At 39.5% G+C, this 144,179-nt stretch overlaps 2 protein-coding genes across 2 annotated transcripts; both read right to left on the bottom strand.

Moving 5' to 3' along the window:
- Positions 1-4,583: 4,583 nt before the first annotated feature.
- LOC142657444 (uncharacterized) lies at positions 4,584-40,439 on the bottom strand. The gene is made up of 4 exons (XM_075832473.1): positions 39,357-40,439; positions 36,771-36,994; positions 5,334-5,624; positions 4,584-5,093 (listed from the first exon to the last, which is right to left on the bottom strand). Exons 1-4 carry the CDS (start codon positions 40,033-40,035, stop codon positions 4,584-4,586), a joined length of 1,704 nt encoding a protein of 567 aa, XP_075688588.1. The 5' UTR covers positions 40,036-40,439.
- A 37,812-nt stretch (positions 40,440-78,251) lies between these two features.
- Positions 78,252-135,201, bottom strand: PLPPR4 (phospholipid phosphatase related 4). Its single transcript, XM_075833180.1, has 7 exons — positions 134,690-135,201; positions 110,300-110,485; positions 98,875-99,004; positions 91,926-92,121; positions 90,618-90,675; positions 83,335-83,508; positions 78,252-81,884 (listed from the first exon to the last, which is right to left on the bottom strand). The coding sequence occupies exons 1-7, from the start codon at positions 134,765-134,767 to the stop codon at positions 80,541-80,543; spliced, it is 2,166 nt and encodes a 721-aa protein (XP_075689295.1). The 5' UTR covers positions 134,768-135,201; the 3' UTR covers positions 78,252-80,540.
- Between the last annotated feature and the right edge of the window lie 8,978 nt (positions 135,202-144,179).

Here is a 144,179-nt window from a genome sequence, read left to right as displayed (position 1 = left end):
TATGAGGAGGGCAGCTGGGGAGAATATGAAGTCTGTATTGTATTAACATAATAGTGAGATTTATTTTGAATAATAGAAACAAAGAAAAAAATAAGACAAAACAATTTGTATTATTGGGCTCCACAAACATGTGCCCAATGGGTATTACTGTTACTTCATGCTTCCTGTCATATTATAATAATGGGAATTCCAAAAAGTGAACTTACTGAACTTACCCAAAGATTTTTTAGATCTTGACAAAACAGCCTGTGGTACGTCAGTAGATATAGACAGGAAGTCTATTCTGTGTTTAATTATACAACTTAAATTGCTCATATTACATATCAATATATGTAGAACTGAAAAGGGGAAATTAAATACATAGAAACATCATTATGGAGCAATAGAACCAACCTTACTTTCCTGCATCATAAAACAAAGATACATTTCATTGGAATAGAGTAGTAGAGTATGCTATTTCCTAAAACAGACTCCTTGAAAAAAACGTATATGATGCTGTATCTGCTTTTTTTAACGTAGGAGCATGTGGGTGACAGATTTAACTGTATGGCATTTGTCACAGGCTTATGTTTATCGTATACTTCATCAGCTTTTCATGACATATACATGAAACGGATGCCATAATATCCTATAAGTTATGGATGCCACTCTTAGACATCCATCACAGCCTCCGTTTAATATATACGTTGGGACCTTTTTCCGGCATTTATGTTAACTGGAGGTCATAAACTTGATGTGAACAGGGCCAAATAGAGACCATCCAATTTTTCTGTCCTGTTGAACATCAGGATCCTGATCTATTTTTTGTACAAAGCAAGTCCAGGGCAACCGGATGACCCTAGTGCATCCTGTTTCACCATCCTGTTTGACGTCCTTTTTTTAAAACAATGTTTTTACATGATAAGGCCCAATTCACAGTTAATTCTTTGTTGGGCGATCCTACGTTTAACATATATGACGGATGCGGCATCCCATATACTGTGATGGTATACTTTAAACATATCAGTTATGAACTTTCAGACACTTTTCATGAATTATACATTAAATGGAATGGATAGCATTATAGCCTTTGGGTGATGGATGCCACTGTTCGGCATCCATCACCCATAGACTATTATGTCATCCGTTTTACGCATACATCATGAAAAACTATTGCAAAGCCCATGACGTATATGTTTAAATGGATGCCTGTGATGTATGCCATACAATAGCATCCATCACCAATAGGCTCCCATGTTAACAAAAACTATACCGTGCAGCATATATTTTTTTGTAGGATCCTGCGGGACAGAATGGCATGGTCTACATATTTTTTAAAAAAGGTATACTTATGTATACCAGCCCCATGGAGGCCAAAAGGACACGCTTTTGGCCTCCATTGGGCTAATGGGTCTAATCTATTTTATTTTTACGGACCCTGGCCAAATCGCCTATTTTTATTCTCTGTGAATTTAATGACTGTTGGCAGCTATGATGTATATATTACTTCTACTTGTGTATACTGTTTTGTATTACATTACAACTGCTAGAGGTATTAGCCGTGAACTGTTCTGCAGCCGTTTGCTTTTTGTGACTAAATAAAACCTTTGCAATGCAGGAAACTTACACAATTATGAGCTCATAAACACAATTCTTCGGATGGAGAATGCGCGCAATCATCTCCAATGTAAAATTCCAGTCTGACCATTTGCAGAGGAATAGTCTATTGTCTGTTTATTACATATCTGTCTAGAAACCACATCCTTCCCAAAAAAAGCAGGACAAAATGACTGGACAAAAAGAGCACATGATATAACCATAGCCATTTCCCCCACAAAGTAAGCATAGCATCATTTCCATTTTGCAATACTTACTTCGTCACATTGTTTACAATCCTGAACAATTTTTTATTGGTGGATTACTAACATCACATGTTTTTCATTTAAAAAAAGATGAACCCATGTTCCTAATAAAACCCTATTCGTTATGTCACTGCATTAAAGAGAAAAACACTGATGGCATATGTTTAGGATAGTACATCAATGTTGGCCCCATGCCGCTCCGCTGGAGAGTCATGGCCCCTTCCTTGCTTACACAGGTAAATTCAGTTATTAGACCCTGAGAAAAAGTCAAACACTATATGTATTGAAAAATATACATTTTATTATACACATATAAAAACTACAGAGGATCTAAAGATAAAATCTGTATAAGGACCACATTCATGGTAACAGTAGCACCACACTAGTTACAAAACAATAGATGCTCACATTCATGATGCAAAATATGTACTGTTAAGGGATAGGCATTGCCGCAGCTAAAGATACACACATATTAGCTACAGAGAACATGTTACTAAGTAAATAACCACCCTAAAGATTCATAGGTGTAGATGATCGGTATGTGGCAAGGGTATGATCATGGACAGAGAGAGTATAGCCCAGAAAAATTTATAAGAAGGTCGGTAACTTAATGGACTAGTATGTACAAAATGTCCATTGAAAAGATTGAAAAATAAAGATGAGTTGTCAAAGAAAATGCCTTACCCATAAATCTGAGGAGTAGTCAAGTGGCCCAAATAGTAAGAAAGCACCCCGACGCGCGTTTTGCTAGTACAGCTTTCTCAAAGGGTGCAACTGATGTGTTGGTGCTCAGTTTAAGTAGTGGAAAGGAGTGGTCAGAGGGTGTACTTACGACGAATAAGGAAACTGGTCAGACGGCGCATGCGCGTGATTTTGCTGAGAGCGCGAGAGCACCGCCACCGGTCGTCATGACAGGCACAGAGCGCACTTACTGACGACCGGTGGAAGGAGCCAGCGCCTCACATCACTGCTCATGCGCAACCCCAGTACAAATCCATAACGTAAGTATATCATAGGGATGATACGTGGAATAGAGGTCATATCTAGAACCATTCCCGTAAGTCTATAATAAAAGTGGTCAGTGAAAACCAAAGTAAAATAGAAGCGAAGTGTTTCTACTGTGAAAAACACATATAAAGTGAAAAATATATATGGGCATACATATAAGCAACGTGACTGAGTGTGTTTCTCACAGTGGTGAAAGTAAAAGCAAAAACTGTACAATATGATAACAAACATATGTTCGTGTGTGACAGTACCATATAAAACATTAAACCATCATTATAAAAGGTGAATAAGGTGAAAAGTTATTAGGAAAAAGAAAGAGAAAATCCAGCGCTGTGTTTGATTAAAAAGGAAAATTGTTCCCAATTTTATTGAAAAAATGGTTAAAAGTTACACGGAGACGCAGTCTCAGGGTGTATATATAGCGGGCTGGATGACCTTGGCCTACGCGTTTCGAGCAAGCGTGTTGCTCTTAATCATGGCCATGATTAAGAGCAACACGCTTGCTCGAAACGCGTAGGCCAAGGTCATCCAGCCCGCTATATATACACCCTGAGACTGCGTCTCCGTGTAACTTTTAACCATTTTTTCAATAAAATTGGGAACAATTTTCCTTTTTAATCAAACACAGCGCTGGATTTTCTCTTTCTTTTTCCTGATATACCTACCGCTGGCCGTAGCGGGGATCCGTGCGAGGTGTCTGGAGACGCAACTACTGGTGAGCTGGAGGTCTCCTCCTTTCATTACTGTGAAAAGTTATTCTCAAGAAAAATTAAAAAAACAGTGTTAAGGTGCATAAAAGCACGGGAAAGAAAAAACTATGAAAAGAAAAATGTTAAAGCCGTGATAACACATCCATAGACTAAATCGGAAATGGGAAATATGTAGTGGCAATCAATTACATCACATAAATAAATAACGATCCACTGTATCATTCAATAAATTTCGCTTTATCATGTCTGGGGGAACTACAGATTTTTTTCCGGGTTCGTTGGATGTTTTGTTCACACGATGTCCAGAAGTCGACAATAGTGGCATAACGTCATATACACAAAAAAAGATCATTGTGTCATGATATCTAAAATCCAGATCTGGGCATAAAAAACAGGGTATTAATAAACAATTAAAGTAATAAGACAATTAAAAAAGACAAATTACAAAAAGCAGCGAAACTCCGTTTTTTATTAAGAACCAACGGGGTCACAGTACCAAGGATCGTGATCCACCTACATTCCTTTTGGGCCAATAGAGTCTTCGCATCTCCTCCTCTGACACCACAGTGTACTCTATCTATCCCCCAAGCCTTGAAAGTCTTTGGGTAACACCCATGATATAATTTAAAATGTTTAGGGATAGTTTTCAATAAAGTTAAATCCTTGATCTCTTTCGCAGCAGCGATGTCCCACACATGTTCCAGAATTCGGATTCTCAATTGTCTCGAGGTTAGACCCACATATACTTTAGGGCAACCACATGTTACATAGTAAATCACATGGGTAGTACTGAACGATATGTACTGCAAGAACTTAAAATTTCATCCATCACTCACAGATTCAAAGGAGGTAGCCCATATTATATTTGCACATGCCGCACAGCCACATGGGTAACAGCCCTGGATTGGGCCCCTTGTTGAAAGGGGGCTAATTTGTTTGGGTACATAGTGGCTCCTAACTAGTATATCTTTGAGGTTTTTACTCCTCCTAGCTGTCATTTTGGGGTTTTCTGGTAGAGTAGTCACTAAGGTCGGTTCCAATGTTTTTTCAATATGGACCGCATAGATTGCCATTGATTGTTAAATGTTGAAATAAAGCTATTGGTGTTCTTTTCCTTCTCTTTGTTCTTAACTCCTAAGGGATATAGAAGATGTTTACGTTCAGTGGTTTTTGCACGTCTATATCCCTGTTTGATGCACCTACGACTGTGCCGTCTCTCCCGAAATCTTTCCTCTAAGTCCCTGGATTGGTTCTCAAATTTGGTTTCTGATGAGCAGATCCGCCTCATCCTGAGGAATTGACCAACTGGGACAGCATTAATCGTGGAGTATACATGTGCCGAAGTGGCATGTAGGAGAGAGTTTACTGACGTCTCTTTCCTAAACACGTCCGTTTGTAATACTCTTTCTGTGTCAACCTCAATGGATACATCTAGGAAATCAATCTTTTGTTTGTCAAAAATGTAGGTAAGTCTAATATTGAGATCATTGACGTTCAGCTCCTGCATAAACTGTAATAGCTGCGCCTCAGTCCCCTGCCAAATTATCAGTAGGTTGTCAATATAACGTAACCAACACTGCACATGATCAGCGGCACGAGTACCGTCGCCATGAAGAACCTGCTTCTCCCAGGAACCGAGAAACAGGTTTGCATACAACGGCGCGCACGCCGCCCCCAAGGCAGTGCCTTGCTTTTGTACATAGAATACATCCTTGATAACAAAAAGGTTATGAGTTAGAATATACTCTAAAAGTTCCAATATAAGGTCGCATACTTGGCTGTCCCAGTTGCTCATCCCCAGGAAAAGGCGGACTGCATCAACGCCATCATTGTGTTGGATACTCGTATACAGGGACTCCACATCAGCTGTTACCAGGAACATATCTGGCTCAAGAGATATCCCATCAATTCTAGCTAGTACATCTGTGGTATACTTCACATAGGAGGGTAAACATTCAACCAGTGGATTCAGGTAATAATCAATACATTTGCACACTGGATCACATAGCCCTCCCAAACCCGACACAATAGGTCGTCCTGGGGGGTCCACCAGACTTTTGTGGACCTTAAGGAGTAGGTACAATGTAGAGATTTTGGGGTATTAACAATCAGGCCATCAAAAACTTTCTTGGGGATTATCCCTTTATCAAGGGCCGCGTTCAAAATCTTCACTAATTCGATGGAGAAGGCACCCACCGGATTATATGCTACCTCTGGTAGCTGAGAACAGGGAAATTAACGGCTACCTGCTCTGTTTATTTATTCCGATGCAGCGCTATAAAAAGGCTATTGCATCGGAATAAAGCCCGTTAGTGGCCGCCGTAAAAACACTAATGGGCGGTCACTAACGGGTTAGAGTATAGGCTTCTATATGCTTTTTTCCTTAGTAAATATAAGCATTATTATCAGTAGCCGTATAAAGGTGTATTTATGAATTTTTCTACTTTTCATACATATAGACAGTACCATTAGAGTGTGCAGAGCTATTTTTTTGACAATATCATTGTCTTTCACTTTATTTGTTTTTTGTATTAGAATTTTTTTTTTAATTAGTTACTAGATTTGTAGTCTGATTTCATACGTCACCTTATGGAAATTTACTATTTAAGAATTGAACGACTTCTGTTTAATTTTCATTTCCACCAAAAGGCAACACAGTTTTTATTTTACTTTTTTTGTCAAAAGGATAGTATTTTAATTATAATAATTTATTTTAGAAATAGAGTAAAGGTAAAGCCCTCGTTGAGGAGTTTTGGATTCATTGTATCCAATCTGTGGATCCATCTTGCTTCTTCTTTTATTAACAAATTGTCCATATTGCCGTTTCTAGGGCCTATTTGACTGCTTGTAAACCCCCAAATTTTAGGGTATTGGGGTTATTTTGATGTTAATATTTCTTGCTAGAGGGGTCTCTTTTTTGGTACTGATAGTGCTCATATGTTGTAACACACAACAATGTAATTCTGTGTAGTTTTTCTTACATACAATTTTTCACAAGGGCCATACATATAACACCCTTTGTGCCGCAATTGATGAGCTGTCTGATGTCATATTTTCTCCCATTTAATGGGTTTAGAAAATGTTGTTTTGCTCTAGGCATGAATGTACAAGTTTTGCACCTACCACATTTACAAAAACCAACTGGTTTCTCTAACCAAGCTCCAGTGGTGGTTTCAGGTCTAGCGTCTCTTAAAATACTATGTACTAACACATCCTTGAAATGTTTTCCGCTTCTGTATGTAAATGTTAGGTTTGGTGTTAATACTTTCTTTAGTTCGTTGTCAGCCTACAATATGTTCCAGTGTACTTTTAGGATTCCTTATAACATTCTTGCCTTCTACTACTGCTCATTTATTAGTGGCTATTACAATTTTTTGATCAGTATGCAATGCCCTATAATAGGCTTTTTTTAGGGTCTCTAAGTACATTAATAGCCGCCTGGAATTCTTCTTCTTTTGAACAGTTCCCTTTTTATACGGCTGCCCTTTTAGACCAAAATTGTTGTTGAAATAGTTATAAATGAGGTATTATATTTTAAACAGATATAATAAAAGTTAAGTTTCAACTCACCGGCATTAAGTGGGGATTCTTTAGGACTACTGGATCTAGTCTATTGGTGTTTAAAAGTGTTCCAACAACAGATCCTCCCTGCATGGGCGTTTAGTATGTGACACGCTGTCTCATTGTGTTTAATAGCATTTTCTACATGGGTGCAGGGGTTCATTCACCAGTCAATGCTGGGTCACCAAGGTCTTGGTATAGTGGGTTATCATTAGCATCCATGTATAAATATAGCGTTAGCAATAATTGTGAAGAAATCTATACGTAAGTAAAATGTTCTCCAATGCCCCATGCACACGACCGTAAAATGGCCCGTAATTATGGACTCATGCAGGTATATTGGCCGCGGACACCTTTCCGTATCGCTACGGATGGGTGTCTGTACTGGAAATTATGGAGTCAGCTTTTTCGTGTATCACAGGCTGTACTTTGTATGGGAGCACGGCCCGAAATTCGGGCCGTGATTACGGGCCTAAGGCTCCATGCACACGACCGTGTTCTCATCTATCCATAAGTACTATCTGTAAATATGGATCGTAGTCATCCGTAACTCATCTGTATATACGTAACTGTATCCACAAATACGGTCCGTAATGCATCTGTATTTGATCCGTATGTACGGATCCGTAAAAAAAAAGAGGCTACAGATGGTATATATATATATATATATATATATATATATATATATATATTGCCTTGCTATATAGATTGGGATAACATGAGCAGAGTCGTCTCATTATGATTAGAGGGTGGGTAATACAGTACATTTCAGCCCTATTGTACTGCTGAAGGTCTAGATAGCAGAATAGCAACACTATATATAGATAAGAGTTTGTATGCATCTCCCCTGTCACTCCCTGGTATCTGGGAAAGGAGACTGTACTCCACCACATCCTGGGACTTTCTGAGACTGAGTAAAAATCTATTACATTTCTCTGTCAATGGACTCTCATCTATTTCAGCTGCCATAAAACACACATACCCTGTTGTATTGCCTGTAGAAGCAGCACAGGAAGTTAGGGGATGTTCACACAGGGTATTTTGCCGAGTTTTTTGACGCGGAAACCGCGTCGCAAAACTCGGCAAAAACGGCCCGAAAATGCCTCCCATTGATTTCAATGGGAGGCGTCTTTTTCCCGCGAGCAGTAAAACTGCCTCGCGGGAAAAAGAAGCGACATGCCCTATCTTCGGGCGCTTCCGCCTCTGACCTCCCATTGACTTCAATGGGAGGCAGAGAAAGAGTATTTCGCGCTGTTTTATGCCCGCGGCACTCAATGGCCGCGGGCGAAAAACGGCGCGAAAATCGCCGCGAAAATCGGCGTGCAGGGAGAGGAATATCTGCCTCAAAGTTCCAAACGGAATTTTGAGGCAGATATTACTCCCCCAAAATACTCAGTGTGAACATAGCCTTAGTGCCTCTAATATGGCCGCCCCAAGGAAGAAAAAATAAATAAAATAGATAAAAAAATAAATAGCTACAACATTAAAATGGAACAAACACAATATTTCTCTTCAAAATTATTAAATCGTATTCATGAAACTAAAATGAAATACGTGAGACATTACCTTTAAGACAATTTAAACCTAATTTTAGGAAATTTAATTATTGGCAATTCCCTAATATATATCTTTTGCCAGAATTGTACTTTATAACAGCAGAAAAAAATACAATAATAAAAGGATAAAATATAAATGGGAAACTCTAGTGCTTTTCTACAGGTCCTGAAAGTAGAATCCAGGCATCATTTATGATAGTGTCGGGGAGATTGAATTCCATTAACTGCCCTAGTCTTTTTTTACATGAGATAATACAATTCCTTCCTTTAAAGTTTAAATTGGCATATTAGAGATGAATAGACCTGAAGAATCGGTCAGTTCACCAAAAACATGTTGTAATTGCTTAGGCTTCTTTCAATCTGCAAAAGGTTATTATTTGCTTTAGAATTTCATTTCAAGTGTTTTTTTAAATTTTTACATTTTTCTAACATGTCTGTTTTCATAAATAATTGTATTTCACATGAAATAACAATTCTGCATCATCTTTTATTAAAACTTTACATTCCTCTGTTATTCCTCCTAAAAATGTATCGATTAAGTGACTGCTGGGTGTGTCCCTACATAGTCTGACAATGTCCAATCAGTGCTGACAGAGTGAGACCATTTTGACAAGGGTAATGGTAAAACCCAAATTTTCATTTTTAAATTTCACTGAAGAATAACAGAGGAATGGCTCAACACAGAGTTCTAAGAAAATATGTTCCAGCATTATTATTTAATGGGAAATACAAAGCAGATAAAGCAGGAGAGGAGACAGGTCCTCTTTGAAGGGGTTGTCTTATCTCAACAACCCCTTCCTGTGTATCAGAGTATATGGATCTCATAGAATTAGGGGGTGACTCTGGCAGCTAATTGGCTGCATCTAATGCTACATTTCCCCTATAGCGGTACCTGCATGAGAAATAAGCAAGGGATGGCAAATTCCATTTGGGTTTCGGGAAATAGGGAGGGTGACTCTCTCAGGCTGCGGCGGCCCTCTTACTAAATGGGTTGTCTGTGATGAGATTAACCGTTTTAAGGAGTTTCCTGAGATTTTAAACATTATACCAGACACAGCCCATGGACAAGAGTGGTGCTGTTTCTGAAAAAAACAGACCTTTTTTTTTCTAATTCCAAACAACCTATTGCCTGAGATTACCTGCAGCACTTTACAATTCAGAGGGTGCACGTGCCAACAAAATCAGACATTACAGAGTGAGTGAGGGCCCTGCGCGCAAGAGCTTACAATCTAAAAGGCAAGCAGTTACTCAATTGTTTACCCGATTGTTATATGTTTTCATCCCATATTAGGTATTTGTCATAGGGTGATTATCCTTGCAGGGACATGTTAACACTTTGATTCCTGGATTGCTGAACTTTCCCACGTAGTCTTTCATACGCTTTGCGTGCAGACGACTGGAATTTCCTAAATTTCTTTTGATCTTTTGAAACTGTAAAGTTGAAATTACAGGAAGTGTTTTGTCGGCTTTCACAACACGTTTAACCCTTCTATTCTATAACGAAGTCTAAAACGTAAATATAATAAGTATCATTTATGTAATTGATTTAATGTATTCCTTCTGTAGGTTAAAGAATGCCACGCAGTCTGTATGTATCGGTTACACTGTGCAGAGTGCTGCAAACGTCAGTATTATGCATTCTTAATTGGTTTATCTGAAAAAATAATGTCCAATAATGAAATTTTTATTTTCTCTACACTCATCTCCAGGGACATCTTATCTTAGTCTGCCCAGTATTTCACTTGTTAAAGCAGCTACTGTAAGGCTTCGTTCACATCTGCGCTAGGGCTCTGTTCCGATCTTCCGTCTGAGCTTTCCGTCGGAACGGAGCCCTGACAGACACAAATGGAAACCATAGGTTTCTGTTTTCATCACCATTGATTTCAATGCTGATGGATCCGGTGCCAATGATTTCCGTTTGTCTCCGTTGTGAAAGGGTTTCGTCGTTTTGAGTAGTCGGCTACGCTATTGATTCCGTCAAAATGACGGAACCCTTTGTGTCTGTCAGGGCTCCGTACTGATGGAAAGCTCAGACGGAACGAAGCCTTAACTAAGATATGAAGCTGGGGAGGGGGCGGCAGGTTTGCACATGTGCCCCAGTGTACGGTGCCAGGGTGTGTATGTGCCAGCAAGCCACTCCGCCTTTCCCAGCGTATTTTGATGTTGGAATCTACTCCCCAGGTGAAGGGTACCTAGCTATCACTATGAAATAGCAGTGATTGTTAGCCATTTAGAACTATAGAACATGTTCACATTTTCGTATTATCCTCTCTCCTCCCTTTCCACTTTTTCCATGCCTGTTGATCTTGCATGGCGTTCCTTTAGCGAGGTAGTAATGTAGACACATCAGCCCACACTCTTCCTGGAGTTTCCCTTCAAGACAGCTTGCTGTAGTGTTTTAATAATGTACCTTCAATTTTGAAGAAAAGAGTTTTCTGAGATTTAATATCTTTTTGCTAAGAGCAGGAAAGTTGATAAAAAAACAAAAAACAAGTCTCACCTGTTCAATCCCCTGCCGCTCCACTGCTGCCGTTTCGGTGGTCCCCACTGTTCTTTGTTTACTTCCCTACAGTGATGCGTGACCGCTGCCGCCAATCATTGGCCTCAGCGGTGATGCTAACATGTACGTCACTCACATATATGGCACGTCACCGCTGCAGGTCAAGTCAACAAAGAGCAGCAAGAATTAAACAGGTAAATATTATTTTTTATTTTACTAACTTTCCTCCTCTAAGCGAATTTTTTTTAAAGCCCAGACAACCCCTTTACGGAAATGAAAGAAAAATTACGTTTTCTAAAGTATTAGGTAAATTTTTCCTGAACCGTACAGTTACTTTGTTTTAAGAAAATTTATTTGCAGACGCATCTTTTGCAATTTGATTGGATGATAAAACATGTCTAGTAAATCTACTCCACTGGGCATTACACCGATTCTGGAACAATTAAAATTTTTATGTATTTTCAAAATTATGTCCTCAATTTTGCTGTGTTTTTCTTTGAACATTGTTGCTATTGGTAAATGACTAAGGCTGGGTTCACACGTGGCGGAATTTCACTTGAATTCCGCTGCGGACACTCCGCAGCGTTAATCCGCAGCGGAGCCGTTTCTCCATTCACTTCCACTTTAATTTAGAAGTGTTCGTTTAGACGTTGAGTAAAATTCCGCTGCGGAGCATAGGCTGCGGAGCGGAATTTGGTGTCCGCAGCATGCTCTGTCTGTTGTGGAGCAGTGGCGGACTGGTTGCGGACTCATGGCGGAATTTCTCCATTGACTTCAATGGAGATTCTAAATTCCGCAATGAAGTCCGCAGCTGTCATGCACATGTTATGTGTGCTGCGGAGCGTATTGGTTTTACTAATATGACATTTCTTCATTCTGGCTGGACCTATGTATTTCTAGGTCTACAGCCAGACTGAGGAAGTCAATGGGGCTCCCGGAATTACGGGAGCGTTGCTAGGAGACGTCAGTAAAGGGCATGACCACACGTGGCGGATTTCCTCCGCAACTGTCCGCATCAATGCCGCACCTAATCCGGGTTGCGGATTACGGCTGCGGATCTGCCCAAAATGTGCAGTAAATTGATGCGGACTAGCTGCTGCGGACTGCGGGAAAAGTGCTTCCCTTCTCTCTATCAGTGCAGGATAGAGAGAAGGGACAGCACTTTCCCTAGTGAAAATAAACAAATTTCATACTTACCGGCCGTTGTCTTGGTGACGCGTCCCTCTTTCGGCATCCAGCCCGACCTCCCTGGATGACGCGGCAGTCCATGTGACCGCTGCAGCCTGTGATTGGCTGTAGCCGTCACTTAGACTAAAACGTCATCCTGGGAAGCCGGACTGGAGACAGAAGCAGGGAGTTCTCGGTAAGTATGAACTTCTATTTTTTTACAGGTTGCTGTATATTGGGATCGGTAGTCACTGTCCAGGGGGCAGAAACAGTTACTGCCGATCGCTTAACTCTTTCAGCACCCTGGACAGTGACTATTTACTGACGTCACCTAGCAACGCTCCCGTAATTCCGGGAGCCCCATTGACTTCCTCAGTCTGGCTGTAGACCTAGAAATACATAGGTCCAGCCAGAATGAAGAAATGTCATGGCAAAAAAGCAAGACACATCCGCAGCACACATAACATGTGCATGACAGCTGCGGACTTCATTGCGGAACTTAGAATCTCCATTGAAGTCAATGGAGAAATTCCGCCATGAGTCCGCAACCAGTCCGCCACTGCTCCGCAACAGACAGAGCATGCTGCGGACACCAAATTCCGCTCCGCAGCCTATGCTCCGCAGCGGAATTTTACGCATCGTCTAAACGAACACTTCTAAATAGAAGTAGAAGTCAATGCAGAAACGGCTCCGCTGCGGATTAACGCTGCGGAGTGTCCGCAGCGGAATTCAAGTGAAATTCCGCCACGTGTGAACCCAGCCAAATAGTCACTGTCCAGGGTGCTGAAAGAGTTAAGCAATCGGCAGTAACTGTTTCTGCACCCTGGACAGTGACTACCGATCCCAATATACAGCAACCTGTAAAAAAATAGAAGTTCATACTTACCGAGAACTCCCTGCTTCTGTCTCCAGTCCGGCTTCCCAGGATGACGTTTCAGTCTAAGTGACGGCTGCAGCCAATCACAGGCTGCAGCGGTCACATGGACTGCCGCATCATCCAGGGAGGTAGGGCTGGATGCCGAAAGAGGGACGCGTCACCAAGACAACGGCCGGTAAGTATGAAATGCGTTTACTTTCACTAGGGAAAGTGCTGTCCCTTCTCTCTATCCTGCACTGATAGAGAGAAGGGAAGCACTTTTTCCGCAGTCCGCAGCAGCTAGTCCGCATTAATTTACTGCACATTTTGGGCAGATCCGCAGCCGTAATCCGCAAACCGGATTAGGTGCGGCATTGATGCGGACAGCTGCGGAGGAAATCCGCCACGTCTGGCCGTGCCCTAATAGTATTTTTTTTCATAGCATCGTAGGTTGATATTTGCTAAATGGTATTAGGTTGCAGATTCGTTTGTAGCATCTACAGATTTATGCAAATGTTGAACCAATATTTCCTAACTTCATAATAACAAGGGAAATTAGGATATGTATTTTTTTTTATTGTGATTTCGTTGTGTCATTTCATAGAGACTATTGTTATGACCTCATGTTTTCTACTTGCAGGAAATGATTTACTTTGTTTTTTTAATTGAGTGAGCTGCCAAAATGTTTCCATTACTATTTTAAACTGTGTTAGGAAATTTGTCAAGCAATATTTATGATGATACAGGAATTGAAGAATTTTTTATCAACTCATAGGTCCGACCATCACTGCTCTATTATGAAAAGCAAGAACCCATTATTAGTTTGGGAATTAGTCGTTTTCCCAGCAGGTTTAACATCCATTGTCCCCAATTTGTAACAGCAGGTAGAAAAAAGAAATAATGGCAATTTCTGATCATACAGTTCTCTCATGTAGTGCTTTAAAATGAATGTTCACTATTAAATACCATTTTTAAAAAATCAAAATAGTTTTCTGATTAATTTCCTAATATATCTTCATAGCGCTCCAAGCTCTGTTTTTCTGATACAGAGCTCCAAAGCCTCTGGATTAAGAGTTTACAACTTAATAATAAGACTGTATGTAGTCAGCTCCTTAGCTCCCTCTAGTGGCAGCTGCAGGCAGCCAGAATCTTATCTCTTAAATCTACCTCTATGCAGGGGATTAGCATACAGAATTGTGGACCTAAAAAGGGCATGATGATAATAGTTGGGGTTTCACTTAAAAATTTTTAGGTTAATTATTTAGCTCCAACATATTCCGCAGCACTGTAAAGAAATTGTCCTCATTCACAGTCCCCAGTGGGGCTGACAATTCAAATACCCTATCTGTATATTGTTGAAGTGGAGGAACTCGGAGTACCCAGAGGATAGCCACGCAAACACAGAGAGAACATACAAACCACATGCAGATGTTGTCCTTGGTGGGATATCAAACGTCCTGCTGACCAGAAGCACTCAATATTGTACAGAGGTTTTGTCTACTCACATATCTTTATCCTTTGGAAGTATACTAGCTTCTTTTGTTGCATAACTTACATTATTGGACTGCTCTTCTTAAAGTGGTTCTTTAAACATTACAACCCATCCTTATATCTCCTGTAAGGACATATGGATGTCTCTACTAGCCAGAGCGGAGAAAGTTGCTGAGAAAGAACAGCTCCCAGTCTGGCAAACCTGGATCAGCCATGTATACATGGTGACGTATTCACTAGAATGGATTCCATGTAACCGCCTCTGCAGGGGGAATGTGTTCCTAGCCAAAACTTCCCATAGCAAAATCAGTTGATCTTCGGGAATTTCTTTTAAAAAGATGTTATCCTGTTGGTGTTGACCCTTGACAAAGGGAGAGATACGATAAAATATTTTTTGGGGGGGAAATTGCTGTATATACAATTGCAGGACCATTAAAGGTGATTTCATTTTAGTAGATAAGTGAAATGTAATCTTATTGATTTTATTATGTTCCATATTTTGTTAATATTTATGTTACAAGCCAAAGGTAGAATGATATTCTGCAAATAACAAGGTTAAATAGATAAATATGTATTTATTTATTTATTTTTACTTTTGTAATTTCATTGCGTGCCGCATAGATAATGAATTGAACACAGAAAAAAATGTTCTGAAGAAAATGACTAAGGCCCCATGCACACGACCGTAAAAAACCTCAGTTTTTGCGGACCACAATTGCGGTCCGCAAAAATGGACTCATTCACTTCCATTGAACGCGGACACCTTTCCGTAGCGCTACTGATTGGTGTCCGTGCCATAGAAATGTTTTCCGAAAATTATGGAACATGTCCGTTCTTTTGCATTTTGCGGCCCGTGCTCCCATACTTTGAATGGGAGCACGGCACGAAAATGCGGATGGCAGTCGGCGGACGGCCGTGCCCGCGCCCCATGCACACGACCGTATCCAAAAATACTGACCGTAAATACGGTTCTGTATTGCTTTATAGTCATCAGCAAATCATCAGCAACGTACCCATTTCTTTTTCAATATAAGGACTTACCAGGTTGAGTAAAGAGTTAGGCGCCACAAGCAAATATCCAAAGCGCCCCAAAATGTAAGTAATACAGCAAAACTTCATATAATCATAATAAACTGGGAGAAAAAGAAGTCATATCGCCACAAAAGTTGAATATAAAAATAGCAAAATTTTATTAGGACATACAATACAAAATTATAATTACAGATAAAATTCAAAGATGGATCCGAATAAAAGAAGGAAAAAGCAGTGCGGTAATTTCAAAAGTATTAAAGAATTGGGATATAAAGCCCACTATAAATACATAAATTCTAGTACAAAAACACTTCCTAGTGTGAATCACACGTGACAGCGTCTAGATGATATATTATCTGCACATATAATGGACTAGAAGTAACAAGCAGCAGAATTTAGGAATTAAATTATAGCACCAAGTCAATCCAAATAGCTCTGATGCCTGTTACATTACTCGAGAGTAGTGTTTAGATGTCTATATTTGTTTTTGCCCTTGGCAAAAATAGGTACAAACGATCTGAATCAAAGTGCCAAAGTAAACCTAAAGCTGTCGCAGACGTAGTCCAGTATGTTTGGTCCGTGTGGAATCACATTGTATCAAGTGTGAAAAGTATAGTCGTGGGCTTACCCATTAGAATGAATCTAGTGAAGTCCCGCACTGCAGCCTGAAAGGTGTTGCGCCCCAACGCGCGTTTCGCCGATATGGCTTCCTCAGGGTATCCGCAAATACGGTATCCGCAAATACGGTATCCGCAAATACGGTCTGTAGTGCATCCGTATTACATCCGTATATACGGATACGCAAAAAAATAGGCCTGGTTGATGGGAAATTCCATTTGTGTTGCTTAGCAACACTTCTGTATTTGCGGATGGCTATCCGTATTTGCGGACGCACCTCCGTAGCCATCCGCAATTTTGGCTTCCACCATAGACTTCTATGGAAGAGTCTGTGCCACAATTTCGGACCAAGAACGGACATGCTCCATAATTCCCGGCACAGTTCTGCAGAACGGACACTCATCCATAGCGATACGGAAAGGTGTCCGTGTTCAATGGAAGTGAATGGGTCAGTTTTTGCGCAATTGCGGTTCGCAAAAACGGAGTTTTTTTTACGGTCGTGTGCATGGGGCCTAACATAATAGTCAATGCTAAGTCTCCGTTTCTATGTAAAGAAAATGGCAAATATATATTTACATTGGCTTGCTGTTACTTTTTCTATTTATTAAAAACTTTAACAAATAATAAAATAAAATTATGTTGTAATAATGTGGAATGGGGCGTGTTTTTCTTTCCTATGTAATTGTTTGAAGTCTATATTTCGTAATAACGAAACACTTTGCAGCTTCCTCATAATTACACAATAGCTCGCATCCTTTTTCAAAAATGACTATTATAAATCGAAAGTGAAGCACTATTCAAAAATCAAATTTTACTGCAGCAACAGTGACATCTGCTGGTGAGCAATTGGAATTAAAATTTAAAAGCGAAACATAAATAGAGTAAGGCTTATCTGTTGAAATAAAATACAAAAACAATATTTGGAGTCTTTTGGCTGTATGACCTCTAAAGCAAAAATACACTGGAAATGTTAGAATATCAATGCTGCAAGTGCAAAGGTAACGTTAATGACTTTCCCATAGCAACCAGTCTCAAATCCAGCTCGAAGAATCTTGAAAAAATGAAGGTAGTGATCTGTTTGGGTGCTATGGCCAACTGCTTTTAATTAGTAAAAAAAAATATACAGGTGATACATTTCCTTTAACGGGTAGACTGTGGCTCAAAGGTGTAACTTGAAGCTTCTGGGACCCATTGCAAAATTTGTAACAAACCCCTCACAGACACATACACTCAAACCACATATAGCTCATTTACAGTCCTGGCCAAAAGTTTTAGGACACAAATTTTGGTTTCACAAAGTTTGCTGCTTCAGTTTTTATAGTGGCAATTTGCATTAACTCTAGATTGTTATGAAGAGTGATCAGATCAATTGTAAACTCATTTATTGTCATTAAAATTAACTTAATCACAAAAACCCAATTTCCACAGCATTTCAGCCCTGCCACAAAATGATCTGCTAACAATTTCAGTGATCTTCTCATTAGCTCAGGAGAAAGTGTTCACAAGGACAAGATAGCTGATATCACTCTGTCATGCTGATTGAATTATAAGAGCAGACTGGTTGCTTTAAAAGGGGGATGGTGCTTGATATCATAGTCTTCTTCTGTTAACCATGGTTACCTCCAAGGAAACACATGCAGTCATCATTGCTTTGCATCAAAAGGGCTTTACAGGCAAAGACATTGCTGCTTGTAAATCAACCATTTATTGGATCATCAGGAATTTCAAGGAGAGAGCTTCAATTGCAAAAGCTTCAGGGCACCCAAGAAAGTCCAGCAATTACCAGGACCGTCTCATAAAGAAGATTCAGATTTGGGATCGGTTCAACATCAGTGCAGAGCTTGCGCAGGAATGGTAGCAGGCAGGTGTTAGAGCACCTGCACGCACAATGAGGCGAAGGCTTTTGGAGGCTGGCCTGGTGTCGGGAATAGCTTCAAAGAGGCAACTTCTCTCCAAGAAAAACCTCAAGGACAGACTGATATTCTGCAGGAAATACAGAGATTAAACTGCAGAGGACTGGGGTACAGTTATTTTCTCTGATGAATCCGCCTTCAGACTGTTTTGGACATTTGGAAGAATGATTGTGATTGAGAAGTTGAGCATTACCATGAGTCCTGTGTCATGCCAGCAGTAAAGCATCATAAGACCATTCGTGTTTGTGGTTGCTGTTCATCCAAAGGAGTGGGCTCACTTACAATTTTAGAATAGAATATAAAATAAAGAATGGTATCTAAACATCCTCCGAGAGCAACTTCTCCCAACGATCCAGGAGCATTTTGGTGAAGAACAATGCTTGTTCCAGCATGATGGAGCACCATGTCACAAGGCAAAAGTGATAACTAAGTGTCTCGGTGAACAAAACATTGAACTTTCGGGTCCATAGCCAAGGAATTCCCCAAATCTTAATCCCATTGGGAACCTGTAGTCAATCCTCAAAAGTGGGTGGACAAACAAGAACACAGAAATTGTGAATAAACTCCAAGCACTGATTAGACAAGAACGTGCTGACATCAGTCAGGATTTGGCCCAGAAGCTGATATCCAGCATGCAAGGGCGAAATGCAGAAGTCTTGAAGAAGAAGGGTCAACACTGTAAATATTGAGTCTTTGCATAAACTTGATGTATTTGTCAATAAAAGTTTAAAAACTTATGAAATGCTTATGATTGTACTTCAGTATACCATAGAAACATCTGACTAAAAGATCTAAAAACACTGAAGAAGCTAACTTTGTGAAAACCAAAATTTGTGTCAGTCTCAAATCTTTTGGCCAGGACTGTGGATGGATGTAATTGTGGTGTTTTTTTTAATTTTTTACCTAGACTATAATAGGTCCATATTCAACAAGCACATAGACATGTGATGTTCAGGTGTCCACATACATTTGGCCATGTAGGTATGTTTGTCTGTAGCAGTTATATAAGATTGAATAATTTTGAGTGGAGCTCAACCGCTGTGACCAATTTAACAAATAAATTGAACACCTTAAAGGCAATTCTTTAATATAACGTTATGCAGAACAGACACTGAATACATCTGCAGACTAAAGGCTGACCTAAAAGGACTATAGGAAATGTGAAATTCTCCATATCCTTATGAGTTATTATAAGAACACACTCATGGCTAAATAGAGCATTTCCTAAAATACCATTATATTAGAGATTTGCTTTTTATTAAATGACTGATCTGGCAATTATAGTAGCCCGAGAAATTGAATAAAATATAAAATGGGTTGTAAAAGATTTCAATATAGGGTCTGCTTTTCGTCCATAAAACAGCACCACTCTTATATATAGGCTATGTCTGGTATTGCAGCTCAGCCTCATTCAAGTGCTCCTTTAATGCTATTGTAGTACATTTTAAAAACAGATTTAAAATTTAGCATTAATATTATAATTATTATTATTATTAATAATTAGAAATAATTCTCAAATTACATTAGAAGTAATCTTTACATGCATACCATGAATATGGCTTCTTTTTTGAATCCTTTACAAACTTTTATAAATTAAATGTATTTGTGTTTTTTTCTTTACTTATTGAAAAAGTGATTTTTTTATTTTTTATATTGAGGTTATACCTTGGTGAAGCAATATTTTAGATATCTTTTTCTATTGATGCATCTCATCCACTAGAGGTCATCTGCAGCCAGGCCATATAACTACCACAGTCCATTTCGAGGTAATGAATAGCTGAATGCCATGTTTATACAGTGCATATAATGAATCACATATGTATATTGCAGATAGTCAGTGATTCATTCTCCCTATGTATTGTATGAAAACAATGCCCCCATTGAGAGGCGCTATATGCTGTATACCTAATGCACTAAGGCTCTTCTATAGAAAGACATAGCACATTCTTGCATAACAACCCTGTGACTATTGTAAATATTGACTATTATCATTTACTTTATACTACAATATGGGCAATATATTTGCCAATATACTTTTCAATATAGAGATTGTTAGAACAATAAGCAATACACCTAAAGAACCCAGTGTCTGCTACTATTACGACAGTCAACCTCTTCCGCTCCAGTTTTTCCTGATTTCGATGAAGCCTGTGTGCAAGCACTGAAGCCAGTGACCAAAATCTTAGAGGTACTATAAGACACATACTGGTAACGGACATACTGCAATGAAAAAGGTCCAAAAACCCAGACCAGATTTGGTATTCATGGCAGAAGTTCAAGCTCCCGAGATATGCCAGGACATACTTGATTAAGGAATTACATTTTCCTGCAGTGACGGTTTCTTGCCGGCTGCTCCAGACAGATTAATTTGAAGCATGTGGCAAAGCTTTAACCACTCATCTGCGTCTATACATCAGCTTAGCAATTTGATGTTGTTTTTAGTGATTGGAAATAAACGAAAAAAGGAGGACACTGGGTCAAGCAAAATGAGGTTAATACTACTAGAAATAAACCTAAATGAGTCTTTGTAGGGTGTACTTTCCATAAACATAGCGCTACGCCTCTTTCTATTGATTAGTGGGTCACTGGGTCAAGCAAATTAGGAAACCACATGCCATAGAAGACCGAAATAAGAGATTCCTTTGGAGGCTTTGTAGGATGTATACAGTATGAGCATAGTATTACTTCTCTACCCATTAATTAGTGCCAGGTCAGACAATATTAGGTTAATGCTACCATATACTACCACAACCAGGGTCAGACTGGCCCACCAGAGAACCAGAGGATCCTTCGATGCTCCAGGCTCCAACACTATAATGGGCCTTAAAGGTCCAGAGGAAGACAACCGCATATGGAGCTGTTTGGAGCCCATCACTTGCCACTAGATAATATTTCTTATGGGATGATTCACAAATTACCTATTAGACTTTATTGATGATATGTCTTGTGTACAATGATAACAACAAGGACTATGATGAAATGAAAAGTGGACATGTACATGTTCTATACAGATGGAGTGTGGACCTTCAGAATCATCTTCTCTGGTGGGCCCAAGGAACCCCAGTCTGACGCTGACCATAACTAAACCTAAATAAGGGTCCTCTTACATGACCCGACGTGGGCCGTGGAAAAGCGAGCGGCGATCATCGAGATCACTGATCGCTGCTTGTTTGCTCCTTTCACAAGAGCTATGTTTGGGAACGAGCGATCGCTACTACAATCGCTCATCCTCATAAATGTCTATCATGTTGGCTGGTTATATCCCTGTTTATACAGGGAGATGTGCTGCCAACAGCGATAATATTTCTCTCATCACAAACTATATAGTCGATGAATGTGAGTTTGCTCGTTCATCGGCTGATCGTTACCCTTTTTACACAGGACAGTGATCGGGAACGAGCGTTTACATGAACACTCATTTGCCCGATACTTGGCCCATGTAAAAGGGCCTTAAAGAGGCTCTGTCACCACATTATAAGTGCTCTATCTCCTACATACGGAGATCGGCGCTATAATGTAGGTGACAGCAGTGCTTTTTATTTAAAAAAACGATCTGTTTTCACCACTTTATTAGCGATTTTAGATTTATGCTAATGAGTTGCTTCATGCACAAGTGGGCGTGTTTTTACTTTAGACCAAGTGGGCATTGTACAGAGGAGTGTATGACGCTGACCAATCAGCGTCATGCACTCCTCTCCATTCATTTCCTCAGCACATAGGGATCCTTTTAGATCACTATGTGCTGTCTTATACTAACATTAACAATACTGAAGTGTTTAGACAGTGAATAGACATTCCATGGGATGTCTATTCACAATCTGTGCACTTCGTTACTGTTTCTGTGGTATTTACAGCAGAGCAAGCGTAATCCCGTGAGATTACGCTGTAGATGACAGGTTACAACGAGATTACACTTTGCTCTGCTGTAACTACCACAGAAACAGTAACGAAGTGCAGAGATTGTGAATAGACATCCCGTGGAATGTCTATTCACTGTCTAAACACTTCAGTATTGTTAATGTGTTAGTGTAAGACAGCACATAGCGATCTAAAAGGATCCCTATGCGCTGACTAAATGAATGGAGAGGAGTGCATGACGCTGATTGGTCACTGATTGGTCAGTGTCATACACTCCTCTGTACAACGCCCACCTGGTCTAAAGTAAAAACACGCCCACTTGGGCATGAAGCAACTCATTAGCATAAATCTAAAATCGCTAATAAAGTGGTGAAAACAGATCGTTTTTTTAAATAAAAAGCACTGCTGTCACCTACATTATAGCGCCGATCTCCTTATGTAGGAGATAGGGCACTTATAATGTGGTGGCAGAGCCTCTTTAAGACTACTTAGAGTCTTTTGTAGACTTTGGAGCGTGTATCTAGTGTCCGCATAACACTTCTTATCTTCTTATTAATCACTGCTCTATAAGAGATAAGCTGCAAATTGAAGTAGGTTTTGCTAACTAGTGGAATAATTCATTGACCTCATTTAGATCTGTGTGTTAGTCACTGCTTTGTGCATGAAGATTTCTCCTTTTGTTTGTTATATATTGTATTGTTTCTGTGGCATTACAAGTTATATTCATTATTGTTACATCTTTTTGTATTACATGATGTCTTTTTTCCATTACAGTAATTGCAGAAATATCTCCAATAAAACGTCACACTTTTATAGAATTGCAGCAGAATTTCTAAATTCTCTTAATAACCCATCTTAAAAAATCTCTGTGTGAATGAAAAATCTTATTTTCTAATTTACTCATAACCAACATGTGGATGCTGCTGGATTTACAAATTTAATGAAGAGCAACAAGAGAAATGGTGGGTTCTTCTCAGAACAATGCATGTGACCATTCCAGAGATTTGTAGTTGGTGAGATAATGAAGTATAAAATGTCAATGTGATATGTGAATATTCTTATATTATCTGAATTACTCCCTTTATGAGAAAGAACATTCCTATAAAAGAGAAGAGAGGCAGTAACAATATAAAATCCCTAAGGTTTTCCAGTAAACCCATAGAAGGCTGTTAATGGCAGTCTGCATTCTGCTAATTTATTCACAGGTCAGCAGATGGATATTAGTGAATTGCTGTATATTACTTCTCATCCTCACTTCCAGCTCTTCATCCTCCCAATTACAGAATTAATTTTTTATAGGAACTGCATAATGTTATTTTACAGAAGTCAGACTAAAAGGGAATAAAAACCAATAGACATAAGCAGATTTAAAGATGCTCTGTCACCAGATTCTCAAATCCCTATCTCCTATTGCATGTGATCGGTGCTGCAATGTAGATAACAGTAAAGTTTTTTTGTTTTTTTAAAACGTTCATTTTTGGCCAATTTTCTGAGCTATTTTATATATATGCAAATGAGGTTTGAAATGGACAACTAGGCGTTTTTTTCTCGTTATGTCCAACTGGGCGTGTATTGTGTTTTTAACTGGGCGTGTTTACGTGTATGACGCTGACCAATCAGTGACCAGTCAGCGTCATACACTCATCTCCATTCATTTACACAGCAGCGATGTGCAGCCACATAAACAGAGATTAACGTTAATCAAGTGTCCTGATAATGAATACACATGACCATCCAGCCTGGACGTCATGTGTATTCAGAATCCTGACACTTCTGAATCTTTTCTGTGAGATTTCCAGCAAGTGAAACGAAATCTCGTTTACCTCCGTAATCTCGCGAGATTTCATTTCCCTTGCTAGAAATCTCAAAGAAAAGAGTCAGAAGTGTCAGGATTCTGAATACACATGATGTCCAGGCTGGATGATCATGTGTATTCATTATCAGGACACTTGATTAACGTTAATCTCTGTTTATGTGGCTGCACATTGCTGCTGTGTAAATGAATGGAGATGAGTGTATGATGCTGACTGGTCACTGATTGGTCAGTGTCATACACGTAAACACGCCCAGTTAAAAACACAATACACGCCCAGTTGGACATAACGAAAAAAAAAACGCCCAGTTGTCCATTTCAAACCTCATTTGCATATATATAAAATAGCTCATAACTTGGCCAAAAATGAACGTTTTAAAAAAAAACAAAAAACTTGACTATTATCTACATTGCAGCGCCGATCACATGCAATAGGAGATAGGGATTTGAGAATCTGGTGACAGAGCCTCTTTAAGAAGTTCAAAAACTTATGTATTAAACAGTTGCATACAACTTGACCAAAGTGGGTAATATAGGCTAATGTAGGTTAATGCACCATATAAGTTGAGTACCCCCTGACTGTGCAGTCTTGGGGCACCACTATAGCTTGGCCGAGCCAACTTTTACACTCACTAGTTGTTAATTCCAATATACTTACCAACCCTGATACCCACCTCTTTCTGCGGGTACCTCAGCAAAGTTTCATGCTAAGGAGTATTTTCTGTTTTCTTTTGTTTCCGATTTTGAGTTTGTGTTTATGTCCAGCTGGCGGCCAAAAAGTAGTGTGAGAACTCGAGAGGACTTGAAGGCGGACTTGCCTGTTAGGAGTCCAGTTGCAGGCATACCGCTTCAAGCATAGTGGCGTGGTAATTTCAAAAGCTTGATCTGTTAATGGTTAAGGGGAACCTGTCACTAGATTTTAGGGCAGTAAACCACCAGCATGTCATTATATTGCTGGGGAATAGCGTCCTAAACATGCCCTTCTCAGAATTGTCTGTTTTATCATTTTGTCTACAAAGAAGTTATAATGCAGCGTGCACTATATGTAAATTACCAGAGAAGAGTCCGGAGATGAGTCCAGTGGCATCCTGCACATGCTCAGTTCTAAGGTGAAGCCGAGGCCGGTACAACTGGACTGAACTCAGGACTCTTGTCTGGTAATTTACATTTAGCGCACGATACGTTATAACTTCTTTTTAGACAAAATGATAAAATAGACCATTTTAAGAGGGGCATATTTAGGACGCTATTTCCCAGCTGTATAAAGACATGATGGTAGTTTACTACCCTGAGATCTAGGGATAAGTTCATTTTAATAAAAGCTGTGGGCGACATTCAACCGCAAAAAATCTGGTTGTCTGTGTTTATTCACGGGTTCATTTCATGGGAAATTTAAAGGGCTTGTTCAGGATTGGAAAAACATGGCTGCTTTCTTCTAGAAACAGCACCACACCTGTTCATGGGTGTTGTATTTTATTGCTACTCAGCTATTTGGAAGTGAATTGGACTGAGCTGCAATACCACACACAACCTGTGGTCATGCGTGGCGCTGTCTTTGGAAGAAAGCAGCCATGATTTTATAATCCTGGACAACTCCTTTAGGATGGTTATAATGTTTATAGTTCTGCTCTTGGCAGTCAGGGGTTAACATAGAGCACAGCTATACTCTTTTCCCCTAAATGGGTGTTATGAACAACTCTAAGTAAGGGGTTAAAGAGGTCATCTAACGAAAACTGACCCCTTTTATACAGAAGCCGTCAAAAGCAATGAATTTCCCCTGATCTGTATCATTATATGGCGGCAGGTCCGATTCTAGCTTTTCTGCTGCCTGAGGCGAAAATTGAAATGTTGCCCCCCGGATTTTCATTGACATCCCCGTTGCGGATGCGCCATTGACTTGTACTGGCATGCGCGGTGCAGCCGGTCAGAATACACGTCGCTGCACGGTGCGTGCCCAAGGAGTACAAGGCAATGGCGCATTCGAGAAAGTTGGAGGAGACTGGTAGTGATGTATAACAGCCAGGGAGATGTCAATCAAAAATGGAAAGGTGGGTTTTGAGGCAGGACTATGGAGCTCTTTAGGATAGCGGCACCGCCTCATGACCCTTTAATGAGTAATTAGCATATAGCGTGCGTCATTTTAAAAGTTGATTTTATAGATTTTTCTGCATCTGAAAAAACATACAGGGGAATTTTTGGAAATATTGTCAGGTCATGTATTACCACATAGTAGCGAGTCAAGGGGTTAAAATTACCTGACAGGTTCCCATTAAAACAATTCTATCTGCCCTGCAATTTTGTTATTATAAATATATTTTATATAATTACAGCTCCAGAACCAAGCTCTGACATATATGGCTCCAGAACTAAGCTCAATACATATATATATATATATATATATATAAATATATATATATATATATATATATATATATATATATATATATATATATATAACAATTCTTTTTCTCCTTTGTTCTTTATCTGGTCCAGACCTCTATGACGACTTCTCCCAGCCACGGCCCATTTCTGCAGTTTGCCGCTCAGATATCTTCAGCTTCTCACTTTTAAAACATTTCTGCACCTATAAACGAGGATAAAATTGTCATGATGCCACACACAATGCCCTAAATATAAATATAATAGTGCCATACACTGCACATCTAATAATCGCACCATACACTGTCCCTGATTAAAATAGCACCATACACTGTGTCCTACACACACAGTGCTCCCTGTAGATAGTGCCCCCATAGAGCCCCCTATAGATAGTGCCCCCATAGATCCCTCTGTAGACAGTGCCCCCATAGATAGTGCCCTACATAGATCCCCCTGTAGATAGTGCCCTTACATAGATACCCCTGTAGATAGTGCCCCACATATAGCTCTCCCTGTAGATAGTGCCCTACATATAGCCCCTCTGTAGTGGCCCACATATAGCACCCCCTGTAGATAGTGCCCTACATATAGCCCCCCTGTAGATAGTGCCCCACATATAACCCCCAGAAAATAGTGCCCCACATATAGCCCCCCATATAAAGTGCCTCTCATATAGCCCCCTGTATATAGTGCCTCACATATAGCCCCCCTGTATATAATGCCCCATATATACCCCCTTGTATACAGTGCCTCACATAGCCCCCACTGTAGATAGTTCCCGACATATAGCCCCCTCAATAGATTGTGCCCAACATGTAGCCCTCACCTCCTGTAGATAATGCGACGCACACTTTTTAAAGAAAAAAACAAACTTTACATACTCACCTTGATCCCGTTCCCGCGCCGTCCTGTGTCAATGCAGGGTCTGAACAATTCAAGCGACACGACGATGTCATCGCGCCGCTTGCATCGTTGAAAGGTGCTGATTGGCAGGACACAATGACTTGCTCCGCCAATCAGCGCTTTTCAATAATGTACTTCATAGATTGTAAGCTCTTGCGAGCAGGGTCTTCACTCCTCAGGTTTGACTTGTAAATTAACTTTGTCACTATGTAATGTCTGATATTGTTTGTTTCATGTTCCCTCTATATTGTAAAGTGCTGCGTAATATGTTGGCGCTATATATATAAATAAAGATTATTATTATTATTATTATATTAATAATGGTAGAGGCGTGAAGACGTCATCGTGCCACTAGCGTAGTTGAAAGGCGCTGATTTGCAGGGCAGAATGACTTGCCCCAACAATCAGCACCTTTCAACAACGTATGCTGCGCGCGTCGTAGAAAGGCAAGTGATTCTGCCCTGCCAATCAGCGTCATTGTAAAGCGCTGAATGGTCGGTCATGGAACATGCCCGGCTATTCAGCGCTTATGAATGTAATTGTACCAGCATTCTATAGACGCAGGTACAATTAGTGCAGGAGGGGGTGGCAGCGGCTGGTTTCAGTGGCACCACCGCCCCCTCAGAGAGGCAGCAGGCAGCCGCCTGAGGCGAGATGCTCATCTCGCCTCATGGACGGTGCGGCCCTGTATGGCAGCCATTCAAATGAAATGTGTGTATAATGTAATGAATGGATGGTCCGAGTCTGCCAGAGCGAGATCCACTCTTACATAGCGGCTCTCAATTCTGGCTCAAAGCGGGAGGTCCTAAGCAGTCCTAAATCCCCTCTATAACATCCATATGTTGTCATGAGACAACTCCTTTAATGTAGCATCTATTGAATCCTAGGGAAAGTGACAGGAATTCAGAACGTTTCATATTTAATCTCTACTGATTTGTGTTTTATAGCTGGTTGATGTTTGAGAAGCCCTTTAAACAAGAGTACCTTGGAATATAAGTCCCCCATTTCTTATCCTATAAGAACGATTCTATTCTGCAATTAGCTTAGTCTCCCTCATGGATTATGAATATCAGTTTTACAATACCAGTAGGTTTTCAAGAATCCTGAAAGGCACTCCGATCTCCCCCTATTCTAAGTGTAAGCGTCAGTCTTCACTGTCTTCATTCTATTCTGAATGAACGAACGGTGCAAAGATGGATACACATTTTAATCAAAATGGTAAGATAAATAAAGTTTTTAATTAAAATGTAAGTGACTATCATCTATTAGCAATGTTGCACCCATGGTTTTAATCTATGCAGGTCTCTTGAATATCTCCTCAAGAAGGAATCATTTCACAACATTTACATTAATGACATAATATAAATGTTTAAATCCTGTCAAATAACAGAAAACGACCGGAAATTTCAAATTTGGCAAAATTTGTTAAATCTATTTGTTCTATTCCCATTGAAAGACAAGGGAATGGCTTATCTCACACCAATAAACCGTACCATAGGTGCCCCCTGTTGAAAAGAAACATGTGCATCTTTATTCGCTTGTCGATTCCTAACCATCTAGCTATGCGGTGATTGGGAACACAGCCAAGTGGAGGTTAATGAAGCGCACTTTACAATGACACCAGAGCCTCATTCATCTTTGACTTTTACTTATCAGCCAGATGGTATCCAGATTTGCCAACAAATGAAGAAATGGTTAATTCCTATAGTAACAGAAGGAAAGCAGTTGTCATGTGCAGAATTAGAAGTCTATATAATACCTCTCTGCGGGGATCGGAGAGAACTGTTCTTAAAGAAAAATGTAGGATCTGTAAAGTGCTGGATCTCCATAGAAACAAAGGAGAAATAATTTATAACCACAATACACCATGAGCAATTGTCAATGGTTAGTGAGATGATAAATGGGTTTGCTGGGATAAGCAACAGACTGAAGGGTCAAATGAAGGACAATCTATGAACAGATCACTGAGTCTATAGTCATCATTAAATGGGAGTTTAGATACCTTGTGTCATCAGTGACATCCATACAAATATATATAGTAGCAAACTGCTTATACAGCACTATATTACCTATAGATAGCATAGAGTCATATACCACTCATGTAAAAATCAAATATACATATTTAACTATCTTAAAAACAACAAACATGAGGCATTTATGAGAGATCTCAATACATACGACATGGTATGGTAAATGATGCAACTACTGGGTTGGTTGGTGCATACGGTAAACAGTACAATAGTGTATAGAGTGCATACAGTCAATGGTAGCTTACACAGAGGCACGGTCACATAGGTATTCCTATATCTAATGCAATCATAATATGGACTTCAGTCCCCTATCCCAACCGGCAATGTACTAGGTAATGTAAGCAAAGTACATTACCCATAGTATTCAAGTGCTCTGGTCACACACCATGTAGCGTGTTTTGCGTTCCCGCTTCCTCAGGGGGTATTATTCTAGCCATTAGAGCCATTTAGGCCACATGGTGCGGCCACGTTGCGTTTATGTTGTGTTTTACATTTTTCAATAGAAGTCTATGGTGAATTTTTAGTTATGGGCAGACTGCTGCTATTATATTACAATGTGTTTTTTTTTGTGCGGTTGACCGTATCTTCATAATGTCCGACCGCATGCGGTTAATGACCGCGCTGCCAATGTTGTTGCTGAACTGGTTGCGTTTTTGCTAACTGTTCTGCAATGCATTGTAATGAACTATATATAGGAAGCACCTAACAAGCTTCAACACCAGTGAAAACTATGTCCATAAACTATGTGCATAAAAAAATGCAACAGAACTGCAGCATTACAGAGACAAAAAACGCATGCAGTTCACCGCATGCGGTTTTCAAACGCAAGACAACCGCCACAACACTGCATCAATGGCGCACCGTGTGGGCTTACCCTTACTCCATGCAAATCTTGCTCCTGGTTGTGTTTGAAACCCAAACCCCAGTGCTGTCTCTTTGCGGTTTATATCCGACAGCATATATTGTTTGACTAATTGCAGTTCTGTGGACCTCGAGGTACCAGAGAAGGCCAATAGTCATCATCTAGTCCCAGTCTTGTGGTATATGGTCTCCCACATTGCTCAGAATTTGCACCAGGACATTGATACATATCAGAGACACTGTGTTACATTTGCAACAAGCATAGCACTTCAGGATTTCAGTTTGTGTCTATCTCTTACTCAATATGATTTTATTGAAAAGGATTGTAAAGTTCAGGAATTAGTTTGTTTAGAAGAGTTATTTTGCCAGTTTCCAAAACCCATTAAAGGCCTTCCTCTCCATCTGCTCCTCACACCTTCTCACTGCCTACTCACACACGGTGCATGGTTCTGCCATTTTTCCAATACAACAACATGAAACTAATTTAGTTTCTGTAACATAAACATATCATTATTAATTCCAGACATGTAGCTATACTATAAGTATACACTATGCTGTTACTAAATATAATAGACTGCATACTAACTTTTTAAACAACTTATTCTAGTAGTATACCTGATAAAACAAATTTGTAATTTACTTACTGTTAAAATGTAGTTGTTTTATCCATGCAAATTCGGTGTGAAGTTACTGCCACTAGGTGTCTCCCTTCCAGTAATCTACTGTTGTCAAGCAAAATCCGTCCCTACTTACAGAGCAGAATTGACAGGGCTGCAGAAGATGGGGATGTGTCGCTTCACTACCTGCCTATACAAGTCTATGGGGAGGGGAGGGGGAGCAGGAGGAGGAGGCAGAGAGAGTGTGTGACTCAGCAACGCACTATGCATGTATGTCTATGGAGGGGGAAGGGTTGAGAAGGGGGAGGAAGCAGGAGCAGAGAAAAACACAACAAAAATATTACCATCACATCTGTGTCCACCATATAAGCAGCCCGACTCGAGTACAATTTATATTTTAAAATGTATCATAAACAGACAAACATACGAAGTTCACATAAATGTACCTCCTAACATGTAAAACAAAGTACTCACGTGTTACATTATGCATATATACAATGCAAAAACAATTAAGACCAGGATAAATAAATATGTGCAATATTCCCCAATTCATTTAAATGAATGGAATCTCCTTAAAGGTGTATCTCAGAGCAACTAAAGAAATGATCATGAACCGCCCATCACATCCTTATCATGAATGAACAGGTGTGAAGTGAGATCAGATGATTTAATATGATCTGTTCCTTCATGATTTTAGCCATAGTAGAGAGTCGAGCTGTAGAAGGATGATTTTTTATGATAGTAGAATCTGATTGGTCCAACTCTGCCATGTGATCAGGCCGATCTTACATTTTATAAATGAACGAGTAAAACCTGTGATATATATGAAAGCAGTTTATAGTAATGACATATATTGTATCACGTTGGTATTATAAGGGTATGATGGGCGGTTCATGATAATTTCTTTAGTTGCTCTGAGATACACTTATTACTAGATTCCGTTTATTTAAATTAATTTGGGAATAGCGCACATATTATTATTTATTTCTATCCTGGTGTTAATTGTTTTCACAATTGTATTTAAACATAAAGTATTGGAAACACATGTGAGTACTTTGTTTTACATGTTGGGATGTACATTTATGCAAACATGGTAAGTTTGTCCATAAACTATAAATTTTACGATATAAATTGTCCTCCGTGGCATCAAAGCTCATACCCCGGAAGAAGCCATTCCTAGCGAATCTGTAGTCCGGCTGCTTTCATGGTGGATGTCACGTGGAATATATGTTTTTTATGCCTGTTTTAAACACTGGTTTGTATAAACTCCCCCTTTGAGTATAAATTACCTGCTGAAAGTTATTATTGCCATACAGTGTTTTATGTTTCACATTCAGTGGATACATCACACCGAAAATCTTGGATTGAAAGTACTACAATCAGCCGGTGAGGATTGATTTAATTCCTGGAATAGGAGGAAAGTGTATAATACTATATCCCTCTTCACGCCGTTTGAGCCGGTAAAGCGCAATGAATGTTTTTATGATATAATTATTTAGGAGAATTTGGAACACTGTTTTTTTACATAGTTGCGGCTCCCGGCTCCCAAATAAGTGTGTTGGTTGGACAAATAGTTCTTTATATTAGTGAAAAGTAAAATATGACCCCACCATGCTGTCATGGACCCTAATATCAGCGCCTGGGGCTGTATTGTAAAATACACTGGAAAAAAATTGGAGCTCCACATGTGAAGTAATATGCATTAAAAGATGGGAACCTCTTTGGTCATATTTTCCCATGTTCACACACACACACACACACACACACACACACACACACACACACACACGTATATCTATACATTCAGTTCCATAACAAGCTCCGATTTTTTAGTACAACTTCAAAAGTTTCACCCAAATATCTGTATGGTATTTAATATTTGATTAACCACACAATTAGGCCTCATGCACATGACTATAGTGTTTTTTTGCTGTCCGCAAATACGGATCCATAGTCATCCGCAAGTCATCCACATATCTGCCACGCTGTCCGCAAATACGGTCTACAGTGCATCCATATTTACAGATTTGCAAAATAAAAAGGGGGGCTACAAATGATGTCACCAACATGTCCCAACCCCTTGATAAGGCCACGATTGTTCAGGCGCTATTTTTTGGGGAATCCCCTGCTGTTGCATAGCAACGATTCCGTAATGGCGGACTACTACGGATCTGTTTCCCTCCGCAATTTTGCACGCGCCTATAGATTTCTATGGATGAGTCAGTGCCGCAATTGCGGAGAGGAATAGGACATGTTCTATATTTTGCGGATCATCTCTACGGCCCGGACACACATCCATAAATATACGGAAAGGTGTCCGTGGCCTATAGAAATGAACGGGTCCACAGATTATCGGTAATCATGGATTCGTAATTACGGGTAAATACTACGGTCGTGCGCATGGGGCCTAATTATGTGTTTAATCAATAGGTCTAGCTATGGTGTATGGAACCCTTAACCCACCATATTTAAATTATTTTTTTATGAAAATATTCGAGTGGTTAGGTACTTTGTACCCTTTACATTTTCAAATATTGTCTTATTTTTCGTTGTCTGCTCCTGTTGGGGAAGGTCTGTGCCTAGCACTGGAGAGACCCATATGGCCGAAGCAAGGGAATCTGCAGGATTTAGTGCATCCACATTGTGATCCATGCTGGCTTTCTATGTATATACGGACCACCCAACTTGGAAATAATGTTGATGTAGCGATCTGGTGACCTGTTTGTTTCAACATGAATGTAGCTTATGTGGCAGGTTTAGGAGGTCAAAACCCTGGTTTTGAGAGATCCCCCAAACCTTGTTCATCTTAGAATATTTCTTTAGGGTTGAAAGATTGGGATCCAAAGCCACATTCATGGTGTTTGCAGTGAATTTGAGCCAGAACATGTTTACCATGTTCCCTCTTAATGAAATTTCTCAGGTAGGTAATGAGTTAAAAAAAAGGGATTTGGAACTTTATGTTTTAAATATTAACCATTTGACTGCTTATCCAGATTGTAATTCTGCATTCCAAAAAGTGCTGCGATGGCCGACTCCTATGTTGGGATGTTTAAGGATTATGAGATCTACAAATTGACATTAGGTGGTAGATAAATTAGTACAGATAACAAAGATATATTTTAATAGGTAGGAAAAGTACAGACAAAAAGCGCAAGCAGTTATCCCAAGGTAGATGTCTATAAAGCAGTGTTTTGTTTAACATAATGTAAAGCATGATTTGTGCACACAACCATATGGTGAGTACCATGGATCAAGAGAAAGAAAAATCACTCTGGGAATATAAATAACATGAAGCATGAAGACGACATAATGTAACACCAGCCAACATTAAATGCAAGAGCAGAGCCAGTAAATCACCAATGGCATATTGTGCAGACACCGGTATATACCAGTGCATACAGAACAATTCTGACAAATAAATACTTTACATTAGCATGGTTTCTAATTAATGCTTCAAGTCTCACATGTCCTAAAATTGTTAAGATGGTTCTGTTTTATTCTTAAAGGGTTATTCTGAACTCAGACATTTATGGCAAATCCACAGTTTCTGAGGACCAGTTGAAAGCGGGACCTGCCGCCAGCTACCTGGGGCAGGGGCCACCGCTCAAAATCCAGGACTGTCCCACTGGATCTGGGACAGTTGGGAGGCATGGCTCATGTTTTCCTGTAGCAGACAAAAAGCCCCCCTAAATTTGACAATTAAAGTGCATACATTATCTCTGATTGGTGATTACATGAAGAAAAGTTTCTGTATCCCCCTCCCTGTGGTCACTGGAGACTGTACATGGTAGCACAAACCCCACAATACTCAATCAAAATGAAATAAAACATGACAACAGTTTCTTTGGATAAAAATGGCCACGGTGTTTATTAAGGGTAACCTAAGATAAAATAATTCGAAGAGAATAACCATAAATAATCGAATAAATAATAAAATATAAATATTTTGACCAATAAAAACCAAGTCCGCCCAGCATTAGCTGGGTGACAAACCCCTCTAACAAACAACGTGACGTGAAGGAATTTAAGAACAATAGGGCGGGAGGGTGGGCGACGGTCCAATCTTCAAAAACTGGCTGCTTGACCACGATGAACTGCTCCTTTTATGTCCAATTTTCCCGCCTTTAGGATTTTATCAATGACCAATCAGCTGGCCTTCCACAAAACTGCCTGGAGATAGAATCTGCCAGAACCTGCTCATGCAATTGCACAGCTGACCTAGGTCCAATCAGCTGGGACCAACTCCAAACTGCCCAGAGACAGAAACATCTGGAAACCGGCTCGTGCCACCAGCACAGCTTACCCGGGGGACACCACGATGGTAAGTACCATTCTAATATAAAATAACAAATGGAGAAAAGAGGGAAAGGGGGAGAGAAAAACATACCAAGCAAAAAAACATATTTTATTAACAACTTATGGGGGGGCCGTGCGACCATGTGTCCCCCAGGCAATAGCCTGGGGGGCCCCTGACATGGTAGCACAAACCCCACAATACTCAATCAAAATGAAATAAAACATGACAACAGTTTCTTTGGATAAAAATGGCCACGGTGTTTATTAAGGGTAACCTAAGATAAAATAATTCGAAGAGAATAACCATAAATAATCGAATAAATAATAAAATATAAATATTTTGACCAATAAAAACCAAGTCCGCCCAGCATTAGCTGGGTGACAAACCCCACAAGCCATGACATTACCAAGACATGGCCCCCCCAAAACACCGCAGCCATTCTTCAATTAAATTCTGCAGGCCCAAATTGAAAATGTCGATACCCACATCAGAAAGATGTATACAATAATTTCTGAACAGCCCGTCTGTGAGGTCTTCAAGGTCACTGTGTCTATAAGAAAGACCACCGAGGACCGACATGTATTTAGACATGGCTCTATTAATCCTTTTACGGATTCGATTCAAAAACTTATAATTTCCAGAGGACCATAGCAGTCTTGGAATAATCTCTGAAAAGGAAATAGTAGCGTCAGGGAAAAGACATTTTATCAAGGCTATATCCCTTCTCATTTCCCAAAGTAAGTCCAAAGTCTTTTCTTTACCTAGGTCATTGCCTCCAGCATGGATGATAATTAAATTCGGATCCGGCCAATAAGAACTCAGTGATTTAACTAAAGAAAACACGTTCTTCCATTGCAAACCCCTTACCCCATGCCAAAAAACCGAAAAAACTAGCGGATCCATAGACAAATTTTCTGTATAGGACCTTCTCGCGGCTCTCTTCTGTGCCCAAAATATAAAAGAGTGGCCAAGGATCCAAACAACAAAACGCTTACCTGTGGATATATAATTACACTACTAACAAGTCTGGTCGAACATAAAGTTTAAATCTATTAGACTCCCACCTTCCAATTCTTTTTATAATCCCTTCATCAATTCCTAACTGTGCAGCTTCCGTAGCTGCACCTATTCTAAACGAATGGGAGGATATTTTTAAATGCTCCAACTTCAGGGACTTCAAACATTTCTTTAAAACAGAGTTAAACTGAAATCTGGACAGCTGATCCCCATTCTGATGAATCAGGAAAGCAACCCCAAGACTCGGCCTGATTGACAACCAATGTTTAACATTAGAAACTGGGCAAAGAACAGAACCCGAAAACTGATTAATTCTAACCAAACGACCTTTTCCTAATTGATCTGTCTTAGATTTTTTTAACAATAACAAAACATGGTCAATTTTGCAACTAACATCCTGAAATGAAAGGCCCGGGACTGAAACTTTACTCTCTGCCACCAGTTCGCTTATTCTCAAGGCTGCAAAGAACATTAACACAAATGCTGTTCTAAACAAACACACTTCAAAATTACTAAAACAAACTAAATGTAACACATTGAATAATTTTAACAACAAATCTAATGAAATAGGCCTTCGTCTTTCCACAACCGGAGCTGACCTATGGTAACCTTTCAAAAGCTGCTTAACTGGGAAGAGCGAAGAAATAGCCGGACAACTGTTTAATTTAAGAAAGAAAGAGATGCCTGCCAGAGACTTAGAAATGGAGGCAAATGACAGCCTCCTACTAATCAGGCTACATACAAATTTTAAAACTAGACCTACCTCATTATGAAAGAAATTACAGTTCTCATTAACACAGAAATTAACCCACTCCTTCCAAGCAGCTGAATAATCAGCCCATGTTCTTGGAGCCAAGGATCTCTGAATATTAACATAGATTAGTCCCAAATCAGATTCCATAAATGAGGAGGACACGGAATTCCACAAAGCTCCGCTTCTGGTGCCATCGTTCTGAACCTCCGCCACTGACAACGAGATAATGAATCTGCTATATCATTCTTTTTTCCTTCTATATAGCTAGCTTTCAACCAGATGTTCAACTTCAGACAACATAAAGTTAAATGTCTTAATATCTTAACTACTAATTCACATTTTGAAGATAATGTGTTAATTGCAAAGACCACACCTTTGTTATCCGTAAACAACAAAATTCTCCTATTCTTAAAATAATGACCCCATACAACTATGGCTACCAAAACTGGAAATAATTCCAATAAGACAATATTTGAAGTAACTTTGCTTACACGCCAAGCACTGGGCCATAACTCAGCCGACCATTGACCATTAAAGAATGCCCCGTAGCCCATACTACCGGCTGCATCCGTAAATAAAGACAAAGAGTCAGAATCCTCAAAATTAAACTGCCAGCAACTGCGTCCATTAAATTTAGATAAAAATTCTAGCCATACAGCTAAATCTTCTTTTAGCTGAACTGTTAACCTAATATGGGACCTAGGTGACTTAAGACCCCTTGTTGAAAAATACAGCCGCTTTGAAAAAACTCTTCCCATAGGAATAACTCTAGAGGCAAAGCTCAACAACCCTAACAGTGACTGCATATCACGTAATGAACATTTCTTCCTAGCTAACATACTGACTAAAGAAACCCTTAACTTTAACAATTTTTCCTCTGGTAAACTAAATTCCATTCTCTCAGAATCTATTCTAATACCTAAAAATTCTAATGACCTACATGGAAACACAGTCTTCTCTTCAGCTAACGGAACACCAAAAAATTTCATAAACTCGACAAATTTTAACAATAAGGAATAACATAACTCAGAACTAGCATCACCTATAAACAAAAAATCATCAAGATAGTGCAGAACACCTCCATCCGGAATTTGCTTCTGCACTACCCAATGTAAAAAGGATGAAAATGCCTCAAAATAGAAACAAGATAAAGAAAAACCCATTGGTAAACATTTGTCATAAAAATAATCACCTTCAAATTGAAAACCTAGAGAGTTGAAACCTGCAGGGTTAACTGGTAGTAAACGGAAAGCTGATTTGATATCAGCTTTTGCTAAAAAAGCATTTTGACCAAACTGTCTCAATAAAGAGACAGCCTGATGAAACGAAGCATAGTGTACTGTCGCTTTAGACTTGTCAGCATCATCATTTAATGAAGCCTTAAACGGGTAAGAAAGGTGATGTATTAAACGGAATGAATTCAATTCCTTCTTAGGGACAATTCCTAAAGGTGAAAGTCTAAAGTTTGTAAACGGCGGATGTATAAAAGGACCAGCGATCCTGCCAGTTTCAAGCTCTTTCAGGATTTTCTGATGCACAATATCCTTATGCTGCTGGATGGATTTCAAATTATCCACCCAGCAACAACCAGATCCTTTGAAAGAAGGGATATCAAAACCAAACTTAAAACCGTTAAAAATTAAATTAGCTTTCTCCCTGTCTGGGAACATTTCTAGCCAAGGCGCCATTCTTATTAATTTCACTGGCGTCCATGCTTTTGGATAACTGTTCTTTGGAACTAGGGGGTTGAGACTGGTTTGCTCTTTTAAAACAGCGACACATTGGGTGCGAACCCCCACAAAAGGAACATTCATGTTTATACCGACAATTGTTCAACCATTTACACTGAGCTTCATTATAAGCAAAGCAAACTCCTTTCCTCCACGTATTCTGAGAACTAGGCTGCTGCTTGGGCACTGACCTTTGTGGAAGCATTAAACTAAGCCACAAACCAACATCCTTAGTGCCCCATTTTAATGAAGGGTACACTGCCATCTTCTGGCGAAACATTTCATCATAATTGTACCATGCTAAACCACCAAACTGGCGGTAAGCCTCAAGAATAATGTCTACATGCTGAAATAAATTACTAGAATTAATGAAAGACTTTTCCCCTAAAACTGAAGCATAGATACAGAACGCCTGTAGCCAGTTAAAGAAAGACTTAGGAGGAGAACGTTTTTTATAACCTCATCTTTATCAGACTTACCATCCTGCTTGACAAGAGTCTCCTTCGCAGATGGTAATAAAGAAAATAATCTATAAACTCGTTCCTCCAAATACGCTCCTTAATTGCTGGCTGTAAATGAAAACCTAATGGCGAAATATCGCAAGACATCACTTCCTTACAGCAAGTTTCCGAAACACCAATTCCTTTCTCTAAAACAGGAATATTACTAAAACCAGCATTCTGTAAATGCTGACTACTATGCTTCCATACATCAGCGGGGGAACTAGCAGGAACAGCCGACTTACTGACCAAATCAGCTAATAATTTTAAAATATCAAACATTACATTAGAATTGAGGGGAGGGGGGATGGGGTGGGACAGATAAGGGGTAGCTGGCATCTCACCACTCTGTTCCACCTGTCCTGGGTCGTGCACCACTTCTGCTACCTCCTGCTGCGTGCCTGTAGATCCTGGGGAAACTTGCTGACAGGAAAGTTGACTCCTGGGACCTCTTCTTCTCCTTGATACTGGCGGGGGTGGGGAATAAGCCACCCTAGACTTCCGGCTCCTCTTCCTCGGTTGCAGCTCTGAAGAAAAGTCCTGCGCCGCCTCTAAAACCAGTGAGGCCGGCGCTTCCGCTGTGTCCTCCACACCATCCTTGGAGCAGGAGGGGGTACCCGACCAACCTGTTGTCTCCCGTTCTCTGACTAAACTTCTGGCCAGCGGGTTAGCCAATTGCGCCGGCACTTGCTGCGCACTTCCGGCACTGTGCGCCACCTTCTTTGATGACACGGTCGGCCGCCTCCTCTCAAGCTCCGGCACCTGGAGCGAACGTCCGGAACTGCGCTCCACCCTCAGTGATGACTCTGCTGCAGACTTCATCCTCTTGGCTGCAGCTGATGACGGCACCTCGAGCGACGACCCAGCAGGAGACACTGCTTCCTCTATGTCGTCTTCCAGCCGAGTAAGTTCGCTTCTTCCCTCGACTTCCCTCGACGGCGCTGCTGCTAGGCATTGCCTCAGCCAGTTTTCTCCTCCTTCCGACTCCGCTCTTCTGATCAGCTCCATCAGCAGGACATCCATGGCGACGGTCCAATCTTCAAAAACTGGCTGCTTGACCACGATGAACTGCTCCTTTTATGTCCAATTTTCCCGCCTTTAGGATTTTATCAATGACCAATCAGCTGGCCTTCCACAAAACTGCCTGGAGATAGAATCTGCCAGAACCTGCTCATGCAATTGCACAGCTGACCTAGGTCCAATCAGCTGGGACCAACTCCAAACTGCCCAGAGACAGAAACATCTGGAAACCGGCTCGTGCCACCAGCACAGCTTACCCGGGGGACACCACGATGGTAAGTACCATTCTAATATAAAATAACAAATGGAGAAAAGAGGGAAAGGGGGAGAGAAAAACATACCAAGCAAAAAAACATATTTTATTAACAACTTATGGGGGGGCCGTGCGACCATGTGTCCCCCAGGCAATAGCCTGGCGGGCCCCTGACAGGAGGAGAGATGACAGTAACAGGCTGGAATCTTTCTTCCTACTCTCACTAGCAGCTCCCCCTCCCTTAAGCCTTATTCACACGAGCTCTTCCGATTTTCGTCCACAAAAAATGGGCCATTTTCATGCATATGACTGTCCGTGTTGCGTCAGTGTGGTTTCCGTGTGTCATCCGTATTTCTCCTCTGCCAGCACTTTCCGGTTTTACTTTTTTTTGTATGCATTTCATTAGCAACTGATGCGTGAAAAACAGACAGCACTGGATGCCGCCAGTGTGCTGTCCATTGTTTTCACGCACCCCATAGACTTCAATATGAGAGTCTGATCCGCAAAAATGGGCCAGAATAGGACATGTGGCGAGTTTCACGCAATGGACACACACTCCATGAAAAAACACGGTCGTGTGACTAGCCCCATTTAATTGCATTGGTCGGTGTGCGCTCAGTTATTTAAACGGAAAAGCACACGGATGTAATATACGCTCCTGTGAATAAGGCCTTGCAGAATCAGGAAGCAAAGCTTTTTATCCTGATCCCCGACTTCAAATGAGTGCTGCGCTCCGAACATTGCGCCTATAGTTTTGTGCCTGGTATAAGCTAAGCTAAGATGATAAGATGTAAGATTTTATATTCTAGTTGCGGCACACGTTTATTACGAGTGTTTTTATTGCATATATCCCTGGCAGTTAAAGGGTTTCAATCTGAGGTACCAAGATTTCGGACTCCTCCTAAACCCTCAAAAAAGGAAAACTTTTTTTTTAGAGAGGGTTTGGAATTGATTGTAATTGAGTTTTACCCGAAGGCTTTACTATCATTCAGTGGCGGATTAAGTAGACCATGGGCCCTGGGCTGTTACCCAAACTTGGGCCCCCCTTCCTCACCGCCGCCCTGCCGCGCCGTAACTATTTTTAACACTACCTTTCTGGGCAAGCATTAACAGTGTTACGATTTCCCTTGTCACAGGGCTGTGTCCATACATACTGAGAGTATCACACTGTGCAGGGACACATCCTCCTGACAAGGGGAATTGTCTATCAGTCCTGGACTACAGAAAGACTTTTTGTGAAATACAAGGATTCCTATAATAAACATGTCAGGAGAGGTGACAGATTCTCTATAAATCTAGTGACTCACAGGTGACGACGTCTCAGATTCTAGTAGTTTTCTTCCTCTTTTCTTCTCCATCCGATCCAGCGCTCATGACGACTTCTCCCGGCCATGACTCATTTCTGCAGAATTTGCCACTCAGACGTCTCCTCACTTTTCCAACATTTCCACACCTATAAACGAAAATAAAGTTATTATGGTGCCACATACTGTGCCCCTAAATATAATAGTACTAAACACTGCGTGCCTGAATATAATACCACACACTGTAAAACGCCACATACACACACAGCCCCCTGTACATAGTGCCACACACAGCCCCCTGTACATAGTGCCACACACAGCCCCTGTAGATATTACACACCCCCATAGATATCGCCATACACAGCCCCCTCTATATATCACACATTCCCCCCGTAGAGAGCGTTACACACAGCCCCATATAGATAGTGCCATACAGCCCCCTGTAGAGAGCGCCACACAGCCCTCCCCCTCTTGTAAATAGCACCAAAAAGCCCCCCCCCTATAAAGAGCGCCACACACATACCACTGTGGATAGCACTACACAGCCCCCCCTTGTATATAGTGCTACACAGCGCTCCCCCTTGTATATAGTGCCACGCAGCGCCCCCCCTTGTATATAGTGCCACACAGCACTCCCCTTGTATATAGTGGCACACAGCGCTCCCCCTTGTATATAGTGCCTCACAGCGCTCCCCCTTGTATATAGTGCCACACAGCGCTCCCCCTTGTATATAGTGCCACAATGTTATGTACACATTTAAAAACTTTATATCATAATTTTATATATATATATATATATATATATATTAGTATGTGTGTGATTGATTGATTTTATTAAAAAATATTTTTACTTTTTGAGATACAGCTGCTTTGTATCCTGTATCCGTCAGGTCAGCAGGACTGACAGGATCAGTGACACGCAGGATCCACCTCAAATCTATCACATCTAAGATTATAATTTAGCGCAGGGCCCGTGTCACTGATCCCGTCAGTCCTGCTGACCTGACGGATACAGGATACAAAGCAGCTGTATCTCAAAAAGTGAAAATATTTTTTAATAAAACGTAATTACAAAGTTGCACCAAACACACATTTTTATAAAAAATAAATTAAAACGACGTGATTTTTGCGACGTTTTTTCCGTAGACAATGCAGGTTTCCTTTTTTATCGTTTTTATACACACCTTTTTTGCTATTTTAGAATTTTTATTCATAAAGTTTGAAAATAATAGTAAAAAAAATAAGCTTTTTTACGTTTCATCTATTTTTTTTGGTAATAACATAGTTTTACCCTAAAATAGACCTTTTATTTGTGATCGCCATTGTCTACCGTAAATTTTAATATATTACATGTCTATATTAGGGTAATTGGGTCAGCGCTAGCGTTACAACAATGATTGGCGGGGGGAATGTTTTTTTTGGGGTGGGTATTTTATGTGTATTTATTATTTAATTTTTTTTTGCACTTTACTTTATTATTTTTTTATTACTGTGGTCTGATCCTCAAAGGTCAAAAAAGACCTTTGGGGAACTTTATATATACTTTTTCTTTCTTTTACACCATGTTTTTCCACTGTAACTGGAGCTGCACAGCAGCCCCAGTTACAGGGGAAATCAGCCCTCTCATAGTGACGATTGTCACTAATAGGGCTGTGCTGGGTCTAGTTAGACCCAGCAACAGTCTGCCACTAACGGCACCCGGCGATCATGTGACCAGTCACATGATCACCGGGAGGAATAGAGACAGCGCCGCTGCTGCTGTCTCTATTCCTATACACAGCGTTCATTGAACGCTGTGTAAGACATCGGAGAAGACAGAAGCAGAATAGCTGCTTCTGTCTTCTCCTCAGGGTCCCCGGCAGTCACTGACAGCCGGAGACCCGACATTCAGCTGCCCGATCGCGCGGGCAGCATGTTAAAACCCGAGCAGTAGAAAGTCTATGGCTCGGGTTTTAAGGACCCGTCCCTGACCGCTGGCCGTAAAAATACAGCCAGCGGTCGGGAACCAGTTGGGCAGGAGGATAAGCCTGTACTGACCTCAGCGCCGGTGACCGCCCGCCCGGCTCTTCTTGCAGCTTTGGAGTAACAGAACAGCCGTCCGTCGCTGTTCTGTTACTCAATGGCGGCGCCCGCACTTGTCAGGGAGGCGTGTCCTACCCCTGGATCCCGGCCAATTCTCTGCTCCTCCCCTCCTCATCTTCGGCTTGTAGCAGCGCTAGCGCGCTGAATAGGTTTGCAAAATGATGTGCGGTTCGGGCTGCCATGGGCCCCCTGGGAGCCTCGGGCCCCGGGCGGCCGCCCGAATCGCCCATATGATAATCCGCCACTGCTATCATTGTAAAGTAACACAAGGCTTGAGACGTGGATCCTTGTGGCTGCAAACAGTTTGGCGCTGGGGGTCAGAAGCAGCAACGACAGAGAAGCTGAATTGGATCACAGCTGGAAGCTGGATGGAGGTGCAGACTAGATGTACCACAGGTCACAGACAGCATGAGGTAGTAGTCAGAAGCTGCCATAGAAGCTGTATAAACAACACTAACCCTCAGGCGATGAGTGAAGGCCCAGGCTGGTTCAAGTAGCTCATCTGAATGATCACATGGTGGAAGCAGCCAATGGAAGTAACAGCTGAAAGGCAGTACAGCAGAGAAAGAGTTAATCAACACAACACGAGGCGAAGGTGTGGTCGCGTGCAAGGAAAACAGAAGGAGGTCTGCAGGTTTAAATAATGTTCTATTAGTGACACTAGCGTCGCACGGATAACCTAGCGTCACGGTGCGAACGCCGCCAGCAGCTAAGACCAGGTCACCGGAGCACAGAGAGGTGAGATACCAAGTGATCAGTGCTATTTGTGACAATCACTATAAGATTCCTTCCATAATAAAAATCTAAGAGAAAGCCCTTGCATCGTTTTGCCCTTAGGCCAAATTCAGACGACTGTGGTATACTTTACATCCGTGTGACGGCCGTTACACGGACGCATGTATTTCAATGTGGCCGTACACACGACCGTTGTTTCAACAGACCATGTGAAGGGTCTTTTGAAAAATAGAACATGTCCGACTCAAGTCTATTGGGATCCGTGAACACAGGACCCGCACAGGGGCAACTCGGACGTGAAAAACTGCAGTTTTTCACGTTCAAGTTTCCCCACGTTAATCTGAATTTGGCCTAAGACTGAGTCCACACACTGAAGACTTTTTCCGTTGCAGATTTTAAAGCAAATCCACGACGAAATACAGATTTTTGCACGTGGAAATCTGTGGTTAAAATCTGCAACTAAATTTATATGCTGCATGCCCTCAAAAAAACTGTTTTATTTGCTACAATCAGGTACCTGATGCAGCCAGACTTAGGCCATGCAAACGACCATAGATATCATCCGTAATTATGGATCTTAATTACGGTCCTTAATTACGGATCCATTCATGTCTATGGACACCTTCCCATATATTTTTATGTATTTTTTGCTTTTTACAGACCGTGCTCCCATACTTTATTTGGGAGTACGGCCCGCAAATACGGGTGGCTGTCCTCGGCCTTCAGCGGCCAGTCGTGCCGGTAATCGATTACGGGCACGGTCGTGGGCAGGGGGCCTAAGGCTGGGTTCCCACAGTGCAGATTTGTTGAAGATTTTGCTTTTTTTTAGCCAAAATCAGGAACGGAACCTAATCAGAAGAAATATATAAATAAATGCTTTATATGTCTTCTCTAATTAAAAAAACGCAAGCAAAATCTGCAGTAAATCTGCACTGTGGAATCCCAACCTAAGGGTTCATTCAGATGGTATGACTGAGGCGCGTTTAAAACCACATCGAAAAAAGGCATCCAAAAACTGCATGCGTTTTTACCTCGATTTGGTTGATTTTTCAATTTGGTTGCAGTAAACAATGCAACTGCATTGAACAACGCGCGAAATTGGGAAATAAAGTCGAGCAGTTTTTAGATACTTTTTCGAATGCGATTTCAACTGCAACGTCTGAATAGACCCTTAATGGAGTAGTGCCTATGTAAGTCATAGTAGAGAGCTGCTAACACCGATTGACTCCGACTGAACCAGCCATGTACTACTGTATATGGTCACTCATTTATTCATAAGGGAACCATGTAATACTACAATTCCCTTTGCCAAATGGCACACTGACCTCTGCTACATTTGTACTTTTATATGACGGCTGCTTAAAGTGAATGTTTACCATTTAACACCATGTCAATTTTTCATCCAACATTCTGTGCTCCATCTAGTGGTGGCTGAACGTAGCCATAATTTTATTATTTAACTATGTCTATGCTGGGGATTTGCATCTGTATCAGTAAAGCAGGGCTGTTACTTCTATAGATATATATTAATAAGTGAATCAGTGCAGAAAGAGGAATTTATTTAGAATCAAAATCAAAATCGTGCTCAAGGTTGGATATTCACTTCAAGGTATACCAACGTAGACGTTTTATTCTAAGATGCATGAGGTGACAAAATAAAGGGCAGTACATGGGAGAGATAAACTTCTTCTACAATCACATTTATTTTAACGTATTGCTATCCACTCCTACATTTTCTAAAAATAGAGGCCAGCAATCTGGCTATGTAGAGTCATGTGTGGATTATACAATCTCAGTGATGCACAGGGAGGCTCGATATTGTTTCCATGGATATTGCTTATCAAGACAATAGAAAGTGCCGGATTTAAGCAAGGCAGAAATGAGTGGAACGGCAGAGCAGGCTTGGATGCGTTTACAGATTTTATGTATCTGGATAGGAATCCATCTGGGACTAAACTTGACCATTTTGCAGACATGATAGCACGAGGCTTTGTAGAACACCCAATAGATCTTTTGTTGCTTAAAATGATGGCACTGTGCTGACTTCTGATTGAAAAGGGTTTGTCGTGATAACAGAACCCCTTTAAATGAGAAGCTATAAGTATTGCCCATTAAATGAATAGTCATTGGTATATAGCAATTGCATTGACTGTTACATTTGATACTGCATTATTTGGTATATTATCTATGGATCGATTTTTATCATAAAAGTAATGTTTAAAGCTGGTTATAGACAGGAACATTTGCCCCCAATCTGGCAAGCGGTCTAATATTGTATATTATTGGGACAATGCTTGTTAAAGGGACACACTAATGTGTCTACTTTTACCTTTTCTTGAATTTTGTTAAGCACTCCAATTTATCATGAAACAAAATCAATACAATATCGAGACATGCTAGCCAAACCATTAACACATCGATGGCCACACGTAGCGACATATAGACTAGACATCTCGTGACTTTATCGCAAAATCATGTTTTTTTTTCAAAGCTGGTCATCTCGTACCACACATCTCAGGAAATGTGTAGATATGAGGAAAGGTAAGGGAGGTTACATCTGTTCACAGAGAGGTAAAACTATCTGTCTTAGAACTCTTTCTTGTGCATTTCTACAGATGTATTTTCTCGTTTTATCACTGATTAAAAGCTGTGACCACACATCTAATTATTCCCATTAATAAACAAATCTTCAACTGTTGAATATGTCTTTATTGTGATCCGAGCTCCAAATCCCCTTTATAGACACAGTTAAATGATAAAATGCTAGAGGTCTGCAGCCACCACTAGGGGGAACTTGATCATCTACATACTGCATACTCATTTTTTTTTTATTATTCAATTGTATCTAAAAACAGTATTTAGTTAACCCCAAAGCTCCCCCTAGTGGTGGTTGCAGGTAGCCAGAATGTTATTTATTTATCTTTATGTATATGAAGGGGGTTTGGAACTCTGTATCAGAAAAGCTTAGCTCCTACCAATATAAAGAAATATTAAGAAATATATCATTACAATATTTTGGACATATTTAGATTAAAAACAACAAAAGAGTGTTCAAGGGTGGATATTTACTTTTAAGATTGTCTGATTTGGATGATCACAGAGTGTCCCACTGCTGATCCCTGTAATTAGCTATTAACTGTAGGGTAACGCAGCACTGAGTGTTCAATTCGTCTATAGCGCCACCACAGGAAAATGTAAGCACAACTACCAGATTCCTATTGAAATCAATGAGCTTTCTGTGTAATGCATTGATGGGATTGGTCCTCCAGAGCTAGTTGCTCTCTGCTCTGGCTAAAAAAAGAGTGTTCAGTATCTATTTACTATGAATTTCATAAAAGAGTTTTAGATGATGGGTTTTTCTAAACTAGACAACACATTTCAATGGATTACTTAGTTTGAACTACAGTGGATTGCAATGAATTAAGCAAATGTAGAAAAGACATATTTAAGATGGTCATACACATGAGATTATGGTCGACTGAAATGGCAGATTTTGGCTATTTCGGCCGACCAACGTCTGCAAAATTAACTCGAATGATTGTTTGCAATGACCTACGGTAGACTTCTGTTTGCCGAAAATATAATCGGGCAGGTTGAAAAACCTGTGTATGGCATAATCAGCCAAATTCAGCCGATCATTTGCCAATTTGCGCTGGCCCTAGTGGCCAAAAACGGACCCCTTGATCAGCCAGTTTACTCTTTTATGTTGCTGCATTCTGGCTGATCAAAGTCCTATGTTTATGGCCAGCTTTAGTTTTTCTGAGGACAGTTTTTTTATTTGTGAGGCACGGCTCCAATTACTCTATTATTCTCATTTGTATCTGCTTGATTCAAATGTACAGACTAAATAAAATGTTGACTTTCCCTTTAAGGGATGAATGATATTGCTAATTGAAGGTTTCACATTGTAGAGTATCTCAGCTGTGTTCCTTCTTCTTGCAATAACATTAGAAATTCACAATCTTCTACACTTGGATGGTTTAATACAATGCCCTTAAAATGACCTCCACAGCTATTATGACTACAGCCTCATGTACTACTGTAATAGCTGGCTTCTTTCTTGTTTCCATAGTGCAAATGCTCTACGATAACATTCAATATCTATTTATCTTTTACCATCTCACTCTGTACATTGCAAATCCAATCTGAATGTAACAAGAACTGAAAACGACAGTTTTGCTTAAGGGAGAACATAACCGGCCAGCATAATTGTTTTGTGTTCATTACTATCATTTCAATTGGATGATGTATTTTAAAGTAAAAATTCTTATATTTGACTTGGAAAGAAAAAAAAAAAAATCTTGTTAAGGGAGTAATATATTTTACCGTTGTATGTATTCAACTAGTATAGATTTATCACTATAACAAGTCAATGGTAAAGAGTAATCTTATTGTAACTGAACCTACACAAATATATTAGGAAATTGCCCGCCTAAATATTCCCTAATTTAGTGTTGTTATTGTAATCCCTCACTTTAGAGGAGTGAGAATTCTAATCATAAACTTACAAGCAGGGGCATAACTACGGATGTAGCCATCTTTATCTGGACTCTGATAACTTGCTGCAGCGTGATATCACACAACAAAAGCCATTGAAAACTGAAAGAAAAAGTCTAGATAAGAGAACTAGCCATTGTTTATTTGATGCGTTAAAAGTCAAGGTAAAGACGGCTACATCTGTATAGAGGGTTGCGGTTGCACCTGGGCCCTGGAGCCTGAGGGGGCTCAAAAGGTCTTTCTGCCCCATATGAAGAGACCAGTATCATGAATACAGATGAGCAAATCGATTCCAAACAAATCAAATTCGGTCTGAATTTCCAGTCGACTACGCTATTGATTCCATCAAAACGACAGAACCCTTTCACAACTGAGACAAACGGAAACCATTGGGGCCGGATCCGTTACCATTGAAACCTTTGGTTTCTGTTTTTGTCAATCAGAGTCCCGTTCCGATGGAAAGCTCTGTCGGAACGAGACCCTGGCGCAGATGTGAACGAAGTCTTAGGCCCTCATAATGTGTTGGGCTGAGCACCAGTAGTATAGACAGTGAGTTCGAAAATTAAAGGTTTTTTTCTGAGAAAAATCACTTTAATGATATGTTTACTGGATCGTAAGAGTTGCAGCGATTGGACACCCACCTTTCTTTTATTGGGTATGCCATAAATGCGATTTGTCAGAAAAACACTTTAAGCATACTGTTTATACAGTATATGCAGAACATGGAGATCTGACGGTTGTAGACACAGCGCAGCCTGCCTCAGTAAAACTTAGAATTGCAGGTATGACACAAAACAGGGAGATTATTTTACTGATTTACTAGAAGAACTGCATCTTGTGCCCAGTTTCTGGTGAACTAACAAGATGCATTTGTGGTGGGCCAGCAGCATTGCGTCTTGCTACTTGTGAGCCTGGAGGATGTTGTCCCGTTTTCTGGATATGCCATTTGTTATACTGTCCAGTCCCCGGTGTGCAATTCAGAACCAAATTAAGGTTGGAGGGAGCACCCATCCTACCTCTGGGACCCTAACCCCACTTGACTACCTATTACAGCTACATACAGTAGCGGTATCAGCGCATGTGCGTGACCCTCTCCAATGAAGTGTATGGGAGCTATGGAGACAGCTAAGCCAGTGCGTCCCTTAGACTTTTAAAGAGAGAACCACATGCATGCGGGGCCACCACTCCATCTTATTATGGTTGGATAGGACCAAAGAATTGCCATCAAGGAAGTGAGTGTGTGAGGTCACCTAGGTCCTCATAATGGTGAAGGTCCCAGGACCTAGGGCACATTCCCCATTTGCCCTCTCTCTGGCTTCGGTGCAATCTTAGCACTTTTATATCATAGAAATGTAATAGATCTATAGGTGCACCACTCAATAACTAAAGACGGTATAATCACACCAAAGTCTGAATGCTATTTGCTTTTTTCTCCATACAAATATCTGAGGTCATAGGGATCAACTGAAGAGGGTGATAATGCGACTTTTTTCAAATGATGGATGCTACATTACCCGTAGCAGGTATTGCCAATACCTCCATCAAAGAAGCAAGTCTTCAGTAAGCTTGTTCTGTATAGCGATCTGATTGACTTCGGTAAAGCATCACAATAAACATAACCATTATAGCTCCGTATTAGAGATGAGATGTTTGGGGGTCCCAGGAAAGAGCACCCCATGGATTATCTGTACAGAAAGGTTGAATATATGTTCCCTATAAAGTAAATGGCCTTTATCGTATATAGCACATGCAGGTAGTGTGAATGAATTGAATAAGAATTATAGTGAAAAAATTGATTGCCATACGAGCAGGACGAGCAGGAACAGGTGCCACTCAGCGGAGGGCAGCTAATGGATAAGGAGACATCTGTTATTGTTGTTTTTATAGATAAAGGCTGGCGTAAGACTCCATCCTCTTCTCCTTCAGTATTGCTCCAATGCTATTCGTAAACCAGAAAGTGTCATGCTCCTTAAAAAGGAGTAAAGTACTAGTTCTTGGGCTGTTTGTAGAATCCAACTTAAAATAAAATATCATTGTAAGGGTATATTCACACAGTACGGATTTGGTTGAGTTTTTATAGCCACAACCAGGAGTGGATTCATAAAAAAAGGAGAGAAGAAGAATCTTTCCTATATACTTTCCCTCCCTTTACGATCCACTCCTGGTTGTGGCTTTAAAAACTGCATTAAAAAAACTGCAGGAATAAGAGAAAACAATTTTTAAGAACTTGTCAAAAGAATATATTATCCCAAAAAGTTATGGAATTTTGTAATATGCTTTGTAAAATGGCTTTGCACGGTTTTGAAAATCTCTGCTAAGGCTGGGTTCACACGACCTATTTTCAGACGTAAACGAGGCGTATTATGCCTCGTTTTACGTCTGAAAATAGGGCTACAATACGTCGGCAAACATCTGCCCATTCATTTGAATGGGTTTGCCGACGTACTGTGCAGACGACCTGTCATTTACGCGTCGTCGTTTGACAGCTGTCAAACGACGACGCGTAAAAATACAGCCTCGTCAAAAGAAGTGCAGGACACTTCTTTGGACGTTTTTGGAGCTGTTTTCTCATAGACTCCAATGAAAACAGCTCCAAAAACGGACGTAAAAAACGCAGCGAAAACGGCGCGAAAAACGCCGCGAAAAATGCGAGTTGCTCAAAAAACGTCTGAAAAGCAGGGGCTGTTTTCCCTTGAAAACAGCTCTGGATTTTCAGACGTTTTTGGTCACTACGTGTGCACATACCCTCATAGTCAATGAATGAGAGCGTTCATTATTTGTTAGAAAATCTGCTGTGGTCATGTGATGATCACACAGGTGCAAGGATGATTGTGCTGTAACTGTAACAAGCCATGCACCTGTGTGATCATCACATGACCAGGACAGATTCTCATTGTCTGGAAGTAAACAATGAAGGTTCCCGATCAATGAATAGAAACAGAGATAATTAATAAAATGTGCAATACGGTTTCACAAGGCATATTACAAAATTGCATAACTTTTTCAAGTTGTTCAAAATGAATAAACAAAATATATTGTAAGCTGCTGACTCTGGAAAGACAGTTGTAGACAGAATTGTAAAAGTTTGAAATTAATGTAAGGGCATGTTCACATCAGCGTTCGGTTTCTGTTGATGGGTTCCGTCAGACCTTTCCGTTGGTGGAACCCATTAAGAGAAAGGCAAACGGAAACCGTACCGTACGTTTGCATTACCACTGATTTCAATGGTAATGCTTCCATTGCAAATGTTTTCCGTTTGTCTCTGTTCCGTGAGGTTTCCATTTTTTGGATGGAAACAAAAGCGCAGTCGACTGCTATGGTTCCGCTTGACTTTCCGTTGATGGATTCCGCTGACGGAAAGGTCTGACGGAACCCATCAACAGAAACCGAACGCTGATGTGAACACAACCTTAAAGATATTTTCTGGTTTTAGTCAAATACATTTATTTAAAAGTTTTGCAACTTTCTAATAAACATTTCCTTTTTTACGATCTCTGCTTGCTATCAGGGAATAGATGCATTCAATGTTTACATTCAGATCCTGAAAACTTGTCCTACCAAAATCTGACACAGGTGTATGACTTATTACAGCATATAAGCCATAAGGTGTAAACAAGCAGGTTTCTATTCACTTACAAATAGCAGAAAATGTGCAAACTCCGTTCTATATTGAAAAGTTGCATGACTTTTCATTATAGAGTGAATACGTTTTACTAATAGATAACATTCACAGTACTACAGTCTGGAAACGTACCTTATGGAATAGTTAATTTTATTTGGTATATTAAACATTTATGGCAGAATAATGCACTGGATCTTCTCAAAATCACATTCAAATTATTTCCTTGTGAGAAGATATTGTGCACAGAATTTCTTATAAGGCATTAAAAATTGAAATGTCAGCACCCGCACATGAGATCTACAAGACCTCAAACAGACATCTCAAAGTGTGTAAGTAAAGGAATTTACCACAACTGGAATTAATTCGAATTTTCCTACAAAAATTTAATATATAGAGAAAGGGGTTAAACGAGAGCTCCAACTCAGATTTGATTTAAGCACTATATAGCAGATTTATTAATGTCTTTGCGCCTCGGTTCCGGCGTTTCGTGCACCTATTTCTTTGGCACATAGGTGGTTGGCCAAATTTATTAATGCGTGTGCCAGAAAGAACTTTGATATGTGACATGCTCACCAAGTGGGGTAGACTACTTAAAGAGGCTCTGTCACCAGATTTTGCAACCCCTATCTGCTATTGCAGCAGATAGGCGCTGCAATGTAGATTACAGTAACATTTTTATTTTTTAAAAACGAGCATTTTTGGCCAAGTTATGACCATTTTTGTAGTTATGCAAATGAGGCTTGCAAAAGTCCAAGTGGGTGTGTTTAAAAGTAAAAGTCCAAGTGGGCGTGTATTAGGTGCGTACATCGGGGCGTTTTTAATACTTTCACTAGCTGGGCGCTCTAAAGAGAAGTATCATCCACTTCTCTTCAGAACGCCCAGCTTCTGACAGTGCAGATCTGTGACGTCACTCACAGGTCCTGCATCGTGACGGCCACATCGGCACCAGAGGCTACAGTTGATTCTGCAGCAGCATCGGCGTTTGCAGGTAAGTCGATCTTACCTGCAAACGCTGATGCTGCTGCAGAATCAACTGTAGCCTCTGGTGCCGATGTGGCCGTCACGATGCAGGACCTGTGAGTGACGTCACAGATCTGCACTGTCAGAAGCTGGGCGTTCTGAAGAGAAGAGGATGTTACTTCTCTTTAGAGCGCCCAGCTAGTGAAAGTATTAAAAACGCCCCGATGTACGCACATAATACACGCCCACTTGGACTTTTACTTTTAAACACACCCACTTGGACTTTTGCAAGCCTCATTTGCATAACTACAAAAATGGTCATAACTTGGCCAAAAATGCTCGTTTTTTAAAAATAAAAACGTTACTGTAATCTACATTGCAGCGCCTATCTGCTGCAATAGCAGATAGGGGTTGCAAAATCTGGTGACAGAGCCTCTTTAAGTAGATTTGTCATGAACTTAGCCAAATTTATCACTGGCGTGCGCCAGTTCTGTGAGGCTATACTGGTCTAAAGTACCCCACCCATTAGGTGGTGCAAAGAAGGGAAAGGAGTCGAACATGCCCCGAAATGCGCACAGTCTATCAGAGTGTGCACGTCCTTGAAATATTTAGCTCATCTTCAGCCTAACACCTCTAGCTCTAGGCTATCTATCTTTAAGCCATTATTTATACAACTGCCCCAACCTCCCATCCCTTTTAAGTCTGACTCACGGGAAACCAGTAAATGCAGATCTGTTGTTCTCTTGGAGGTAGTCCTCACACTGTCGAGGTCTGTCCTTGTATCTGCAGAACTAATATAACAAGGTGATTTTTATGCTTGAAAGAACCAATACTTTGCTTTGGAAATTTCCTAGTTACCACCTAGATCCCTCAATGTCAGTTCTGCAGGTACAAGGGCGAAAGTCCAAATACGGGGACCCTGCAGAATGGCAGTCCGTGTCTCAAGTCAGGAAAAAAAAGTCCCAATTGATGCTTATCTGTTCCATAAAAAAAAATTTAGCCGTCATATTTAACTTCTTTCTTTATAAGATACTTCAGTATAAAAATCTGTGATGATAAATGATGACAATATTGTCCATCAGAATAGCTGTATACCTGAACACCAGGACATAATACTCATTAAAAACTACTTTAAGAAACCCACACAGTAAATTAAAATAAAATAGAAATGCAATAAAAAAATTAATTAAAAATCAATGATCAGACTTAATTAATTAGTGTCCACAGTGAGGCTCTCACAGTATATGACTAGATATCAATATAAGTGCAGTCACACGTGTCCTATCTGCCTCGTATTTCTGCAGCGTAAAAATACTTTATGATGTAATCCAATGGGAAAAATATTCCATAACACAAGAAATGGAGAAATCTGTTTGAGTTACAGAATGTTTTTCTGATTGGATATTGTTTTTACGCTTCAGAAATAGTAGACCAATACGCCACATGTGACTGTACCCTATCGGGATTTGAAAGATCACTTATCTAACTATACACTGGGTGTCAATCCTTTTTGTTGCAGGAGGATTTTGAAATAACAGTGCAGGTGCAGAAACTGTCTACGTCCGAATAGTTAATCAGAGGTGCGCTATGTGCACAGGAAAGCAGGATACCATCTCAGCGCCACGAGGGACGAGTCGCATCACTCCCCATCCTTGATGTACATCGGTCCGCTGGAGGGGTGTGAAACACAATAGCCCTAAAGTGTTTTCTACAAACCCTACGTGCTATTATGGTACTGTAATTTTCAAAGCCCTGTGGAAACAAAAAGGATGAACACCTACATAGTATAGTTGGATAAGTGATCCTTCAAGCTCTGATGTTCATATCTAGTCATATACTGAGGGCCCAGGGTGGACTCTAGCTATAAGTCTCCTGGATTGTGACTGTCAATTTTTTTTTTAAATTGAATTATTATTTGACTCTTATTTGCTGTTGGTGTTTCTTAAAATAGTTTATATTCCGTTTTATGTGCTGATGTTCATGTATACAGCTGTTTTGATGGAAAATATTGTCATCATTTAGGAATCTAGATTTGTTTTTTTCTAAAGTATGTTGAGAGCCAGTGAATTTTTTAAATTAGGTTTTGTGGGTATAGAAACAACCAGCGCACTCGATACTTTAGCCAGTACTAGGTCATTAGTCAGCCACCTTATTTAATGTTTTCAGCAGCATTCTAATATTGCTATATTTGTTTCAAATCTTCATAGTTTTCAAGATCCTTGCTTGCTGTCAATGAATGGCAGAATTCTTATTGATTTATCTAGAGTCTGAAAACAAATCTTGATCATGTGCTGTTCCAATGATTTTTAGTCGTTAATGTTTCAGGAAACATAATTTGTCAAGTTAAGCAGTGATAAATCTATCGTTCCCGTTTAGGTGTCTAACTAGGCAGATTTCATGACCAGTAGGGCTTGTTTACACGAACGTTGTAGACGTCCGTGCAACGCGCGTGATTTTCACGCGCGTCGCACAAACCTATATTAGGCTATGGGGTCGTGCAGACTGTTGCATGATTTTTACGCAGTGTGAGTCCGCTGCGTAAAACTCACGACATGTCCTATATTTGTGCGTTGTTCGCGCATCACGCACCCATTGAAGTTAATGGGTGCGTGAAAATCACGCATGCCACACGGAAGCACTTCCGTGGGATGAGCGTGATTTGCGCAACAGATGTCAAACTATGAATGAAAACATTTTACTAACATCCAAACGGAGTGTCATAATGATGGTGGCTGTGCGAAAATCACGCAGCCGTGCATCATACGGGGCTGACACACGGAGCTGTTAAGTGCCTTTTGCGCATGCAAAACGCCCACGCTCGTGTAAATGAGCCCTAAGGAAAAGCTGAAGAGAATGTAGAAAGGAATACTCCAGGTATGAATTAATAATCAATATAATCCAGGTCTGTAAGATCCATATTTAAAAATAAAAAAGAAATGCTACATTAACATTTACATTTTCTTTCATTTTTTTAACTACAGGTGTCCTTTTATTATTGTATGGTGTGAGATAACTTCTTAAATGTTAATTTCCAGGAGAAAAGGATTCTCAGGATAGGTAATAAATATCTGATCATGAGGGCCCGACTGTTGGAACCCCCACCAATCACGAGAACGGGCTTACCTTGCCGTTTCAGGGAGCACCATAGGAATAGAGCGGTAGTGCGCTTGCTCGGAAACCGCTCCATACATTTCTATTGGGCTGCCGAGCGATATCTTCGGTAGCTCCATAGAAATTAATAAAGTGGTAGCTGAGTATGCGCACTACCGCTTCATTACTATGGGGCTCCAAGAAACGGCAAGAAAGCTCATTCTCGTGATCGGTGGGGGTTCGGGCAGTCAGACCCCCACGATCAGATATTTATCACCTATGTAAAAAGATGATAAAATATTGATTATGGGAAAACCCCTTCACATAAAAGGTAAATTCAAGAATATTTAAAGCGGTTGCTCCTTAAAACATTTTCGTTACAAAACTTCCGGACTGGAGGGTCGCTTTAAGTCTAGTCCACCATAATTTTTGGAGAATCAAATCGTGAAATCAAATTTTTCCGTTTTCCCTTTTTAACAAAACACAAGAACCAAGAATGATTTATTGTCTTTTATTGAAACATATATGAAAATCCGTAACAGAGTTCACTAACTAGAACTGATGACCATCATATAAAGTTGTGTGAACTGAAAGACTTTCTCATCTCAGTCAATTCTACAGTATCTCCTAATGTAAAGGAAACCGATCAAGACGAGACGGTTTATTGAGATGCTTCCCTGACTTTGGGCTGCAGTTATTGTTTTGCTTCTGGCATTACTGTGTAGCTGTAATGGATTTTGTGTTCCTCCGAGACATCAAGATATTTAGGGAGGAAAAAAAGTCTTTAACTTTTGTAGGAAGTAAGCTGCGAAGTTCAATATGGAAATGTACAGTTTAGTGCAATGGTTGCATTTAGATTTTTATAGGATTTGTAGGTCTTGATATTTTGTAACAACAATGTATCGAGACTTTCTGTGAAGGATTTTGAAATGCATCAAATATAGATGAATCTTCTCATAAGAATAACGCCGCATGCACACGACCGTCCGTGTGTGCCGTCCGAATCCCGCCAGTGATCCGAGGAAAGATAGGACATGTTCTATCTTTCCTCGGATTGGAGACTCGGACCATTTTTACGGACCCGATTCACCCGCTAAAGTGAATGGGTCCGTGAAGACTATCATGTGCCGCTCAGATGCCGTCAAAAACGGCCCGAGTGGCACAACGGTTGTGTGCAAGCGGCTTAAATAAGAACCAGAATTCCAATGTTCAGACTGTTATACAACAACAAACTATTGATACCCAAATCCCAAGTCTTTACATTTTCAAGCTGGTCACTTTGATAATAAATATAGGCAACTTTACAGGCACAGCATTTGGAAACTGCCATGCTACCCTAAAAATGATATTTAATGCTTAACTAACAACTGAATCATGTAAGACAGAAGAGATACGTCTTATCCTTGGGCCTTATTCAGATGAGCGTGTGTCAAGTTGGCCATGAAAAACTTCAGTTTTTCACGGCAGATCATCACCCGTGTGGCTCAGTTTTCACGGATCACTCGTAGACTTGAGTCTATTGAGGGATCCGTAAAAATGGACAAAAATAAGACATTGCCTATTTTTTCACGGGCCTTTCACACGGTCTGTTAAAACACCGGCCGCGTGAACAGCCCCATAGAAATACATGCAGCCGTGTGACGACTGTTGAAAATATGTCTGTCACATGGACTATTTCAACATTTGTCTGAATAAGGTCTAAATCAGTCCCTGGAACAATTCAAACCTCCTCAAGATATAGTTGGTACATGGGGTTAATCAGAAGAGATGGATCCTGCATAACATGGGGGATTGTTCTGATGGTCTGGTCGTGAAATACCAATATTGGAAGCATGTTTAAGTGTTGCTTGGGCTGTCCTTCTGATAAGTAGTATAAGAAACTCTGGGATCTCCAATTTCTGCAGTGGAAATAGGCTAAGTTACATAAGGCCCTGTTTACACAGTTTTTTTACGCGGAAACCGCGTCGGAAAATGCAACAAAAATGTGCGAAAACGCCTCAATTGATTTTAATGGGAGGCAGAGGCATTTTTGTCCTGCAAGCGGTGAAACCGGCTCGCGGGAAAAGGAAGCGACATGCCCTATATTCGGGCGTTTACGTCTCTGACCTCCCATTGACATCAATGTGAGGCAGACAAAGCATTTTTTGTGGCGTTTTAGGCTGCGGCGCACAATGGCGGCAAACGGCATGCAGGCAGATCACAATCTGCCTCAAAATTCCAGAAGGCCGGCATGATGAAAATATACAGGGACGAGCGATTGGAGCAACCGAGTGCTCGTCCTTATACATAAGCAATCATCGCTTCGTGTAAAAGGAGCAAATGAGCTGCCTCGTTGATCGGCCCACGTCGGGCATTGTAAAATGACCCTAAGGCTCTGGCTCTGTTCACCTCTGCTTCCGTTTATAGCGAAAACTAGAACACAATGCCAGATCTGTTGTACGATAGATGCCACTGGTGCCCGCCAGAACCTATTGATTTATATTAGGGATTCTCTGGTTCCATCAAGGTTCCAGAGGCGGAGAGTCTGAGTTAGAACTTCTGTGATTACAGATATTCAGTACAGGGAAAATAAGTACTTTATCATACAGAATACACTCTCAGTATAACTTCAATATGTAATGATCTGTCCATAGAAACAATAAAAACTAACTCCAAAAAACTTCTTTAAATTGTGATACTGGGCCTTGTACTATTTCTTGCTTCAGGTAAAACCCTGCACATGTTTTTAACAGATTCCATCTTGTCGTTTGCTTCCATTTATTCTGCTCTGTTGATAAATCAACTAAAATAGACATATAATTAGTTGTTTTTCCCACCCAGTAATCTACTCTTATTTTTAGCTGGGATATTTGTATCTGAATTAGTCATTGAATAAGTCTGACATTGCGGCAATTCGTTTTATATTTTTAATTGGGAAAATATAACCAATTGTATATTTTCTGAACTTTACATTAAAGTTAAACATTTATTAGGATAATTACTACTTCTTGTGCAATTACATTTTAATTTTTCCATTACATCTTCTCTTGAATTTTATAGTATCCCACGTTTTTTTTATCAATTTCCTAACATTTCTTAGAGGCATGTCAGAAGATGGAAATGTCGGGGGCTGGAACCCCTGCACAGTCGCTAGAATGAAAGGGTCCCCACTGCTTTACCAAATACTATGTAACTTCGACTTTTAAAAAAGTCACTGAGTCACAAACTTAGTCTCAAGTCTGTGAAAAATGGCATTCCACGTAACAAAGATTGCATATCGCTAAGGCGCAGTTTAATAAAACATAGCTTTTAATAGTATGCGACTAATAAAGATAATACACGAAATTATAGTTATAAATCAAGCACAAAACAGGGTCAAATGAGTCTTGGATACTCAAGGGCATGACAAATAAAAAATAAAAATGAGGAGTGGAGGGCAACACGGGTAGATGTAGACAAGGGAACAAAATAATCAAATGGAGGTGGGGATACTGTTTAAGGACTAATCCAACCCTATATAGCCTATATTACACAGAGCACTTGCCCCAAAATGGGTCCACTAATCCTGACTCTCCGTCCCAACACGTTTTTCCACTAAATACGGTTTCATCAGGGGACAAAACAGGAATCATACATAATCAAAACCTGAAAACACAAGATAATAGAAAAGAAAAGGTTGCTTGTGCTGTGGCACCAATCTCAGATAATTGTAGCGGATACCACCTAGATTCCGAATTTTGATATGGTAAGGAAAAAAAAATAAAGAAATAGGATACCATCTAGAAACGATGTACAACTAAAACCTAGTCAAAATACAAAAATATTTATTCCAAAAAGTAATAAGCACGCTAATTTTCACAATTACGACAATTGTAATTGTGAAAATGAGGTTTCTTATTGGTTGCGGATAGTTCCGCATCTTTTGAAGGTCAGTTATATATGGTAATTTGAAGGAATTTATGTACCGGATAAAGTAAGGGATTTCTACATTAGATATACATTAAAATAGCTTAGAAGGAATTTTTTTTGACTTTCAGATACATTTTAAATACATCTTAAATAGCTCTGTAAAATGTAGGCTTCTATGACACTAATTTACATTCGCACAAAATGTGCCAAACTTATTAAGAGGTTCACTTTTGCATTTCCTTGTGAGAGAAACGCCAATTTACGCCTGCTATGAGCAGGTGTAGAATTTGGACCATAATTTCACGATAAATATATAGTTCCAGCAGAGGTTGTGTCCCCATTGGCTAAACCCTCACCTCCTGTCTCGCCACTTTCTGAAAGTGGCGAGAAAAGTAAAAGCCGCAATTTTTAGTGCAACTTTGGCGTGCACCAAAATGTGTGATTTTTAAAAAATTATTTTTATACCAGAAAACTGCCATAAACCTTTTGATATAGTCCCCCTTATGTTCTACTTTTTTTTTCATTTTGGTTTCAATAAATTACTGAGGCTGCATGTTCTATACACACCAATGATCCAGGTTGTTTACATAGTTAGTACGGTTGAAAAAAGATACATATCTATCAAGGTCAACCAAGGGATGGGAAAAGGTAAGTAAAAAATTTCACCACATTGACATAGGAGCTGATGTTTTTTTGTTCTAGGAAATTATCTAAGCCTTTTTTAAAGCCATCTCCTGTCCCTGCTGTGACCAGCTCCTGCGGTAGGCTATTCCATAGATTCACAGTTTACCTTTGATTTACCTTTGAAGTTATCTAGGTGGCATCTGTCAACATGAATACATAAATATGATACAATTCTAACAGATTTGCCCTTCAGCAGGCGGATAATTAGTTAATCTAGACATACAATCTAGACATACTTTTGAAGGTTTTATGTTAAGTGACGTGTATTACGACTTTTATGATCTTTTATTTCAATTTTACTTCTGATTTCTATAAAACCTTTTAATTCCAAGTCACCACTCCTGCTCTTACTAGACAGATGATTTATTTATTTCCAATGCTTTCAGTGTGCTTGCATATTACCTCTACTCATGCATATGATTGCTTATGTTGAGCATGAAGCACCAGGAGAATGTACCTTAGATTTGGAATGGATCTCAGAGGTTAAGCTTTAGTCCATGTATAGGTTGTGTTACTACAGTGATATGAAAAAGTATCTGTCCCATACACACAATTTAGCAACCTAATTTTTAGTTTTTTTTAAAACTTCAAAAATTATTATAACTCCTAGAATTAAGTCCAAGACATTTAATGTGAATTATAAAATGATGATAGTCATAATCCTAATAAGGGTCAGGTCACCCAGGGGGCATACATAGATAATGGGGAATCAACGGTGGAGATAAAAATTTGGCCCCTTTTTGGCGCTGCTTGACACCACCGCACTGATATCCACAGGAAGTCCTAGTGACCTCATTCCATTTTCAGGACTCAAGGATATTTTTTAATTCACCTTGTTTGCTAACATTGCAGCCTCTGTGGAGACTGCGTCCCTTGTGCAGGTTTTCACTACTCATTAAAATAGAATGGGTCCCCTTTCTCTAAAACCCCATAACAGCCGCATGGGCTTCCTCTATAATATGTAAGTTTTTAATGTCAACTCTGCAGGTGTCCTACGTCTTTGCTATAAATAGTATCCGTAAATATAACACTAGAAATAATAACAGCTGTAGTTTCCATAGAATGATAACATAATGCCAATAGGACATTATCACTCACCACCGCCCCCCCCCCCACAGTATGGAAAAGAACCGAATATCACTGAGGAACGGAACACTGGTCAGGAACCACGGGGCACACTTAATTCCCTCCAAAACCAACCCACTGTGTGTGAATCTGCAGAAGCACCTACGGCTTGTAAAAAAACCTTTATATTCTGGGGACCGCCAACAAAAGTTTAATTGTTTTGGACTGTCTGGGAATTTACATTTATTTCCAAATAGTGCCCCTGATACTTGAATCATCTGGATAACCTACAGACAGACGAAGAGGGGACAGATGGAAGGGAGTAGTAACACATGACTGCAGGACCAGACTACACACAGGGCTTGTTTGTAGACTACAACCATCAAGACACATAGGTCTGCACAGAAGCTGTATATACATCTTGGTAGGATATTTTGAATCATGGCTAATTACAAACCTCTATGGCACAGTTTTCTTAGAAAAACTTGTACACCAGATGTCCATGATTCAGAATCTCTAATTGTAGAACTAGCCATCAGGGTGCACTGTTTTGAAGTGTACCTATCATAATCTTTTATTTTATGTATTTATTCATGTTTACATAAATCAGTAGTACAAGTGAATGTATGAAACTTTGTAATGCATCTTAAGGTATGACATCTTTCCCAGCAGTCTGTAGTTCCCCTTTCCCTGCCTATAGGTTCTCTAAAGTATTGTAATAATAAGAAGACAGGGAGGAGGGGGATGTAGCTGCATACAGTGGCATATGCCACCTATAGGCTTCCATGTTAAAAAAAAAAAGTACACGTATACGTTTTTTTTTCTTTTCAGGATCCTGTTGTAATGGAATAGCGTACCCTACTTTACTATTCTACACTTAAATTTTTTTTTAAAAAAAGTATACCGTCATATAAAACCACAGGGAAGCCAAAAGGACACTTCTGGCTTCCGTCAGGCTAATAGAGCCCTATGGACATGTTTAGTGTGTACATTGTTAACTTCCTGACCTACATGCTAAATTTAGGGCAAAAAATGTGATGTGAATGAAGTCTTAGACAAAACATTTCTGGCTACACTATATAGAGAACATCTATAGCAGCTTTTTTCTTTTTTTGTAATGATAGATTTGTTTCAAGATTGTGCATTTACTCTGAGTCAGACATTTTCGACCCGTAAGGTCAATGGCCACTTGCACTGTTTTTTTCCCTATGATTTTTCATAATAGAAGTGATGTGTTCATACATTTCTATCACACATTATGACAAGTGATTCGGAGGAGTGGAGTTCACTTATTTATATAGATGTTCCACCTTTTCAATGACCTGAAAGTTCTTGTGCTCAGACTCCATTTCTCCCATACTTGGTTTTTCTTTCTCATTATTTACTCTAAATCCAGTCCTATATTTAGGTTTTTAAGTAGTAGAAAACATATAGTACATCGGCATTAAAACTTTTCTTAAATAATTGAACAAAATCTTTAGCCCAGAAGTTTCCAACAGTGAAACTAAAAGCAATGAGCACAAGCGGCAGGTACGGCCACATGAGCTGAGCAAGAACAATATTATCCCTCGTTGCCGTGGAAACTATTTTCTGCTCCGAATTTTTTTTCTTTATATACTTTAAAAATTTAGTCACAAGATGAAATGGGTTTAAAGAGATGGGGAGTTCGGAACAATAAAGGGATAGATTTAGTAATCACAGGTTTAAGAGGAAAAGGAGATAGCCGGCATGTTAAACTGTTTTAAGTGAACATGAAAAAAATCTCTTGAGGAAATATTTTTTTGTTATTCTACTAGAAGGAACTTGTATAATAAATTTTTGTATATTTATCTGGGCCTCATATACTTGCCAGTATTAGGGAGCCGTGGGCACTTCATGTGCCACCTTGTGGTGTTTTTAATTGGCAAACAGTGATGACTTTTTTTTAATTATATTATTTATTCTAGAATTGAAAAAAGTAAAACTGATTAATTTTACAGCAAAAACAAGTTAGCTATCAACATTGGAAGTCAAAAGCAATCCATTGTTGTTTAAAATGTAGTATTATCCAAAGTGTTCCACTTTATATAAGTCTCCGGCTTTTTCTTAAAGGAGTATCTTAGTTTTAGCAAATAAAGATTATTCATCGTATAAGGAAAAGTATGATTTTCTTTTTCTATACTTTGTATATCAATCCTTCATGGTACTCAAGATTTTTGCTTGCAGTCATTAAATGGGAACCTATATTATTTGCTTCCAGGAGCTAAAAAATTATCCTGATCATGTGATCGCTGAGATGCGTGACTTAGGTACAGTTATCAGTTTTCTCTTGTAATGTGTGAAAATCACATGACTAGGACCCTTGAAATCAACAATGGAGGTTGTTATTCAATGACTAAGCAGAGATCTTTAAAACCATCAGGAATTGGCGCAGAAACTGTAAATTGGAAAATACATAATGTCCTCTTCTGCATAAAGGAGACATTTTTTTTTAAAAAGAGGCATCTATCCCCCCCCCCCCCCATTCTCACAGAAATCAGACCAAACCAATCTATGGCGGCTCGCTATAGCAGGAGCCCTCACTTGGGAGACCAAACAAATTAAACTTTGCTATCAGTAAATATAGCAAAGGCCTACCCTCCGCTGATCTCTAGCTTATTCGAGGGCAATTAGGAGGAAATTGATCCAGCAATCTCTGATAGATTTTCTGTTCCTGTTTTCGCTCATTTTCTTTTCTCTTGCTTTAGTATTCCCTTAAAACAGATAGGTTCCAGAACAGAGTACAAGAGGAGCAATGTCATTTTGAAAAAAATGTAATGGCTAGATTTTATTTCCCCTTGTGGAACATTAAATAATGACAATTAAAACACCACAATCCTAATTATTGTCAATGTTATAACCATCATAAACCAGTATCTCAAATTTGATAGCATTAAAATCTACTAATGTGGAGGCACAATCCACAATAAAGTAATGATATGTACTGTAGTATAGATGATATATCTCCACATCTGGTGGCTACTTTGTATACAGGGTGGGCCATTTATATGGATACACCTAAATAAAATGGGAATGGTTGGTGATATTAACTTCCTGTTTGTGGCACATTAGTATATGGGAGGGGGGAAACTTTTCAAGCTGGGTGTTGACCATGGCGGCCATTTTGAAGTCGGCCATTTTGTATTCAACTTTCGTTTTTTCAATGGGAAGAGGGTCATGTGACACATTAAACTTATCGAGAATTTCACAAGAAAAACAATGGTGTGCTTGGTTTTAATGTTACTTTATTCTTTCATGAGTTATTTACAAGTTTCTGACCACTTATAAAATGTGTTCAAAGTGCTGCCCATTGTGTTGGATTGTCAATGCAACCCTCTTCTCCCACTCTTCACACACTGATAGCAACACCGCAGAAGAAATGCTAGCACAGGCTTCCAGTATCCGTAGTTTCAGTTTCTGCACATCTCGTATCTTCACAGCATAGACAATTTCCTTCAGATGACCCCAAAGATAAAAGTCTAAGGGGGTCAGATCGGGAGACCTAGGGGGCCATTCAACTGGCCCACGACGACCAATCCACTTTCCAGGAAACTGTTCATCTAGGAATGCTCGGACCTGACACCCATAATGACATAAATAACTCATGAAAGAATAAAGTAACGTTAAAACCAAGCACACCATTGTTTTTCTTGTGAAATTCTCGATAAGTTTGATGTGTCACATGACCCTCTTCCCATTGAAAAAACTAAAGTTGGATACAAATGGCCGACTTCAAAATGGCCGCCATGGTCAACACCCAGCTTGAAAAGTTTCCCCCCTCCCATATACTAATGTGCCACAAACAGGAAGTTAATATCACTAACCATTCCCATTTTATTTAGGTGTATCCATATAAATGGCCCACCCTGTAGATTCCTGAGACATAGCTAAAGTGGATGTAGAAGTTTCAGTCTCAACACCAGATTATAAATGGGACACGGTAGTTGGGGGACCCTCTTATGATTTTGCAGTGGAGCTTCAAGTTACACCTGTAATGGTTTAATGAAATCCACACCATCTAAGTGGCAACACAAATGTCACAGCAAGGGTTTCTTCATTTTTCCTAAACTTTTTTTATTGATTACAAAATACTTATAGCACAGAAGTACGTAAAAAATATACATCTCTATGCTGAAACCCAGATTCCAAGCTAGCGCAAATGCAACATATTATACAAAGCAGATATTCATAATGGAAAAAAAGCATCACCATATAAACAACTCCAAGTCAAATGCCATGGTAGCCATTAATGGCCTAATTTCATTCACATACAATAATTGCTTTCCACTGTGATATCCAACAAGGCAGCAAGCTAACAGTAATGCGTTCTGACATTTTCGAGCATTTTACTGGACGTAATGTCAGTTGTGAACAATATATTCATTTGCTTCTAAAGCTGATAACATCTCACTTCTACTCTGCATTTGGTACGTCTAATATTGTCACCTGTCACGTGTTCACCATAATAGGATCTGAATTTTATGATTAATATATCATTTTAAAATTTTAGCTGTGGGAAATGTTAAAGATTATGCGGCAGGGTTTGGGCCGAAATCTGCACTGTCACTGTCACCGCGAAACAATGGAGCCATTAACAATAGATTTGCAGCAAAATGCGCATTTGGGCTAATCAGCCACACCATGCGTGCCTAATGTTGTGTAATTTACGGGCAAAGGTTCATCCAAGGTAAGCCTACTCTACTTTTTTTTTTTCTTTGTAAGACAATGAATATACATTTTTCGTTTCTTTTAGACCTATTGAAATAAAAAGCTTTTCTGACATATTTTCTGTACAAGAAATCCTTTGTTCCTTAGTTAAAGAGCAGTTTTCAGTAAAGCTTCACATTTCTTTCTGGTCTCTATGGGAACACAGAGAACATGTTGCTCATCGTTGTTTTGATTAAAAAAAAAGGCTCCGATTTCCATCATATGCACAGTACAAATATTTATTAGCAGGATTTTAAACAATAAAGAGTTACTATTTCCAAATTAAGTCTAAGGCCAGGTTCACACTGCATTTTCTGCATGCTGATTTCGTTGCTTTTTCAGCGTTGGAATCAGCATGGAAAACTCTTCTTGTTTGGCTCCCATTGTATTCAACGGAAATCAGCGCCTTAGTTCATACGTAGTGAATCACTGAAGCGAAATCGGCAGTGCTGAAAAAAAAAAGAACGCAGCTGACCTACTTTGGTGTGATATCCGTGTCACAAATTCTTATTGAAAGCAATGGGAAGCTGAAAAGTCAGCGCTGAATACTTTGGGCTGTTTTTTCTGCAGAAAAGCCCCCAGAACAACGTTCAAACCTACTTACATTTTAAAATCTGCATCCAAAATCAGCCTGGAAAATATTTTTTTTTCTAGCCTCATTTAAATACCGTGTGACCATACCCTAATCTACAAATATCAATCCGTTACCTTTATTTTTCCAAATAAATTCTAAACAAGTATTTATATGCAACAACCTACCAGTCCAAAAATATACAATATCCAACAGTCATTCCACAGGAGCCAGGCCTGCACCGCTGGGTGACAACATGGAAACGGGTGCATATTTTAAAAGGGCACAGTGTGTGTGTGGCGCGCTTCACATTCATACAGCACAGTACCAGGCATTATCTTCAAGGGGCACAGTTTTTGACACTCTCTTTATGGGCATGACCACACGTGGCGGATTTCCTCCGCAACTGTCCGCATCAATGCCGCACCTAATCCGGGTTGCGGATTACGGCTGCGGATCTGCACAAAATGTGCAGAAAATTGATGCGGACTAGCTGCTGCGGACTGCGGGAAAAGTGCTTCCCTTCTCCCTATCAGTGCAGGATAGAGAGAAGGGACAGCACTTTCCCTAGTGAAAGTAAACGAATTTCATACTTACCGGCCGTTGTCTTGGTGACGCGTCCCTCTTTCGGCATCCAGCCCGACCTCCCTGGATGACGCGCCAGTCCATGTGACCGCTGCAGCCTGTGCTTGGCCTGTGATTGGCTGCAGCCGTCACTTAGACTGAAACGTCATCCTGGGAGGCCGGACTGGAGACAGAAGCAGGGAGTTCTCGGTAAGTATGAACTTATATTTTTTTACAGGTTGCTGTATATTGGGATCGGTAGTCACTGTCCCGGGTGCAGAAACAGTTACTGCCGATCGCTTAACTCTTTCAGCACCCTGGACAGTGACTATTTACAGACGTCTCCTAGCAACGCTCCCGTCATTACGGGAGCCCCATTGACTTCCTCAGTCTGGCTGTAGACCTAGAAATACATAGGTCCAGCCAGAATGAAGAAATGTCATGGCAAAAAAGCAAGACGCATCCGCAGCACACATAACATGTGCATGACAGCTGCGGACTTCATTGCGGAACTTAGAATCTCCATTGAAGTCAATGGAGAAATTCCGCCATGAGTCCGCCACTGCTCCGCAACAGACAGAGCATGCTGCGGACACCAAATTCCGCTCCGCAGCCTATGCTCCGCAGCGGAATGTTACGCATCGTCTAAACGAACACTTCTAAATAGAAGTGGAAGTCAATGCAGAAACGGCTCCGCTGCGGATTAACGCTGCGGAGTGTCCGCAGCGGAATTTAAGTGAAATTCCGCCACGTGTGAACCCAGCCTTAGAGGGCATAGCAAGTGGCAATTTTTTAAGGGGGCACGGTGTGTGTAGCACTTTATTTTCAGGGGTGACATTGTCTGTGGCATTGTTATATTGAGGGGGCATAGTGTATGGTGCTATTTTATCTATGTGTGGCAGTATTACATTCAGGGACACAATATTTAATGCGATTATATTCAGGTTGCACTGTGTATGGGGGTATTATGTTCAGGGGAGCAGTATGTGGCACTAGGAAGAGTTTGTGAGAAGACCTCTAGGCGGCAAACTCTACAGAGACAAGTCGCGGTCAGGCAAAGTCGTCATGACGGTCCGGGCTGGACAGAGAAGAATAGAAAAGGGAATGACAACAATTAGAAAACTAGCGTAGAAAGGTTGATAATTTCACCTCCATGTTTCCATATTGTACCTCTGTTTGCCTCTGATTTTACATGGAAAAACATGGAGTTTTTTTTCCCACGGATTAAGAAAAATTGTGGGATGTTCCAACACATACCATTTACCGGAGGCATTGCATCTAGAGGAGAATATGCTGCCTAACAAAAGCACAATGACCGGAAATCATTGAGATTGGCTTAATCTTCAGGAAATTCTGCTACCATCTTTATGACCGCACATTTTTCCCATCTATTGTGAGGTCTTATAAAGCTATTCTTATTGTCGAAACACTATGTTCTATATATTGTTAGCATTATGGCATATTATAATTAGCGATCCTCATAAGGGATTTATTCATGCATTTAAAGCTTAAGCAGCTGTGAAGAATGAGATGACAGTGGGATTGAGGAATCCTAGATACCTTGACCTGTTGATGCCATTATTACTTAGTGAAAACCGTCTACTTCACTTCTATGGCTGTCAACCATTCCTTAGTTACTGACATTCAGCTGGACAGGGTTTCTTGTTCAGTGCAAAATGTATTTGCTATTTAATTGATTGTATGTGATTTCATATATATGATGATGTGTAACATCCACTAGATTTATTATTATGTAAACTCTTTAGAGGGGTGCTCTGCTTTTTACAAAAATAGCTTAATTTTTATGATCACTGAATAATTCGCTCAATGTCAGCCCACCACAGGCATAATAAACAATGATGTCATAATAAGAGATTATTCTCTGTCTTATGACATCACTGGTTACCCCTTATGTGGAAGAATGGCTATTGGGTCCCCTAGGGCACAGGTGCAACTGCAGCCTTTGCACCCCCTATAGGTATGCCTATAGTAATTCGCTTTTTAAGCCATAAGAGCAGCAACAATGTTAATATTACAGTCCCACCATACAAAATAAAGATTTCATATTTACTTAATATGTAAGTGTTGCTACTGCTTGCATTGGTTTCATCACGTTTTTGTTTTCCTCCCGCATTTAAAAAACAGTAGTCAGTAGAGATGAGTGAATTGTTTTATCTTTTCCAACATTCACTGATTTGCAATGCACAGTAAGTTGCCTTCTTATGATATTGGTCTCATAACCCCTTCTATCAGCGGATTGCCGCAGGCAGCTCCTGGTACCCCCTGGCATCAACTATTATCACGGGGGGAAGCTTCATGCAGCCAAACATTTCTGTAGAGAAAATGTGGTATTATATGAATGGCGGACCATCTATTATATAGGGCTTCTTAATTTTTCTACCAGGTCATCACCAGCTAGAAAATAGTGATGCCTGGAACTTCTCATTTTTCAAAGTCTATGCCAAAATAAAAAATTGATCTCAATAAATCTTTCATTAGTCTTCTGAAGGCTGAATAGCCTTAAAATAAGCACAAAGTGATTGGTGCAGGCGGAGAAATGCCTGTGCAGTAAATAATCATTCCTGTCCAACCTGCCTCCCTGTGGTGCCTCACCAATTACAGGGGGACGCCTCACTAGTTGGGTCCGCCACACAGTTTGAGGAGCAGTGATGTAATACATGAATGGCCAATAATGGGGTCTGGAGCAGAAGTTCAAAATCTAGTCGTTTGTAACTATAGGGCCCTATGCACCCAGCATATGCCAAAAGACTGTTCATTCAGCATACCTTATGCATGGTTTTATATATATATATATATATATATATATATATATATATATATATTTTACTGTGTGGGAAAGCTTAGTCTGCTGCGGAATGCAGGATTTTACCTCCGATGGAATGGTAAAAACCAAGTGTGAACAGGACCTTATACATTTTGGTTATATTTTTGTTTTTATTATCTGGTATTTTATTAGATCTTGGTTGTATCTATCATATTTTACTTATATAAAATAATAATCGTATTAGTTGTTCTCAATAAATATTTTAATTCATATAATGTTTGACTGATCAAATGCTTTGGTAATAATTTTTCTTAACATAATAAGAAATAGTTTTACTGCAGTATGGTTATAAAAGCACGCTCTATTTCAGGAGGTAATACTGATTTATTGCCAGGGTTTGCGGTACAGTTATAAAGTTTGATAGTGATTGTCCTTGAGTTAAGATTACAATTTTGCAGTGCATGTCAGTCAGGCCAAAGAACTGTCGTCTTCTCTAATCCAGAAATGTTTTTATTGTCAAAATAATAACAATGTCCCTGGCTCCGTTTGTATATATGGATTCGTTTTTTAAGTGTTATGCAAATTGTGCTGGTAGATGGACTTGAGATTTAATAGCTTTCTTGTGTAGCTGTGCCTTGCATGCTTTGCAGATAGGAAATCTATTCATAAATTCACCATTACTGTGTATCATTTTGTTTTATAAGGTCAAACAGTGTCTTCTAAATGTGAAGCCTGTATTACTAATGTACCGGATATAATTAGGGATTCAATGTTCAGTAGTTCTCCTTTGCTGGAAATCAACTTGTATGCAGTGAGAATCAATGGAATAATCTACGCACCTTCCTGGTGAGACGCCTTCTCCTGTTCTCTCATCTTCTCTATCTTCTAGCTAAAGCCGGCCAAACACGAGAGCTATCGGCCGAACAGCACCTCTTTCTACCAACTCCCCCATACAAATGTGCACTTGGCCGAGCGTGCATGTTTATTTCAATGGGGAGAGGGGAACGCTGGTAGGTACCTCTGGGAGCAGTTTGTCTCCCGCAGGAACAAGGGATCAGGCATGAAGAATTCAGCATGTTCAATCCTTTTTTCCTTCTTACCTGTAATCGATGGGTAGTTGGGAGGCATCAATATGCATTACATGGTTGGATTATCCTGCCAAATCGGTGGGTTCGACTGACTATTATCTAATGTATATGGCCAGCTTTGGTTACTGTTACCTCCATATCTCTTAACGTAAATTTTGACTTTGTTTCCCCTTCTATCCATTAAAGGGGTTTTCCTATCAGAGCATTTATGGCATATCCACAGGATATGTCATAAATGTCAGATAGATGCGAGTCCCACCTCTGTGACCCACACCCATCTCTAGAACGGGGACCCCTAAACCCCATTCTAGCTTTGTCTGTTCTCGCTGCCTCCCGGCCACTTCCTGGTTGTATGGTCGGGAGTTAGGAAAACAGCGCAGCTCGCTGAGCTACGCTGTTTCTGTAACTCCCATAGTAGTGGATTTCACTTACGGAAGTAGCGTAGCATGTGGCCTATGCTGTTTCTGTAACTACCATTCGGTTTTATAGGACTTACGAAAACCGCGAAGCTCAGCGAGATACGCGGTTTTCGTAATTCCCAACCATGTAACCTTTTTCATGGTCGGAATTCAGCTGCAACACAGCGGCACAATGGGGTTTAGGGGCCCCCGTTCTAGAGATAGGTGCGGGTCCCAGAGGTGGGACCGGCATCAATCTGACATTTATGACATATCCTGTGGATATGTCATAAATGTCTCTAATGGAAAAACCCCATTAATTCATTAATTTATCCATTCTTTTCTACGGGGAGAATAGCTGTCTTGACTTTTAACGCATTAAATACACAATGGAAAGATCCTTTTATCTTGACTTTTTCAATGACTTTTCAATGGCTTTTGTTGTGTGATATCACGCTTCAGCAAGTTATCACAGTCAAGATGAAAATGGCTACATCCATATGTCTGGCACTGGCTGGGGGGCACTGAGGATGTCATTGTTATGGGGGATACTGTGGAAGTCCCAGGTGATGTCACAGGGCACTTGTTCCTTTGCCACTTCTGAAACCCAGCCCTGCGTACATTTGCTACACAATAAGGATAAAGATTTCTGTGTTCGCCTCTGGTGGGCTGCTGCATTCTAATGGGAGAGATTTGATGATTCATGACTTAGTCAGAAATCCTAAATCCATTGCCAGCCTACAATAAAGTTTTATGAAAGCTATTTTTTTTTTGTTTCAGTTAAGCACCCACACAGCATCCGTCTATGCTTTACAGCTATCCACATGTATATAATGTAACACACTCCTAATAATGGTTTTTTTGTACCTTTGATAGATTTAACACTATCCGTTTTGCTGTCTAGGCCGAATGAAAAGGCAGTGGGGCACATTGCAAGTACAGCATATTTATAAGATATTTCTTGTTTTGCATGTGGGGCACATTTATAAAAAGTCTCCGACAGTTCTTTAAGGAGTTTTTACCAAGTTTTGATTTAGCTGAAAACCTGCAGTAACCGTAAATATATTGCATATGCACATTAACTGGGGAGCACGTGATGTGGGGTGATGTAGTGAAAACGACATTTCCCATGAGCACACTCTGATCCTGTATATGCTATGCTCCTCCCACCAGCCTCATCTTCAAGCAACACAGTACAGTCTGCTTACTACACAGGCAGAAGCACAGCTAGGAGTCTAGCACAAAAGGGGGGGGGGGTGGGTCTGAGTGGGCCCCACAATGCATGTTTACAACTGCAGAGGCGCATCCTAATCATAATGGTTATCATTCTGAATAAGAAAAAGTACTGTATATCCTGCTATATTATCCATTCTTACTAAAGTTTAATATTTTCTCTAAAAGAGGAGTTTGTATTAGAAAGTGTTGCAGGCCTGGCTGGTATATATAGGGATGATGGGGGTTATATACAGGATGATGGCTGGTTTATACAGGGATGATGGGGGTTATATACAGGGATGATGGGTAGTCCAGCCAACATCCCTGTATACACCAGCCATTATCCCTGTATATAACCCCCATCATCACTGTATATACCAGCCAGGCCTGTAACACTTTCTAATGCAAGCTCCTCTATCATCCCTGTATCCATCCATCTATTGGGGAGGAGTGCTTGCTCACCCTCTCCTCACACACAAGCTTATTTTGCTCTTCTGCTCCTCTCTGGCAAGCAGCGTCAGAGGCAGGGGCGTTGCTAGCACAGGAGCTCCGGGGCCCAAGCCCCGGAACTTTGGTCCAGTGCCCCGGATCCCCGGGCTTCTGCCGCTACAGCTGTCGCACTTGCAACCAGGCAGCTGTCGCACTTGCGACCGGGCAGCGGCCCCCCGCACCGCGTCTATAAAAATAGTAACTGGGGCCTATGTAATAAAAAACACAGCCCCCTGTTACTATAGTGATACCACCATACTTACCCTCCTTCCCGAGCGCAGCAGTAGTCCTGACGTCTTCTCGCGTCGTGACGACATGACGCTGTGCACCGCGCATGATGACCCGACGCTGGATGGTGTAGAGAGATCCGCTGTACCCGGTGCCAAAGTGGAGGGGAAGTGTAACAGTACTGCCTGCTGGGGTCCTGTATCTAACCCTGTCTTGTAGTAGGCTTAGATACAGAGTATAACAGACATTATTACACATGGACCTTGTATCTATGCCTACCATATTGTGGGCTTGGATACATGACCATGTATGATACGGTCTGAAGGGCCCTGTATATAAGCCTACCACATTGAAGGCTTAGATACAGAGCCCCAGCAAACAGTAATCTTATACTGTATAAGATTACTGTCTGCTAGGGCCCTGTACCTAAGCCTAACATTTGGTAGGCTTAGATACAGGGTCCAACAGACAGTATCACACATGGGCCCTGTATCTGAGCCTACCAGCTGTTTTACTACTGGTTTTTTTTGTGTGTGTGTGTTTGTTTTTTTTTACAGGTTCGGTCATTGGACTACGTCGGATTCGAGGACTACTTCGATGAGGGCTTTTTTTATTTTCAATAAAATGGTTAATGCGGGTTGTGTGGTGTTTTTTATTTCAATAAAATATTTTTTCTATGTCTTTGTATTTTCTTTTAAACTTTATTACTACCGCCTTAGTAATGGCTGCTGGCTGATTGACCAGTGCAGAGGCTAACATTAACCCCCATTATTACCCCGGTACTCACCGCCACCAGGGGTACCTGGAAGAGCCGGGTACGATCCAGTACCTGATCAACCTTAAGTGATGATCAGGCACTGGGGTGGCCACAGGCTGGTATTATTAGGCACCATGCTTACTTACCTTCAAAATAAGATGTCCATCAGTGCCATCAGCTCAGAAATGACAGAAGCCAGCGAGACCCGATCACTGTTCAGAGAAGTCTGGCCAGAAGTGGTCTTCATTGAAAAATTTGAATGAAGCCTAACATAGTTTGTAAGGTTGAGAAAAGACATGTCATCTAGTTTAATCTATTTCCTGCAATGTTAATTTAGAGGTAGGCAATAAATCCTCATGAGGCAGAAGCTAATTTTCCTCATTTTAAGGAAAAAATTCCTTTCCGACTCCAATATGGCAATCAAAATAAATCCCTGGATCAGTAACCCAGCTCCAGTAATCTACCGTAGTATATATATAACTTGTACTATGGTTACTTTCAAGAAAGGCATCCGAGCCCCTTACAGTTTTGGATATAGATTATTAGGCAGATCTCTGTATTGATATATTTATACATAGTTATTAGGTCACCCTTTAGCCATCTTTTTTCCTAAACGGCATAAACCCAATTTTGATAATCTCACTTGGACTGCTTAAAAAGTTTTACAATTTAAAATATATTTTTTTCTTAAAATCCATTTATACTAAAGAAAAATAGAAGTTTATATAATGACTTTATGTACAAATAAGATTTTTGTATGGTCTGAATGGTTTTCATGTCAAAGGGGAATGCAGTGCTGAAAGCTATGGAAACATTACAAGAAGGGTCATCACATCCACATAATTGTGCATTTTTTACAGTCCGTGTTCATATGACTGTGAAATTATTAGTAAAAAAAATATCATTACCATTCTATTGCTAGTGTGCTCCGGGCTATATTGCCTTGACCTAAAGTCTGTAATCATTTTTTTTGTACTCTGCACAGGGTGATCTAGCAAGATCACGAAGTGCTGTCACATACACCCACATTAACTTTATTGAAGTGTCTTGAGAGTGAATAGACATCACCTCCAGCCAGGACGCGATGTCTATTCACACTCCCGATACTTCGGTAAAGTTTGTGTGGAACTCAATCGCTGCACAGTGTGATCTCGCGAGATCACGCTGTGAATGACCGCATACTGACAGCAAACTTTACCGAAGTGTCAGGAGTGTGAATACACATCGCTTCATGGCTGGAGGCAATGTCTATTCACTCTCAAGACACTTCAGTAAAGTTAATGTGGGTGTATGTGACAACACATCGTGATCTCGCAAGATCACCCTGTGCTAAGTACAAATGGACATGAATGGAGAGAAGTGTATGATGCTGATTGGTCACTGATTGGTCAGCATCATACACTCCTCTGTACAATGTCCACTTGGTCAAAAGTTAAAAAACGCCCAGTTGGGCATTAAGAAAGTAAATAGCATAAATGTAAAATTGCTCATAACTTGGTAAAAAATGATTGTTTTTCAAAATAAAAAACACTTACCTACATTACAGCGCCGATAAGATTATGTAGGAGATAGGGCACTTATAATGTGGTGACAGAGCCTCTTTAAGGGCAAGGGAGGGGACCGGACAGGAGAAGTATATCTTTGTTAGATTTCATATTTGAAAATGTGTAATAAAGATAAAAAAATGTAAAAAGGTGAAAATTTTGACTTAAAATTCTGTGCTTATACTAGTATGTTAGTGTCCAGCCCACCCTAAGAGCAAGATGTACTTTTCTTCAGGATTACCCGTAAGCCTCTTGTGCCTAAACTGTCCTTGGTTGGTTACATCACACATAAAGATATAGCTCTGCGGAGTTTGTCATTTTGCACAAGGGCCCCCGAGGTATCTTAACTCAACTATTTATCACAAGCAGAAAAGAAAATGGCATTGGGCCCCATGTGCACGACCGTATTTTCATCTATCCCTAAATACTGTCCGTAAATACGGATCCGTAGTCACCTGTATTTTATTCGCATATACAGATCCGTAAAAAAGAGGGAGGATGCAAATTATGTAATCAGCATGTTGCCTCGCAACCCTGCTATAAATACAGACGGTTTACGGATGCACATTTGTATTTGTATGTCGTCTGTATTTACGGAAGCTCCCATAGACTTCTATGGGAGAGCCTGAGCCCTAATTACTGACAAAAATAGGACAGGTTGTATAATTTTTTTCAGCATGGACACCCATCAGTAAATATACTGAAAGGTGTTCGTGGCCAATAGAAATGAATGGGTCTGTAATTACTGTCCGTAATTACAGACCATAATTTCTGATGAAAAATACGGTCGTGTGCATGGCGCCTAAGCATTTTTCTTTGATCTGAATAAATCATGCTGCAATAAAATTCATAGTTACTGGCGGCACAATCAACAAATGTAAAAGCCACTCCTACCAACATTTACAATAGCTACTGCGGGCCGGGACAGGACTCTTACAAGAGTCATTGCTAGGTAACAATGATACTCAGCACTGGACCAGGAGGAAACTCTTCCCCACCAGCAGCAAGGGTCGTAATGATGGGAAAGTCAATCAGATCTTCGTCAAAGATTTTGGCAAACCATATATTGTCTAAAGGCGGTTTAAAAAATAGTTTAGTGTAAAGGAGGCTGTAGTGGCAAATTAAATTTTGCATCATCTGTATATAATGTTTGATGTATTATAGAAACGTTTTAAGGCTTGGGATACACAGATGTTTTTAGCAAGATTTTTACATTTTAAATATCGAGCTACAGTTGTATGCTAGAGGACTACATAGTGTTGCATGTGGATTACAGCTGTCACTTGATTCTCTACAAGCAAAAAGTATGTGTATCGCCCCAGCCTTAAAATGTTCCCCTTATCTCTTAAATATATTCCCTTTGAGGCAAAGTATAAAAGGCAAACATTTTCAGGGAAGTATCGTTACTCTGACAACACCACAGTGCCGAAATGTTGCCATAGCACTAGGATATGTAATGCAACATATTTGTTAGGAAGTATTTATTCATGATCTTTTACACATTGATAACTTTACATTGATGATTTTAATTTGTTATAGGGTATGCCGGTAATATATAATTAATGTATAGTAGAAAATTGAATAAATCACACTAACTTTTAATTATAAAAAAATTAACCCCATCAAATTGAAGCTTCCTTTCAACAATTTTACAGATGGGAATACAAAAACATATCGTAGATTTTATCTTTATTTTTTGTGATGTTTTCCACAATAAACTCACACAGTAGCATTGATTTTACTTAGATAAAATACATTTATAGCAATTTACAAATTTTTAGAATTTTTGAAAACATTTGCATAACATTTTATTAAACACAATACTTTACATACAGGTCTTTGTTGTTGAAAAACATAGTCATATTTTATATTCTTTATTCAATAAAGCACAGCCTCACAAAGAAATTAGTGCCCCCTTTAGCAAGTAAGAAAATTAGAAATTTAAAAAGATGTTGTCTGGTACTTGATTGTTTTTAAATTAAGGTTTTAGTATAATGTAAACAAATATGACATTTACAAAAGGCATTTTTGAGTTATCAAATATTCATGCAGGTGTTTACTTGAAACAACTGATATATATTTTTTAAAACTGATGTTCCACCATATAGTATTATTTTCTACGCCCTCTATAAAAGAAAAAAAAAAAGAAAAAAGTCAGTTTTGGCACTTTAAGTATAAAATGACTTACATGAACAAGGTCCATGTAAATAGCACAGTTTCAGGGATTATTGAAACAATCAGAAATCATGTTTAAGACTTTGGAAAGTTTGAGTAGAAAAAGTCACATACCTGATACACTGTACTAAGATTACAAGTTTTCTAAACTATGATTTAGAACTCCCTTATAATTCTATGTCCAAAATGGGGTTCAATACAGTATGAATATGAAAAAGGGCCAATTTTTTGTTAGTAGCTTTTTTTAAATGTTTCATAATTACCAATTAACACTGAGCCTATAAAAGGTCTCTGAAAACGTAATATTCGGTACATGAAAGATGGGTATCACATTCATTCTGGGCTACATCCACAGTGGTCTTCAACCATTGACATCATCCATTGGCGTTACAAAATTTTGACAAATCAATAATTATTTTTCTCATTTTTAATACTTTTACTCCTACCACCCAAAGTCTGTAAGAAGTGTCAAAAGTGCTTAGTCAAAGGACATCTAAAATGGAAACCAGGGCTAGGTTTTCATGTTAAATAATGTTTAATGTTGGACAAGACATTTTATAAAATGTTTCCAGTCTGTATGGTAGAGACTGTCCAGAGGAACCTTCAGAGTAAACACATGACCATCCAAATCACTAAACTGAGACACACTTCTTATTCTTTCGTAGCAAAGTCTACACATTTACTCTAGTATATACCACTAAACTCTTCCTTTTTGAATTTTTGTACCCATCTTTCACATTTTTGTAAACATGTGCTACCATTTTCAACATTACTATAATCTTTATAACTTTATATTTATACTTAGAAAATATAACTTCTTCATTTTCTATCATTTGGTCTGTCAATGTTTATTATAGGTTATATTTGTTAATGTCTAGGAACAAATGACCACCTAAAGTCATCATGATGGTTCTTTTCTTTAAATATATTTTCTTACACCCTGTTTTTTTGATATTATGAAAAGAGAAACAATCATGGAAAGTGGTAAGACATTCAGAGCATTTGAATGTCGCCACTGCTGAGCACCTTTTCTTTAGTACGATGTGCATTCTTAATAATAAGCAGGTTACAAAGGAACTAGCTAACAAAATAAAACAATTATACTATTGTAAGTGAATTACACCCACACTTTGTCAAAGTAAACCGTGAGAACCGATCTGCACACAATTCTGGTAAGTCAAGTGCGATTATTCCACAATAACAGAGCTGAATGTAATTTTCTGTACAAAGGCAGTCACTACTGTCCTAGAATAAGAACTGTTAAAAGAACTACATATTAATAAAAATGTACTTGGGCAGATATGCTGTCTAGACTTGTTACAAGCATCACCTTCTCATGTTAGTTCATAATCTGCAAAAGTAAATATTTTACATTAAATAAAATGTTTCTATTTTTTTTTGCAATTAAAACAATTTCTGAAATTAAGGACCAGAAAACTTCAGTGTTGGCACATTCATGAAATAAAGTGTCTATGTCCCATTCTTCTTTTCTAATATTCAATATCTATTAGTTTTGTAGTTATTTTTTTTTAAGAAACTGATTGTATGATGCTTTTATTCCTTCACATTGGTATAATTTATTTGCATTGTGCTTTTATTTTGTCCCATTCTGCACAAATCTATAATGTTTTATTGTTCATGTCAGTATTCTTTATCCACAGACCATCTGGCCATTTGTAATTTTGGCACGTGTAATATCATTTTCTGCTTTATCTCCAAACTAATAAGAGCACAAGCTTTATCAAAGTAGAATAAACTCTAGAAAAAAATCAGTGGAACTTATTTTTTTTCATTCTTTGTATGTGCGTGTTGGTGATGTTCCCTTGTAGAAGATGTTCCGAGTGCTTTCTGGGCTATTACTCCTCTCGGGGATTAAAATGATGTTGCCTTTTCTTCTTAGAGTAGAGTCACGGCTTGATGATATAGATACAGTCTCTGAGCCAATTTCGCTTCCTTCAACTGGTGTCACACGTATTGTAGTTATTCCATGAAGAAGGTGATCATTATCAATGTTGCTTCTCTTTCTCTCAGCAGTGCCAAAAGTGTCTTTTAATGACTCACAACTTTCAGAGTCTCTGTTGAGGTCATTCAATTCATAGGCTTGTCGCAAAGTTCCTTTCTCAGGAGCTTTCCATTTCCATGATCCACTCCCTTCACCCTCTAAAGGCATCTGAATAATTGGTCTATTATTTTCAGGATGAGCTTCAATACGGACAATATTTGTTGGTTCATGTTCTGTCAGAGCTTTGTACCTGATCGATCCAGTACAACTGACTGTACTCCCCTCTGAACTTTTTGGGCTACCTTGAAGCATCCCTTGCTGCTTGGACATGGCTATGACTTGCATAATCCTTGGCTGACTATTGCTACGGCAAGCAACACTTTTTTCTGCCACCTTTAGCCACTTTGATCTGGCAGAACTACATTTAGGAGATGTATTTATATTTTCATGAGTTTCTTCAGGAATATGTACCAGTTGAGAAGAACCAGGGCGTGACTGTATACATACTCTAGGTCCACCAGGAATGCCTGTATTATTGCAGCCTGGTATGCTACCAGTTTGTAATTTAAGGTATGGATTTCCTGGTCCAATATGGTCTCCATTAACACCAACCCTCACAGGCTCAGAGCTTGACCTCATTTCTATTATTCTTTGTGGTGACAGTCCAGATTCTGTTTCAATGACCTGCAAAGACAGTTTGCGACTTTCATTCTTAGTCTTCCATTGGGACAATAGTTGCTTAGAACGGGCCGAGTCCATGGAAGCATGAATAGTTGCATTTCTTCTTACTGGATCTTCAAATGATGAGGCATGTACTCTAGGCAAAGTATTGCTAAAAGTGACCATATTCTCCTTGCCCATGGGACTACGAGGGGTTATTACTTCTACATCTGTACTTGCTCTTTTAATGTTTGTCAAAGAGCTTGATTCACGGTTATTTCTGTTTAAGATACCTTCAGAAGGATGTGAAGAAATACCATCACTGCTACTGCCATTTTTTCCTGGTAATATCCTGCTTGTGTCTTGACTTAGGTCTGTTAAAGATCTTAATGGTTCCCGAAGGGGAGGAGGGGGCGGCTTCTGGGGAATGTTGTCTTCACTGGGCTGAAAGTTTCCAACAGCATAAAGGCCCTGGAACAATAAACATTGACCGAATTAGAATATTGTGATAATCTTAATGAAACAATAAGAAAATGTTGAAACTGTAAGAAGGCATACAACAAGGAATTGTTTGAATAACACACCACTAACACACCATGACTAACAAAAATAAAAGCTGAGCCACAGCCAACTATGACTACAGTGTGGGTTCATTTATTGAATATATTACAGGGGTCGTTTCATGATGACAACCCCTGTCCATATGCCCTATTAGGGCCCCCTCTATGAGCCAGAATGGAGACCTGGGGGTGCTGAGACCGGGACCAGCAGATCGCCCCAGAGGACACAAGCTTTTATGGTGAGCAGCTCTCGCACATGTTGAGTCAAGCATGAGAAGCTCAAGGATTTCTTCAAATTATTTTGCTGAATGCAGCTTTGCACAGCAAAACAATAGTTCTACTGCTTATTATTGCATAATATGAGCACAGTCAAATGTTTTTCCCCAAAAAAATAATTTTAATAGATGGCTGTTCCCTTAGATAACAAGTTATTTTTAATTGCTATTATTATAAGCACTGGAAGCCATTTTATTTTTTGTGTTTAGCTTCCCAAAATCTTTAGTATTTAAGAAAACAAATGTTCCAAGATAATGTAAACTGTAGATGTATAGATTTCAATAGGTTACTAGAGCATAACCTCTATAATATGTGGTAATATTTACTGAGTTACCATAATTACATACAGTATATAAACACTGTTTTATTGGTAACTTGTAGCTTCCACCAGTGACTTTAGGTCAGTGTTTCCAACCTTATTATTGACTTCTTGGCGACACAGCCATTTTTCATTTTTGTTTTTAATTTCCCGCTTTCTAAGAGCCATAACTTTTTTTTATTTTTCTGTTAATGGAGTGGTGTGAAGGATTATTTTTTGCGGGATGATTTGTCGTTTCTATTGGCACTATTTAAAGTACCATATAACGTACTTGCAAACTGAAAAATAATTCTTTGTGGGGTGGCATTGGAAAAAACTGTGATTCCAGACAGCAGTATTTAAAGCCGCAGCAAGGCTTTCCATTACTTGGAGCAAAGGTTCAGTTTACTGCCCTAGCCTTGTAACTAAATAGCAAGGCCAAGGCAAAATGGCTGGTTGGCCCCCCTTGAGGCACAAAGTACCCCCATGGCTATGCCCCTGTCAGCATTATATATGGCTCACTGTAGGTGGGAGCTTCAAGTTACAGTTTAGAGAGCCCATAACTCTCAATTGTATCATTTGTTCTGCAATCTCAAAGATGGTGGGGCTTATGCAAATTAGCCACAAAATTGGAGTTTCCGAAAGGTTTTGGGGGCGTTCCTCGGCAGACCGGTCGTGGGATTGTTGTGAACATCGGTTTAGGCATTGGTGTTTTGTTGATTGCTTGCCCAACTCAGGTTATATATATATATATATATATATATATATATATATATATTATACTTACCAAATAGATAGCTATTCCTCCACCCAGAAGAAATCCGCTGTAAACATCTATTGGATGATTCTTGTACTGAGTTATACGAGTAAGTCCACATATAATCCCACAAATTATAAAAGAAAACACAAGCAGTGGCTTCAACAATTTAGAGGAATCTGTCAATGTTGCATTGAAATACATCTGTCAAGAAAAGAAAACATGATATTATAACTGTGCAGTTGTAGTAAAGGATTTTTATCACTCACTGTGCAAGTGCTGTAGTGTTTCTATGAAAAAAAACAAAGGCTCACTGATGTAAACGGGTGGAACAAGAATCATTTTCAGAGAACCCGTGCAAGTTGGGGCAAAGAGTAACTGTGTTTGTGGATATTAAAATGGCTTGAATGGCCATAGGGGCCACAAACATAACTGATAAAAATCATTGCAGCTCTATTCAAACCACGTGGGATGTCTGAAAGTCTCCCAACATATATGCCGGACATAGAGTCCTGACTTATGCAACTGTAAGGATGCATATGTCTGAAATTAACTCTCATAGTAAAAAAAAATAGTACACTTTTTATGTTTATTTTTTATGTCCCTTGTTTTGGTAAGCATAATCAACTACACTTTTTCAATAGAGTTGAAAAAAAGAATTGTTAACCCATACCAACTGAATGTAGGCTTGAAAGACACGGATGTGTATAATGTATATACCAGTAACGTGTATGCCGAACGTGCACTGAGTGCAGTTAGAGCATAGGCTGATTTTAATTTTGCCAAATTTAAAGAGGACCTGTCACCAGCTTTCACAATAAAAACTGCATACATTATGAAATAAATCTTAGACCTGATGAGACTGATGTACTTACTTTGAAAATACATACCAGAATGGCTGTATAGTCCTTTCTCCAAAGTTTTCCTGCTTGATATTAAAATTACCATTTTATGAGACCAAGTATCTTCATGAGACCAAATATGTGCATGATGTCGTCTCAATCATCTTCCACCTAGAGCTGACCGGCTCCTATCAGTATCCCTCCTTCCCTGCACCATGCTGAAATCTCGCACATGCTCAGTACAAGCTGCCATTTCCTTGGCTATGCAGTGAAGGACTGTCCTCCAGCAGCAGTTTATGTGGAATTATAGTTTCTAACTGCATCTGCTGCTTTCCAGGGAGACTGTAATTTGTGCTGAGCATGTACGATATTTCAGCATGGTGCGTGGAAGGAGGGACACCCATAGGAGTTTATCAGTTTTAGGTGGCAGGAGATTGAGATTACATCATGAATATACTTGGTCTCATGAAACACTCATTTTAATGTCAGCAATAAAAAGTTTGAGAGAGGATTATACAGCCATTCCTACATGGATTTTCAAAGTAAGTACACCAGGTCTAAGAGATCTATTTAATAATGTATGTGGTATTTATTTTGAAATCTGGTGACAGACCCTCTTTAAGTTTAACCATTTGTAAATTTAATTTACAAATCATTAGCCATTTCCAGGAGATATGAGTCAACTACACTTTTGAAAACAGTTAAAAATAAAAAAGGTTTAGTGATCTATACCAGCCAATCTTATGTCAAAAGAACACTTTTGGCATATGACAAGCTGATCAAAGATTCAATTCGCCCATATCTAGTCATGTCAAAAAATTCATCCATTCTAGAAATTTGGCAAATTAATAGCTTCATCTCTATTAACTAAAAATAGGTGAACTGATTCGTAATATGTTTCATATCAACAACTTAATAAATCTGCCCCATGGTGTTTAAAGGTAGACATTCAGTTTAAATCTCATAAAGTTTATCACTAAACATTCATAACATAAAACTAGACCAGACAAACTGAAACTGCAGAATTTGAAATTTCTCACAATGGCGCACGCTGTATGATAAATTTGGTGCAACATGCTACTCTTCTCTTCCTTTCTCTACGTCTTGGCTAAATACCTTACACCAATATTAGACAAAAAAGGCGCACTATTTTAATAAATCTTATAACCTGTATTAGCCATGCCCCTTTTCTAAACACTTTTCAATACTGTCAAGGGAGTCGTCGTAAAAAATGTATAAAACATATAATAAATTAGTCCCAAACGGCATTTTGTCATAAATGGCAGAATTCTGGTGCATTTTGCTTAGTAAATCTTTGCATGTTTTTTTATTTTTTTTAAAGTTCAAACTTTTGTGTTGATGAATTTTGTATTTTTATAGTGATCAGAACTCTGTTTTCCTGATATAGAGCCTGCATATGCATAAATATATCACATAACATTCTGGCTCCTACCACTAGAGGGGGCTTAAGAGCTTACTGCATACTTTGTTTTTGTTGTTGTTGTTGTTGTTGTTATTGAGTTCAACAGTGTACAGTAAGCCCCTAACCTCCCCCAAGTGGTGACTCAAGGCAGTTAGAAGGTTATGTTGCTAAACCTATGTCTATGCAGGGAATTTGGGTTTCTGTACAAGAAAAACAAATTTCTGACGGCTATAAAAAAAAATGTTTGGAAATTAGTCAGGAAAGCATTTTGAGCCATAAGTTTATTATTTTTCCATCAACTTAGAGGTATGAGGGCTTACATTTTGTGGGGCGAGTTGTAGTTTTCACCGATACCATTTTGGGCTACATGCGACTTTTTGATCACTTTTTATTCCTTTTTTTGGAGAGCTAAGGTGACCAGAAAACAGCAATTTGCATGTTTTATATATTTTTTATTTTACGTCGATCACCGAGCAGGTTAAATAGCGCTATATTGTGATAGTTCAGACTTTTACGGACGTGGCGATACCAGTTATGTTAACTTTTATTTTTTTTAACATAGCTTTAGGGAACAAATGGGAAAAGTTGGGTTTTTTTAACTTTTCATATTTAATTTTTTGGAACATTTTAAAAATCTTTAACTGTATCTAAAACTTTTTTTTATTAGTCCCCCTAGGAGACTTGAAGCAACAATGGTTGGATCGCTTGCATTATATACTGCAATACTAATGTATTGCAGTATATCATGATTCTGATAGTACAAACATAGCAGACCTGTAAACCACTGTAAACGGGCGATCGTGCCACGGGGGGGGTTAGGGGGTGATGGCATGTTTGAGGGGGTGCCCCCCTGATTCTAACAATTTAAATGCAGTGGTCGCGATTGACCGCGGCATTTAAGGTGTTAATCGGGCGGACTCAAAGCTGTCACCCGCTGAGTATGGAGCAAGCTCAGCGTATAGAGCTTAAAGGCTGCCGACATGTCGTTAACGGGTTAAAAAATGGTGCCTGCTCAGAAACCGAGCGGGCGCTGTAGCCGCCGAGTCTCTATTGCGTTAAACAGCATGGACTCAGCGGCAATGCTTGCTATCCGAGACATCTCTGATTGCAAACATTTAACCCCTTAGATGTCATAGTCAGATGTGACCACCGGCATCTGAGGAATTTTTTACTTTCATTTTAACTTTGGGGCTAGTTTGCGGGAGCTGCTGTATTCCTATAGCACTTGGGAGCTTTCTGAATGCTCCCTGGCCTGCTATAGGTATATTGCTATTGAGCTCTGCCTGTGACAAGTCTCAATAGAAATGCAATGCACTGATTATGCCAAAAACGGCAATACTATAATATTGTAGTCCATGGCATAAGCAATCTAATCATCCCAGGTTCAAGCCCCGTAGGGGGGTAATAAATAAAACATTAAATAAAATTTTATATATATATATATATATATATATATAAACAAATCACCCCCCTTTCCCTAGATCACATGTAAATAAACATGAACAGATTAGGTATCCCCACGTCCTGGAAAATAAACCAAAATAATTGAATACAAAGTGATATAAATGCTAGACATTCTCCAAAATTGTATCAGTAAACAACAACATATTTCTATGAACAAAAAGACACCTTGCACAGTTCTATACATAGAAATATAAAAAAAACTTACGGAAGTCACAATATGACAATGCAAAAAAATGTTTGTTTTATTCAAACATTTAAACATTTTTTAAAGATACTAAAACATAAAAAAACTATATAAATTTGGTATCACTGTGAGTGTACTGACCCGCAGAATAAAGGCAATGTGTTATTTTCACTGTACAGTGAAGAACGTAGAAACTAAACCCATAATAAACTGCTGTTTTTTTCCAATTTCATCCTATTCCGAAGTGAGATTGTGCAGTGAAAGAAACTGGGCTGGAACAATGAGAAGTGCAGGACACCGATTGGTCACGGATTGGTCAGCCTCATACACTTCTTTACAACACCCACTTGGTCAAAAGTAAAAACACGCCCAGTTGGGCATTAAGAAACTAAATCTAAAATTGCTCATAACTTGCTCAAAAATGATCGTTTTTCAAAATAAAAACAACTGCTGTTATCTACATTCCAGCACCGATCAGATTATGTAGGAGACAGGGCACTTATAATCTGGTGACAGAGCCTCTTTAAGGTAATGGGATAGGATTGAGCAAATAGGGCTCAGCAGTATTGTTCAGCAGCAACAGATTCTATAATAACTTATACACCAGGGTAGATGGTTGTTTCTGACATTCCATGGGAATTCTAACTGCTCTCTTAAAACCAAAGTGAAAATCCCATGAACGGATGAAAACCAGATACAAGAACATACACTCTTCAACATTGAAATTGCAAAGCCCAAAAAGGCAAGCCATAAGTTTATGCAAATCGAGGGAGTAGTAGGTGTCGCTTGTATCTACAAATGATCAAATTTTTAGGCGCCTACCTACAATCTGTGGCATGTGGGAGGGGCCTAAAACCCAGATTAAAAGCAAAGATTTTTTGGCCACATGAAACCACAAATTGTACCAAGTGGTGTGAGATGATTGTGCGATGCCTCCTGTTCATCGATGTGCCAGATATCGCCACTTGTCACAAACTGAGAAGGACAGAATCCTTGAACTGAGAGACCTTGGTTTATCACTCCGGCAGACCGCTACACGCCTAGGCCGAGATGTCAGCACTGTTCAATGTTGCATGGCACAGAGGTTTGGATAACAACAGCAAACGGGAATGACAGCAAGAGGTACGCGGAGGCGAACCTCTGCATGGACGGATCGTCTGATAGTAAGAATGGCGCGTAGTGATCTATTCTGTGCTGCAAGGGAAATTGGACATCACATCCCAAGCCTACGGCTGCAACCAGTGTCGATGCAAACAATTAGAAGGCATTTGCACGACATTGGGCTACAAGCCAGACATCCAGCTACAGGTGTCCCATTGACCATACGCCACCGCTCTCAAAGGCTACTATAGTGCAAAGACTGCAATGGAGGCTGGAATGGAGGTCTATCCTCTTCAGTGATGAGTCCCGCTTTTGTCTTGCATGCAATGATAGCCAGAGATTGGTCTGGAGACCACGTGGGCAACGCCATGAAGAGGTGTTCACAGGGAACATCATACCGGTCCTACTACCGTGATTATGGTGTGGGGTGGCATAATGTAAGGAAGCCGGACCCCTCTAGTCTTCATTTCAGGTACACTAACAGCTCAGTGTTACATTGATTTGGTCGTGGAACCAGTGGTATGGCCATTTCCCCAGAGTGTCCCAGATGCTGTTTTTCAACAGGACAACACCTGGGAGGAGCCTTCGGACCTAAACGTGCTACCATGGCCTGCAGCGTCTTCAGACTTGTCTCCCATCGAGCACTTCTAGGATGTCATTGGTCGGCAATTACAAAGGGAGCTGCCAGCAGCAAAATTTTTATGATTTACGTGCCCAAGTGCATATAGCGTGGCATAACATTGGTTAGATAGCCATTAATAACCTCATTAAAAGCATACCAGGGCATGTGTGTGTATTTCTGCGCATGGCGCTCATACTCGATACTGAATAGTTCAAGATGTTTGGACTATTTTGTTTCCATTCTTTAGCATTTGCATATCATTAACATGTCTACTGATCCTGTGATTTACACAATTTAAAAACTTCTCCTTCTTGGTGTTGCAATTTCAATGCTGAGGAGTGTATATAGTGGTCATATATTATTATTATTAGTATTAATTTTTTTAATATTCTAGCTCGCATGCTCTGGGTTAATGTGTGGGAGTGGGCACAATATGAAGAAATAATTGATAGGAGGACTGGCTGCCTGCCTCTTCTATTTTAGCTGTTCTATCTGTAGGAGGGGGAAAGATGTGTTTTCAGCACAGTTAAAAGTCTTCTTGTCAATCAATGTCTGACTTTGTTTCTTATAAAGTTAATGAAGGATTTCAAATGCAAAATATACTGTTTTACAGAACCTGCGTGGCAGTTACAGAATGACTTCCAACAGACTTGAGCTATCTGAAGAGGATTCACACTGTGTTGATAATTATTGTATGTAAAATCTGTCATATATATATAAATATATGTACAGCCTATAGATATAGTGACATTTGATTATTGATACATTTATACATCTTAAAAATAAGAATAATGTCTTTTAAGGGCTCATATGCATAGCTGTGGTATACTACAACTCCATACATAAGCCTTATATTTAGGTCCAAATACAGGATTGGATCTTGTCCTATGGGATCAGGAATACCTTTCTCAAAGCATGCTCTTCCCTGACCTCAGGATTGGATCCGATCCCATGTTTGCCTTAAAAATATAACCTAATTATAATACCACCATATGCACGGTGCCTAAAACCTAAAAGGGCTCAATAATGGAAGGTGCACACCTCATCTTAATATGTTTTCAATTCAAAGTCTTATGATGCATGGCTTCACGTCATAGATTATGAGATTTTCTGCCCATTCACACTGATATTTAATTAATCTTATATTTAAAAAGACTCTCCGCTGTGCTTGCAACTTTATGCGGATCGTAAATTGAATCAAGTCAATGAGGTTATGGATTTAGATTTTGAATTTTTTCTTTATACCATCAGGATTTCTGGACCCACTAGGGATGGGCTAAAAGTATTAAAAATTACCCTCTTAATAATCTTCTGACATTTTATAAGTGAAAATTCATGAGAATTCACATTGCAGTCCCAAGGAAACCTATGGTAGTGCCATCAATATTAGCTTGGGGAGTTGGAAATCTAAATGAGCACGACGCTATAGTCATTAAATGACCATATTGACCAAGTCTAATTAAAAACTACAGCGGAAGACATCACAGGGCCAACATTCACATTACTGAATAGCATTTTGGCTGCAGTTCATATCCATAAGATAAACTATATACCAGCCTGAAACAAATCATATATATTATGATGAGCAAGACAGTATAATATAATTGTTGTATATCTTTGATAAGGGGCAGTAAACTTGCATTTTGGGTTTTTAACGAGCAAAAAAAATCTACTTACAGAAATGTAAACAGCTGCAAACGCTGCCAGGGTGGCATGTTGAGAAGGAAATGATTTCCTGCCAAAAAAGACAAGCAAAATTATAGTGTGTTTGTAAAAGTTCCTTTAGAGACATAACCAATTACGCTTCAACAAGAAAGCCCTAATTAGTTTACATTAGTTTCTGAATTTGGTAACGAATTTTAGATTTTAAAACTAACGTGCTTTAACCTTAAAGGGACCAGATATGTAAATAATTTTCTGAAATACCAAGTTTCAATTAAGCTATTAGAGCATATACCAATTTACCATCCTGTCTAAATCGATGAATTGTAGAGAGGCTATGTCTTAGATTTGTGTGATGATTTTTTTTGTGGGGGGATGTTATTTTAGAAATTCCGTTATCTATGTGCCAAAAATGTTGAGAACCAGGAAGATGTTTATATTGTAAAAGGGAATATCATGGAAGGTTTATAGCTGTACATTGATGGCAACTGTCCAGTCACGTACAGGATATGTAAAAAATAAAAAAGACCTCCTGATTTATCTTAGATGTGTATTTTATATAAGGTGCCTTTCTTTATTGTATACATAAACGGGTTGTGTGACATTAGAAAAACATCGCTGATTTCTTCCAAAAACCGTGCCATTCTTGTCCATTGTCTATGTCTGGTACTACAGCTCAGCCCCATTCTAGTAAACGCAAATGGCGCTGTTTCTGGAAAAAAAAGCATTCCTTCTTTTTGATCTCAGAAAAAGCATATACATATAAAGAATATGGCTATAATGAACCAGGGCAATAGTATGGGAAGTATTTTAACCTCTTGCTGCTGTTGCAGTCGTTTTTCTTCTTCAGTTGTCGTCCCTGCCTCCCATCTTCCAAAAGCCGTAGCTGTTCTATTTTTCTGTCAACATATACTGTACCTATAACTATATGAGGGCTTGTTTTGGGGGGTAAGTTATAGTATTTAATGGCACCATTTTTTGTACAATAAAATGTATGGAGAAACTGATAAAAATTATTTGTGTGGTAGAATAGAACAAAAACTGTGAGTCCTCCATAGTTTTTTGGGTTTATGGTTTACGGCGTTCAATGACTTTAACTTTATTCTGCAGGTCAATATAATTATGGCGATACCAGATTGATATCGTTTTTTATGATTTGCTACTTTTACAATTTGTTAAGGCCTCCTTTACACACAGACATTTTCTGGCAATTTAAACTGCATCAAAAAAGCTTCTAAAAACGCTGGCCTTATTAAAAATGAAACATTTTTTTTTTTACTTAGCGTCATTTTGTTAAAAATGTGTTAGAATTATTTACTTTACCTTCCAGCATTTATGATGGCGAGGTCTTGCCCAGAGCAAATGTCCTCAAGCACGTATGAATTTTCCTTACAGGACACATTAAGAGAGGTGTAGTTGGGTTTGCAGACTGTCAAGAAATATGGGGTCTGGTAACCAGTGGAGAGTTGGATAATATCAGTAATGAGAGCAGTCGAACAAAGTCCAAACACATGGACACCTTGGAGGGAAACCAAAGAGGATTCTTAGTGATGAATACTTCTGACATGACTTGTTCAACAGTTCAATGAAACATTCTGAGCTTGTTAAAATTAAGACATCTTTAATATCAAAGGGAAGCAGATCCTGTGATAAAACCGATATATCCTTAAAGTACACTTGAATCAAAGCAAGACAGTACAAACAAGTACAGATTTTGCTCTTGAACAACTTAATGCAAAGTGTTTGATTTTATGGTAAAATTTCCCCATCAGCCTTTCACACTTGTCTTACCCTGAGTTCACGGCAATTGTATAACCTTGGTTTGATCTATGATTGGCATGAAGTTCTACCTGATTATGTGAGTACCTACTTGATAAAACTTGTTTAATATATTTTAGTTCTTTATTCAGACCTGTATCGGTCACTTGCCTGTGTGACATGGATACCATTGTTATTAAATTGTCTTTCTGTTATTCTACAGTGTTTTGCTGTGCTCACAACATGTTTATGTTACAATTCCTAAATAAAATAATATTTTACAAGAAAACAAAAATATTAACAAAAAAGAGTATGTATATACAACTGATGTAAATGTATGCAATTGTGCCGAGGTTTGCTTGCTTGGAGAGGGGGAATGAAAGCTGAATCCTTCACAGTCTGGACTGGATATTGTTAAAATAACAAACAATATTTTGTATGGTGCTAAAAGTTGTTCTCATATGCTTTATGAGGCTGGGTGCTTTTTTTTTTTTTAATTTGGAGGGAATTTACAATCCTGTTAAGATTTTGTTTTATGAGGGTCAAAAGTTATTCGCACTCCGGTTATATTAAAACTTCTGTTGGCCGCACTGTCTGATCAGCGCTTTCTGAAAGAGGTCGCTGTCTCCCCAGTCACTGCTGTACAGGTTTGAACATGTTAAGTCTGTTTATTTGTGACTGTGGCGTGAGAAACAATGGCTGCCCAACTTGTGATTTGCACGAAAGAACAGCGTGCAGTGATTCATTTTTTTTGGTCTGAAGGTGTGTCTGGTGCCGATATTTATCAAAGTCTTTGTGTACAGTATGGAGAAAGTGTTTTGTTGCGAAGTATGTATGAATGGATAGAGAAGTTCAAGGAATGTCACACAAGTGTCAGCCATGAAGAAGGAGTCAGATGCACGTCCACGACTGATGACAACATTGAGCGTGCATGTGAACTAATTCTATTGGATAGACTATCATCTGTTTGGTCCCCTGAGAGAAGCCCTACAGGGACGAATATTCACATTTGATGAAGAGGTGCAGACAGCGGTGTATTTGTGGCTCACAGCTCAGCCCAAAACATTTTTTTAATGTGGGGAAAATGAAAGCTGATTGACAACTGGACAAAGTGTATTGAAAAGCAGAGAGATTATGTCGAAAAATTATGTATTTGTCTATTCTGAAAGTTGATCAAAATAAATTCTATAGCCAGAGTGCGGATAATTTTTGACTCACCCTCGTAGTTATGCATTTTGGCTATTACTTCTTAAATATCTAGAGTATAGGCTCTCTTTTTTTTCTACTCAAAAGAAGCATAATAGGACAGGGTCGTCTCTACCACCAAACAGGTTGTGCGACCATCCAGGGCATCAACCCCTTTGGTGAAAGTGGGGGCAGAACAATGCTGGTAGCGGCACTTCCAGTGCTTGTCACTGCTGTTCAGCTGCCATCCTTGAGTAAAAGCAAGCTGGCTGGCAGCTTGACAGTAACACTGTCATCGAGCATCAGTATGCAGTGTATGGCAGCGCACACAATGTTTTGACTCTGTTCGGCATTAGGTCCCAGTGTGCTGTGATGACTGGAGCTGAAGAGAAACCTAGGAGAGAGGGTGTTAACTATATACCCTGGTCTGGGATCTGAATATATTATTATTTTTCTCTAGTCTGGTGTCTGATTAATATAAGGGTATGGTGTCTGAATTTATTTAGGGGGTCTGGATTTATTAAGGGGGTCTGGTTGGAGGTCTGAATAAATTTAGGGGTCTGGATTCTGAATTTAATGGAGTTTGGTCTAGAGTCTGAATTTAGGGGGGTGGTCTAAAGTATGAATTTATTTGGGGGGTCTTGGGTCTTAATATATGTTGCTATAGATGGTGGAGATGGGCTACAAAAGTGCAGGGCTAAAGATGTCTGGGCAGCAAACTCTACAGTTGTCAAGAGAAGTCGTTATCGCAGTTTTAGCCAGAGGGAGAAGAAAAGGAAAGTGAATGACTACATTTAGGGAAGGCATCACCTGCAAGTCACTGGATTTAAGTTATTTATTGTGTAACTGCATCTGACTAGTACTAGATTCTTTTGTATAGTCTGCACCGTGATGATACTCTGCAGAGCGCCTGTATAAAACTGGTATCATATGGTCACTGTCTGGCGGAATTGTTCGTTATATTGATTATGACCCTTATATTCTGCTGTTACAAAGGCTGACATGATTAAAAACCTAATGATGTTTGTATTCCATTTGGCTAAAGATGCATACTAAGACGAGCTTGGACGATTCTGTGTTATACCATATGTGGAATGTATATGTGTAAGTATGAGGGTAAAGCCTACGCTCATATTATGTTAAATAAAGTAAGTCCTGACACTCATGGCCAAGTTAGATTTGAATACCGACGCTGTGTGTCATGGTCTCTCCGGTCGGCCTCTCACAATCCTGCAGTGAGAGAGTATTAATTAATTTGGAACTCCTAGACAATTGCAGAAAGTCCTAATCTATTTTTAAAGGGACAAAGTAAATTCTGCAGCGATATTGTATAGTGAGGGTGGACCTGACTGTCCTGAAAGAACAAGTGTATACCTGTCCCTGGCTGTATTATATGGTGTTTCTGTGTTCCACTTTTATTTTCCTTCTTGTGTTGATGATGTGGCTTACATATTTATGGGAGCAGCAAGCAAACAAAGCAAAGTTTGTAGTGGAGAGCCTTGCATGACGCTTTTTTCCCCATCCCCCTTAGTTTCAAAGGGGGAGGGAGCACATTTTAATATTCTCCCTCTCAACAATATTCTCCAGAAACTGCCCTGTCCTAGGAGCATTAAAATCCTTTCATCACAGTCCATTCATTGAGAAACTACAATGAAGAATAATTTGTACAGTTAATCAAGTAGCAATGGATGAGACTTGAGTTCTCAGACTGCACCAATGTGATATGTACTGTAGAAATTGAAAGAACACATAATAATAATATTAATAATATTTATAAAGTGTCAACATTTTCTACAATCCTTACAATAATGACTGGACAAGTCTAAGTTGAATTCCTTTATTAATTGCCTTCTGTGGTCTGAGGCCATGTCCTTTTCATATCAAATAAATCTGTTCTTTACCTTCATTGAATTGCTGTGGCTCCTAACTTCTCCAATAAACAATTTTTTGCTATATTGACAACTATGAATACATGACGCCATATACGTCATTCCATTGTTCACGTTTCTTTTACTTAAGGCTCATATCTAGCCCTTAGAACTATTGTATGTGGGGAAAAAATGAGGTCAGCGCTTCTGTCCTGACACGCCTGACCTATATACAGTAATACTCCCCTTCACATGGGAGCCATATACTGCAATGATACTTAAGGCATTGCACTATTAGCAGTATTTGCTGAATTTATCACTTATTCCTCCTTACGTACTCCTGTTTTGAATTGTTGTAAAACTACAGACACAGCATACGGGTTCTTAGGTATTTGGTGTGAAAGATATGACAGGGCAAGTCCCAGTGTCTTACTATCATTAACATTGCAATTTAAGGACCGTGAATACCAGAGATCTGTTTGACCTGAGGTCTCAGAAGATCACAGGGAGTAGCAGTGTTTTGAAGTTAAGTATGGGTCTGCCCAGGCAATGCATGCACTGCTATAGTACATAATAAAAGGAAATCTGAGATGACAGTGACTAACAAGCAGAGTAAAGTGGGCATTTGGGGTCAGTCATCTTCATGGGGAGGATTAATTGTAAGTGAAAAGTGAGATAGATAAGTGGATTTATTTAACATGTTTATGGTAAACCCTCTGCTATCAGTTATTAGGCCTAATTCAAGCGACCATAGTGATTTTTTTGGTCTGCAAAACCACGGACCCATTGTCTGTATTTGCAGTCTATGTGACTGCAAAAAAAACTTCCGTAGGGCATCCGTGTGTCATCAGTTTTCACAGATCCGCAAAAAAAAAAAGCTGGAATTGATGTCATTATATTTTCCCAACCTCCTGAGTAGGTCACATGATCACTGAATCACATGAATTCCCTGCCGTCGCTTTGCAACGTATCTACAATTGCAGTCGACACATGGACGGCAACCCGTATGCTGTCCGCAGTCTTTGACAGTCTCATAGACTTCTATGGGCGAGCCCGTGCTGCAAATACAGACAGTAAAATCACATGTCCTGAGTTTTTGCTGGTCGGAATCGTGGCCCCCACACGGATCCGTGAACACCATGGTCGTTTGTATGGGGCTATATAAATGAATGAGTCTGTGTGCTATTCGCAAAATTGCAGATAGCACACGGACAAAAAAAACAGTCGTGTATTAGGCCTTAGTGAAAATATAAATTAGAGGACAGGAAAGTCTCATTACGAGAGATACTGTTACAATGGTTTTATACTGTTTTTAAGGCTCCTTTTACACTAAGGTTTGGGTATACAGCACGACTTTTCAATATTTTACTATTGGAGCCTCATCAGACAGAACATGGTGATTCCTAAGCCTCAACATTGGTGGTAGTCTGAGCCCAAAAATGTTAAAATTACAGAAATTCATTTTAAAATTTGCCGCCTGAATCCTTTAGAACATTAAAATAAGCACAATAAAAATAAATTATATTGCTAATCCAGAGAAACACGTGTAGCATATAATTTCTATCATAACTGCCATGCCTCTGCCTTACCAACAACTAGCCCACCTCACAGTTTGAGAAGCACTAGTATACAGAATACATATTTTCCTAGAAAAAAAAGTACCATTAACTCTTTGTAAAAAATATTCAGTTGTACGGCCAGCACGATGGCCTTGCAGTTCTGGGATCATGGGTTCAAATCTGACCAAGGACAACCTCTGCATGGATTTTGTATGTTCTCCTTGAGTTTGTTTGGGTTTCCATTGGGTAATGCAGTTTCATCCCAAACTCCAAAAATATACTGAAAGGTTAATTGGCTTCTTATGTAATTGGCCCTAGTGTGTGTGTGTCTGAAATAGGAAATTAGTTTGTGAGCCCCTCAAGTGATATGAATGGTGACATTTTCTGTACAACGCTGTAGGATAGGATAGGGCTACTTAAGCAATGGGAAATAAAAAAAAAAATGAAAAAGTGCCGAACTAATAAACTTGAAGGCCCTGTTGTCCCCCTCATATAACTTGTGCTTCAATCATGCACAGAAAGACAATCAAAGATAGGCTTGGTCTTTGTCAGGATACTTAAATGACTCCCATTAGTTAAAGAGATTTTCTAACCTTTTGGAAACCCCTAGTAATATCTGCATATGGGTAATATAACAAATAGGCACATACTCCACTTTCAAATCCTCCACCAATCAGTCATGATTTCAAGATCCTCCTCCAGCGTTTGTTTAATGATCCACAGCGATGACATGGTGCACCCAACACGTGACTATGTCAGTCGATAACTATCCCGCAATAGTGATGTCATGGTAAAACCATTGATTGACTGCCTCTGGTCATGTGTGGTGTAAGACAAGTTATTGCTGTGACAGTAAACCAAGATCGGCATGGGACCGCAGAACTGTCTTTGTGGGAGCAGCAGGAGATTTGAAAAGTATGTGACTATTTGTTATTTTTACCCATATGCAGCTGTTTCTGGGTTTTTCAAGTGGTCATAAAACCACTTTAAAGGGAGTCTGTCATCAGTTTTGTCGTCCCCCCCCCAAACCACAGACACAGCTATTTGGGTATAGTGGAAAGCAGTGGAAACATACCTCTGTTATACAAGTCTTAGTTCATGCATAAGTGTAAGAAAGTACTTTGTATTCTGCCACATGCCATATGCAAATTAGGATGTAAGTGTCCGCTATACAGGGAAGTGTCCTGCAACTTAAGCTTTTGGTTGTGGTGATGTGTGGTGCTATGATGCTGCGCCTGTGGGGGACGTGGCCCAGGGCCAAGGTGGTTTGGCCTCTCAGCAGGGGGTGATGCTGTTGGGCCCCTGGGTTGTTCCCTCTGCAAGTACGGTGTTGCGGCGACAGTGGGCGTTATGCGGCGTCTTAATTAATAGTAGGGATCCACTTAAAAGGGGTCGCCATGAAGTGGCAAGTGAGCTTATAGAATTTGATAAAAATATTAACAAAGAACCTCATGTTCATGCTTATAAATTTTGCTTAGCAGCTATAGATCAATGAGTAGATATAGAGGATGTGCATTCTAGGTCTGTTATTACAGTAATGACGTCCTGTATCTAAGTTATAACATCTCCCCTCCCCCTCCCTTCTGCAATGGACTGACATTCCAATTGATGGAACGGCATATAGAGCTGTCTGTTAACTGCATAAGGGAAAGAATGGAAAGGGGTTAGAGCTCAGGATGCAGGACACTACCCGGTTTGGTTGACATTAACAACCTAATTTGTATATGGAACGTGGGAGAATAAAAATCCTTTCTTACACTTATGCAAGAAATGAGATATGTGACAGAGGTATGCTGCCACTGTCCTCCCCTATACCTAACTAGCGGTATCAGCAGTGTCATGAGACGAAGAGGAATGTAGCAGGACAGATGGTAAATAATCATTTATTACACTAAATCATACCTATAAACCTGACTGCTCTTCTTAGAAAGGAGTTGAAGTTGCATCCACCAGCATTAATGTTTGCTTCTGCTCCAATGCCATTTTTCCTCTTGGATAGGCAACAATACAAAACACCTTCACCAACCATTATCTAGAAAAGAAAATATTATAAATCCACAAATCGTAAACTTTTTTTAAATATATTTAATACATAAAATAGTAAGTTAGATCCCCTTCACACGTGTCAGCCAATCCGGCTTTGTTTAAAATTTTTGGCATCCAATGCATCAGTTGTGATGTCGGATACTGTATCTCCCTACTCCAGACTGAAAAATGCTTCATGCACACAACTTATATATGTGAACTTAGCCAAAAATGTTTTCTGGGTGCCCTATAACTGTGGTCAAAGAAGCTTTTGTTTGTTTCTTTGATCACAAAGCTTATAACAATGTTATGGAATTACTGGTTGAGCAATTCCCAGGGTGGAAGTTTTATGGAATTGATATGTGAGCAAAGGCTGCTGGAGACTGTCGGGACTGAGTGTGCAAATAAATCTGCAACGCCAAATCCGTCACAACTCTGATCAACAGTGTCTAAGGCTACTCTATGTTTTTTGCCAGAGCCCACCGCAAGGCAGGATGGTTTTTGCTGCACAGAACCCAGGTTGTTTTAACAGAGTTCGGTGTTGGATAAGAGGTGCAATGCAGGCTATACCTGAACCGGTAACAAGACAGCCAAAGGGTAAACAGAAAGTCCAAATCACAAAGCTAGGGGATGTTAGGAATAGCAGTGGTCAGTACCAGCCCTTGAGCAGAAAGTCCAAATCCGTAAGCAAAGGGTAATCCAGAGACAAGCCGAGGTCCAGTTAAAAAAAAGTCCAAATAGTCAAAGGTACCGGGTTTAGTCAGAAGCTTGATCAAACACATGCAACTAGGAAATTCACAAGCAAACAAAACAGAACCAACCCAGGTTTAAGTACTCCACCCTTGCACTTGATAGGAAGAAAGACATAGAAAAGGGATAGGCTGAACAACTAAAACCAGAACCGCCCAGAAGCTAGATGATTAGTCAAGGTATTCTTAAAGGGGCGGATGTTTTCTAACAAACAAAATACAGAATGCTTTGACCTTTCATCTGGTCTCCTGTGTTGGCATTTTTTTTACTACAACAGATTGCCAAATTAATAAAGTGCCTGTTTTAGCGGGACTAGACGATTATCTGATGCGTATGGGGGTGTCCCAGTTTTCCCCTGTTGGCAGGGGGAAAAGAAGTATTGGGCATGTTGGATTTGAACATACCAATCCTTTGTTCCAGCAGAGGTGTCTGCATCTTATTCCCTTCTACCCATTGAATACACATGCATGCTTGTCCAAGCATGCTTGTTCATGCGAGAGTTGGGGGGAATAGCTTTTGGCTAAACGAGCGTTCGACGGACAACTATCCTAGTATGGTCATTTTATTTATATGCAGGTGATTGGCTGGTAATACAGCTGATGATTGGTGTTTTTAGATTGTGTTGGCGCTTGCTTGGAGAGGGGGAGAGAAATCTGATTCCTGCAGAGTCTTGACGTTGTGTAGCTGATAAAATAAGGAAAGGGTGTTTAAAAAAGGTGCATGGTGCTGAAAGTGGTTATCATTCACACTACAAGACTGGATGACTGCTTCTTTTATTGTAGGTGGTTGCAAGATGACAATTGTCATGTAAAATATTGTCTAAAGAGCAGAGATGAGAAAGACATTTTAAGTTTACTGGTTTGCAGGTTCACCAGTTTGCATAGTTACAGAATCTTGTAAAATTTAGAACAATAGAGTCTAAAACACAGATGTATATTTCAGTCTGCTGTTATATAAAGGAAATCCTGTTCTATAACTAGAATGTAGGGAAAATCAGAGGTTGGCAAAATCATACAAAATCTGCTCATCCATACTAGAGGATGCATTCCGATCATGATAGGTATGCTCGATATGTGGAGAAAAAAAAGAGACTGCGCTCCTCTAAGGTGATAATGTAACCGTGTATAACGTCCTTGTATCGGGCGCTCTTGTGTGGCTGGTTCATTAAGTCCACAGAACCATCAGATGAATTTAAAACAATTTATTGGACATACTAAAAAGCAATAAAAGCAGAAGTGACTTTTATTGTTTTATTAGTATGTCCAATAAATTGTTTTAAATTCTTCCGATGGTTCTGTGGACTTACTGAACCAGCCACACGAGCGCCCGATACAAGGAGCATCTTTTTTTTAGATTCCTGATCATGAAAGCTAGTTATAGCTACAGTATAATCAAGATTTTTGTAAAGCACATTTTTTTTACTAGAAAAGTTAACTGTGCTGAGGACTCTTCTTATTCTGGGGTTGGTGTGATTTACTTTGTGTTTCTTAAGTTGTGTTGTTAGACCCTGTTCAGATTTACTTTTAAGCCTGTAACGTATCACAATGTATAACATAAACAACACAGCAAAATTTGAACAGCACATTCCAACAAAACAAAACAAAACATGTGCAAGAACGCCTGTGACTGCAAATTTATACAGCACACCAGAAAATGGCGACAGCACACTGCGAACACTAATGCAACCTAAGCCACTAAATATAAATAAATATGCATTACTGCTAAATCTACTTACAATAAGGGGGATTGTTAGCGCACATTTTGATCAAATTGTGTGAGCCCACCTGCCATGACAAGGCGACCTTTATGAGGTGGGATCCTACACTGCGCATACACCCAGAACTGGGACTAATCCTACATATACTTGGGGATGGTAGGAACCAGCATTAAGCTAATTAAAATCACCCAGGGCAGAATGGGAGGAGTGAAAGATAAAAATGGAGGCAGTCACCAACCCCACACTTATGAATCACATAAACAACACAAAAATTTGAACAGCACATTCCAACAAAACTGGGTGATTTTAATTAGTTTAATGCTGGTTCCTACCATCCCCAAGTATATGTAGGCTTAGTCCCAGTTCTGGGTGTATGTGCAGCATAGGTTTATATTTACATTAGTGTTCGCAGTGTGCCGTCGCCATTTTCTTGTGTGCTGTATCACAATGTATAGACATATGGTGGGATATGTCACCCATGTTTTATCCCCCCTCCCCCTTTTTCACATTTTTTATTGGTAAAACCAAAGTTTACTATCAATTGTCCTAACAAAGGAAACTGTGACCTCACTTTTCTAAGAACGAAACTCTGACAGAAGACAATGAACAAAAATAAATAAGCAAATAAACAGCATAAAGGCTAAAAAGAACTGAGTCAAAGTAATGGAATTGTCCAAAGTCCAGACCTAAAACTTAGCTTTTTCTCAACTTCATCTGTTGTGAGCACAGCCACTGCTAACATTGTGGACTTGCGGCACCTTGTACTCGGAATTGTGAGGGTCATAACCATTGGACCCCCCAATAGTTTACTGTTTAACCCTCAGAGTATGTTTAGACATAGCAGAATGGCAGTGAGTTTGTGGTTCCACAGCAATTTACAGTACTATATGTGTGAATGGTGGTTTTTCAAAATGTTCAAATTCGGTTGTGGAAATGCCGCCGATTTTAACAGCGGATTTTACCTATTGCAAATTTGCAGAAAAATCCACGACAAAATCTGCATGTAACACATGTGGATATTGCAGCAGATTTGCAGCCAAATCCGCTGCAGATTTTTCCCACCAAGTATCAAAATAGGATTGTCGTTGGATAAATCTGACCCTAATCATGGTGAAAGCAAGAGTATTAAAGGCTGTGTTCTAAAGAGTCTGATTATTTGGAGAGTGCATCTCACTCCTTTGTTCTCATGATCAGTGGTTGAACCTGCAGTAGGACCTCTGTGTGATCAGCAAGAGATGGCATATCTTAGTGATAGGCCATCATTTCATACGGCTAGAATATTCTTTTAGCTTTAGATACATAAAACATGAAGATCCCTTTAAGACAAAATTGTTGCCTCGGCTAAACATCCATGTAGCCCACTCCTGGTAATCCAGTGCAAGTGTGTTCATGCAGAAAGACGGTGATGTTAGCAGACAAGTTCTCTTAGCATCTGATGCAAAAGGAAGCTCTGGGGATGTCATTTCTAATTGGCTTCTATTGTCACAACTATCATTCAGAACATTATGTTGAAGGTCTAATTTTCATTGTCATTCTATTTTTTTGTTATTTTTTTTGTATATCTTATTTTATGATATGATGTTGAGAATTATTTAATAAATGTGAGCAAGACCTTCTTCATTACAGCAAAAATTAGTCATCTATTCTCCAGATTAAACTCTACTTACTCCCACGGTCCCTGCAGCCAACTCTAAAGTTGTTATTATGAAATAATTACCTCTGACTAACATAGTTGACAACATTTCAGTAAAATTTTCAAGGACACACTTCCAGCGGCCAGACATATTTATCATAAAGAATAAAGTCTAATTTATTACACTGAAATACACCTACACCATGACATTATCAGTAGTTATAAATTCACACGCAGCAGATTTTGTTGCAGAAATTTCTGCAGCTGAAAGTTTCAAATATCTGAAGGGAACTTGCAAAAATCCATGTGCTTGCTGCAGAAACAACCTCATTCAGATGAATGGAACAGATTTTCGGTCGCAAAACTTTCTGCAACAAAATCTGCTGCATGTGAATATACCCCAATGGGCCCCGAAGGCCCAGCAGAACACATTTGAAGTTAATCTTTAAGCGAATCACTTGTGACTAGGGTATGTTTCTTAAGGGTTAATTCACAAACCTATTAGACATTATTAATTCTATACCCTGTGTGTGCCATCATAGCAACAAAGTTAACAATGCAATTTACAGTGGATGTGGACATATTTGGGCAGATGTACTAATTCTGTCTTAAATTCAGACAGTTTAGAATTAGACTAGAGGCGCCAGATTTATCACAGTGGCTCATGCGGGATGATAAATTTGGTGCATCTTTAGACACTTCTGCCTAACTTTATACCAGCTCTTAGTTGGCTTATTTTAGACCAATAGCGTGTCTTAAGCCATGACCCCTTTCCCGCTAAGCCACACTCCTTTGTCTGGCGAGTCGCAAACATCTGTTCTTTTTGACACATTTCATTGATAAATTTGTCTGAAATGATTTGCACCAAAAAGAAGGTGGCAACACCAATAGTAAATCTGCCCCAATCCGTATAGATGGAGAGTGGATCATCCGGTGGGCCCTGTCTGACACTGATTATAAGAATCACTCTTTATACAAACAAGAACAATTTTAGAGTAACGTTTGAAAGCCTGAGAGAAATTTCCAGTTTTCCCCGCACACAGTGGTAAATTACGTGATCATTGCATTCACAGATTAAAGACTGGCAGAAATGTATTAGGATTATAGGATTGCTTGCAGGCGTTGGACTGAGTTGGACAACTCTGCAGATGTATCTAAACATCTTTGCAGAGTCTCCAGCTGCATTGAAATCGAGGTGAGATGGTTTATTACCATTGCAGCCTTCCTAATTGCTGAATACATGGCGCTTAATCATTGTGAAGTATACAGTTAAGGAACTGGCAATTCCGCTTACTAATCCTAATGACAAATCATGTGATTGCCGGTTGCCGTTTAGCTGCCGGTATCTAAGCAGACCCGGTTAGCCCCATGGGAAAAGAGGTTGTATTTCTCCCTGTAACTGGGGTTAATATGTCAGGCCCATTTAAAGCAATGGGGCTGATTAATTTCTTAATATATTTATAGGGGTTATGGTTTGTTTTTTCTAATACACACATCTAAATCCATTCCCTAGACATAGGGGCAGATTTACTAAGACTGGCATTTAATATGCCCTTCTTAGTATAAAGCCCACGGGAGCAAGATGCAACTAATTTATTAAGAGGTGCAAGCCTTTTTAATAAATTTGAATGTGTGGCAGAAAGGAAAATGTACAGCAGCTATGAGCTGGCGTAGATTTCCATTATAATTTACTCTAGTTTCTGGCTGAATTATAGCAAATATTTTGGGCCGCCGATGGCCCTGCCTCTTCCGCCAAGCCCAGGCCTCATTTTAAAGTACCATTAGTGGTGTAAATGCATCAAGAGTCGATTTGCGCCATTCATTTAAGTCACAAAAATTGTAACTTTTGATGCATTTGCAAATTTTCTATGGCGGAAAACTGGAGTCAAAAAGTTGATAGATTCTTCCCATAGAGTTTAATGCTAAAATTCTGTCTGACTGCAGCTACCACTAGGGGGAGTTGAGGAGTTCACCGCATACTATTTTCAGAAATTGAATTTAACAATAAGATATGTTGCCGTAACCTCCTAAGCGCCATCTGTGGCGGCTGCCAGAATTTTAAAACTCAACTCTATGTCTAATATATGTGATTTGGAGCACAGTATCAGAAAACAGAGCTTTGACCACTATAAAGCTATATTTAAAGATTATTCAGCATAAAATTTTGGACCTGTATACATTAAAAAATAAAATGGTGCTAAAGGCTGGAGTTTAATGTCTATGTTTACATTCCATTTTTTAAATTGTGCTTCTATCTGATGATATTTTATGTTGGTAAACTTAAAAACAATAGAAACATAATCTTTCGTATTAGGTCAAAGTATATATTGTTGTTTTTTGTTGTTTTTTCTATCCATCCACTGAAATACTTGATAACAAGTATTTTCTGTTCTTGATTTGGATCTCCTCAGCACACGTCCAGCCACTGGGCTGATAAATTATTATTGCTACATTTATTGGAGTTCCTGTTTATTATAATAGCAAAATAGACCTCAGTACACCGCAATGAGCTGCTGGTTTTATTACTTACTGGACCATTTACTGTTTGTTCCTGAGTATTTTGACAGCACAACAGACTACAAAAGACTGTAATTATGGTTTGACATGTTATGCACAATCCCATTGTTCCTGATGTCCTTCAGTTCCCTATGACCATGGCACAGAAATAACGAGGACTGCTTTATAAACAATAAATTCAGTGTATGCAGCTCACATCTGTTTTGGGGATCTGTGTCACACAAAACTCAAATACTGTGCCTATAGAATTACATGGGTCTATACAATACCCCAGTGTGAAATGAAATGGTGACATGCAGCAGCATTGCATGAGGTATTCTCCCCTATAAGCAGCACAGAGTGCCTACAGTTCTGTATTGTGGACCCATGGTGCACACGGGTAGGTGTTGATATGTGATCCCCCTTTTTGTACTAAATATAGAGTTTTATTACGGAGGGCCTAAGGCCTCATTTAACTGACAGGTGTAATAAAAAGAGTAAATATGAATATAAATGCAATTTGTCTGCATCTTGCTCTGTATTTGTTTCAGTACTTTATTTTTAAGCAGTGGTGTTTGTGTTTTTATTCATGTCATAAAGTCTATTTTTATCCATATTTTCTCTCTTATTGCAAATACACACAAATACAGATAATGATCTGTAATTTGGATGTCATACAAGTATTCATTTTTCTTAGGTTCCAATTATGCCTATGGGAAGATCATACCGTACGTCATCTGATGGAGCATGCTGAGTATTAAGTTATGCAAACTCCACATGGAAATATTAAAACACGCGTGTGAATTGTCCTATTTAATAATAATAATAAGTAGTGCATGCAATTTACTAAAACAGTCCGATGCATGAAGTCAAAGGCAACTAAGATCACCACATCAAAGGACAGAAAGTAAGAATCGGATTACCATGCACTGCAAATATATATCTGCCCTGCAAATAGAGAAATATACACTGCAGCACTTGCTGACATATTGGTAAGAATGTGGTCCCATAGCAAAACCTAAAATGCCCTTCCTACCATGATCACCTTCAGCAGCAAGTGAGCTCAGGATATGGAAAGGTCATGGTTACTACGATCTTCACTCTGTATTTCTATTCACCCAATTTCTCTCTTTTTCTCGTTCCCCAGCCACACCTACATAATTTCTGATGATGGTTACTGTGTGCTATTTTGGATTTGACCCGGACTATTCTTGACTTTGCTTTTTGACCACTGCCTGTCCTGACCTGTAGAGTATCTGTCTATCCTGTTGCATGAGTTCTACCCACCTTGACCTCAGATTTGTTCGACAACACTTCTGTTTGTCGATTCTGGCTTCTAGTTTCAAAAATACCACCTGCACGCCCTTAGCATTTGCTATCAGAGACCATTCTGGAGACGTCTCCTAGGGATTCCCTCCTCAAAATCCATACCGCAAGGTTATTTTTCTCCAGCTCCAGCAGAGAAAAGACCTGGCCTTGTATATTGTCCTACACTCAAACTAATCAGTGAGCGCTTCTTCATTTTAATATATTACCAAACAAAAATTCCTGTTAAAAGGAATCCGCAATATAATTTGATGCCATCAGAGAACAAAGTGCAACATTTTGTGCAGCAGAAAGAATGGTATGATTGATTATATTTCTCGTAGACTCATAGAAGGTGGCAGGCTTCATTTTCAATATCTGTCTCCTAATATTACTGAACTTTCTGTGATCGTCCGTAGAAGTGACAATCTGTTAAGTCCATTATTTTGTTACTGATATCTTACAGCACACAGGTTATTTGGTTAATCTGCTGCCTCTGCTCAGCAGGAAAATAATCGCTAGGGTAGAACACCCATTTCTGGGAAATTGATGAAATGCCAAAAATAGAAACAGTTCGACACGAGATGGTTCACTACTTGGAGATGTTTACACCTGATTAGGTTCACCCAGCTATATAGTTCAGTTCAATACTCTGTATGATAAATTATTCCGCTGGATTAGACAGTAATGCTAAAATCATCAGATCAATGCGGAAATCCGCAGCTAAAGGCGTACGGTATGTCAGACAAGTGTCAGTACATTATATGCCATTGACCTCCTGTTTATCATTTACTCTTTCCTAGATTGTGACGGCTGCTACAAATTGTTTTCTAGCCTATGGTTTTCCACATCCGATCACTGACACACAATCGTCATTTTTCCCAGTTGTAAAGTTGGTCATAGGCAATATAAACTTTCTGATATTATTTAGCCAGCACATAATAGTCTTAAATCAACCAAATATTTTGGGAATGATGCTGTGAGATGTGTCATCTACTGAAAATCCACACCCAGTATGTTCATTAACATTTTCTGATACATAGTATCTGATCACATTAAGTAATTTAAGCAATGAGTAGCTTTACACAAGCTTTACATTGACCACCATGTCTCTTATGTATATGGTCATCTTAAAGGGGTTTTCCTTCAATAAATGTTTATCAATTTGCTATGCCATAAATGTCTCATCAATGGAGGTACGTCATCAATTTCCGAGAACAGTGGTGCCCAGTCCCCTATTTCTGTCTGAATGTTATTTGTGTCACTCTCCCTTGAACCCCTTGGATGAAGCAGCGCACTTACTTGACTATTACCATTTCCCACATAGAGAATAGGGACTAGTCATCTTTGTTTCCAGGATCTGTGGGGTTCTGGCCAATGGGAGCAATCAAACTGATGTATCATACCTATTCATTGTGGAAAAACCCATTTAAGCGGTTTGGCCTGTTGAGATTTTAAATGTAAAAGCCACAACTATAGATGTTCTGTATGTAGGGAGCACAACAAATAATCCTTTACTTTTTATGTAAATAAATTCAAACTACTTTTAAAAATTAGGGGTCAGAAATGCCTAATAATAGATTATAAAACGTTCTGGTCAAATGTGTGAGAAATTAAATATAACTGGTATCACAACATTTAATTACAATAATTGCTTGCCAAACCTTTATATCATTTGATATCAGTCTCTCACATTGCTGTTACACTGTTCAGGAGTTTTACACTACTTTTTTTTTTGCGGAACTGTTATAATTCAGATGTTGTTAATGTTTCATGCATGATTAGCATAAATGCTCATTTTACGTTCTCCTCCAGCAGCACTTTTGGCTGTAGGTGAGAACTTTGACTAGCTTAATGCAAAGCATAAATTCTGTTTCTCCTCATGCATTCAGAGTCAGACTTGTTTTTGTGTCATGGATCCTTATCTTGCAGATAGTTTTCTTACGAATTTTCTCATACAGGCAAAATTCAAGTTTCTGTCAATAATGGCAAGTTGTCCGGCAAAGCACATCCATACCACCATTATACAATCCCCATGTTTGACTGTTGACTGTTCCTTTGATGTTCTTCTTATGGAATGCTGTTTTTATGTAGAATGGATATTAAGAACCTTCCTTAGTTGTCCATACAGCTTCCATTATATATATTTTTTTAAATATAATCTAAGCAATAATGTTACTCTTGGATATAAGTCAGATCTGTCTTGCTACTTCCATGAATCTTATTTTGAGTTCTTTCGATTTTCTTCTCGAATATATTATTACCTGGAACACGTATTACCGCTGACCCATAAAATACCTTTGGCAGGCTGGCTACTTTTAGAAAGATTGATAACTGTACCAAATATTCTCCAGTTGGAGATACCAGATCCTGGTGGTTTGGTTGGGTCTTTGTAACTTTTTCCAAACTGAAATATTTAAACAGATTCTCTATTTCTATCTTTTCTCATTTATTTGATTTTGATCTTGAATGCCCAAAGGATTCTGCCCTTTCCTTGTTTCAACATTCAACACCCCCTCCCCCGTCAGTGACAATGTAACCTTATAAGGCCAGGATCACGCACACAATTTTGATGCAGTTTTTGTGGAAGTTTTTGGCTCAGATTTTTGAGCCAAAGCCAGTAGTGAATCCTAAAGGCAGTAAAGGTATAACTAAAAGACTAATGCATCTCCTTTCTTTTGTGTCCACTTCTGTGTTTGGCTCCAAAACTGCCCCAAAACGGAATCAAAACTGTGTGTGTGTGATACTTCTGTGAGTGCACGGTTAGATTGATTATTCCTGACTTGTTAGCATGATAAAGGTACAGGACAGAACAACATGCACTTATGATATATATATATATATATATATATATATATATATATATATATATATATATATATATATATGCCGTCAATCTTCAGTGGGTTCATGTTGTCTCATTCAATCTTGTTGTGTGTTTGTGTGCTGCCTATAAAGCTTTTAAGGGTTATTCCTATCACACACTAGGAAATGCCCCCATTTGATCAGCAGGGACTCCTACTGATCCTAAGAATAAAAGGGCCACAGCTCTGATTTAGCTCTGTCTACCCTTCAAAGTTTTCCCTGCACAGAGTTGCTCCCGACCACCTGGTTGGGCAGGGAACTGTTGCCAGCCTCATTCACCTGGGCCAGTGCGCCACTGTACAGGAAAAGCAGTGAAGGGGCCACAGCACTAAAGCAGATTAAAAGCAGTGCTGCGGCCTCTTCATTCTCAGGGTCGGTGGGGGTCCAGGCAGTCAGACCAAAACCTTTTGCAAAGTGATGGCATATCCCAGAGATATGTCATTACTTTGTGTAATGGGAATGCCCCTTTAACACATGTAAGATTTACTTTTTCCATTTATATGGTGTAAATAATAGGAAAAAATTGATATACTCACTGTTGCTGCAGGTCCTGCAAATGCCAAACAAAGCAACATGAGGAAAGGGATAGATTCTTGAGTAGGTTCAATGTAGGGCATACTAAGGCTCCTGTCGTAGCAGCTAAACCCTGAATGAACTGGCTTGAAGACATCTGTCAACTCCAGGAAGTAGAGGCTTACCACGGATGAAGCCAGAATAGGCAGCTAACGTAAAAAAAGAAAATAGAGAAAATCAGTGTGTGTATTATACATAAAAAAAACAGTACTTAAAGAGGCTCTGCCACCAGATTATAAGTGCCCTATCTCCTACATAATCTTATCGGCGCTGTAATTTAGAAAACAGTGGTTTTTATTTTGAAAAACGATCATTTTTTACCAAGTTATAAACAATTTTAGATTTATGCTAATTCATTTTTTAATAGACAACTGGGCGTGTTTGTACTATTTACCAACTGGGCGTTGTACAGAGGATTGTATGATGCTGACCAATCAGTGACCAATCAGCGTCCTACACTTCTCATTGTTCCAGCCCAACTTCTTTCACTGCACAATCACGCTGTAACAATGGGCTGTAACAATGAGAAGTGTATGACGCTGACTGGTCACTGATTGGTCAGCGTCATACACTTCTCTCCACAACGCCCAGTTGGTAAAAAGTAAAAAACGCCAAATTGTCTATTAAGAAACTAATTAGCATAAATCTAAAATTGTTCATAACTTTGTCAAAAATGATCGTTTTTAAAAAAAAAAACACACTGTTATCTACATTACAGCGCCGATCAGATTATGTAGGAGACAGGGCACTTCTAATCTGGTGACAGAGCCTCTTTAAAGGAGTTGTCCGGTACCAGCAAATAAATGCTATTCTTTGTATAATGAAAAGTTATACAATTTTCGAATATACTTTTCGCATCAATTCCGCATGGTTTTCAAAATCTCCGATTGCAATAATTGAATAGGAACTGTCATTGTTTATTTCCAGTGAATAGAAATCTGTTCTATTCATGTGATGGACACACAGGTGCAGGATTACAGTTACAGTATGTGTATCAGATCTGTGTCTTCTAACCAGTCAATCACCTGTGTGATCATCCCATGACAAGGACAAATTGTTAGCTCCTGGGAGCAAACAATGAAGGTTTCTATTTATAGGCTGGAAGTAGAGATCTTTAAAACCATGCGGAATTGATACAGAAAGTATATTAGAAATTTGTGCAATTTTTCATTACACAATGAATGACCTTTATTTGCTAACAGTGGAATACCCCTTTAAATCTACACATTCATGTATATTCAATTAATGTTACATATTCTTAAAAATTATCTAAAAAGTGTAAGCCCTATATCTACGGCACATGTACCGTCCACTTTTACATAATAATCTTTGTTGTTATCATTGTACACACAGGACATATGCTAAATAAGGTCAAATTAGAAAAAGACCCTAGTGGCCAGGGATTGGTTCCAGATGGAACTACCTGCTGCTGGACCCCTGAGGCCCCTGATTGGCTTACGAAAGTACCAGAGGATCTAACACAATGTGATCCGGCACAGGGCATTAACCGGCTATCCTAAATTTTAGTCAATAAAATGTATGGTTTGTTCTGTAGTCCGCTAATCCAATTACCTAATCTAATGAGTTGCTTTAGTAACATCACATTTGAACACATTTCATTATTCTATTAAATGAGTTCAAGGGAATAAAGAAAAAATAATTTAATGAAGCAATTACAGTTTAATTATGAATGTCAATAACTACATAAAAGTAAGATTTTTTTTAAGCAATTTTTAAAACAATATTTGGAAAGCAAATATATGCAAGTATACTAAATGATAAAATATATCATCACATTCAAAGTCCTACAGACCCTAGGTAAGCCAGGATCTAAGCAAAGAAATTGATCAATAATAAATCATAGAGAAGATATTTTTTAGAGATGGAAGGGTGTATAAAATCCTTTGTAACATTGGGAAAATTATATTTTCCATTGTTTTCACTTTTTTGTAGATTATACAAGTAGATTATAATTCAGATACACACAGTCAAGTCACATTATTATGACCACCTCCTACTTTCGACGTCGGTAGCGCGTAGCCCATGAAGGAAGTGATGTGTTGTGAGCTGACTTGGTGGGTATATAAGGTGTACGATAGGCTGTCTGAACACACATCACTCGTTGTTGCCATGGGTAAAGGGCGCGATTTATCAGAGTTACAAAAAGGAATGATTATTGTCTTTCGTGCGAAGGGTGGCAGTATTTCTCTAATAGAGCAGTTTGTGAACTGTTTGCGCGCTATTGCGGTGAAAGAGTATAGTGAGTGGACTAATGGCACAATTGGGAATAACCAATGTGAAAACTTCAGAGCACCACGTGCCATTGATGTGAGAGGTGAACGTCGACTATGAAGGTGCGCGAGGGCCGAACGACACACTACAGTGGAGCAGCTCACCGTGAAAATCAACCAGGGGGCTACCAGACATGTGTCTAAACCAGGGGTCTCAAACTCGGCAGGGTAAGTGGGCCGCATATAGAAAAAATGGGAAGTTGATGGGCCGCATTACTTTCAAATTTGATGCAACACAAAATTATTGTTAATAAATTACTTATTTGAACTACTATAACACTATATTACTATTATAATAATAATACTACATTACTATAAAATGAATATTACATTACTGTAATAATACCGCTAGGTTTAAAATTTGAGATATTTCTCTACGTGCTTATTTCAACAATCCAGTTTTCCAGTTTAAGTGTCGCTAAATGCAGTCCGGCGGCTCAGTTGGCAGCGTTTGGCAGACACACATGTCAAGATTGGGCAGCCCCTTTTTAGATAGTGCCACTGTGCCCACTGTAGATGCTGCCGCAGTGCCCTCTGTGGATGCTGCCGCAGTGCCCTCTGTGGATGCTGCCCCAGTGCCCTCTGTGGATGCTGCCGCAGTGCCCTCTGTAGATGCTGCCGCAGAGTCTTCTGTAGATGCTGCCGCAGTGCCCTCTGTGGATGCTGCAGTGCCATCTGTGGATGCTGCCGCAATGCCCTCTGTGGATGCTGCCGCAGTGCCCTCTGTGGATGCTGCCGCAGTGCCCTCTGTAGATGCTGCCGCAGTCTTATGTAGATGCTGCCGCAGAGTCTTCTGTAGATGCTGCTGCAGAGTCTTCTGTAGATGCTGCCGCAGTGATGTCAGGGGCTTGCCATCTGTCGCCTGCCCTGAGCTACGCTTTAGTTTGGATCATTTCTCTGTCTGTTGTTAGTGCAGGTAGTGCCCTGGGGATTATAGTTGCTAAGTTTAGCATGGAGGTTAAAGAGTTAACAGCTAGCTTTACCTTCGACACCACAGGATAGGTGATAAGTGTTTAATCACTGGGGGCAAAACGGCTGGGACCCCACCAATCTAGAGAACGGGGGTCTCGACTCCCCTGTTTATAAAAAGTGCTAGTCTGACATGCGTGCTGATGCTCCATTCATCCTCTATGGGACTGCCAGAGATATCACTTATCTGCAGAATATTTGCTAAGTTGTTTTGGTGGGATAACCCCTGTAACCGTGCTTGGCTCTGGATTGATATTAATTTGCTGTGCTTGGTTCTGGAGCCGTGTTTATTTGCTGTGCGTCATTATAGTAATCTATTTATTTGCTGTGCTAAGTTTTGCTACTGTATATGTACTGAATTCGGTAGATATTGGGAAAGCTTAAAGAGAACCTTTCACCTCCCCATACATGTGCAGCTGAATGCAGCATGTAATGGGCAGGACTGAACAAACCCTGGGGCACTTTACATTTATTTTCTACCTTCCTCCGTTATTTAGATATCGGTGCCGTTATATTTGGCGCCCGATATTTAAATAACCCCCGAACAGTCAACGGGGCGTTTACCGGCAAGGGGGCATGTTACTATGGCTGTGACACTGTCCAATCAGATATGGACAGTGCCACAGCAGGAGAGAGAGTGTGCGATTGCAGTCTTTTCACCTGAAAATACAGGGGGGCGTGTCCGTGCTACGGACAGTGTAGAGCTGGGGGGAGCGCTTACACTGTCCGTAGCAGAGACACGCCCCCCTGCCTGCTCAGGTGAAAAGACTGTAATCGCACATTCTCTCATGCTGGCACTAATTTATTCCAACCCATATCTGATTGGACAGTGTCACAGCCATAGTAACACGCCCTTTTGCCAGTACACGCCCTGTTGACTGTTCAGGGGGTTATTTAAATATTGAGCGCCAAATATAACGGCACCGATATCTAAATAACGGAGGTAGGTAGAAAAAAATTTAAAGTGCCCCAGGGTTTGTGCGTCCCTCCCCATTACATGCTGCACTCAGCTGCACATGTATGGGGAGGTGAACGGTTCTCTTTAATTGCCTAATTTAACTTTTTGAGATTGAGATTGTGAGTTTAGGGAGCAAATGCAGACTTCTACTGGACTTCTTATGAAATCAGTAGTGTCATAGGCAAAGAAAAACAAGCACAGTGCCAAACTCTAGTAACAGCAGGAAAATGCAGAAACGGCAAAAAATATTCATAATCCTAGTTTATTCTGAATAAAAACTTATTAAAAAAACTCCCCTTTTTGAAGCAAGACCACCTGCACAAAGCGCTAAAATAAGTCATCATATTGCCGCTAAGGGTATGTTCACACACTAGACTAAAAACGGCTATAAAATCTGGAGCTGTTTTCAAGGGAAAACAGCCTCTGATTTTCAGCCATTTTTTATGCATCAAGCGTTTTTTGATGCGTTTTTTACGACCGTTTTTGGAGCTGTTTTTCTATTGAGACAATGAAAAACGGCTCCAAAAACGGCTCAAGAAGTGACATGCACTTCTTTTTTACAGGGCGTTTTTTTTTTTAAAACGCCCAGTGGCAATGAGTCAATGAACAGATATTTTGAGGCGTTCAGCGTTTACGGCGCAAAAAACGGCTGAAAATAGGCAGTGTGAACATACTTTAACAGATATATAAAACAATGGTAGTCTTTCGTTTTAGAAATGCAGTAGGACAATGAACTGACAGACCTCATGATCAGACTGCTTCGTGCATAACATGCAGACTAAGTGACAGCTGTAACAAGTATTCCTTGCAATGAGGTCTGAAAATCATTTCCCCTAGTGTTTTGTATCGTGTCTTCCTAAAGCGAACAGCTCAACAAGATCTAAATAAAACTGACACCATGGATTGCAATTAAGGGTATCATAAACTGCAACAGTCATGTACATGTTTTACTTTCTAAGTAATTACTGGCGTAGAAAAGTGGTAAGATTTTTGCGCTACAATTTTGCGACTTTTCTATTTTTATGCCGCTTTTTGAAAAGGATGGGGCTTAGCAAAAAGGGGCAAGTCCATAGCGGCCTGAATAATTGACTATACTTTATGCAAGAAAACTGGCATAAATTACAACGCAAATCTACGCCAGTATTTAGCTGGCGTAGATTTGATTTTCTGGAGCACAGTCAGAGATGGACTTCATTTATTAAGGGGTGTGGGCCCCTTAATAAATTGGGTGCATCGTTCTCCAACTTTCTGCAGATTAAGACTGGGGTATGAAACGCCAGTTTTAATAAATTCCTCCCATTGGATCAATCCATTCTTGGTCAGATCTAAAACCTTAGCGTTTTGCCCTTTATAAGAAATTCCTATAAATTAAACACTAATGTATTTATACTCAAAAATGGAGTTAATAAAAATCTAAAACTTGTTCCGCAATAAACAAGTCATTCGTTAAATATGTAGACATAAAAAATAAAAATGTCTGGCAGAATATATGAAGGCAAAAACAAAAAACATTCTTCAGTTTTAAGAAATTAGCTTTGTCCTTAGGCTATGGAAACCTTTTAAAGACTTTATTTTTTTTTATTTTTACTAAAACAATGTTTAGTGCAACTTTGTAATTTAGTTTTTCTTAATTTTTTTTTTGCTCTCCGATATACCGCTTCTATGTATCCTGAATACATAGAAGCTGTATCTTGCGCTGAAACCCGAATCCGTCAGGTCAGCAGGACTGATGGCTTCGGTGACAGTGGTTTCTGCGATACATAGAAGTTGTATCTCAAAAAGTAATTTTTTTTTTAATAAAAACAATTGACAAAGTTGCACTAAACACTATAGTACATTGTTTTAGTAAAAAAAAAAAAAAAAGAGTCTTTAAAGGTTTCCATAGCCTTTGAGGTGCTAAAATATGTAAACAATCTTATAACTTGAGGAAATTGATTCCTGTTTGCACTAGTTTCACTGTGTGAGTGTTTGACACTTAGGGTATGTTCACACGGCAGCGTCCGTAACGGCTGAAATTAGGGGGATGTTTTTAGGAGGAAACATCCCCGTAATCTCAGCCGTAACGGCATGTGCAGGCGCTTGAACGCCGCGTCCATTACGGACGTAATTGGCGCTGCTTTTCATTGGAGTCAATGAATAACGGCTCCAATTACGCCCAAAGAAGTGACAGGTCACTTCTTTGAAGCGGGCGTCTATTTACGCGCCGTCATTTGACAGCGGCGCGTAAATATACGCCTCGTGTGAACAGACAAACGTCAGCCCATTGCTTTCAATGGGCAGATGTTTGTCAACGCTATCGAGGCACATTTTTCGGACTTAATTCGGGGCAAAAACGCCCGAATTACGTCCGTAATTAGTGCGTGTGAACATACCCTGACGGCGCATAAATAGACGCCCGCGTCAAAGAAGTGACCTGTCACTTCTTTGGGCGTAATTGGAGCCGTTATTCATTGACTCCAATGAAAAGCATCGCCAATTACGTCCGTAATGGACGCGGCGTTCAAGCGCCTGCACATGCCGTTACGGCTGAAATTACGGGGATGTTTCCTCCTGAAAACATACCCTTATACAGACAGCACAGGTAGTACCTTATGACAACCACAACCACCGAAGCAGTTTTCCTGAAATTATTTTAAAACATTAAATATACACATGTAGCCTAAGTAACCAATAAAGCATTAAACCGCTGGATGCTATTACTGTGCAGGGCTTGTATCCTTATGTCAGAACTGTAAACCTCTGCCATCTAGTATGGTAGCAGTATTAGTTTTCTGCTCGGACTACGATTAGATGACACAAATAGAAGTCAATAAAAAACAGTAATGATAAGCAGTGGTTACCCTGTAAAAAGATTAATAAACAGGGTGTAGCTGTTAGTTGGAGTCCTATGTTGGAGTACAGTTAATGAAGAGCACATCTCCTTACTTTGACTGGGATCACACATGACTACCCGCTCGGTGTGTTTGGGAGATTCACATAAATAGAGACCTCCAGGTCTCCCAAAAAAGTAGGCTTTTCTTCCATACTGCGAGGGCCACACTAGGTCCGAATGTCTGTTGCAAAAAAACTATTTAGACTTTAAATGACATGTTTGTGTTAGTCATGAGGACACTTGTTCTGCAGTGTGGGGTGCTTACTCTGATTCCTCGCACTATAAAGTGACTCCACTCTCCCGAGTCTGTATAACAGCAGAGCGACTAGATTGTTAGCGGGTGGGATAGAAAGGCCCTTTAAGGTCAGTGCCACCATGAGTGATGCTGGATTGCCAATATTGTAATAAAGTCTATATCTGGTAATGTTGGGGTTTCTGAAATAATTTCTCAAAAGTAGGCAAATATAGCTTGTATACGTATATGTGTCTTACATGTGACTATAAAGCTGGAAGGAACTGATACACCTAGAGATGGCTCGAAGAAGATCACATTCCAACTTACCAAGGAATCTAGAGACCTACACATGTTTTTGACCGTGTACAGATCTGAGTTATAAGATACATTGAAGAACCTTGCATTCAGTATGTTGGTAATGAAAATGAGTTTCAAATGTAGTTGGTAGTTCTTTTGCCGGCTTTAAAGGGAACCTGTTATGTTGAACATGAAATCTGATCTGTCAGCAGCATCTTATAGGGCAGGAGAAGCTGAGCCCATTGATATAGTTTGTGAGAAAAGATTCAGTATAACATTTATTTTATTCATTTTAATTCCTGCTTTTTCTGGTCTTAGGAGTCCACTGGGCGGTCCTAATGAGTGATTGACAGCTATTTCTGTGTACACTAATACAGTAAAAACTGTCAGTCATTGAGAGGGAACACGCACTGGACTCCTAAGTACTGATAGAGCAGGGATGTAAACTAATAAAATAAAAGTTATACTGAATATTTTACCACAAATCTATATATCAATCTGCTCAGCTCCTCCTGCTGTATATCATCCCTGCAGATCAGACCGCATTTGTAAGGTGACAGGTTTGCTTTAAATAGATAAAAAAGAGCCTTATAGTCTAAAAAAAAATATAAAAAATAAATTATCCACCATATGAACTGGATTATATGTTACCAATATATACTGAAGATTACCCTGTGCAGCAGAAACCAATTTTATTTTGCAGTGTAGAAATCTTATACATTTTACAACTTAATTAAACTTAAAGGGATTATCCAGGATTTCAAAATTGGTGGCCTTTGGTTTGGACAGGCCATCAATATTAGATCGGTTGGTATCCGACTCTCCACACCCCCACCAATCAGTTGTTTGAAGGGGCCAGGGTACTAGTACAAGCGGTGCAGCCTCTTCATTGTTTACTTAGGTTTCATTCCTGTTCATACTTGCACACACCGTTACATTCATAGCAGCTGTGCAAGTGTAGGCCATCAATTTCAAAATTCTGGATTACTCCTTTTACTCAGATCTAAAGACACTTTGTAGACATAAAGGGTGAACGTTCTAATACACTTACACATTGCTCTTTTCAGACTTATTTCGGCATCATTGAATTGCTTGTGGCATTCGAAGCTTTGCTAATTACTCCAATAATTCTAGTAAGTGCGGTCTTCTTTTTGAACTCATTTAAGACACGGATGCTGTATCTTCAATAATTATGAAACTGTTTGTTCTAACACTAGATAACAGCTTTCATATGGCAGTACGGATTAGAAGAATAAATTAAGAAGGTTTTTTTCTATGTAGTTCATTAAAAGGTAGCAATTTTCCAAAATAGGATAACAAACAATGCAGTATGTCAAACTTTGGTAAAAATAATTGTATATATGTGTGTATCTATCTATCGATCGATCGATCGATCTGTGTGTGTGTATATATGTGTATATATATATATGTATGTGTGTGTGTGCACAGATATATATATATATATATATATATATATATATATATACACAAAGTACCCTACAATGGATATTCTAAATAATAAAAGAGTCAATACATACATACAGTTACTATATACATGTTTGGGAAAAAAGGTATACGGATATGTACATGATGGGAGGTAGCTATAGGGGCTGCAAAGGTAACAGTCACACCACGGGCATGGTGTCTGAGGGGGCCCAAAGGACTTTCTGCCACATGATAAGAAATTAGTATTGTAAATGACATGTGGTAGGGGGGAAGACACTTATACAGATTTTACATTGGGACCCAGGAGATTTTACTTACCCTTCTGGTCAAATGGTTTTTATAAGCCATTCTATAGACTGTTTCGGGCCAAACGTGTCAAAGGGTGGTATAAATTTCTTTATAAGTAATTAAAATCAAATAACCTTGAAAAAAATGCAGGTGTAGATATCGTATTTCCGAGATTATGGTGGCAACAAACAACATATTTTTTTTAAATGGTGACTCTATGGACTCTGACATTTTTAACATATATTTAGAGATGTTTGTATCCATTTCATTTTTTATTAATTAATTAAATAATTTTCTTAAAAAATAAAAACGGCTTTAGTTTTAATATCGCCAAGCAGGAGAAAAACAAACTATTCACATAAAAAAACATTGCAATCCAGTCTAATGATGGTGAAGCTGTATCTTTTATCTTTGGCCTTCCTGTTTATCAATCACGGATTTTGGTCCAGCTCAGTAAAGTCCCTCAAAAATATTTTGGCTTTCTCAGAAATATGAGAACTTTCCTATATACCGTATAATACATTTGGGGCAGCACGGTAGCACTATTGCCTTGCAGCACTGGGGTCCTGTTTTCAAATCCAACCAAGGACAACATCTGCATGGAGTTTGTATGTTCTCCCCGTGTTTGCGTGGGTTTCCTCTGGGTACTCCGGTTTCCTCCCACATACCAATAGGGAATTTAGATTGTGAGCCCCAATGGGGACAGTAAAAAAAGAGATCCTCTGTACAGCGCTGCGTAATATGTTGGCGCTATATAAGTAACTGAAATAAATAAATTATCATTACACTCAGTGCCATCAGTGACAATAGGTTAAACTGTATGATAAAGGCCTACCCAGATCCTTAGTAAGTCTAAAGCACTGAGGGAATTGAAAACAAATCGGCATTTCAGCATTGTTTTCCACGTTTAAATGTGGCGTAAGTAACATGTTAGGGTATGTTCACACGCTGAGTCAAAAACGTCTGAAAATACGGAGCTGTTTTCAAGGGAAAATAGCTCCTGATTCTCAGAAGTTTTTTAGCTGTTTTCTATAGAGTTTATGAAAAACGGCTCCAAAAACGTCCCAAGAAGTGACCTGCACTTCTTTTTCGCGGCCGTTTTTTTGTGTGGCCGTTTTCAAAACGGCCTTGTAAAAAAACGGCCTGTAGGAACAGAACACCGTTTTTCTCATTGAAATCAATAGGCAGATGTTTGGAGGCGTTCTGCTTCTGGTTTTTCAGCCATTTTTCGGGAGTTTACGGCCCGAAAAACGGCCGAAAATAGGCTGTGTGAACATACCCTTACAGTAATCGTACTGACCTATGGAATAGAGGTAATACCAAATATGTATAGTTTGTTTATATTTTACTACTTTTTCCACAGTAAAAACTCTTTTAAACAAAAATGATTAGATTTTGCATCACTGCATTCTAAGAGCCATAACTTTTGTAATTTTCCGTCAATGTAGACATATGTGGGCTTGTCTTTTTGCGGGGAGAAGTGTAGTTTTCATTGGTACCATGTTGGGGTACATGGGACTTATTGATTAACTTTTATTTTTTAGGTGGGTCAGAATGAGAAACACTATTCCTCCATTGTTTCTTAATTTTTTTTTTGCATGGCGCTGACTATGTGTTTTAAATAATGTGTTAACTTTATAGTTCAGGTTGTTATGATTGCGGTAAAATGTCCGGGATCAGAGATTTCTCCGATTTCCACCATTGCAGTGGAAGCCCGGTTGTCAGTCACAGCCGAGTTCCCGCGGTGATCGATGTGCCTATGCAATCACCATCACAAACATGCATGTCAGAATGCGGGAAGGGGACCCTTCTCAGGACGTACAAGTCCATGATTATGCATTAAGGGGTTAAAAAAACACTCCTGCCAAACCTGATACACTGTGTTAGGCCCCATGCACACGAACGTGCTTTTGCGGCTGCAATTCCCCCGAAAATCCACGCGAGAATTGCGGCCCCATTCATTTCTATGGGGCCATGCACACGACCGTAGTTTTTACGGTCTGTGCATGGCCTGCGAGCCTGGACCGCAGAAAGAACGGACATGTCTTATTACGGCCGTTTTCTGTGGTCCGGGCTCATTGAAAATAATGGTCGCGGCCATGTGCATTGCCCGCGATTTGGGGGCGGCTTGCGGCTGACAGTCCGCTGCCGGCCGACCCGAAAATCACCGGCGTGCACATGACTACGGTCGTGTGCATGAGGCCGTAGACCACATGCACACGACCATAAGGGTTTTTACTGTCCGCAAATACAGATCCACAAATATGAATGCCCATCTGTAGCCGTCCGCAATTGCGGAAGCGCCCACAGACTTCTGAGTCTGTGCCACAATTGCGGACAAGAATAGGACATGTTCTATATTTTGTGGATCATTTCTACGGCCGGAGACACATCTGTAAATATACTGAAAGGTGTACGTGGCCTGTAGAAATGAATGGGTCCGCAATTTCAAAAAGCCGAACAGACACGAAGCGTCTGAGCGCTCACACAAGCGCTTCAGCTGCTTCGTTCTAGCGATTGGTGGGGTCTCAGTGCTCGGACCCCCACCAATCCAAACTTCTGACATGTCACTATGACATGTCAAAAGTTTGTCAAACGTTTAGCTACACTTTAACATTACATGGTTATATAAACACCTATGACATTGATTGTTCTGTACATGAGTTCCACTTAACATATTATAAGTGTAGCCTATGTAATGCAAGGTAGTGATTAAATACATGGCCATACGTGATGATGAACTTGATCTTTAAATCCTTACGCATGTGGAATGTGTTTCAGTTCCAACGATTCTATTTACTGAAATGATCTAAGTCACTAGACATGCACAGTTGCGCATATCCGGCACTTGCTACATTGTAGAACGTACTGATCAATACTGCGCATGCGTTTGAGTCAGCTGATTATTGGAGGACAGTAATTGCCGAAGATTGGTTCTTGTCGACGGCTGTCAAACGACTGGTTCGGCTTGGCTGTCGGCCGTATTAATGATTGGTCCCCGACCCGGCCTGGCATGCGTGACGTCACGGCACCATTAGCCCCACTTACCCCTGAGGATGTAAAATGTTTGGTGAAACATGTCGGGGGGGGGGGGGAGGCTGTGTAGTGATTTTTAGATCAATGTATCTGGCTGGTGGTACTATATAGCGGACTGCAGCCGCTAATCAATATAATAGTGAATAGTAGCGAATGCACTATTATATAGATACATAGACCGCTAGCAGCAAGTCTAGGAAATTACTTATTTCCAGCACCAGATCACATTGGAGTCTTTTAAAATTCTGTGTGTGTAAATCGTTTCAATTCTAATAAAAGTTATGTTTTATTAATACATATATCAACATTAGGGTACCTAGGAAAAGGGCTTAATTTGCCTTTTGGCATTTAGGAGGTAGTACTATGGAAACAATTAGCATGTATATAGGGGGTTTCTCCAACTTGCACGCTAAGCGTAGGGCTAAAACGTGATGTGAACATAGCCTAAGATTAAAATCCTCCATAAACCAAACCTCCCACTCCCGTCTCCAAGAATTTCTCTCGTGCTGCAGTCCTCTGGAATGGGCTACCCCAGACAATGAGATTATTTCATAACATGCACAGCTTTAAGAAGGCCCTAAGCACATATTTTTAGACTGGCCTATCAAATTCCCTAATATGACTCCCAGGGACGTAACTAGGAAAGACTGGGCCCCATAGCAAACTTTTTGATCAAACATTTTGATCAAACTGTATAAGCCCACTTGCCAATTCATGGCGATCTCCTTTAAGTGGGTCCCTACTCCATTTGTTGCAGCACCGCATGGTGCCGCCCTCGCCACCACAATACCGCACCCATAGAGGGAGCAACCCATTTAACTAAGAACCTCCTGTTCATGTTCATTGATTAATATTGTGGATGTGCGTTCCTTGTTTCTCCTCTTCAACCAGTATATTTATAGATACTTTCCCTTTAATGATATTTCTGGTACCAGCACTCCACGCTTTTAACCCAGCTGATTTTAATTAAGGAATGACCTCATAAGTTTTTCTGCTCTTGTGATCTCAGTTGGCCACTGGGGGCACATCTAAAGGTGAGTTCACTCCATTTTTTCACTTGTTGTGGTGCCGTGTGGTGGTGTCTGTTGCTGTGGTCGTGGCCCTGAGCCAAGGCAGCTTGGCCTGGCAGCAGGGGTGCTTCTGGGAATTTGGGTTGCTCCCACATTGGGTGCGGTATTGTGGTAGCAGGCGCTGCCATGAGTTGCTGCAACCAATAGAGTAGGGACCTACTTATCGGAGGTTGTCGTAAAGTGGAAAGTGGGCTTATACAATTTTATCAAAATGTTAATTAAGAACCTCATGTTCATTGATTAATATTGTGGATGTGCAGTCCTTTGTTTCTCTTCTTCAACCTGTATATATTGTAACTGTAACTGTTATACCTCGGAGCTTCCCCATCCCTTTCTAATAAATTAGAGCAGAAATACATATGTTATACAGTTGCAAACATCACCCATAGACCCATATTATAAAAAAAATATACCACGAAGTATACGTTTGCGATGCCTGACTGTATAACTACAGTACATGCTGCACTTTACTATTCAGAGAGAAAAGGTATACTGATGTATACAGCACGATAGAGGCCAAAAGGACACTTTTGGAAAATTGTTGCTCTCATATGGGTCATTGGACTATTTTCAACGTATGAAGTTCGAGCATTACCTGGCACATACACTAAATGTACATGGCAAACCCAATGTAAATAGACGCTTATAGTGGCTGGTCTGTCTTAGCACATTAACCCCTAAGTGACCAAGCTTGTTTGGACCTTAATGACCAAGCCAAATTTGTCAAATCTGGTATGTGTGACTTTATCAGAGAATAACTCTGTGAAAGTTTTGAATATCCAAGTAATTCTGACATTGTTTTTTCGTCACATGTTGTACTTTATTTTAGTGGTAAAAGTAGACTGATACGATTTGCGGAAATAACTTAAAAAATAGAAAAATTTAAGAAATTTTGTAAAAACTATCATTTTTCCCTATTTTTAACTGCAATATGTCACATATGTACACACATACTGTACAATTTTTTTTATTAAATATATATTTCCATCTCTTTACTCTATTTTGGCAGCACTTTTGAAAAAATAAATAAATTTTTGAGCAATTTAGAGGACTTACAAGTTAAGTAATAATTTTATAAATTTTGTAGTACATTTTGTTTTCCTGCACCAAGCCAGGTTTTCATAGGCTCATAGGTGTCAGAATGGTGGAAACCCCCACAAGTGACCCCATTTTGAAAACTAGACCCCTTAAGGTATTTATTAAGGGGTGTTGTAAGTATTTTGACCCCACAGTTTTTTTGTAAGAATTCATGCAAAGCAGACATAAAAAAATATAATTTAACTTTTTTCATAAAAGTATCACTTTGAAGACCGATTTCTTTGTAAAGCGACCATGAGAATGAAGAAACACACCCAAAAATCTATCACCCTGTTTCTCCTGTTTTCAAAAATGCCCCCATTGTGACCCTAATGCGTTGTCTGGACACACGACAGGGCCCGAAAGGGAGGGAGCACCCGGAGGCTTTCAGGACTCATATTTTGCTTGAAAATGTTTTAGGCCCCACTGTACATTTGGAGAGGTTTTGAACTACCAGAACGATAGAAACTCCCCATAAACGACCCCATTTAGAAAACTAGACCCCCTTAAGGTATTTATCTAGGGGTGTAGTGAGTATTTTGACCCCACAGTGTTTTGCTAAATTTAATGCATAGCAGGTGAAAAAAAAAAAAAATTCACTTTGGTCTTCAAAGTGATACTTTTATTACAGATTTCTGTGTAAAGCGACTATAAGAATGAAGAAACACACCCCAAAATCTATCACCCTGTTTCTCCTGTTTTCAAAAATGCCCCCATTGTGACTCTAATGCATTGCCTGGACACACAGCAGGGCTTGAAAGGAAGGGAGCACCCAGAGGCTTTCAGAACTCATATTTTGCTTGAAAATGTTTTAGGCCCCACTGTATATTTGGAGAGGTTTTGAACTACCAGAACGATAGAAACTCCCCATAAACGACCCCATTTAGAAAACTAGACCCCTTAAGGTATTTATCTAGGGGTGTAGTGAGTATTTTTACCCCACAGTTTTTTGCTAAATTTAATGCATAGCAGGTGAAAAAAAATAAAAATGCACTTTTTTAATAAAAGTATCACTTTGAAGACCGATTTCTGTGTAAAGCGACTATAAGAATGAAGAAACACACGCCAAAATCTATCACCCTGTTTCTCCTGTTTTCAAAAATGCCCCCATTGTGACCCTAATGTGTTGCCTGGACACACAGCAGGGCCCGAAAGAAAGGGAGCACCCGGAGGCTTTCAGGACTCCTATTTTGCTTGAAATTGTTTTAGGCCCCACTGTACATTTGGAGAGCTTTTGAACTACCAGAACGATAGAAACTCCCCATAAACGACCCCATTTAGAAAACTAGACCCCTTAAGGTATTTATCTAGGGGTGTAGTGAGTATTTTGACCCCACAGTTTTTTGCTAAATTTAATGCATAGCTGGTGAAATAAAATAAAAAAAACACTTTTTATATAAAAGTATCACTTTGAAGACCGATTTCTTTGTAAAGCGAACATGAAAATGAAGAAACACACCCCAAAATCTATCACCCTGTTTCTCCTGTTTTCAAAAATACTCTCATTGTTGCCATAATCTGCTTATTAGACGTGTGGCTGGGCCAAAAAGAGAGGGAGCACCCTTTGGCTTTCAGGGCACAATTGAATAAATTCTAGGCCCCATATCATGCATTTAGAGGCATTGAGCTGCCTGAACAAAAAAAAACCACGCAGAAATGACCCCATTTTAAAAACTAAACCCCTAAAGGTATTCATCTAGTGGTGTAGTGGGCATGCGGACCAAAAATTTTTTAAAGGAGGAAATAATGGGTATCATTTCAGACACTATGGGTATATAATGTTTTCTTCAAGCTTTTATTACGTTTCCACATGAAATAGAGGAGACGTGGTAGAAGGTTATTTTGTTAGAAATACGCCACATTAATAAATTTGTGCGGCACAGAATAGAAGTGAAGCCGTGTATTCATAACGGATACATGTTGCTATAGACGTATTTGCCTGTACTTATGACTTTGTCTTGCTGAAGAAGCAGTTGGTGCCATTATGATGTCATTGTGGACAGAATTCTGTCCTAATATAAAATCAGTCAGAGAGGAAAAAATAAACTGTACTGGAGTGACGGGCAATATCTTCAAACAAATGGAGGAAAATGTATCCAACTATGTTGCAAACTCAAGTCTGTTCACTAGATAGAAGAACACCTGCAGGGCTGTCATGACAAGGATTTTTTTTTTCAGTGACTGGTTGTACAACGTCTCTTTAGCTCCATCAATCCTTATGAGGGACGAATGTGCCAAGTGACGCGGTACACCATAACAGACCCCTGCCCGGCAAGGTAGGAACCGCTATGTGCACGAAACAACCAATCACCTACAGAATATATAAAAGGACAGTGTCCAAAACCATCTATAGGAACAGTAAAGGATCACTAATCCCCAAAATGATGTCAGTATTTCCAGAAGAACCGTAACAAAGCCCATGGTGTATTGATAAGGAACAGCTCAATTATTAGAGATCCTCCAAATAAAAAAAAAAGATCATGCCCGTATCACGGTACAGAATTAGGAATGTAACAGCTGTATGTGGCAGGACATAGTCATAAGAACAGTCAAAATAAAAAAATTGTGGATGTGGGATTTTGTACTGGACAATTAATTCCAGCACTTGATCACCCACAAATAAATAAAAAAAATCATAAGGGGTAAAATTAGTTTCACGGTCTGAAAAAAATGTGATCTACAACCTCTCCCACAAGAAATAATCCCTACTTGGAAAGCCCACGAACTAAAAAGAAAATATAAAGAAATTGACTCCCTAAAAAGGCCCCCAACCCATTATTTTTTTTTGTGTTAAATTCTAGTAATTTGCAACCGTGTGAAAGGTTTCGAAACAGGGGTAGTTACAAAGGGCTGGTTTTGATGGACACATGGGGCAATAAAAGCGGGTATCCCTCCTCCTGCCATGCCTGCTACATACCCGACACCTTTTTTGGGGATATTTTTGGGTCTCAGTGGAGGGAATAGGGTGTAAAAAGTGGCGCTCTGAAAGCCTGCGCACATCCTCAGATTCGCAGGATTGTGCCGGTTTAGTGGACTCAAAAAGGAGATGCTCAATGACCTTCTCCTGAAATTGAAGGAAAGTGAGCGTTCCTTGGGCTTTTTTGAAAATAACAAAACTGTTATAGGTAGCAACCTGGATGAGGTAGATTGCTACCTTTTTGTACCAGGCCTTATTTTTGCGCTTCACCAGGTAAGGCTGAAGCACCTGGTCGGAAAGGTCTACACCCCCCATAAATTTGTTGTAGTCTGTTACACAGACAGGTTTCTGCTTTGCAGTGGTAGCCCCCCTCTCCGTAATTGCCACAGTGGAGTCCGTGTGTACGGTGGACAGCATGTAGACATCCTTCTTGTCGGCCCACTTCACTGCAAGCAATTCCTGACTTGCAAGGGCCATGGATGTTCCCTTTCCCAAACGCCTGGACACCAACTGTTGTGGGAGTCCCACTCTGTTCTTCCGTACTGTCCCACAGGCCCCTGTATTTGCAGCATGGAGGGCTTTATAAAGGGCAACGCTGGTATAAAAATTGTCTGTATAGACGTGGTACCCCTTGTGCAGAAATGGCTCCATTAGGTTCCACACAATTTTGCCAGAGGTGCCAATAGTTTCTGGGCAGCCTGGGGTATAAATTTGGCAGTCCCTGCCTTCATAGATTTTGAAACCGCAGGTGTAACCCGTTGTGCTCTCGCAAACTTTGTACAATTTCACCCCATATCTGGCTCGTTTGGAAGGGATGAATTGACGAAAGGAAAGACGCCCTTTGAAGCTCATGAGCGATTCATCTACTGACAAATTTTTGTCAGGGGTGTACAACTTTAAAAATAAATCATTTAGAAGGGTGATTAATGGCCTTAATTTATTAAGCCGATCATAAGCTGGGTCACTTCTTGGGGGGACTTGGGAATTATCAGTAAAATGCATGAATCGCATTAGGGCCTCATAGCGGTTTCTGGACATCACTGCTGCAAATACAGGGGTAGCGTGGACAGCACTACAAGTCCAGTAGGACCGGACAGAGGGTTTTTTAACCAAACCCATATTGAGGGTAATGCCTAAAAATTTTTTTATTTCTGGGACACTTGTGGGGCTCCACATTCTGGAGTACATAGATGCAGGCTTTTGTAGAACAAACTGCCTAGCATACAGATTAGTCTGCTGGACTATCAAGTCTAGGACCGTATCACATATAAATAAATTAAAAAAATTATAGGGGGTAAAATTTTGGACGTCGACACTAATTCCTGGGGTCGCTTCAAATTGGGGTACTCGGGGGGAAAATGATAGTGCAGGATCCCACATCACGGGAGGGACTGCAACACTCGGCCCTGCACTTGACACCTCTACAGCGACTGACGTATCCACCACCATAGGACTATGGGGTTCAGCGGTGGAATTAGAATCGTCACTGTCACTGTCTGGAACAAATTCTGAAGCAGTGTCTGTTTCGCTTTCAGAAGTGTCGGAACATAGCAAGGCGTAGGCTTGCTCCGCGCTGTACATACGCTGAGACATATTTATAGATGTGTATGTATATATATATATATATATATATATGCCCTATAAGTCCTAACCCTAAAGTAAACCTAAAATCCTAAAAACTACAAATTATTATTATTTTTTTTATATATATTTTTTTTTTATATTTTTTTTTATTTTTATATAACAGACGTAAAATTAATTCTAAACGGCCCTAAACACGAACGCTAAACTAGCCCTAACCCTAAAGTAACGCTAAACTAACGGTAAACTAGCACTAACGCTAAACTAGAACTAACGGTAAACTAGCACTAACGCTAAACTAGAACTAACGGTAAACTAGCACTAACGCTAAACTAGCGCTGACGCTAATCTAGCGCTGACGCTAATATAGATTTGATATATTATATATATATGTGTGTATATAAGAACTATGATTTTTTATCACTTTCTTTCTTCACAGCACAGGACTTAGACTGATTTCTCTCTCCTCTCAGAACAACTACAATGGGAGGAGAGAGAAACACAGCCCATGTCCTGGCTGTGTTTTGAAAATAACTGTCAGTGATCTCTGTGATAGGTTTTATCACAGAGATCACCTGATCAGGGACCAGTCACAACGGTCCCTGATTGTTGCTGTGCCAGATGACGACACAGGTAAGTTATGCAAAGCGCACTCGGGCGCCATTTTGGGGGGGGGGGAATCGGACCGTGGGGGGGGATCGGACCGGGGGGGGGGGGAATCGGACATGAAGGGGAATCGGACGGGGGGGGATCGGACGTGGGAGGGGGGGGGCGCACTATTTATCCGTTCTCTCTCCTCTCTAAGGAGTTATTCCATGAGAGGAGAGAGAAATGGCGATTATCCGCCGGTTTAGCGTGAACGCCGTGAAATAGCGATTCACGGCGATCACGTGACCAGAGACCACTCGTTATGGTCTCTGGTCGTTGCCCCGAACTCTCAGCTACCTCCGGTAGCTGAGAGAACGGAGCCCCGATCTTTAATTTCGGCGCTACTTTAGGCTAATGCGATCACGTTAAAAGGCGTCGCATTAGCCTAAAGCCTATTAGTGAGGAACGTAAAAAGGCGTACTGTTGGTCACTAAGGGGTTAATGAAATGGTATATTATATTTTATAATATTTTGTTATTATTTTTTTTCAAAATGGCAGCCTAACCACAAATAGTTTTCAAGGCATACACATACAATGTTGTACTGTTATGACTGATCTACTGATGTCTTTCTGATATTGTTAGACTGAACAAAAGCCAGTGGCACGCCAAAGCTCCTTTAGTAACACTTACAACTAAAGTTACGTTTCTCATCCCTCAACAACATTACAATTTGAGACATACATTTAATAAGTTCACCGAAAAAAAGTTACTCATTGTAGGAATGAGGTGTTTGTGGTTTTGCTGATTCACCTAGTAGGATTTTTTTTTAGTATCAATATACCATATTTTTACAATTTTAAGACCATAAATGTCTAATTGGAATTCGTCTTTAGGGGCAATTCAGGCCAAAAAACTGTTTTAAATGGGAAATCTGGCAACTCCGTGAAATTGAGACTTTCAAGTTTTGCCAAATCTCTATTTACAAATATATATTGATGGTCCTTCTGTTCCTCATGTAAAAGTCATGGAATGTATGGACTACTTTTATTGTATAGGTGACTTTGGTGGGTTTTATAGATTTCATAACCAAGAGATGGAACAATCTGCACCAAGCTTTAGATATAAAGAATAAGCTTAAATAGGTTGTCCAGTTTAGAAAACCAATTTTCATACACCCTATTAGGGAGTTCTTAATTAATGAAGGAGGTGGGTCTCCTGTTCAGGATCCTTTTCTCTTTGCCAAAGTGAAGAGCGGTTATAAAGAGTCGCTCGCTCTAGGGGATCTGTCCTGTCTTGCTTTACACAGACAACCCATTGATATGAATGGACACTGCGTAATGCTTCATTTCCCCTGTGGTGGCGCTGCAATAAAATTAAACACATACTGCCAGATTTCACCACAGATTTTCAGCAGATCGCTGGGAGGCCCAGCAGGAGAACACTTTTTGATCAGCTTAATATCAAAGGACCTTTATAACCAGTAAGGATTGTCCAAAGTGGAGAACACCTTTACAGTCAACATTGGACAATCCTTTTCATTAGAAGGGTCCCGACAATAAGCTGATCACAGGGTGTCCCTGTGTGTGGGAGCTTTCAGACATCCTATGGCATTTGCTATGGAGACATTTTAGATTTCCCTGGCCTATTATTATTATTATTATTACTTTCACTCTTCTCACATTCTCTGGAATTTAGAGGTATAACTTGAAGCTCGTAGGTAATAAAGTTAAGTCTGTAACAAGCCCTCCTACCGTATGTGCCATTTATAATACTGGTGTCTTCCTATGTGGCAGGTAGACTTATGCCCCTTCAGGCACCAGGCCCTAGATGCATCTTCAAGCGCTACCTCTATTTGTTTATATAATATACCAAGCCGCACATATTGAAGGGGATTTCAGTGGTGCTAATTGCAGGCTTAGTGATTTTTAATAATGAACCCTTCTCTTTTTTTCTTACAAACCTGTCCTCAGGATTATAATCATGTAGGTGGGCGATAAGTAAGATCAACACATTTGTTTCCTAAAAACCATCTGTTTCTCTGTTCTTTGACGTCAGAATTTTAGTTGTTCATGTGCTATGAACTTTTGTGAAAAGTGGTAAGTGTGCAAGCATATTCTACAGATAGAGAAACACAAGAAGAAATCACTTGGGTATCTGCCCTGAAAGGTCAGGATATTTTCATAGTTAACATCACCTAGAAGAGACACAGGCATCAGTCTTGGCTACCTATATTTTCACAGTATACAAAAGTAAATATGATCCTGTTCATGTACCCCCATACTAGCCTTCTTCAGTCTTCCCTTTACCCCCCCCCCCAAAAAAAAACACCAAATAAATGCAAAGAACATTGAATTGATTGAAATATTTGTTACCTAGGCATTACTACATTGAGGAAAAAAATTATAATTATGACCTCAAATTGTGTGGTCTTCATGGTTGACAATAAATGTGTATGTATATATATATATATATATATATATATATATATATATATGTGTGTGTGTGTGTGTGTGTATATATATATGTGTGCGTATATATATGTGTGCATATATATATATATATATATATATATATATATATATATATATATATATAGAATGATACCATTACTATGCTTGGTACGTACACGCTTCTTAAGAGTAGAAATCATTGTTCAACCCAATGCTCATGTTCTATTCTTGTATTATGCCTTTAGACATTTGTGGAAAGTTCTGCTGAGGAACAAATATTTTGCCTAGTAACAGATGATATTCTGCCCATCATTTGTCCACTGTGTTGCTTTACTCTCTCATACAGCACATTGCTTAAACTCCTGTGTAATGGTGTAAATAAGGACAGGCCAATGGTCAAGTTATAACTTGATGGAATGAATGGAAGATGGGTAAGTATGTGACCATAGTCTATGCTTAACAGTGTAAGGAACTGGATCGCCCACATGATATTGTTATAAAGGTTCTGCCAAACCGGTGGGAAGATTGTGGTGTTTTATGCACTTGTCAATGAAATAACATCCATACAGTACATTAAACGTATTGTTATGCTGTACTATACACTCCTCAAATCTGTGTTATAAATTAAAAGTAGTTATATCCAGTTAAATATGCATAGGCCATACATATTGTACAATGTGAGCAATTACATCTACGCATTAGTATTTTGACTTTTTCTACTCCTACAGATGGATGGCCACACAAAATGGACATCAAATGGAAATAAGACATAAAGTACAGCCCTATTAGTAGACATTATAAAAAAAATAACATGTTTCAAAAAAATTTAAGATAAATTTGATAAATACCAATATACCTCATTATAAACAACCAAAAATGCATTTTGACCCATCGTATTAGTAAGGGACTTTATTGTTTAATATACGCTTGTAATTCTCCCACTCAATATATGATCACACTAATGTGCATTGGAGTATTCTTTATACTAGATCTTCTTGGATCAACAGTTGTCAAGTTCTTCTGTAATACAATAATGGAACTACATGTACAAGAACCATCTTTTCATCCATTACTGATCTTCGCCTAGTATGTCTATGTATGTAGCATCCTAACCTTTACTGGGCCTGATTCTGTACATTGGTACAGTTGTACTTAGATTACCTAGTAATTGAAAGGATAAACTGTAGACTATACACTAGATAGATAGATAGATAGATAGATAGATAGATAGATAGATAGATAGATAGATAGATAGATAGATAGATAGATAGATAGTTTGTATTTCACAAAGAGTAGCAGTACAAGGAAGACGTCAATAAGCCTATACATTTTCCTCTTCTTGATAGCCAACAAGGCCACATCACATGCTAGACTGTGACATGAGTGACAATATATGTGGCCTTTTACTGAACTCCGCTGTATATACATTGTAATTACCGTGCTGTAATTATTGATGAATATTCCAGCAGAATCAGCATGGCCTTCAATATAAGAAAACATACGTGACCTTCACTGATTCCTCCAAAACACCATATCTAATGTTGGTTGCAAATCACCAGAATCCTTCATGTTCCATGTGATAATGACAGTATGTGATCTATATTGATATATATGTGTGTGTTATTTTGTAAATCCAGACAAGTCGTCAACTACATATAATAACAAAAAAGGCTGTCTGCCAAAAAACCCACAAGACACCTAAAATCTACATATTACAATTACACTCAATTACATGAAACATCTTCATCAATGTTGTACAGCCTTACATTATATGTCATCTTCTGATTTTGTATGGAAAGGATGAATAACCTGTCAGACATCTAATGTTGATATATTTATAATAGGAAATATGAGAATGCATCTTGATTTTACATTATGATATCAGTATCTATACATCATAACGTTTATGAATAAAGTGTAACAATATCTATCTATCTATCTATCTATCTATCTATCTATCTATCTATCTATCTATCTATCTATCTATCTATCTATCTATCTATCTATCTATCTATCTATCTATCTATCTATCTCTGCACATCACCTACATTATGTCTAAAGACATGTTGGTATAGACAATGTTCAGATGATGCAAACCATTATAGAGAATGTGTAATCCCTAGAAAATGATACAGAAACACACAGATGCGGAGTCTCCATGAATTCATTTTCCATAAATGAAGAAAAAAAATGTCTGCATTGGTAGAAATTCCAATTTTAAGACAGAAAGACCATGCATACATAAACATGCATTGAGAGAATTAGAATTCACTTACCTCTACAAAATAAAAACATGGGAGCAAGGTGACGCTGTCTTTTGTTACCCTCATTTTTTGCCTCTCCTTTGCAGACATGTTTGGTTTTTATCGGCAGAATCCTCTCTTTTAGGCAGGCGGATTCAAAATGATTTTCCTTTTGCAAACCTAAAGCTCAGTGTTGATGTACCATTCCCTAGTGCCACCTATGGAGTGTGCAGCATTTGCTTATTTTTTTTTCTCCTTTCTCTCCTCTCTTGCTATAGCTCAGTCTCTCCTTCTCCCCCCCCCCTCTCTATCTCCCTTGTCCCTCTCCCTTGCAGCAATTCAAGTTCCCACACAGTCAGAGAAAATTATTCATTACGCCTTACAGAAACAGTAATGTCTTCTATACAAAACACCCTCTTGCTCCGATCGAGCTCCCAATAAGCTCCTATTCACTTAATCATTAGAATTCGCAGCTTATTGTCTATAGGTCTGACGTCAAAGGAGCCACAGAGAGCAAAGGGAGAACATGCCCTGGGTTCTATGTGTTAGGAGGATATGGATGCTCCAATCTGATCAATCTTTCCACCTCACAGATGATGCAGAAGATGTCACTGAAAGCCAGAGGGACTCACTTGGCGGTCAAGAGACCACACAGGAAATTTAATTTAACCCTTCATTAAGTAATTACGTATTTTTCATTTCTAGTTCTAGCATTCTTTTGTTGTATAATTACATATCTAACCTACCGTTCAAATTGGAAGCCGTACACAAACCAGCTAACGTATGGAGACATCATTTTAGGAGAATTTTAATTATAAATATTTGAAATCAAAAATAGATAGATATTATTTAGTATTTTTTTTTTTCTGAAAAGTAAAGAAAGAAAAAAAAAAGATAGAAAGATATTACTCTAAACGTGCATTATACATGCCTAGGCTCTGTTCACATCTGAGTTGTGACTTCCGTTTATAACAGAAGCCACAATGCTGTGATTGACACCAGCGGCGCCTGATGGACCCCATTAACTTGTAATGGGTCTGTCGGTTTCTGCAAAGATATCTGACATTTAGATAGGAAAAATTTAACTCTTTTTTTTCCCAACAAAAATTACGGTATTTTTAATGAGGGCTCCTAATGGAGCCCCCAATGCTGATGTGAATGAAGCCTTAACTGTAGTACATACAAATATGGTCCCTGAGCCTCGATTTTAGTCACTGCGTCTGGGAGGGGATTTGGTGGAATTTGTTGGCCCAAAAATTAGTAGTCAGGGAAGAAATTTTAGAGGGTTTGTACAGAATTAGAAAAACATGGCTGCTTACTTCTAAGAATGGTGCCACTCTTGTTCATTGGTTGTGTGTGAAATTACAACTCAGCTCTATTCATTCCAATAAAGTTTTTAACAGTCTATATGTTATGAAATTATGTTTCTTAAAAAAACAACCATAAAACTATTAAGTGGGCATGATTACATCAATCAAGCAAGGGCTTATGTACAAAAGTGGCTATGGGGCTCCTGGAGAGGGGGCTCAGCCCTGGTTGGTCCCATCCCCTTTGCTAATAGGTGGTGAAAAACTGTACAAGACTCTCTTCTTTAGGTTAAGTGCACACAGGTCGGACACTCTGCGTATAAGTAAGACCGCACCATATTGCGGTGCAGTTTTTCGGTGGGAATTTACGATGTGGAAATACTGCTAGACAAAAAAAAAGTTCATACTTACCCTGATATCCGCCTGAAAACATCCCCGTAATTTCAGCCGTAACGGCATGTGCAGGCGCTTGAACGCCGCGTCCATTACGGACGTAATTGGCGCTGCTATTCATTGGAGTCAATGAATAAAGGCTCCAATTACGGCCAAAGAAGTGACAGGTCACTTCTTTGACGCGGGCGTCTATTTACGCGCCGTCATTTGACAGCGGTGCGTAAATTACCCTCGTGTGAACAGACAAACGTCTGCCCATTGCTTTCAATGGGCAGATGTTTGTCAACGCTATTGAGGAGCTATTTTCGGACGTAATTCGGGGCAAAAACGCCCGAATTACGTCCGTAATTAGTGTGTGTGAACATACCCTTATAGCGACACGTCCCTCTGCTCTGAATAAAAAGCCCGACCTCGTGGGATGACGCTGCACTCCATGTGACAGCTGCAGCTTGTGATTGACTGCAGCAGTCACATGGGATGAAACGTCATCCTAGGAGGTCGGGCTGCGCTCAGAACAGAGGATTGTGTTGCTATAACAACGCCCAAAAGTAAGTATGAACCTTTTTATTTTGCGCAAAAAAGGTTTTTTGTATTTTTTCTAATTTGCTGTTTTTTTTTCAGTAGAATCACAGATTTCCACTGCAAAAATCACATTTGCCTGTTTGTTGCAGGTTTTACCTCTCCATTGAATTTAATGGGGAAAACCCGCAACAGAAGAGCCGCGATTTTACACACTGCATAAAAAATAAAAAAGTTAATAAAAAATGTTCATAAATTGACCTGCAGTTTTTTTTAAAAATCCGCAGCATGTCAATTTATGCTGCGGATTAAAAAAAAATCACTGCAGGTCAATTTATGAACGTTTTTTCTGCAGATTTTTTATGCAGCACTTGGATGAGATTTGTTCAAATTTCATCCACTCTGTTGCTGCTGTACTACGCTGCGAAATTCCCACAATTAAATTTTCTTGAGGAAAATCTGCATTGTTTGCGCTGTGTGTCCCCCTATACTGAGAGAGACGCATTGTTAGCAAGCTATGGGGTAAAGACTTGGGCCAAAATTAAAGAAAAAGGTGCAGAAAGGGAAAGACACAAGACGCTGCAGTCCTTGGTGGTAATACCTGGCACCATAATAGGGGGTCCATTTTAGTCTTTGATTTTGTGCCCCTCTTGAACTCTTCTATATACGACACTGAACTTAACATCAAAGAAATGCTATTAAATAGCCCATAGACTGCAGAAAATGACTTGACAATTGCTGTCTGTATCCAACACTATACATATGTAAATGGAGTGCTTTGACTGTCTTACATAGCTGTGGATACTATACCTCTGTGCTATCTACAGTGATATTATGTTTCAGAGCTACATTTACAATTTTGCCAGCCAGAACTACAACCAAATGTGCCCTGAACAGCTCAGCTAATATTCCTTATAATGTTTTTCTAGATAAAGTATACTATATAATATTTGGCATAAAGACAGAAATTCTCAGAATTTCTATTCCAAGCGAATCTCTGAACAAGGAGGCTGGGAAATTTGTGCTCTGGAGCCTGGACATTTTTAAATGCAGTTCTAGATGAGAATGGGCTGTAACACAAGCTGAAGATCAGTACAAGTGAAAGTGCACCTCTAAGGCCTTATTCAGACCAGCGTGTCCGTTTTGCGTCTGTAAGTGTGTTTTCTGTCTTGCGTCAGTGTGGTTTCCGCCCGGCATTAGTTTTTCACCTCTGTGTTTTTTCTCCGCAAGCATTCCTGTTGTTTTATCAGCATTTCTTTAGCAACTGTGGCATGAAACATGGGCAGCACATGGATGTCGTCTGTTTTTCATGCACCCATAGACTTCAATGGGCGACGTGGTCTGCAAAAACTGACCAAAATAGGACATGCAGTGAGTTTCACGCAACGGACACACTGCATGTCCTGCATGAAAAAACATGCATGTGTGAATAGCCCCATTGATTTGAATGGTTCAGTGCCCTGTCAGTTATTTAAACGGCCAGCACACAGACGTAAAATACGTCCTTCTGAATGAGGCCTAATGATAATAGTAGCCACATCTCCCACCAATAATGTAAAAAATATGGTGGATGATGCAGCAGGGGGAGCGGGCAGTCTGGTTCCCTAGGCGATCGCATGACGCCGAAGACTTTGTTGCAAATCGAAGAGGCGTCTGGTGTGATATGGTTGACTAGGCAATTTGACCGCACGGTCTCCTGGCTGTGTTTTAATGCCATCAGTATTAAACTTTTGGGGGGTCAGATGGATGTTATGATCATAAAAACTACACTTATAAGGAAAGCATTATATTTGCAAATTTACATGCAATAACAAACATATGTAATGCGCTTTTCTTCCAAGGGGCTCAAAGTGCAGTCAGGGAGTAAAGTAATAATTTTGTTATGATGTCCTGTGTAGGGAGCGAGTGTGCTATTTGCCCTCAAAGTCAAACTAAACAGGTGCGCCTTGAGTCTTGTTTTAAATGTTCCCAAGGACATCATCTCTCTGACTGTTCCAGGTAAAGAGTCCCAAAGAGCAGGGGCTTGCACAGAAGAAGACTTTGGCTCCAAATGTTTTATGGTGGATCCTGGTTATGGACCATTTATTCAAGCCCGTTGATCTGAAAGAAAGACAAGGCATGTGGGGCTTCCAGGATTGTATATAGTTTATATCTATTTGTAGGCTGGAAAGTGTAGCCCTGCTGGGATCCCAAGCGTTCTGTTTTAATCTGTGGGGAAACATGGTGGTGAATGTTCAATTTCTCTGCAGAGCCACCACATGGGAAATAATGCATTACACAGCGCCCATTCAAATCAATGGGTTGTCAGTGTAATACAGGATAGGACCAGTCCTCCAAAGCAAGAGATTCTCTTTGTAGCCACTCTCCACTCTCTCCTCCAAGAGATGAGGGTCATGAACAGAGGGTCTACCTCTATTATCTCAGAATTCAATAATAGGGTATGCAAAAATGGGGTTTCCTAAACTAGAAAATCCCTTTAAAAAATAAGGAAGCCCAAATGGTCCAAAACCTGATATTAGGACAAGGTTTTAAATAGGATTTAACTTTTTTTTGCTGTTACTGAAACTGGTTAAGACTGGTTGCATTCACTTTCATGGGACCATCACTGTTCTCCTAATTGTAGTGAGCTCAGCCATTCTCTGCAATAGCACACAATCTCTTCAGAGCTACACGTATATTTCTATAAAACTACCATTGGTGGAGATCTGCCATTGCCAATGGTAACCATAGGCACTGTAATGTGAGAATTTGGATTAAGATTTTCATAAAACTCTGAATAGGGGTTATAGAGCCCCATGGGGGCTGTGATCCAGCTCCTGGGGTGTGCACCCATGCATAGTCTGACTGGTGCTGCTGGACGGTGGACTATCTATCTATCTATCTATCTATCTATCTATCTATCTATCTATCTATCTATCTATCTATCTATCTATCTATCTATCTATCTATCTATCTATCTATCTATCTATCTCATGTCTATTATCTATCTATCTATCTATCTATCTATCTATCTATCTATCTATCTATCTATCTATCTATCTATCTATCTATCTATCTATCTATCTATCTATCTATCTATCTATCTATCTATCTATCTATCTATCTATCTGGTCAATATTTAATTCAGTTGTTCCTGAACTATGTGCTGCAGAATGCTTTGTTAACCACTGATGTAATTCACATATAGCTGAAATGGGGGGGGGGGAGGAGGGGATTGTCAATCTCTGCTCTATATAATATGCTCTATATAATATTCTAAAAATGGTATTTCGTAGATAAATTAAAGAAACTGGAGAACCACTAGACTGGGTTCAGTATTTAAAATGTCATCAGGGATAAACGTTTGTTCAAGGGAAAATCATTAAAGTATTCCTGACTGCTGTTTGCAAGGTCATTTCAGTGGCACATCAGGCAGATGTTGCTACTACAGACATCTTCCACAATTACGATGCATTGTCCCTGGATGGCCTCTCTTCATTATTCGAACATGTAGGTCAGTCCTTTAAAGAAGCAGGGCTCTTGTAGAAGCTCTAGCCATTGGATTACTGTTTTTTTGTATTTAAAGCCTGATTTTAGACTTGTGGTGTCATTTTAGTGTGCAGCTTATTTAAACTAGGGGGAGCTCCCGAATATCATTGAGATTATTTTAAGCAATTTAATCATTTACATAAAGATACTGTAAGCAAAGAAATGTTAAAAACTACTTTAGAGCAAGATTACAGGGAGGGCAAAAAAGGCAGTTGCTTAGGGGCCTCCATCACCTAGAGACCTCCACCTCCCAGTTCCCTCAGGCATTTCCCAGACTCTCCAAGCAGAAAGACATAGGAGTTTAAATAGTTAAAGTGTAACTATGTGACGGAAGAGGAGATTTTACTAATGTACATTACTAAGCAGTAGAGTTTCTTTGCTTTGAGCAATAATTTTCCATCTGTTTGCGCAGCTAACTAGGATAAACCAAGTGGACGAATAATCCTGTTTATAAGGAGAGGATTATTACCTGTCCCAGACACCTGTGGCTTCCCTTACCTCTGGGGGAACAAAGCATCAGCATGTTAAAAAACCATGTCAGATCCTTGTTTTACTCTGTGGAAGAGAATCCGATATTAGATTGACGACAGATCTTTTTGACACTTGAGGGATCTGCCGATAATTATACTATTCTAGCCTAGTATCTATCTATCTATCTATCTATCTATCTATCTATCTATCTATCTATCTATCTATCTATCTATCTATCAAAAAAAAAATAGGCAGCACTTCTGGATATCAAGGTGAAGGACCAGTGGTGGTGAACTTCAGTCCATAAGTAACGTTTTGGCAGATGTCACTGCCTGTCTCAAGCAAACATAGAGTGTACTAATCCCATATTTATACAAGCCAATCAATAAAGCCAGAAATTATGCAATTATATACATAGGGTGACTAAACATTAATCCATATGTGTGTGTGAAAACAAAAAGTAGAGGACAGATGGATGGCAATTTGACTGCAAGATCAGAATATACAGAGTTTGCTTATAGTCTATAACCATGGAGACATATAGCGCTGCATAGGAGCTGTGGACACAAAATCAAAGAATATATTAAAACCACGATAATTTGTAAATTATTTTCATTTTTAAGTTTAGATGCATTGGAACAATGAAAAAAGAAGAGTCTAATGGCTGATCAGTCATTTAGAATTATAGTAATGAGAAAAAAAAATTACTTCCATAAAAAAATACATATATATAATTTGTTCTCTATGGGTATTTAAAGCATAAAAAAAGACCTTCAACAATGTTAACAGGTTTGTTCGCATTCTGAATCATAAGTATTTTAAATGATGAATCAGATTATGATTTCTCTGAAATGCCACACCATTGTTTAATAAACCAAAATGTAAAAAATCAACACTGATCAGGAACAATCTTGAACAAACTCTCGTGTCTCACGGTTAAATTAAATGAAAAGTTTATTTAGAAGTGAGGTATTACAGTAAAAAAAAGTTTAAGATAGAGTTAAAGAAAGAATAAGTGAAAATATTGCCAGGAGAGGTCTCCAAAGAAAAGCAGTAGGTCACAGATCTCATGACAGTCAGAAACATTAGCCTTTTAGGGTATGTTCACACGCTTAACAAAAAACGTCTGAAAATACGGAGCTGATTTCAGAGAAAACAGCCTCTGATTTTCAGGCGTTTTTGAAGCTGAAAATTAAATTTGGAGCTTCTTTTGAGGCTTCTTTTCAGGCGTTTTTGGAGCTGTTTTCAATAGACTCAATGAAAAACGGCTCCAATTACGTCCCAAGAAGTGTCCTGCACTTCTTTTGACGAGGCTGTATTTTTACGTACCGTCTTTTGACAGCGACGCGTAAAATGACAGGTCGTCGGCACAGTACATCGTAAAGCCCATTGAAAGCAATGGGCAGATGTTTTCCGACGTATTGGAGCCGTTTTCTCAGACGTAATTCGAGGCGTAAAACGCATCCATTACGTCTGAAAATAGGTCGTGTGAACCCAGCCTAAAGGGGTTGTGCCATCAATAGAAATGGCAATATACAGGTCATTCTCAATGAATTAGAATATCATCCAAAAGTTCATTTATTTCAGTAATTCAATTCAAAAAGGAAAACTCATATATTCTATAGATTCATTACGCATCTAATTCCAGCATTTTTTTTTTAATGTTGAAGATTATGGCTAACCGTTAATGAACCCAAAATTTGTTCTCTCATAAAATTAGAATATTGGTTAAACGTTCAAGATTGTAGACTCATGGTGTCACACTCTAATCAGCTAATCAACACAAAACACCTGCACAGGTTTTCTAAGCCTTTAAATGATCCAACAGTCTGGTTCAGTAGGCTGCACAATCATGGGGAAAACTGCGGACATGACAGTTGTCCAGAAGACAGTCATTGACATCCTCCACATGGAGGGTAAGCCACAAAAGGACATTGCTAAAGAAGCTGGCTGTTCACAGAGTGCTGTATCCAAGCATATTAATGGAAGGCTGAGAGGAAGGAAAAAGTGTGGTAGAAAAAGGTGCACAAGCAACAGGGATAACCGCAGCCTTGAAAGGATTGTTAAGAAAAGGCCATTCAAGAATCTGGGGGAGATTCACAAGGAGTGGACTGCGGCTGGAGTCAGTGCTTCAAGAGCCACCACACACAGACGTATCCAGGACATGGCCTACTACTGTCGCATTCCTTGTGTCAAGTCATTCATGACCAAGAGACAGCGTCCGAAGCGTCTTACCTGGGCTAAGGAGAGATAGGGCTGGTCTGTTGCTTAGTGGTCCAAAGTCCTGTTTTCCAATGAAAGTTAATTTTGCATTTAGTTTGAAAATCAAGTTCCCAGAGTCTGAAGGAAGAGTGGCGAGGCATCAATCCAAGTTGCTTGCAGTCCAGTGTGAAGTTTCCACAGTCAGTGATGGTTTGGGGAGCCGTGTCATCTGCTGGTGTTGGTCCACTGTGTTATATCAAGTCCAGAGTCAACGCAGCCATCTACCAGGGAATTTTTAGAGCAGTTCATGCTTCGCTCTGCTGACAAGCTTTATGGAGATGCTGATTTCATTTTCCAGCAGGACTTGGCACCTGCCCACACGGCCAAAAGTACCAATACCAGGTTTAATAATCACAGTATCACTGTGCTTGCTTGGCCGGCAAACTCGTCTGACCTAAACCCCATAGAGAATCTATAGGGTATTGTCAAGAGGAAGATGAGAGACACCAGACCCAACAATGCAAACGAGCTGAAGGCCGCTATCAAAGCAACCTGGGCTTCCATAACACCTCAGCAGTGCCACAGGCTGATCGCCTACATGCCACGTCACATTGATGCAGTAATTTGTGCAAAAGAAGCCCCGACCAAGTATTGAGGGCATATACTGTACATACTTTACAGTAGGCCAACATTTCGGTTTTAAAAATAATTTTTGAAATTGAGTTTATATAATATTCTGATTTTCTGAGAGATTAAATTTGGGGTTTTCATTAACTGTTCGCTGTAATCATCAACATTAAAATAAAACAATGCTGGAAATAGATCACTCTGTGTGTAATGAATCTATATAATATGAGTTTCACTTTTTGAATTGAATTACTGAAATAAATTAACTAATACATTGAGGAGGACCTGTATAAATGCAATATACATTTTAGAGTAACTTTGTAAAGTATTGTTGTTTAAAAAATGTTTCCTCGCAGAAATATAGCAATTATTCAAATGTATAGGTCTTTTCACGTCATTCTAGTTAAGCTCTGTTAGACGTGCAGTTTCCACTCTTATCAGTGAAACAAACAGAGAGAAAGAAAGCCCAGCATGGG

The sequence above is a fragment of the Rhinoderma darwinii genome, chromosome 7, assembly GCF_050947455.1.
Source record: "Rhinoderma darwinii isolate aRhiDar2 chromosome 7, aRhiDar2.hap1, whole genome shotgun sequence".
Classification (NCBI taxonomy): domain Eukaryota; kingdom Metazoa; phylum Chordata; class Amphibia; order Anura; family Rhinodermatidae; genus Rhinoderma; species Rhinoderma darwinii.
The sequence above is the reverse complement of the archived record's forward strand: the minus strand, read 5'-3'. Positions and strand labels throughout refer to the sequence as shown.

What these genes read in the sequence shown, in the direction of transcription:
- LOC142657444 (XM_075832473.1), bottom strand. Translation starts at nt 40,035, where the DNA reads ATGGATGTCCTGCTGATGGAGCTGATCAGAAGAGCGGAGTCGGAAGGA. An exon ending in AGGACAGGTGGAACAGAGTG is followed by an intron (nt 36,995 to 39,356) that starts GTGAGATGCCAG and finishes TCTCGTTGTCAG; the next exon opens with TGGCGGAGGTTCAGAACGAT. An exon ending in TGAGCAACTGGGACAGCCAA is followed by an intron (nt 5,094 to 5,333) that starts GTATGCGACCTT and finishes ATAATTTGGCAG; the next exon opens with GGGACTGAGGCGCAGCTATT.
- PLPPR4 (XM_075833180.1), bottom strand. Translation starts at nt 134,767, where the DNA reads ATGTCTGCAAAGGAGAGGCAAAAAATGAGGGTAACAAAAGACAGCGTC. An exon ending in TTGCAGGACCTGCAGCAACA is followed by an intron (nt 99,005 to 110,299) that starts GTGAGTATATCA and finishes TTTCTTTTCTAG; the next exon opens with ATAATGGTTGGTGAAGGTGT. An exon ending in GAGGAATAGCTATCTATTTG is followed by an intron (nt 81,885 to 83,334) that starts GTAAGTATAATA and finishes TTATTGTTCCAG; the next exon opens with GGCCTTTATGCTGTTGGAAA.